This window comes from Danio rerio, chromosome 4 (assembly GCF_049306965.1).
Source record: "Danio rerio strain Tuebingen ecotype United States chromosome 4, GRCz12tu, whole genome shotgun sequence".
Classification (NCBI taxonomy): Eukaryota; Metazoa; Chordata; class Actinopteri; order Cypriniformes; family Danionidae; genus Danio; species Danio rerio.
The window spans coordinates 58,165,773-58,309,951 of NC_133179.1; the positions used below are offsets into that span (position 1 = coordinate 58,165,773).

General features: G+C 40.7%; 3 protein-coding genes and 3 non-coding genes across 8 annotated transcripts in view; 5 read left to right on the top strand and 1 right to left on the bottom strand.

The window, feature by feature from the left end:
* The first annotated feature begins 5,586 nt into the window (after positions 1 to 5,586).
* Positions 5,587 to 5,675, top strand: trnai-uau (transfer RNA isoleucine (anticodon UAU)). Its single transcript is given in 2 exon segments — positions 5,587 to 5,623; positions 5,640 to 5,675. It is a non-coding gene; the product is annotated as a tRNA-Ile (tRNA).
* Positions 5,676 to 6,700: 1,025 nt separating this feature from the next.
* LOC141381827 (uncharacterized) lies at positions 6,701 to 11,789 on the bottom strand. The gene is made up of 2 exons (XM_073948884.1): positions 11,562 to 11,789; positions 6,701 to 10,417 (listed from the first exon to the last, which is right to left on the bottom strand). Exon 2 carries the CDS (start codon positions 8,578 to 8,580, stop codon positions 7,639 to 7,641), a length of 942 nt encoding a protein of 313 aa, XP_073804985.1. The 5' UTR covers positions 8,581 to 10,417; positions 11,562 to 11,789; the 3' UTR covers positions 6,701 to 7,638.
* Positions 6,785 to 6,858, top strand: trnat-agu (transfer RNA threonine (anticodon AGU)). Its single transcript has one exon. It is a non-coding gene; the product is annotated as a tRNA-Thr (tRNA).
* trnar-ucu (transfer RNA arginine (anticodon UCU)) lies at positions 6,945 to 7,033 on the top strand. The gene is given in 2 exon segments: positions 6,945 to 6,981; positions 6,998 to 7,033. It is a non-coding gene; the product is annotated as a tRNA-Arg (tRNA).
* Positions 11,790 to 28,607: 16,818 nt separating the features above from the next.
* LOC103910704 (protein NLRC3-like) lies at positions 28,608 to 90,175 on the top strand. 3 transcript variants are annotated; one of them, XM_021475599.3, is made up of 13 exons: positions 28,608 to 28,633; positions 30,620 to 30,717; positions 40,511 to 40,789; positions 41,125 to 42,943; positions 43,517 to 43,690; positions 43,818 to 43,991; positions 44,121 to 44,294; positions 45,167 to 45,340; positions 59,781 to 59,954; positions 74,872 to 75,045; positions 79,389 to 79,562; positions 88,236 to 88,282; positions 89,244 to 90,175. In XM_021475599.3, the coding sequence occupies exons 3-13, from the start codon at positions 40,531 to 40,533 to the stop codon at positions 89,831 to 89,833; spliced, it is 3,933 nt and encodes a 1,310-aa protein (XP_021331274.2). In that variant the 5' UTR covers positions 28,608 to 28,633; positions 30,620 to 30,717; positions 40,511 to 40,530; the 3' UTR covers positions 89,834 to 90,175. The 3 variants fall into 3 exon arrangements, with proteins under 3 accessions (XP_021331274.2, XP_073804188.1, XP_073804189.1); XM_073948087.1 differs by lacking the exons at positions 28,608 to 28,633; positions 79,389 to 79,562 and having other exon boundaries at positions 30,673 to 30,717; XM_073948088.1 differs by lacking the exons at positions 28,608 to 28,633; positions 59,781 to 59,954; positions 74,872 to 75,045; ... (1 more) ...; positions 88,236 to 88,282; positions 89,244 to 90,175 and adding an exon at positions 53,032 to 53,176 and having other exon boundaries at positions 30,673 to 30,717.
* A 16,681-nt stretch (positions 90,176 to 106,856) lies between these two features.
* The window catches only part of si:ch211-197e7.1, a 44,753-nt gene continuing 7,430 nt past the window's right edge, over positions 106,857 to 144,179 (top strand). The window contains exons 1-11 of the mRNA XM_068220136.2: positions 106,857 to 106,924; positions 108,523 to 108,621; positions 113,876 to 113,987; positions 114,287 to 114,391; positions 115,082 to 115,189; positions 123,515 to 123,599; positions 124,115 to 124,310; positions 124,417 to 126,184; positions 137,561 to 137,734; positions 138,668 to 138,841; positions 140,166 to 140,339. Of these exons, the coding sequence (XP_068076237.1) occupies positions 113,944 to 113,987; positions 114,287 to 114,391; positions 115,082 to 115,189; positions 123,515 to 123,599; positions 124,115 to 124,310; positions 124,417 to 126,184; positions 137,561 to 137,734; positions 138,668 to 138,841; positions 140,166 to 140,339 (2,828 nt within the window). The 5' untranslated portion in view covers positions 106,857 to 106,924; positions 108,523 to 108,621; positions 113,876 to 113,943. The remainder of the gene's footprint in view (positions 106,925 to 108,522; positions 108,622 to 113,875; positions 113,988 to 114,286; positions 114,392 to 115,081; positions 115,190 to 123,514; positions 123,600 to 124,114; positions 124,311 to 124,416; positions 126,185 to 137,560; positions 137,735 to 138,667; positions 138,842 to 140,165; positions 140,340 to 144,179) is intronic.

Sequence of the window (144,179 nt, forward strand, 5' to 3'; positions counted from 1 at the left end):
TAGGTTTGAGGAGAGGGAAGGAGTTTTGTACCGCAAGATATTCCGTCCTGATGGAGGGGAAGTATGTCATCAGCTTGTGTTACCTGATGTTTTGAAGGAAGAGGTCTGGATACAGCTGCACCAACAGCATGGCCATCAAGGAGTAGAACGCACCAGTGAGTTAATCCGACAGCGTTGTTATTGGCCTAATATGTTGGCTGATGTTACCCGGTGGTGCCACGAGTGTGAACGCTGTCAACTTGCCAAAGACACTGGGCCGGTGGCACGGGCATTCATGGGCCACCTGCTGGCCTCAAAGCCTAATGAAATTCTTGCAATCGACTTTACCATGCTCGAGCCTTCATATTGTGGGAAGGAGAACGTGTTAGTGATGACCGATGTGTTTAGTAAGTTCTCTATGGCAGTGTCCACTCGTGACCAAAGAGCAGAGACTGTGGCCAAGGTTCTAGTTGAGGAATGGTTTTACAAGTATGGGGTTCCTGGACGTATCCATTCAGATCAGGGCCGCAACTTTGAATCCACTCTTATACGGCAGCTTTGTGAGCTGTACCAGGTAAAGAAATCCCGTACCACCCCATACCATCCAGCTGGCAATGGGCAATGGGAGAGATTCAATCGCACATTACATAACTTGTTGCGAACCTTGCCAGACTCTAGAAAAAGGGACTGGGTGTCTTGTCTGTCACAGGTGATATTTTGCTATAACACCACCCCTAACCAAGTGACAGGAGAGTCTCCACATTACCTCATGTTCGGTCAAGAGCCCCGGCTGCCAGTAGATTTCTTGCTGGGCCAGGTACCAGAACCCACTGTAGGTAGTGTACATCACTGGGTCTTGGAACATCGTAGGCGGTTGCAGGTTGCCTTTGAGGGAGCACAGGGACGATTGAAGGCTGCAGCAGCCAGGCGGAAAAACCTGCATGACCAGCATGTTCGAGATCAACCCCTGGTGGAAGGTCAGTTAGTTTATCTAAGGGACCACGCAGTAAGGGGACGCCACAAGATTAAAGACTTGTGGAGTTCTGTTGTCTATCGGGTCGTCCACTCCGCTGAGGAAGGAGGGGCGGTATATGCCATTGCACCAGTTACAAGCCCAGGTAAGATGAGGCGAGTACATCGGTCACAGTTGAAGGCCTGTGTTCCGAGAGGAAAGGTCTGTAGTGACCAGCCGAAAGGTGTTGTGGAGATTTAAGAGGACCCTCAGGAGGATGCTCAGGAGTTGGATTTAGAGGCTGTCGATTTGGCGGTGATGGTGCCAGTGGTCCCTCAGGCCACTCAAGGGGTGGGACCTCGAGATGGCTCGCACCCGATGCAGTCTAGGGTTCAGGAAGATTTGCCCGGGGACCTCTCTCCTGTAAGGGCTATTGTGGTTGAACCACAAGGACCAGGGGTAGAACCTGTAGCAAGGGAAAGGGAAGTACTTACCGAGCCTCCTAACGACAGTGTGGTCCCTCCTCGTCGTTCAGCCCGAGTTGGGGCAGGACAGCATACGAACTTGCATCATCTTCCCCGAGGTGTAGGAGAGGTGAGAAGCGGACCTATGAATCATGAAGTTGTGTCTAATAACATTTCGGTGTTGTTTAGGCCTTGGAGTTAGTATGGTGGGCTAGTGTTTAATTTGCTGATTTCTGGTCCATCGTCGGGGCGCCGATGCAAAAGGTGGGGGTAGATTGTGGCAGGAGAGGTAATTAGTTGCCAAGTGTCATTAATTTACGGGTCCTTTTCTCTGCCCTATCACAATACGGCATACGGGCTATAAAAAGAGGGAAGCATTTGCTACCTGGGATGCGTCACTTGATTAGTTGCGGCGCCGTGAGCGCGCGTCGTCACTTCCCACACCTGTTGAGGGCGGTGAGGGGTTTTGATCGGGCTGGAAGTTGCTTCGCCTGAATTGTTTGGCTGCAATCGCCAACGCTAGAACGCGTGTAAGGACTGGAAAAGGTAAGCAAGCGTCTGTCTCATGTTTCGGTTGTCGCGATCGTTTTGGAAACGCTGTGTCCGCTTTTCTCAGCTGCGAGAACCAGATGCGGGTGCGCGACTGTTTGTTGGCTGTGCCGGCTGTTGACTGAAATGTACGTGCTATCTGCCTCTTAAGTGACTGATTGAACCCCGATTCCCTTCGGTGAGCAGTAGGTAGGTGTTTGCATGTAGTTGCAAATGGCTTATAGCAGATTTTGGACTTTATCATGACTATTGATTTATTTGTTCAGGCTGGGTGGCACTCTGCGAGGGGAGCTCCGTCGGGCGCTCCGCATCCGTGTGCGGCTACAGTGCTGTCCTGTTTCCCGTGTTTTTTTCTGTTTTCTTAGATTTTGTCTTTTTGTTTTCTTAATTGTTTATCTTTTTGAGTTGTTCTGTTTTTGGTTTACACAAGGACTATTTAACTTTATTTTTTTGTTGGTACATTTATTTATCTTCGTTTGTTTGGGTTTTCATTTTCTTTATTGGATAAATCTATATAGTGCGGCTGGATTTATTTGTTTATTTTTATTATTTTGACATTCATCCAGCATGTTTTGATTTTTCCTTACATTTTTGTGTAAATCTTTACTGTTGTATTTTCATTGTTTCATTTATTTTCTCTTTAATTAATTTGGTTTAAGATTTAATTGTTTCCTCCCTTTTAAGGTGGAATTTAGTTGCTCTTTCTTTGTTTTCATTTATCAACTTCATTACATTTGTATTTTGTTTATTTAATCATTTACTTGTGTAAACTGATTTATTCTTTTGTTTAATTGCAGGGCAGTGGTCCGACTTTTCGGCTGGTGACAGAGCCAGAGCTCCCTGGGGTGGGAGGCTAATTTTATTGAACATTTTAGAATTTCTCACAGTGTGTAGTGATCACTGTGTGTTGGTTTGTGCGTGTGGGTGCTCTATTTTTACACAGTGGATTGTAGTGGTTTTCACTTGCCTGAAGTATAGCCTGGCCACTTTCCCTAACGCTGGCGAGCTCTGGCCCTGGGGCACCTTCGTAAATTTACAAACTGTCACGTCAATGTCGACATTGGTTTTAATCCTGTTTTTATTTGAGATTTGAAAATAAAGAAATCTATTTTTGTACCGTGCCAATGTCTCTGACTGCAATTTGGTGGAACGAACTTGTGCGTGCCTTTTATATGGGTGGTGCGTGTATTTAAATTCTTTGGGTGAAATTCCCAAGGTGGCGTAGTCGGGTAAATCATTAATATTGTCAGATTGGAGGTCTAGCTCCATCAGCCCACCTGCCCCCCCGCCACATACAGGACACAGAAAGGGAAACTTTCAAGAATCACTCCAGTGATTTAAGTCCAAATAAGACAATTAAACCGACACTTACAATGGAAAAAAGAGGCTATGTTGTAAAAATTTTTGGGGATGTTGTAAACTAATAAAACAAAGTGTTTTATTACATTGAATGATTTATATTGAATGATTTCTCAGCCTTTAAAAAGCAAATAATTTTTATCTACCTTTAAATTGACTATGTTTGTTTTTTCTGTCTTAGAGTAATGCTCGTCACTCACCAGATGCAGAATCCACCCTAACAGAAACAGTCCTTGAGGTAGACCTTTTGGAATAAATTATATGAATATATTGATATAGGATTGTTTTGTTTTTGTTTGTTTTTCTCTCACTGAATGAAATCCCATCTTTTAGAATATACTGTTACAACCAGAGTCTACAAGAGAGTCACTATCCACACAAAAACAGGTAATTTTTTTTTTTTAAATGTCCTTCAACTGTTAGTAAGAAATGTCTATACTAATGATCACCACAGACTGATCTTCTGATTTTTATGAAATGATGTTGTCACGGTCAGTTGAGGGGAAAAAGGTGCGAGGACTCAATTGCAACAAATAATATGGGTTTTATTAATAATAAAGTATAAATTAAACAAAAAGGCAAAACAAACTACCCCGAGGGGAAAACATTACTTGAAAACAAACAAACTTGGCTGGGCTGGGCTGGGCTGGGCTGGGCTGAGCTGAGCTGAGCTGAGCTGAGCTGGCGAGACAAGACAGGAGCATGAGACACAGGGGAAGTGCAGACAACGAACTGGCACAGAACAGAAGACACGAGGAGATTATAAGCAGGAGAAAATTAACACACAACAGATGAACATAATTAACTAATAATAGGTTAACAAGTGGGGTGGGACTAGACATTAGACGGGAGAGCGCATGACAGAGACAAGGCATGCGCTCACATAAAACAGGGGTCCTTTCTTCGTACGTGGATTACTCAGTTAGCTGGATTTGGATATTGACGATTTGACACGATCCAGGATCGTTTCGTTCTTCAAAGCTGATCCGAGAGTTGTTGTCATAGCAACAGTTCTGCTAGGTCAAACCTGATCGGGAGCAGGTTCAATTTATATAAACAGGATTAGATCGGCTCAGTTCAAGCAAAGATATGTTAAAGAAAATATGTTCAGAATTCTGGTATTTTCTTACAGTAGTAGTTATATACACTTGGGAAAATGGTACATATTTTTAAACTATATATATAAAGTTATAGTCATTGATAAAATAAATAAAGTTATACATATTAATAAAACATATGCAATCTGTACCCTCAAAATGAAAGTACAAAGACTGCCACCTGGTGGTGCAAAGAGAAAACTTTGATATGAACTTTTTAGATTGCTTTAGTTCAAATTGTGTATAATAGAAATGCACAATATGTGACTTTTTTTTACAGCAATAATACATTTATGAAGTCATAAACATGTTTTGATAGTTAATATGCCAGTGATTTGATGCTTCACAAAAGTTGCAGACGCCTTTACCAATATGAAAACGCTTTTGTAAACAACCAGTTATTCTTTACACCGATTAAAAAACAGCTACTATAATATAGACAATATTTTCTAAATGTAGAACTAAATACACTGATATGCATTATAAATACATGATGAATACTCTTGACACATGAAAGTGTAAAGCCTGCAGCTCACAACAAATGTGGAAGGTTATGGCGTGTCATATTTAACAAGCAGTTTACTGCTAATTTGATGTAATTTTGCTCACATGAATAATTGAATATTAATCAGATGATGTCATTACACTGCTGTGCCGTCAGCCAATCGTTGCATTGCTGATCAAGATTTCGAGGATCGATAGATCTGTCCTTCACAACACACGCAGCGATCTCAGATCAGTTTATCCAGACATTCTAATCTGATTCACGAACTTGTTTGAAGAACCAAATTAGCGAGAGATCAGTTATCAAGATTAAAAGATCCAGGATCTGCCAAATCATCTTAGATCATTTAAGTGAGGTACGAAGAACGGACCCCAGGACAAGAACATGCAGCCAATGAGAGAACTCATTAACTGCATGTTCATGACAACACAAGAACAACACTGAAGCACACAACAAAAGCACGTGACCACAATGTAAACACAGAGCCACGTGGTTTGACAACAGACGCAAGACACATGCCTCAACCATCCCACGTAGCAAGTACATGTTAGAGAAGGCATTTAAAGAGTTTTCAGATACTAGGGGTACTCTACAATAAAGCCGATGACTAAATTGAGCCGTTTTAAATAAGAGTGATTAGAAAACGGTGTAGGGCCTAGTGGGTTTGAGGAATGACTCAAAGGCTCTGTGGCGCAATGGATAGCGCATTGGACTTATAGACTGTGAGCTGAGCCATTCAAAGGTTGTGAGTTCGAGTCCCACCAGAGTCGCAAGCTTTGCTCTTTTTCTTCACTGACTTAAGGTGTGGTGCGTTTCTAACTTTTTAGGCATCTGTCCATCACGTTTTGCTTCTTTCTTTCATTGCGCAGTGCAGGCTCAGATACTAGGGGTACTCTACAATGAAGCCGATGACTTAATTGAGCTGTTTTAAATAAGGGAGATTAGAAAACGGTGTAGGGCCTAGTGGGCTTGAGGAATGACTCGTAGGCAACCTGTGGTTTTGGGGAAAAGTAACTGCCACCTATTGTTGAGATCACGCCTTTTGGATTTGTCGTACAAGAACCTCTTTATGCATGTGCAAAGTAACTGAGTAGAAAGCATAGTAAATTTTGCTTCCCCCCACTGTCTTAGATGAAACTGTGTTTGGAAGTATCGTATCCAGAGGTTTTTTCTTTTAGTGTTAAGACTAAGTTGGCCAGAGCAACTGTCTTGGGAACAGCAGGTGCTAGGTTCAAATCCAAACTGCACCTTTCCCTCAGATTATGGGAGAGTGGCTTTCTGATCTGAAACTCTTTCAATGGCCGATAGCATATGTTTGTCCTGATTTCCATTTTCCGAGCTGACTCTGGGTTTGGATGTAATGAAACTGGAGGTTCCAAAAAACACTTTACACATGATTAAAGATGGATTAAATAAAAATAAATTCACACATTTTTTGCTTTGATTTTGAACAGAGGCCAGGTTACCGGTCAGGTTTGAGACATGATCATCCAGACTCTAAAAGACCACGTCCGTCTTGTCAGCATTTTCTGCAACCTGACATGCTGGTATTTGTTGTGTATTATTTGTTCTTCTTCGATTTTTGTTATCAGGCAGATGTCTCTGCCTGTGAATTTTTGTGGTGCTGTGGCTTAGCTGGTCAAAGCACCTGTCTAGTAAACAGGAGATCCTGGGCTCAAATCCCAGCAGTGCTTTAGTCCAGGTGGTGCGTGTGCTTGTTTTATAAAGCTTACCGGAATGAATTATAAAATTGTATAGCTTTGAGGCGTAATGAATAGTGCGACAAATAGAGTTAAACAACCTTTGCTTGCCATTTAAAGACTTGCTGTCTTTTTTTAGTCTCTGTGTGCCAAAAACGTCTTGCCTCCTAGTCAGCGTTGGCGCTGTGGCTTAGTTGGTCAAAGCGCCTGTCTAGTAAACAGGAGATCCTGGGTTCAAATCCCAGCAGTGCTTTGTCTGCAGTTGGCTGTTCTTTTTTGGGCCAGAGAGTACTAAAAAGTGCTTTCTGTCCAACAGTGCTAGAGGCAGCAGAGCACTCAGGCTCTGTGGCGAAATGGATAGCGCATTGGACTTCTAGGCTGTGAGCTAAGCCATTCAAAGGTTGTGGGTTCGAGTCCCACCAGAGTTGCAAGCTTTGCTCTTTTTCTTCACTGACTTAAGGTGAGGTGCGTTTCTAACATTTTAGGCATCTGTCCATCCCGTTTTGCTTCTTTCTTTCATTGCGCAGTGCAGGCTCAGATACTAGGGGTACTCTACAATGATGCCGATGACTTAATTGAGCTGTTTTAAATAAGGGAGATTAGAAAACAGTGTAGGGCCTAGTGGGCTTGAGGAATGACTCGAAGGCAACCTGTGGTTTTGGGGAAAAGTAACTGCCTCCTATTGTTGAGATCAAGCCTTTTGCATTTGTCGTACAAGAGCCTTTTTATGCATGTGCAAAGTAACTGAGTAGAGGCATAGTAAATTTTGCTTCCCCCCCACTGTCTTAGGCAAGGCAAGGCAAGTTTATTTATATAGCACATTTCATACACAGTGGCAATTCAAAGTGCTTTACATAAACAGGAATAAAAAGACAAGTTTAGGAACATAAAATTCAGACAATAATTAAAAACAGATTATTAAAATTATTAAAAACAGATAAAAACAAATTAAAATGAGTTAAAATAGGTTGTAAAAGAATGAAAAAGAAAATGAAAAACATAATAGTGCGATCTGTCGGACGTAGCACAGTGCTCATTCAGTAAAGGCACAGCTAAACAGATGTGTTTTCAGTCTTGATTTGAATGTGCCTAATGTTGGAGCACATCTGATCATTTCTGGAAGCTGATTCCAGCAGCGAGGAGCATAGTGGCTGAAGGCAGATTCACCCTGCTTTGACTGAACCCTTGGAATTTCTAGTTTATATGATCCTAAAGATCTGAGTGATCTGTTAGGTTTGTATTCAGTGAGCATATCTGTGATGTATTTAGGTCCTAGGCCATTAAGTGATTTATAGACCAGGAATAATACTTTAAAATCTATTCTGAATGTAACTGGCAGCCAGTGTAGAGACCTGAGGACCGGTGTGATGTGCTCTGATTCCCTGCTTCTGGTCAGAATTCTGGCCGCAGCGTTCTGGATGAGCTGTAACTGTCTGACTGTCTTTTTAGGAAGACCAGTGAGGAGTCCATTACAGTAATCCACCCTGCTGCTGATAAAAGCATGGACAAGTTTTTCTAAGTCTTCAATAGAAACAAAGCATCTGATTCTTGCTATGTTTTTGAGATGATAGTATGCTGATTTACTGACTGCTTTGACATGACTGTTGAAACTCAGATCTGACTCAAGAGTCACACCAGGATTCTTGACCTTATTTTTTGTCATTTGACCTTTAGTGCCAAGGTACGCATTTACCTTGAGAACCTCATCTTTGTTTCCAAACACAATCATTTCAGTTGTCTCTTTGTTTAACTGAAGAAAGTTTTGGCACATCCAATTGCTCATTTCATCAATGCATTGGCAGAGGGTGTCAATGGGGCTGTAGTCATTAGGCAGTAAGGCTAGGTTGATCTGAGTGTCATCAGCATAGCTGTGGTAGGAGATTTGGTTCTTTCTCATTATTTGGCTCAGAGGGAGCATGTAAAGGTTGAACAGGAGAGGTGCCAGAATCGAGCCTTGTGGGACTCCACACGTCATGGGTGTCCACCTCGACCTATGGTCACCTATACTGACATGGTAACCTCTACCTTCAAGGTAGATCTAAACCATTTGAGACCGTGCCAGACAGCCCAACCCAGTTTTCCAGCCTATCCAGAAGTATGCTGTGATCGACAGTGTCAAATGCAGCACTGAGATCCAACAATACCAGCACTGTTATTTTACCTGAATCTGTATTTAGGCGTATATCATTGATTATCTTTATAAGAGCGCTCTCTGTACTGTGATGTGCTCTGAAACCAGATTGAAAATTGTCTGAACACCCCCTGAAGTTTAAGAACTTGTTAACCTGGTTAAAAACAACTTTTTCAATGATTTTGCCAATGAAAGGGAGATTTGAGATTGGCCTGTAATTGCTCAATAGGGTGTTATCCAGGTTGCTCTTCTTCAAGAGGGGTTTAACAACTGCAGTTTTAAGTGAGGTTGGAAAAATCCCTGAGAGAAGTGAAGCATTTACCACTTTTAGAAGATCCATGTCTAAACAGGTAAACACCGTTTTGAAGAATGATGTGGGGAGCGTGTCAAGACTGCAGGTTGATGTTTTCATAACTTGCACAATTTCTTCTAAGATTTTGCCGTTAATTGCCATGAAATCAGACATAATGTCTGACTTCTCAAGTTGTGGTTGAGCTTGTTTGATATCGACCCAACTTGACTGATTGGATGAGCTGATTGCCTTTCTGATATTATTAATCTTATCAGTGAAGAAATGAGCAAACTCATTACATTTGCTTTCAGAGAGGAGCTCACTTGGAATCCGACTGGGGGGGTTTGTGAGTCTCTCTATCGTTGCAAAGAGTGTGCGAGCATTATTTAAGTTGCTGTTTATAAGGCTTGAAAAGAAAGTCTGTCTAGCAGTGTTTAGTTCCATATTAAAGGCACGAAGACTGTCTTTATAGATATTATAATGGACTACTAGTTTGGTCTTTCTCCACATACGCTCAGCTTTTCTGCACTGTCTTTTCATCATTTGTACTCTAGGTGACCTTGTCCAAGATCCCTTTTGCCTGCCAGTCATCTTCTTGACTTTAAAGGAGCGATGTCATTTATGACATTCTCAATTTTGGAATTGAACAAATCAAGGAGAGAATCAACAGAATCTGCAGATATACTTGGTGCTAGCGATATGGCCTTCATAAACTGCTCACTGGTGTTCTCATTTATGCATCTCTTTCTGACAGAGACAGATCTGTCTTTAATAGCTGGAGTGATCAAAAAAGATACAGAAATGATCAGATAGTGCCACATCCTTAACAACAGTCGATGAAATGTGTAAACCCTTAATTATAAGTAGATCAAGAGTGTGTCCACGATTGTGTGTGGGTCCTTGAACATGCTGAGTCAGATCAAAAGTGTTAAAAACAGTCATCAGTTCTTTTACAGCATTGATTTCTGGATTATCAATGTGAATATTAAAATCCCCAGCAATACTAAAATAATCAAATTCAGAGGTTACAATTGATAACAGCTCTGTAAAATCCTCAATAAAAGCTGGAGAATATTTTGGAGGTCTGTAGATAATGATCAGTAAGATGCGTGGAGACCCTTTTAGTGCTATACTCAAAGATATTCAAAAGACAAATAGTCACCAAATGACACTTGTTTACATTCATAGACATCTTTAAACAGGGCAGCGATGCCTCCACCTCTCCTATTAACTCTGCAAACACTCAAAAAGTCAAAGTTTAAAGGAGCTGCTTCATTCAGAACTGCTGCGCTACAACTGTCATCTAGCCAAGTTTCAGTTAAAAGCATAAAATCAAGGCAATTTGTGTTGATAAAATCATTGACTAAAAGTGACTTATTGTTGAGTGATCTGGGGCCTCATGTATCAACGCTGTGTACGCACAAAAACTTTGCGTACGCCAGGTTTCACGCTCAGAATCGCTCACGTTTGGATTTACTAACAATGAACTGAACGTGGGAATGTGCGCAGGTTCACGCCAGCTTTTTGGCAGGCGTACGCACATTTTTTGTGCGTGTCTGTTTTATTTCCATTGGCGACTCCTAGAGGCAGTTGTGTTAAATTCTTCTCTACAAAGTGTCTGATCCTTGCAATGGCAGCTGTATGAGACGGGTTCATCTAGTAGGTATGTAAGATTTCCATACCATACAGTTGACCAGCTAAACATTAAAGCACAATTTGCAGCGGTCGCCTGTTTTCCCAATGTAATCTGAGCGATCTACTGCACGCACATTGCTATAAAGACACTATCTGAAGATGAATTTGCAAGCGTGAATCAGAAACATTTCCATTCAATAAATGTGCAAATAAAATATGATGCACAAACTTATTAATGATTCCTACTAGTCTTTCTCGTGATAAATAGTAGGCAAAATATGATATGTAGCGGGGGAAAAAAAGAAGTAAGAGTTCATCAGACGCTGGATTCGAGCCGAGTTCATGCTCGAACATGTCAAAACATGATCACATGCGTCTTACGAGCGCGCCACTGAGACTGTTCAGAGTGCTGCAACATTTTACAGATATAAACCACACTATTTTTTTTAATGCACTCAGTGCGATGTTCAGACCCAACTTTGTTAACCGCATCAGCTAAACTCTCCCACTCTATTTTTTTTCTTTTGTTGTTAATTCCGAAAAACAAACTTGCAAATAACACCGCTTTTCTCCGATCTACCTCCGAAAGGAGCACCACCAATTCACATTCTGTTCAAAGTTTCTCTTTTTGCTGGCTTTTGCCATTGCTTTTTCGTTGGGTTTTACCATTAGCATAGTCATTAGCATATTCATACGGGGGAGGAGGCAGGGAGGGGTTTTGTGCTCGTGCATGTTGCGCTCAGTTTCACGTTCATTCGGATGTACAAAAGAATATGCGTGAGACTCGGCGTACGCAGTGTTTCATACATCTGAATTTTTTTCTGCGTACGCACATTTACAGCTTTGTGCGTACGCAATGCTTTAGTAAGATTTCCACGCAAGTCTTCGTACATGAGGCCCCTGATGTTTAAAAGCACTAACTTAACAGTTTTAGCTGTTTTTTCTATAGTAGTCTCAGATCTACATTTAATAGACACCAGATTTGAATGATTTGCCAAACGGCCTGATGAAGTCTTTGGTTTTCTGTCACTTAACACAACACATATCTGCTTAGAGAAAGCTGCAGACACACTGGGTTCCTGCTTGTTCTGAAAACATTTGATAAAGACACTGTTATCTAAGCAGGGTACCAATACAGGGTACTTTAGTCTTAATATTATTGTCTTTTAACCCAAAGTGCTATTTCATAATCCAGTTCTCTTAATTACCTCTATCTAGTGACTGATATAAGCCACATAGCTGTTATCAATTGACTAGATTATGCCACTGTACTTTGACAGAAGTCCAGCCAAACATCTCCCCTCTCTCTTGATTTGAAGGAAGTAAAAGACTGTACTCTGTTTTTTCTCTTAACACATCAAAGACAACAATGTTTTAAGCATAAGTATTCAGTTGGTTCAGTGCTAGCTGCTGGTTTTCACACTCATGTAGAATATACTGAAGTGATATTATATATAGGTACCATAAAAGCAATATGCAAACAAATTCAATATGCAAACATAAAAAGCATCAAATGTTGATCTTGATCTTTGGTCATCCTTGTTTCTCTTCTTCTAAGCTACCAGCATCTTCACTTGACTTTAATAGATGTTAATGGAGATGTGTGGTTAAGAGTCTGAGTTTTGAAATCTGCAGTTGTGCATTCATCATCCCTTGACTTGTGGCACTGCTGTATGTGGTATTCAGGCATATTATCAGAATCACTCTTTACTTTGTTCTGATTAACTTCTCCTTCCACAAGTTGAACTTTGTAGTTTAGAGCTTTAGAATATTCAGGCTCCTCTGTTTCCGGTCAGCTTTCCCTTGCTGGAGTTGTTTCCTTTTGCTCCTTTGAGGCATTGGTACCCCATTAATGGCATCCACTTTGGCAGCTGTTGGATTTGCCCTCATCCAGATATGGTCCTTTCCTCCTGAGCTCTCCAGAGCATCCTCAGATAGACTCGATCAGCTGGACCAATTGGACCTTGTATCACTGCTCTCTTACATGGCTCCTTTCTGGTTTCCTGCACAGATATTGCTTTGCACATGGCAATTAATTGTTTCTTCATAAAAGTCCCTACTATATTCGACATCTCTGCAAACCATTCCAAGAGGTTATGTGCAAGGTTATAGGTGAGATTATATGCAAGGTTTTATGCAAAGTTTCATGTGGTTTCTTGCAAGGGTCGACCCAATAGTAGTTCATGCGATGCGGTGTTAGATGCCTGTTTCTGTCAGTTTCCATGCCATCATTCACCAATGCACTTGTTAACACATTAATCCCATTAAGTTTATTATTTTCATCAAGCTTTGGCCTTGATGGATCATCTTCATCTCTTTCAGCCATTTCTGGTAATTGAGATGTTTTTATTTATTGATCACTTATTAACTTAGATTTTAATTACTTTATGAATGCAAACCTTTTATGAACTTATTTCTGCTGATGTTTCAAATCCTTGGAAGTACATCTTTTGTCACAAATGAATAACTGTTCCTGCTTCATAATTTGCTTCTGGTACCATCTCCAATCATCTACTCATCAGTTTCTCAACTGTGCTTGTTTACTGAATAATTCTCTATCCAGTCAACACCAAAAACAGTCATCATATCTTACTGTTTGGAGCAATGGTCTCTAGTCAAGTCTTTTAATTGAACTAGATCTTTGTGAAGCTATAGATAATTCAATCACCCACATATTGTGACAGTGTCCATCCTAAGATCTTCTCCCTAATTTTAACCCTTATGCATTCTGGTGTATACAGTATTTGCTAGTCATCAGCCTACACAAGTACAAACAAGTTTCTACCCTCCTCTGGTAGTTACCTAAAATAAACTCAATAGAAACCCAATACTTGAAATATTTACCATCCAAAAGAACATATCTCCACATACAATATGAACTTCAGCTGGAAAATCTTCTCCTATTGATTGCTCTTAAATCATATTATCAACATTAAGCCTCTTTTATCTGTCTTGATTAACCATTTATTTTAATTATCAAATTAACTTCAATTAAATATTATTAGTTACTTATAATTTATTACTCCTTTAAATTTAAATGTAAATAGAAATGTCTAGGACAGATTGTATATTACAGTAAATGTTTCTATTAATGCTCCTATTTTTACACTTTTTGATAGAGTTTTATACCTATTTCAGCATCTAGTGTTTGTCTTTCTGGGCAGATCTACATCTGATTTAATTTGAACCCTGACTATGCTGGCTGATTTTATCTGCATCTCAGTCCTGTAATGATAATCATTTAGTTGGAACTTGACACTTCTTTCTTTTACTAATCAATTTTCTGAGCTATATATTAATTCCTTTTTGTCTTTGAGTTATTTTCTTTTGGCTCATAATTATTTCCTGAGGCATTCCCCTCAAATTAGTTGTTCATACAATTTTGATGCATTTTTTTATCAGCTGACTAAAACTTACTGTATGTTTTGTAAATTTCTGTTTGCTCAGTTTTAACTATTATTCCTTATTAATTCCTTATATTGTTTTCTTAAACACTTTTCTCTTTCAATTTTTCTTATAGCAATTTAGAACTGTTACTTTCTGACCTTATGTCCTATGAATTTTATTTCAACTTGTTATTTCAATCTTCTCTTTAACTATAAATAATTTTTCTAGATTTGAATCTCTTTCCAGTTTTCAATATCCAATCTTGATTTAGGCCATTCACAATAAGATTATGCTAAGATATTTCTTTTACTTAGTTTTACCTTAAATACTTAATTCCATTCTTATTTATTCTCCAAATTATTTATTGCCTTATCAAAAGCTTTTTCTTTTTCTTTAGTTAGTCTGCTGCATTGTAATTTATCATTCTATGTTTAAGGACTTTTATGATTAAACCTATTAAAACTTAAACCTAAATTATTTAACATTCATCATAATATATCATTCAATATTTAATGTTTCACCTTGAAATGACCTTATAACACTTTTTCTTACTTAAAAATTTGCATGATAATAATTTCTTTCAAATTGACAGGAGTCTGATTTGATACAAGAATGGGTAGCTACACTTTTGTTCTTAATTTTCCTTCTGTAATGCTTGAACTTAATTTGGACTATAGGAGCTACTTTGAGGTGGACTGTCAGACTATCCCCCCTCGCAACCTGAGACAACCAGCTCACAGATTGGTGCTTCTGTGGTGTCCTGACATTCGTTCATATCAGGGCACAGTTTTTCCCCCTCTCTCTTTGGGCTGGCTTCTTTCTTTGACTCAGCTGATGTAAAGTTCTGGTGGAGCGTTTTTTTCTCTTTGATCAGTTCATCAGTCTCTTGTTAGTGTCTCTTTTGAATGTCTTTGAAAAAATGTAGCTTTTTCAGTCCTCAGTAAATCCTGAGTATGCAGTGCCTGCATCACTGCTGTAGCATGTCACAAGTGTCAACAGCCATTTTGCTCGTTGTGTTTTTCAAACACCTTTCCATTTGCCAGTACACTCAGAGATGTCTGGTAGGTACGAGACTACAGTCCCCCAAAGTTCATCCATATATACTCTTAATAAATATATATAGAATTTAGCTCATGACTGAATAAATCTTTTTTTTTCTTTATCAAATGAAGACTCCTTTTATCATTTTTTTCCTTTTGCTGTTTAATGACTTATTTTCTCTAATTATCAATCATTTTTATTATATGTAAATATGCTTAATTTTCTATTTCTTAAATGTTCTTCTAATTAATTTCTTTGGCTTCAGATTGTGCTTCACTTATTTTTCCTAATTTATTCTAGTGCTTCCTCACTAGTTACATTACATCTTACATTATTTTAATTTCTCTAACATTTCCATACCTGTTTTAATTCAACAGTACTATATGGTGGCCTAATGTCTAATGTAACTGTTCAAAATCCTTACTGCAATAGCTTCAAGTTCATAGTACTATGTTAACTCCACATGTTTGTTTACTTTAAGCATTTTTCCTATCTGAAATGCAATTTGTAATTCTCAATCACTTTTTAAATACATAAAATATTCACTATAAAATTTTTGAACTCACTATGATGTTCTTTAATGTCTCCTCAGTGTCTATGCTTTACATTTGACTCACTACTTTTACTACAAATAGCTGTTGGCTCAGATGACAGCCTGTAGCTGACTTTAAAACAGATGAAAACAGTCAACGTAAACCACAACAATATTTTATTGCACTTAAACATAATTTTATCTTTTAAAGCCAAATCTTAGTTTCTTCCAAATGTTACTGGTTTTTCTAATTTTTATCTTATCTGTTTAATATATATTTTTAAACATCTTCTCTTTTTATTCTATTAAACAATGTTTGGATCTTTTTTTTCTTCCATTTTCCTATGCTTCTTTTCCTTTTCAAAAATTAGCATTTTTGTCTCCTAGATTTTCCTAATTCATTTTTCTTTAAACTTTTTTTTTTCTTAAACATTTGATCATTAACTCTTCAATTAATCCATATTCATTAAAGTTTTCCTCTTCTCTAGTTTTTTATTTACTCAAATCATTAACTTATCTATTTTTATTCATACTGATTTAGTAAACTTATTTCCTGATCAATATAACTATTAATCTCCATATGTAGATATTTCTATGCTTCAATTTTTTATTTCTTAATATTCATTAGTATAGCTTCTAGTTGCATTTTTGTTAAAACTTTTTATTTATTAAATCTTATTCTATCATTGGGATTTCCTTATTTCATTTATCTTATTACATTACTTTATAATATTTCTATTTATTTAATACCTTATAATATATCTTGACTCTTTAGCTTCTATCTGTCCTGTGAAACTTTTGTTCTTAAAATAGACAGATTCTTACCACTCCTGAACCAGACCTTCTTATAGACTGTCGACATGTCAGGAATTTCAGTCCCCTCTCTGCCTAGTTCATACTTAAAAACACTTCAAACACACAGAGATTATTTAGAAAAATGTTTAACTAGTATATTCTTCTTTTCAGTCTGTGTCTTTCAAATGCAATATGATCTCAATTAATTTTATGAGGCTTAAACCTCCTGTCACGTTCAACAAAAATAAGAGTCAAAATAGGATCCAATAGCAAGTAAAAATAAGGTTTATTTGACCAAGTCAAAATAAACAAACAAGGAAGTGACAGGCTAGCAGGACGACGAACACAGGGCAGGAACAGACAGGAAAAACAGGGTCCAGAAATATCTCCTCAGGGGCCTGAGCACAGATAACACACATGAGAACAGATGTAACGAACTGACAAAGAGACATAGAAACGTCGCCCTGATATAGGGCTAATAATGAGCCTCAGCTGGTGAGTAATCAGCCCCGCTGAGTGTCGTCATGTCACGTGAGCATAACAAATACACATGGACAACCAAAACAAAACAAACCCACGTGATCGAACATACACTCCGGAAAAGCGCACAAACCTGCAACCGTGACATTACCCCTCTCCTAAGAGCACCTCCTGGTGCTCCCAGAAGAGCTTACCTGGTGATTGTAATCATCAATAAGAGAGTGATCCAGTATGTCTTTTGCAGGAACCCAACTCCTCTCCTCCGCACCATAACCTTCCCAGTCCACCAAGTACTGAAATCCTCGCCCCCTCCGTCTCGAGTCCAGAATACGCTTAACCGAATAAACGGTCTCCCCATCTACGAGACGCGGCGGGGGGGGAACCGGTGTGGGCGGGTTAATTGCCGTATGAAAAACGGGCTTTAATTTGGAAACATGGAACACGGGATGAATTCTCCTGTACGCTGGAGGAAGTTTAAGGCGGACTGCCACCGGACTAATGATCTTGATGACAGTGAATGGGCCAATGAATTTAGGTGCAAGTTTATTACATACGGAACGCAAAGGAATATTCTTAGTTGAAAGCCACACTTTTTGACCGACGACGTAAACGGGAGGCTTCGACCGGTGGCGATCGGCTTTAGCCTTAGTGCGCGCACCCACTTGGAGGAGGGTCTGTCTGGCCCTGCTCCAAGTGCGTCGACACCTCTGGACAAAGGCGTGGGCGGAGGGGACCGCGATTTCGGATTCCAGACTGGGAAAAGCTGGTGGCTGGTAACCTAGACTACACTGAAACGGAGAGAGGCCCGTAGCCGACACTGGTAATGAATTGTGTGCGTACTTCACCCATGGGAGCTGCTGACTCCAAGAGGAGGGATTTTGGGAAACCAAACAACGTAACATGCGCTCGAGATCTTGATTGGCCCTCTCTGTTTGTCCGTTACTCTGAGGATGAAAACCAGAAGAAAGACTTACAGTCGCTCCCAATAAACGACAAAATTCTCTCCAAAATTTAGAGACAAACTGGGGCCCCCTGTCAGAAACCACGTCCGTCGGGAGGCCATGAATGCGAAAGACGTGATTAATGACAGCATCCGCTGTCTCTCTGGCTGAGGGTAATTTGGGCAGAGGAATGAAATGAGTAGCCTTCGAGAACCGGTCCACAACAGTCAAAACAGCCGTATTGCCACTGACCAGTGACCAGTGACAAAATCTAGCCAAATGTGCGACCAGGGTCTCGAAGGCACTGACAGCGGCTGAAGGAGTCCAGCGGGAGGGCGATTAGAAGTCTTAGAAACAGCACAAACAGAACAGGCCAAAACAAACTCGCGCATGTCCCGTGCCATAGCTGGCCACCAAAATCGCTGTTTAACCAAAAATAAGGTACGACTCACCCCCGGATGACAAGCCACTTTGGAGGAATGTCCCCACCGAATGACGTCAGACCGAATCTCCTCCGGCACAAACAAACGACTGGGTGGGCAACCGGCCGGGGGCGTTACCCCTTCCAGGGCTGTGCGGACCCTGCTCTCGATCTCCCAAGTCACCGCAGAAATACAAATGCTCTGGGGAACGATGGACTCAGGAGACGGATTGCGCTCGGAAGAATCAAAAAGACGGGATAACGCGTCGGGTTTGGTGTTTTTGGAAGCCGGCCGATAAGAGATGGTAAAGTCAAAACGTCCGAAGAATAATGCCCACCGAGCCTGCCTGGAGTTAAGTCGTTTGGCAGACCTGATGTATTCGAGGTACTCACTGGGCAGGTTTGACAGGTCCATGCGCTCCTCCTGAAACACAGAACAAGAAACAGCAGAACGAGCAGACGAAAGACAAGACTCATGACATTTCTCACTCCACGAGAATATAGAATTAAGGCCCCAATTAATGTGGGGTTTATGCAGAATCAACCAAGGATGACCTAAAACCACCGGTGAGTTGGAACAGTCTGTTAAAAAAAATGAAATGTGTTCAACATGATTTCCAGACGTAATGAGTTTTATGGGTTTGGTGGAGTGGGTGATAGTGGGAAGGGAAAGTCCACTGAGTGCGCGTACTGCAATGGGTTGTGATAGTGCTATAACCGGAAGTTTGAAACTGAAAGCAAAACTAGAGTCAATGAAGTTTCCTTCCGCTCCGGAATCGACGAGCGCCTGTGTGTTATGAGTTCCGGAGCCCCATGATAAAGAGACGGGCAGTAAAGTAGCAGACGTAGAGGATTTGTCCATATTAATTTCGCCCATCAGTAACCTCTTACCTACTGATGGGTGTTGTCTTTTACGGGACAGGAAGCCACTCGATGCCCCGCCCCACCACAGTAGAGGCAGAGTCCCTCCGATCTCCGTCGGTGCTTCTCCTGCACGGACAAGCGGGATCTACCCACCTGCATGGGTTCCGGGTCAGCGCTTACCACTTCCGGTGTCGCAGCCAGGGCCGGAAAGTCAGGAACGAGCTCCGAAAACCCGCCTTGCTGCAGGCGACTCTCTCGACGGCGCAGTCTAGTGTCAACCTGGATGGCTAAGTCGACTAGCCCGTCAAGAGTTTTGGGAAGATCCAACGAATATATCTCGTCCTGAAGCCGGTCAGATAATCCGTGCAAAAACATGTCCCATTGCGCTTCTGCGTTCCAGCCGCATTCAGCGGCTAAGGTCCGGAACTCTATTGAGTACTCCGCCACGCTGCGATTCCCCTGGCGGAGTTCAGCAAGAACTCGCGCAGCCTCTCTCCCGGAGGCGGCTTGATCAAAGACCTTCTTTAACTCTTTGGAGAACAGGTCGAAGGTAGCACAGCATGGTAGCTTTTGTTCCCATGCTGTAGTTCCCCATTGGGCCGCCTTGCCTGAAAGAAGCGTGATGACAAACGCTACCTTGGATCTTTCAGTGGCAAACAATGATGGTTGCAGCGTAATATAAAGGGAACACTTGGACAAAAAGGATCGACACAAGAGGGGCTCCCCAGAGTAGCAGGTCGGGGGTGGAAGGCGCGGTTCAACAGAGCGACCAACAACCGCAGGCGCTGGTGGTGTCACCTCCGGAGTCGATGCCGAGTCAGCCTGTGCAGCTCCAGTGATCAACTGTTGGACTTGGGAGGTAAGCAGCGACACTTGGCCGACCAGAGCCTGGATCGCCTGTGACGTGGTGGCCAAAGCCTCATCCTGACGGGCTATCCTGGCGTTGCTGTGCGAGACGAACTCGGAGATTTGGGATGCACTCGCTGGATCCATAATGAGGTCAGTTCGTTCTGTCACGTTCAACAAAAATAAGAGTCAAAATAGGATCCAATAGCAAGTGAAAATAAGGTTTATTTGACCAAGTCAAAATAAACAAACAAGGAAGTGACAGGCTAGGAGGACGACGAACACAGGGCAGGAACAGACAGGAAAAACAGGGTCCAGAAATATCTCCTCAGGGGCCTGAGCACAGATAACACACATGAGAACAGATGTAACGAACTGACAAAGAGACATAGAAATGTCGCCCTGATATAGGGCTAATAATGAGCCTCAGCTGGTGAGTAATCAGCCCCGCTGAGTGTCGTCATGTCACGTGAGCATAACAGGTACACATGGACAACCAAAACAAAACAAACCCACGTGATCGAACATACACTCCGGAAAAGCGCACAAACCTGCAACCGTGACACCTCCTCTGTATCACAATCTCTTCCCTAAACTGCATCACTCTCTATCTTATTGTTCTTAAATCACACAACATATGCAGTCCTTCTTTTATATTATAATATAAAACGATAATTCTTTTAAACTCACTCTTATTGCAAACATACTTCTAAACACAATCATACTTCTCACTCGTCCTAACCTCATCTCTTACACTGTGTAGCCTGAACCTCACCTCTATTCTAGTCTCTCTAGATCAAAGGTGAAGGCTTCTAAGCACCCCAGCAACACAGACAAATACACAAATACTTACAATTACATAAAGACACTACACTCCTCTTGAGTGACCTGTCCGAGCAGCCTCTAACCTTAGAGCGGTAACCATAGAATTCTCCACTACACTCCTCTTGAGTGACCTGTTACTGCTTCTCCAGTTTTTACTGTTTTACAGTAAAAAAAGCATTTCACAGGATTTGTGCCTTTTTTCCCCCAGCCTCCTGAATAATAATATTTATTATTATTAAAACAGAACGGGTACTCCGAGGTCTTTGCGCGCTTCTCTCTACTTTATTAATCTGTTTTAATCTCTTAACTGTCACCACACTTTAAGAACTTCCTTTTAAAACTTAAAAATGCTCTAGGCATATTCTTCATCATTAAAAAATTTCCCAAACATGAGTAACAGTTACTAGTTAACGTTTATCCTATCTGTCAAAGCCCTCTTAGGAAAACACAGATCATTTGCATGCAAATTGTTATTTTCTTCTGGTATTCAAAACCCCTTTGTTTCCTTTTATATCTTTACTTTTACTTTTTTAGTTTTACTTGTAGTTCGTTATAGCTGGAGAAACAGTTCAAGTGACTTTTTACCGTTACAAGCAGGTCCTTGGTAGAAAAAACACAAACGTATAAGCTTAAAATTGCTTACCATTTTTTATCGTGGCCACATATTTGTGTTTTTCCACCAAGCCCCAGCATGTCCAGTGTCACCCGTCCATCTCTTTCCAGCCCCACGATTTTGGGCGTCATTTGTCGTAAATTTTGACGTCTCATCAATTACAAATTATCAGACCGGAGGTTTTGAATTTCAGAAAATAGACTTTATTCTCCATAATAAAGCCGAGAAAGAGCAGAGCAGACCCCAGAGCATTCTGAAGTCTCTCCTGGACACCTTCTAAAGTCTCTCCTGCTCCTTCTAAACTTTCAGTGTGTTTGTTACAATTTTTATACAGGATTATTATACACACCCCTAAGTCTCTTTTTAACTCTTGACCATTTTTGAATAGGTTTCTAGTCTAAGGGGTCCTGCTATTCTTGGCTCTCAGCCCACTAGCTCATGTCAACAGAGATGTTACAGGTCTATGACAGCAAAGTATAGATGCAACTTATGCAATGGAACTAAGTGTTTACATACATTGTTATGATAGGATAATAACTTGATAATATGTTACTCATTCTAACTTCTGACACATATAGCTTCATAGAAGTATTTAACATATATGATCAGTGCTTTACATATTCAGTTATTCTACACAATCAGTCACTCAGCCTTCTCCTAGTGTTGCTCCTGTGCAGGCATTCTTATCTTACACAGACATATCACTGTATTTTTAACACAGGCTGGCATGTTTGCTGCAAACACTACATACATTTTGTGAAGAGAAAATTAACTGCTTTACACTTAGAAAATACTTCACACAGAGAGAATAAAATCTTCTTCAATGGCTAAAGAAGAATCACAAGAGGTTAGAGGAATGGAGTGTGTTGAGGCAAACGTGTAGTCAATAAAGTTGCCAGCGGCTCCTGAGTCAACCATGGCTGCCATTGAAATTTCAACATCTCCATATTTTAAACAGACAGGTAAACTCATAATATCATTGGTAGTCGTGAATACGGTGGTAGCACTCACCGGAAGAGCCTTAGGGGGCGGTTTGTTGGGACACAGGATCTTCGTGTGTCCTGAATTTCCGCAATATAGGCACAGATGGTTTCTCCTCCGTCGTTCACGCTCCTCGGGCGTTAGGCAGGTTCTCCCCAATTGCATGGGTTCAGTGACAGGTTCAGGGGACGCGGGACAGGAAACGGGAGAGCATAGAGGGTTACGTGTACGAAGTAACGTGTCTAACCTGATTGAGAGTTCAATGAGTTGATCCAATGTTTTCCCCTCATCAGAGGGCAGAGCTCTTCGGTAAAGTGTAGTGAGTGGATCATCAGCCCAGCCTGCTTGCGCTGCCAGTGTGCGAAACTGTAGAACGAATTCAGCTGCGGGTCTATCTCCCTGTTGTAAACACAGAAGCTCCTCACCAGCATTACGGCCACCCTCGGGATGGTCAAACACAGTGCAAAATCGTTTGAGAAAGTCATTGAATGAGGGGAATATCGGGGTGCTGTCTGGCCATACAGCAGTAGCCCAGTCTAGAGCTTTTCCTGTTATCAATGAACATACAAAGGCAATCTTCCTGTTCTCATCTTTAAACAAATGAGGTTGCTGGGCGATAAATAGTTTACACTGTAGCAAGAAACCCTTGCATTTGGCTGGGTTACCAGAGAACTTGTCGGGGAGTGCCAGACGAACACCAGAAGCAACCTGGGTCTGTGTCACAGAGGGTTGAGCGGGAGAGTAACTGGCGGTGAGTTGCGCGGTGGGAGCAGCTTGCAGGTTTTGCAGCGATTTCACCAGTTCATCTGTCAACTGAGTTAGGTGTGTTAACTGTTGCTGATCTGTGGTCAATACCTGAGCTTGCGTTGTGATCTCGTGAGACAAAACCTGTATGGCTGCGGGATCCATGTTGGGCGAAGTCTTCTGTAACGAGGAGACTGACACGGAGGGATCCATTATGCAGTATTTATTAATCACAACTTCACTCAAACACACAATATGCACCGAAGTGCACACACACATCCACAGTAGTAGTATGGGTATCAAGACTGATGATGAACAGACACAGAGTGAGTTACCAGGCATGAGTGGAAGGGAGTGAGCGAGAACCAGGATCCGTTATGCAGGCTTGGGTCAAGGGCAGGCAGCAAGGATCAGAGTCCTAAACAAGGGCTAAACAAGACTTCGCACTCAACGTGTGTTTGAGTGCGGCTTATAAGAGGTACGTGGGTCATTAGCCAGATTCAAATCAGGTGTATGCGCAATCAGTGTAGATGAATGACGTAATGCTAAAAGTCCGGAGATGGTGGCCTCTGCTGGCCAGCGAGGGGAGTTACTGGGACTGAGTCGGTGACAATACACTAATATATAAAGTCATTGTATATTCTGTTTATATACTCAAAACAGTTTGTATAGATTTCTTATTTGATTCTCATTCCTCCACATAGGGTTGTGGGTGGGTGTGGGTATGTAATGTTGGATGGTTCTAGTTTGAACTCACGCTTAAAAAAAAAAAAAGGAAAAATGCAGATAATGTGTAGATTTCTGTTGTATCTTCCTATATTTATCTGTCTGTGTAATAAAGTATTAATTTAAATAAACAAACACAATTTTGCAAAATGTCACATCTAAGACATTAATTGATGTGGGAGTAAAGCTGATTGATTGATCATGATTAATTTTCAGTGTTGTGCAATCTTTCAGATATTCTACTACTATGATCTGCACAAGAGGAATATATTATTGTGATTATTTTTATTATTGTGTTGTCATCAGATATAAAAATCCCTTTAAATGTATCAAAAAATTTATATTTTACGTATCACTATGAATTGTTTAAGATTGAAAGTAAATGCATTTATATTGTAAAAAAAAAATGGTTTTAATGATATTTTTATTTTGGTTTGCACCATGGTGTCCTGTATCATCTTTGCTTTCTGCAGCAGACAAGGGTGCCATTTCCTAACAAAATCATGCACATAGGTTGTGCATGATTTTGTGTACGCTTTAAGAGTTTAAATTTCTCTCGCGAGTGCCATTTAGACTTACTTAGACTTAGAATATCTTTATTGTCCCCGAAGGGCAATTAAGTTTACAGCAATAGCCGACAATTGACAGCAACAAGTCACATTTGACAACATAAAATAACAGTAAACAATGCAATAATCACTTTAAGCTTATTTAGTAACCCAACAGCCGTTGGAACAAATAAATACAAGTATCTATTGGACCTTGCCCGTCTAGAATAAGTGTACCTTCTGCCTGATGGCAGGAGGCAAAACTTTAAATAAAGTGGGTGGTTCTCATCTGCTAAAATGGACATGAACTTCTTTATAACTCTCTCCTCATACACTTGTCCAATACTGTTAAGATTTATACCCAGGATCTTTTGAGATTGATAAACAATTTTTGAAAGTATGTTTTTACTTGTCACCCTAAAATTACCATACCAGCATATTACTGCAAAAGTTAAGAGTCTCAATAAAAGAAGAATAAAATGCATCCACATTAAATCCCTTCAACTTCCTTAAGTAGAACAGTCTTTGATTTGCCTTTTTACAGATAAAATTAGTGTTGGCCTCAAAGTTCAATTTGTCATCCAAAATGGTTCCCAGATATTTATACTCACTCACTGTCTCGACAACGATACCGTTTATAGCAGTAGTAGTAGCATAAGAAAGAGTTACGGCGAAAATCAATAAGCATCTCTTTAGTTTTTGAGATATTATGTTGTAAATATGAGTCTTTGCACCATGCAACAAAGTTGTCCAACACTGGACCATGACCCTCCACATGATCATGCAAAAGACTAATAATGACAGAATCGTCAGCATACTTAATTATATGCCTTGATTCAAATTTACTCTGACAGTCATTAGTGTAGAGTACGAACAATAGTGGTGATAAGACACATCCCTGTGGAGAACCTGTTGAGCAATAAATTAAATTAGACAGTGTGTTGTTAACTCTGGTTCTCTGAGGCCTCACTGTTAAAAAATTAACCAGCCAGCATACCGTGCCCAGGTCAAAGCTTGGAAATTTTAAAAGCCTGTCGGCCAAAATATGAGGCTGCATACAGTTAAAAGCAGAAGAAAAATCCATGAAGCATAATCGCACATGAGTTTTGTCACCCTTCAAGTGACCTGTCATAAAGTCCAGTAATGTTGTTGTGGCATCCTCAACCCCTTTGTGTGGCTGATAAGCAAATTGAAGAGGATCTATCATGTTCCGAGTCATGTGCTGTAAGTTCCTCTTAACAATGCGCTCAAAGCATTTCATCACCAGGGAAGTCAAAGCCACTGGCCGATAATCGCTCAGAACCCTAGGTGATGGAATCTTGGCCACAGGGATTAGTATGGATTCCTTCCAAAGTAGGGGGACAGATTTAAGTGACAGGGACAGTTGAAAAATATAAGTGAAAATAACGCTCAAGAATGGAGCACAGTTTTTCAATAGGCGGCCACTAATACAGTCAGGCCCCTGACTCTTCCGCAGACTAGTTTTCTCTAAAGTTCTCCATACATCCATTTCATTAATCTGTATCAGGCTACCCTCTGTATTGAATTTGAGTTTATCAATTTCACTGTTGAAATCCAGACTATCAAATCATGAGTAGAACTGATTTAAATCTTCTGCCAGCATACGGTCAGTTTTATCAGGAAAAGACACTCCCTTTTTCTTGCTCTGCAGGCCCACCATTGTTTTAAATCCCCTCCAAGCATCCTGAGCATTGCCATTCTTCAGTTGGTCCTGCACCTCATCCTTAAACTTCATCTTGGCTAACTTTATTTATTTTTTCACCAATTTTTGTGTTTGTTTCAACTGCTGAATGTCCCCCTGTTGATAAGCTTTTTTTATTATTCAGAACAGTCTTAAGGGATCTGCTGACCCAAGGCTTATTATTCGGATAAATTGTGATTGTCTTCCTAGGTATAATCATACGCTCACAGAAAGTGATGTAATTTGATACTGTGAGTGTCAGTTCATCTAGATCAGTACAGGAGGATTTAGAAACGTCCCAATTTGTGCTATTAAAACAACCATTGAGCTCATTAACAGCTTCCTGTGTCCAAACAGAAACCTCTTTGCGCTCAATTTTTCCTTTCTTAAGAACCGACTGGTAGATCGGAGCTAAAAAAATACAACTATGGTCAGATGAACCGAGAGGAGCCATAGTGTACGATTTGTAGGCACCTTTTATAGAGCCAAAACATAAGTCCAAAGTTTTACCGTATCTGGTTGGACAACTAACATACTGATAAAAGTGACTCACATGTTTTTAGAGGTTGCAAGAATTAAAATCTCCAAGTATAAAATGTGGAGCATACGGGCAGATGCTTTGCAGACAATGAACAAGTTTGACAAATATATTTATTGCCTCAGGCTTGTTGGCTTTCAGATGTATGTAGACCAATGTAATAAAAATTTGTGGAATTTTGCAGGGTAAATAAAGTGGCCGTAGTTAGATTGATAAAAGTTCAATATGCGGACTGCAGAGGGATTCATGAACTAGCACAGTTTTACACCAGCGTGGGTTAACATAAAAGCAAATGCCCTCACCTTGTGTTTTAACAGTCAACTGGGCACTCCTGTCCAAACGTATAGGTAAGCCAAATCCGTCAATTTCAAAGTCCTGTTGCCGATCCTGCTCTTTTAACCATGTTTCAGTCAGTGCTATCACACAAGAGTTCCTGTATTCCGGTATGCACTTCACATTTGCCTGCAATTCATCCACTTTGTTCCTTAAGGATTGTACCTTCCCAAGTACAATGGATGGAAGTGGTAAGCGGCGTATGCCCATTCTGCGTAGTCTTTGCCGAATCCTTCCTTTGCGGCCCCGTTTCCTCACCCGAACCGCCACCTCCTGCTGCCCGCTGGCTGGTGCAACAGATCCTCGCTGCTCTTCGCTCATGCGGCCTCCATGTCCTCGCCATTTCGTTCGCATCGCTGTCCTCAGGACGGAACAGTCGGTCACGCACCAGCGAATTTCCAACGGAATTCCAGCGGGCAAAGACCCATATGCAGTGCCATTCAATTGCAAGAGAGAGAGATTGTGCCTGCTGTTCTCGCATAAACCCACCAGATGCTGCTGTTGACTGACCGACCAATCTGACCTACCCTCCTTTTTCCCTAAACATAATCAATTTTATCGATTCACCCACCCACCCACTTACCTAAACCCACCCAACAATTTTCAAAAGCAATCCAGAAAAAAAAAGCCATCATCTGATTTTTACCACGTTTTCAGATTTTACCATATTCTCACCCTGTTATTTGCTTGTTTATTTTTTGAATTCTGTTTTTGTGTTACCCATTTTATGGAATCGTTCTTCACCGAACTGGAACCCCTCTCTGGCTACATAATATGCAAACTCCAGAAACTTACATAGGACTACGTTTTCAGAATGAGCCTTGGTTGCACACATTTTTTGAAAGATTTTATTAAAATAATTTTAATTATTAACAAAACATTGCAATTGGTAAGATTAATTATATATAACAATACAAGATCAATGAAAAGTCTTGCATTCTATTAGTTTTTCTAAGTTATATTAATAACTGAACATGAGCATACATGACTTGACACATGACAACAATTCAGCTATTAAAATAGTAATTATTTACTATTTGCAATTATTTAAAATTTCATTTAATTTAGAGTATGCATCATTGTGTTCTGTGGTGGGAATGGGATAATCCTATCAGACAAGCTTTAAGGAATTTTTTATTGCATTTTTAAATGTTCTGTAACATGTTATGCCTCGGGGACTCAAATGGCACCGGATAGTAGGAATGACCCAGTTGGGTTTAGGCATTGGGTAGGATTAGGAATGTAGAATGAGATCACATTTTATAAGTGCTAATCAACTGTTAATGTTACGAAATGGCAGGTAATAAGCCAATATTTAATAGTGTGAATTGTTATTTAAACTAAACTGTCAAATGAATAGAGAAGAAGCTGTAATAAAGACTATTTGAGTTCATCTGTCTGACTGATGTCCTGCTGCATTTTCCAGTGTTTTATCACCAATAAAGAGCAGGACATTGAGCTGCTGTCGTGTCTCTTTAAAGCTGAGTTTTCATCTGTGTTTTCTGCTAAAGGAAGTGCTGAGAAACATGAAGAGACCTGTCGAAGAATGCACAGCACTTACAAAACAGTTTTATTTAGAGGACTGCCTCCTTCCACAGAATACATGATCCTGAAGCAGTGAAAATGCACACTTATGAAGACACAAACATCACAGTATATATACATATATATACAGTATATTCAGTAAAATCAGCTGGATAAAGTCTGTTATTCAGTCCAGCTTAATATGAGCTGCTGTGAATGATATCAGGATCATCAGTGAGGGTTTGCTGCACTATTATTCATCAAACATAATCAATCCTGTCTGATTCCACATCCTCTGAGCTGTAAATATTGCAGTGTGTTTCTATGATCTCCAGATCTGTGTTTGTCAGTATCTCTGCTTCTACAGACATGATAACCCTTACTGTACTCTGTACTGTTATGATCAAATACAGCAGACCATCAGAACAGTTCATCTGAACTCATTCAGACTCTACATTCAGCAGCGAGAGGTTTGTGTTCGTCAAAACATCAACTGACAGGGTGAACATTCAGCAGATCTGACTTTCCTTCAGCATTTGAAGAGTTTCTTAGAGCTTATCTAATATTAAAGTCAGATTCTCATGTGTAATGTGTTTTATTCATTTAATAGATCAGAAAGACGTTCACTGTGATTAAGTGAAGTTTCAAAAACTAATTTCGAGTGGAGCATGTGATATGGTTGTGCACTGCTGGCCAGTCATCCGTAATCAGTGATAATCCAATCAGAGTGATCCTAGCTTAATATAAATGGATCACTTTCTCCTTATTGCTCTTTATTTGATCTTTATTTTGGAAGAATCCCCCTTCCACACCATCTCCTCCTTTTTCTCCCATTCTAAAGTGGGAGCGATCGAGACCTACCTGTTCTCGGATCCCCTGATATGCTTATTGACCGGGCGGGAGCCCTGGGCTCAAATATCTCCGAGCTCAGGCTTCTCTCCCGGGACAGCATGCCAAACCTGCTATAAATGCCAAGCATATCTAAGTGGGAACTCTTGAAATAAAGTTTGCAAATCAGTATATAACAAATCAGTATATAACCCAGATCCAGCAGTGGTTAATGTAATAGTCTGTCAGATTGAGTCTGTCAGGACTTAAATTTGACACCTCTGGCGTAGATCATCCTGTATGTGTTTAGCACATTCACCAATGCTCAAAAGTACAATACAAAAGTACAGGACAGAACTGTATCAATCTGGTTATGACAATGAAGAGGAGATCTTGAATATCCAGTATACTGTAAAGGTTTAGCACAGCTAAACAGCACAGCACAGCTTTGGAAAGATTTTTGTGCTGTGGAGTAAACATAAATATGAGTATTTGGTTTGTACAGAGCTTTTATTTCCAACACATTGGTTGATGCTTGAAAAGATATTGGTGGGGGTGTTACATTGTGTGGTTTGTTTTATATATTGTACTGTCTATTTTCCAGAATCTGCTAAATACACCTATATAGAACAAGCTGTGTTTGAATTACACAATACCACACAACTCCTGAGTAACATTTCCTCAGCTCAAGAGTGTGTCTGGTCCCTCTCTACATTGAGTTAATCAGACAATTAAATGATAATCGAGCACTGATGATGAAGACCTGCTGTTTATAAGCAGAATCACTGAAGAGAAACACTTCAACTGACCCCAGTCAAAGGATTAAATGAAATCAGCTGAAATAAGCTCAAAAGCTGAGCAACATGTCTGCCATCCTGGAGTGATGAAGCTGTGTCTGGCTCTGCTGTAGCATTACAGAGATCAATATTGTCTGAAACGTATCCAAAATACAGCTCATTGAAGCCTTTTGAACAGCTTCATCATTGTAGTTGTGCTACATTTACTCTTTAAAACTCTACACACTTGCCATCAGGGACAATATAAAACACACAACTTAACTGGGGCTAAAATTCATTCATTGTAACTTGTGTTACTAAGATTATAACAAGTACAGTATAAAGCACATTTGCAAAAGTGACCTGTTATATCACAGCGACTGCTTTACTTTTGTACTGTCGACACTGCTATTATCAGCTGAGCAAAAGCCTCCATTTCTATTTTCTATTCTAATCTACTTGTGTGTCTGTGTTTCTCATCTGACTGGTTATATCCTCATGTCTCAAACAGGTTGTGACGTGTTTTTCAGAAGTAAAAAAGTTTTCCGATCTGTTGTTCAGCTCAACGGTTCAGCAGAGTAACAGAAAGATCTGCAGGCATTATTTGAGGTGAGAGTTTGCTCTTTCTATGTTTATATAATCTACGAGTGTCGTCTGATTATCCGTCATTCATCTCTTTGTGTTTCTGAGACTTTACTGCTGAGCTAAAGACATTTTAAGGATTTCATTTACACCTTTTAATGTCGAGTGTGTTTCTGGAAGAGGATCACAGAAAGCAAAAACCTTCTCTTCTGGTACTGAAATCTGTGATCACTGTGCTCTTGCTCAGCACAGTGGATATTTCTTTAGTTATATCGTTTTATTATATCGTCATTTGATATGCAGTGACACACAGTCAAATAATTGGCTGAACAGATCAGCCACTTTTGACATAAACAATCATAAAGTCCTTGTGCTGCAAGAATTAGGAGGTTTGCTGGAGGTCCAGCTGTGGTGCAGTGAGGGGTTTGCATTTTTAATAATCTATGACAGTTTGCGTTCATTGAACAGTAAGAATGATTAATAAATCCACATGAAACAGTCCCTTAAATATCCCGCCTCGCCTTCAGTTTCGCCCAAGTGAACCACTCTCTGGCACACCTCTTCTAACTGGGTCAGGACCTGCCAACTGAACCGCGCCTTAGCCCAATTCAGAGCACTCACACTTCTCAAATATACAGGGAAACAGGCTTGGCACATTTCGGATAGCAGTGTGAGTACGCCCTTACAGAAGTTTTTTAGATAGAGAAAACTTTAATTGCAGTAACAGTATTCATGAATGCATTTAGTTTGTTTTATGGGTGTAAATTTGTGGAAAAGAAGAGCTGAGTATCTTTATATGACCATAGTGATTTACAGTACAGTGGACTCACACAATCTTATGTGTAGATACATGAGCTGAAAACCCTGAAGAGTTTCAGCTTTAACTAATTCTAATGATAAACAACTTTCTGCTGTTAATTAATCTGTTAATACTATTAAACCAGGGTGAAACAGAGGTGCAGTAGTTGGTGCTGTCACCTCACAGCAAGAAGGTGGCTGGTTCAAGCCTCGGCTGGGTCAGTTGGCGTTTCTGTGTGGAGTTTGCATGTTTTCCCTGCGTTCGAGTGGGTTTCCTCCGGGTGTTACAGTTTCCCCGGGTGTATTGGGTAGGCTAAATTGTGTAAAAAAGTGTATGAGTTTTCATGAGAGTGTTTGGATGTTTCCCAGAGATGGGTTGCGACTGGAAGGATATTTGCTGCGGTAAAACGTGCTGGATAAGTTAATTATATAATAATAATTATATATAGGATAATTCACAATACAAAATCAGAATAGAACAGAGAAAACAAACTAACCAATTTTCCTCTAAAATATGAAAAATAGTTTTCAAAAGTACAATAAACTTAAAATAAATACAAATGTTTTTTTCTTAGTTTGGTTAGTTAGTTTTGTTAGAAAGTAATTCCGTCATTTTAAATTTATAATAGCTCAAAAGGTGATGATAATGGTTAAACATGGCAGTTTGGCCATGTTTACACATCATTTGCTGCTGTTTTTTTTCCGGCTTTTCCTTTGTTTTTTCACACTTTAGTCACGCGTTTGTCTCTTTCTGAAAGGATCACATCTCAGAGAGCTTCAATGATCATGAGCACCTTATTAATATGAGTTCAAGTAGTACATTATTCCAAATATAGACGGGATCACAAGCTCTCTGGAGAGAGTGAAAATGCTCACACTTTTAGACGGCGTTGTAGAACAGATTTTGTTCTTCTTGGCTTTGTGGCTGTACACCAAGATGACAACAAAGTTGATTTGAGCTTTGGTTGATCATGGCTTGTTATTATATCTAAAGTTATATATTATTACGATGTTTTTAAAAATGGCGCTTCATTTTTTTTCATTCTCCTGCGAGACGCATCTCTGTAAACCAATAGTGTTTAGCTGCGCTTCTAGTTTCGCCTTAGGAAACCCTTTGGGCCTGTTGAAACCCTTTACAAAGATTGGCCATAAAGTGAAATGGGTTCGGTTTGCTTTTAGGTACCCTTTGACAGTGGAAACAGCCATTAAAGCGTACTGAACCAAAGCATACCATAGAACTCAGTGGAAACAGGCCATAAATGTACCACTAATGGTTGCAGTCCTACCAGTAAAGAATTTAGCAAAATCTTCAGCTGACAAGAAGGTGATGGGTAAGGACAAAGCAGTGAATTAAAGAACCCATATTATGGGTTTTTGAAAATGAGCTTCCGTGAAGTGTGTAACACAGCTCTAAGGTGAAATATCCAGCTAAAGCTTAAAGAGCCCCTATTGGGGGTTTTCGAAAATGGGCTTCCATGTAGTGTGTAATACAGATCTAAGTGAAGGGAAATATCCAGCTAAGGCTTAAATCTGAAAGTGAACAGTTTTTAAAACTATTGATTCATTTAAAATGAATCATTTTAGTAGTGGTTAGAATGAATCTTCTTCATAACGAGTCTTTAGCCGTTTCGACGTGACGTGACTACGAAACAATTGTTGTGGGCGCAAACCCGAGAAAATTTAAACCTGCGCCCCGCCAACTAACCCAGCAGCGAAGACAAACAGATCCTAAGGTCATGAGTCAAGAAGACGCTGTGCTTACCTGAATATTATTGGAGGTGTGAGGGGAAATAAGTGATTCAGCAGTCTACACGCTTACAGTGGGCGATTCATTCGTTTGTTAAAGGAAGGATCAGAAAAGACTGGTGTATGAGACTTGTGAGGAAAGGCAGACAATACACCAGGGGTCCATGCAAAATAAGGCCAGTTTATTAGGCACAAAGGCACCCTGCTACACGCTGGTGAGCACTATAACCCCCTGGCTGGGTATGGGATCTTTGGGCAAAGCAGAGTACAGGTAAGCCCTGTGAACATATAACACTTCACGCAAGAGGTGCCACAGCAATAATTGCAAATAGAAATGATCTAAGTTACAGCTGAGAAGTGAGAAAAGCTCGGTCACCGAAATCACGCTTAGTAAATGATGTGCACGCTATCGGTTTCATTTTCACTGCTAAGTGCGGTTCATACTTCCCGTCCGGGGGTTATGACGGTCACAGGATTATCGCGCGGGCCCGTCCACCGGGGGCTTGACAAACCGTGCTGGGCATTTGTCTAGCACTGATTATTTGTCTAGCGCTGAACGCTGTCGACCAATCGCAACAGGCTGGCATCGGTCCAATCAGCGCAGATTAGCTTCGCGGTAAGGAGGGGTTTGGGAACAAATGAATCGCTGATTGATTCATATGGGAGTTGCTGGGATAATTGGGTAAAAATAAATGCATATTATAAGACCATGAAAGTGTTTTTTGACCTTGCATGCATATCAGTATGTTGTTGGAGATCCATATAATCGAAATATGACCCTTTTCATGTATAATATGGGCTCTTTAAATCTGAAAGTGCACAGTGTTTAAAACTATTGAGTCATTATAAAAGAGTCGACTTGATCAAATGAATGTTGAGGTAACAAATCTTTAGCCATGTAGGCATGATATTGATATGGAACTCCAAGCTCCGCCGATTTGTTGTGCATGCAGACCCGGGAAAATTGAAACCCCCAGCCTTGCCCACAAATACTCTAGAAAGAAAAAGAGGAAGACAAAAACTGCAGCAGGTCCGGGCTAAATCATGTCTCGAAGACGCTGTGCTCTGAAGAGTGAGGGAAGTTTGTGTTATTTTCCCCACCCAAAGATGAGGCTGTGAAGAGTCAGCATTATAGCTCCAGCCTTGTGCTGTGTTCTCGTCATTTTTCTGATGAGTGCTTCAGCAATCATGCTCCGTGCTTTCAACGGAGGATTCATTAGCTGTTTGTTAAAAGAAGGATCAGAAAAGACTATTGATGTATGGGACTTGGCAGAGTTTGGCAGGAACTTTCCAGTACACAGTTCATGGACCAGTCTCTTCCTCCATTTCACAAGTGTAAGTTGGTGGGATTAAAATGGCTGCCTCTTTGTTTACTCCAGCTTGCAAATGATGTATTTGTGTTTCTTTTTACTTGTAACCGCTCCACGTGGCTTATACTGTATCAGGTTAACTCTTTATATTCTCATTTCACGTCTAAAGCCATGTTGAAAATATGACACATACCGCTTTGTTCACGGATTTAAACGCAATCCACTGCCATTTGTCTTTGCTATGGCCACCGTCAGCTGATCCTACATACGTGCTGCTTTCAAATTTTAGAATAGTTCAGCTTTTGCCGCTGTGTGGATTAATACTGAATGTGTGTCATGGTTAAGAATAGAGCAATATGCTGGAGTTAAACTGCATTGCTTTAACACACTCCTGCATTGGGCTTACACATACACTCTGACAACTTCAAAATTGTTGATAAGCCATGGTGGGCGATTCTCTGTCTCACGCTGAACGCAGTCAACCAATCACAACAGACTGGGTCATCGATCCAATTAGCGCAGATTAGCATCGCGGACAGGAGGGGATTGGAAATAAATGAATCACTGTGCAAATCCTGTAGGACTCTTTGGGATATTAATTTTTTTTTCGGCTCAGTCCCTTTAGTAATCTGGGGTCGCCACAGTGGAATGAACCACCAACTTATCCAGCATATGTTTTATCTTCATCATGATGAACACCTGCTGCTAATAATTAGTTTAGGAATAAAGCTGTCGTCACACTGGACTTTTCTCCCTATAGACTTCCATTCATACACACGCTAATGCATCAGACTGGAAATGCAAGCTCGTGCGTCAAGCCTAATGAATAAATAATCAATAAATTCCCTCAGTATAAATGTCCACTGGTCAAATTTAAGGCCAAGTGAACAACTTTTTTAAAAAGCTTTTTAATTTTTCCATTAAAACTCTGCTTGACAGTTAAGAGTACAGATGCACTCATCCTGGCTATCTACATCAGGCTGGACATAGCGGCTCGTTTTCGTCCTGGATCAGCAAACGTGCAACAGACTAAGCCAAAAAGAGATGATTAATCTGGGTCAAGCTGTGCTTTTTCGACTTTTATATATTTTTCAGTGATTTATTGTCTGTGAGAACAAAACAGTCAGAAGAAAAATTAGCACAGAGATATTCAACCAGCCCTTGTGAACTGTTGTCACACTACAGGAAAGTGTCTGAAATCTTCTGACAGTGCCAGAACTTCTGATCGCAACGCACTAAAGTCATTGTCCCCTCAGAAAGAAATTTGTGCTCCTCCAGTTTTCAAAAAGTTTTGTTCACTCAAAACTAAACTCTTTCTGTCATTAATTACTAAAGCAGGTCACACACCAGAATAGCCGATTAGCGGCGCCCAGCCACGACTCAAGATATTGTTCATATTCCTGCCATGAAACACAGAGCGCCATCTGATTAGTTTAATGTCAAATATCATGCAAATGTGTGCATCTGGTGTGTAATACTTTTAACTGTCATGTGCGAATTGTGTCACAGCGCTTCTGGTGTGCGACCTGCAAAACACTACCATCATTCCAACCTTCAGAATACACATTTAGATATTTTATAATATGAAATAGCATTTAAATTATGAAGATTGTAAAATTAAAGCAACAGTGGAGAGATCTGGTCACCGTGTCAGGTCAGGGTGCACTTATATATATAGCCTTTAAAGTGCACACGCGGCAGCGAAGTCGCACTCTAGAAAACTGGACTAGTGTATGGCATGAAGGTGAGCCGCCTAATTCATTTCATGTTTTGGTTAACAAATTCTTTAAATATAACTCTCCTGAGCTCTAAAAGGAAATAAAAGGCAGAAGAAATTTACTGTTAAGTTAATTTTAGCAGAGACACAACTGCCAGCCATTTTCACATTAGTTTTTTTTTTCCAATTAAAGGGATATGTAGCCTTACAAAAATGTTTAGTTCACTGCACTGTAATGAATATTATAAGTTATTATATTCAATATTGTTAATATATTCAAATGAACCAATGAAATTGACAATATGTGGAAACATTTTGAATGTTTGCTTTCATTTTGAAATTGCTAAAGCCAATTTTACTGTTGTGTAAAGAAACACCCCATTATGCAGCAGCAGTCTCAAGTAAGGACACTGAATAAATGGCTTTTGAGTTTAAAGATGATCAGCCTGCGAAGTCAAGCTTACAGTTATACATGAAATAGGTATAATGCCTGAGTAAGTGGATTTGCTGTGGATCCACCTCTTAAATGCACTGCAGGTCGGCTGAATGATAATATTTAAAAATATGTTATTTATGCTATACTGCTATTTGCTCATACAAAATTAAACAGCAGAAAATATACTGTAGGCCTATTTTAACGGCTAAAATACAGTTAGCATATCGATTTTATTTTGACTTCTAGCTCATGGGCCTAAAAATGAAAATGTAACCTGAAAGTATTGTTAAAAAGGCCTAATAAATAAAAAGATGAGTAGGCCTAATGGCTTAAGATATTTTTTTTTTAAATGCCAACCGGACAATATCACAAACAAAAAACTCACTCATGATAGAATAACATAATTCTTTATTTTTTACCTTTAAAACTATGAAAAAAGTTATATGTCCTATTGATTTCTGTGTTACCCATGCAAAAATGTAACAAATTTTCACAGTAATGACTGATTTTCTATTTTTAGGTATCTTTTTTTTAGTTATTTTTCTGGCTACACTGATGCTTTAAAATGTAACTAAGTAACACATTTAGCTGCTATTTGTTTTTAAATGACATGAGGTTGTAACATTTAACTTTTTTCTAACACTGATAGATGATTAGTTAAGTTGAGCAAAAGGCAACGTGAAGCGTCATTACTCAGGTTATGCTTATTTCACTATATTTATTTACTGGTTATACGAATAGTGGGTAAGCTTGCATGTGTGGGCATAGTTTGAAGTCTTTACCTAAAACTTTAAACGTTTATACTATTTAAAAAAAAACCAGAAAGAAAAATGTCATTTAAAGCATTTATTTGGCACTGAAGCCATGATCCGTCTGCGTTAATAAACAGTGTTGCATTAACCTTCATAGATAGAATCAATAATAGGGAATACATATTCCTATTATTACTATAAGAAGTATATTACTTCCTTAAGTCAGTAACTTGAGCAGTAATGCAAAGTAATAATAAATAAGTCGTAAAAATTACATATTTAATGCTTTGTTTATTCTACACCAATAAACATGTAGCAAATTACAATAATAATGTAGATTAACTTGCACACATATCTACATCAATAATCTGTAACAAATTGTAACGTATTAAAGTGCTCGCATATCTACACCATTATTACTGTAGTAAATAAGCTCAAGGTTATTCTTCCCTCGCCTTTCCCGCCGTTATAATGTTGCGAGTTATGATTTAGGTTTCAGTGCTCGCGTACCTTCTAGACCATTATATAGCGGACTAGCTTAACGGGAGGAAGATTCATTTGAACGGGGCTTCAAATGAATCGACTCTTTAGATCCGAACAAACAAATCGTTTAGCGTTTCTATTTACATAAAATTTGAGCAGGGTAGCAAGATCAAAGTTCAAGACATTAGATTCAATAATATACATAGGCACCTTTCTTTATACAAAATTAAACTTTATTGACTAATCTAACAGAAACTAACACAAACACACATTCATACAAGCATAGGGAAGAGTAACGAACGTGAAGTAAGAGGTTGAGAAGATGTAATGATGGGAAAACCTAGGAGTTTGTAAAAGCGAACCAAGCAAACCAAACGTAATCAAATTCAATAAAACCCTTCTATTGTCTCTTTAGGGTTGAATTTAGTTCACACCAGTTTAGATGTTGGGAGAAAGGTGATACTTGCGGTCTGTTTGTGATGTCCGAGCTCCTATTGTTGAGCACGTGGTTCGGCTGGCTGATCCTTTGTTCCTCACGAGGCTTGTATTGGGGGGTCGGTGTTTGAAGCTGAAGCAGCAAAGGGATTCTGGGCTGTGATGTCCGAGCTGTGCGATTAATCCTTTCCGTCTGGGTCTCCGCCTGGTTTCTTGGAGGTTTCTCTGCTTAGGTCTTGCAAAACAGCGTGTTTCAGAGCAGAGAGCCGGGTTGCTTTGGAGCCTGGAGAGAGAGAGTAGAGTTTGGTCTTGGAGCCGGGAGCGAGAGAGTTTGAACAGAGAGAGGAAGTTTAGCTTGGTTAGCAGGTTCGGATCCACCCTCCATGGAAAGTTGACCAATTAGAAGCTAACTTCCTGGAATAAAAAATTTACGGCTCTTTGTCCGAGGCAGAAGAATATGCATAGGCAAATTTTAAAGTCTCTTGATGTTAATATGTTGCACTCATATTAAAATAAAATGTCAACGATCAATTTGTACAGTGAGTAAGCTTTTCGGAAAGTCTAAACACGAACAGTATAAGAGCTTGTTTAGCTTCGGTACGGTTAAACAGCATATGCAGTGGTATTAAAACCAAAAATATTAATACAGGAGAAAGCGAAACTTTGCAAAACACATGATTACAAAAAGAGAGTAAAGTTTCTATGAAAACATCAGTGTTAAACAAGCAGCTTAAAGGGTCCTGAACCGTTCTTTGTTTGATGCCACATGGCACATTCCTTTTGGGTCGTAAATACCTTGGAATCAGGTTTCGAGTCTTCTCTGGGCAAAGTTGGCTCGGTTGTGGAATAAAAAGCAAAATAATTATGTGTCTGGTCGGCCATATTTGTTACAAAGTGAATAAATAGCCTAAATGAAAGGAAGAAGGGGGACCAAAATCAGCAAATCTAATGCAATGACTGTAAAACATATCTAGTGTAGTACCCCCCATGGGATTAAAGGCCCCTCTGATATAAAATCCTGACACCGGTGCTGTTCTGCTTGCCCCTGTTCGTTGTATAAATTTGTTATGATAGAAAACAGTTAATATTCTGGAATGGCATAGTCTGAAATTTTCTTTTTTTTACCCTCTGTAATTCAAGGGTGCTGGACAACGGATTTTAGGATCCACATGCATTTTACTAAGAACAGTAGTCAGGCAGGCAGTCAAAACAGGGACAAACAGATGCATACAGAGAAATTTGCAGGCAGTGGACAAAATAAACAATAAAACAAGGCAAGGGTGGAACACAGAGAGACTAGACACAAGAAACGCTTAGAAATGTTACAGTGTAATGGAGCTTTGGATAACTTAGAACGTGGAGCTGTGGAGGGCCTGGAGAGTGGAGCTGTCTGGGGCTTAGGTTCAGAAGACAGTGATGGATCTGACAACCCATGTGGGTCAGGAGGCTCAGGTTCAGAGGCACTGGCTGTTCACATAACCCCAGAGGATCAGAAGGCTTAGGTTCAGGAGACACTGAGAAGTCACACGGCCCTGAGAAGTTTTTTTTTTTTTGTGTTCACTTTTTAAAAATAATTTTACAACACTGTCAGAAAAAAATGCACCAATAAGTTACATTAAACATAACTGTACCTTTAAAGGTACACAATAGGCCCTTATTTTGCACCCCATATGAATTATAAGATCTAAACTAGAGGTACAGAAAGTTACCTTTTAGGGTTCCATCACAGTGATGGGCATTTTTACCTAAGAATGTAGTATGCTTTTAACAGTGGTCAAATGTGTGTGAAACTCCACCAGTCTCACCTGTCATCTGAAGTCTTTTTTTAAACTGTCTTTCTAAGTTTTCTAAAATGGTTGTGGTTTAAACAGTTGAACATCTAAATAAACACTTCTGTATGATGATTCAGAAAGAAGAGTTACAGAGCTTCTGCCAAAGACACAAGTTAGGTAGACAAACAAACATCTACATTACTCCTGATTAGTAAGAGCCACTTAAAAGTGTGACAATTTTCAATATTGTGAATTTTGAAATGTCAAGTTTCTACTCTGAGGTTAATTTCATTATTTAATTAATAAGTAACTGCTTGGGTTCATATGTTAATTGTAAAACTAATGCAGATGTTGTTCCTCTTGTCCTGTAGCTCTGAATAGGTGAAGCCTCATGGCGAATGTTAAACAGCTGCTCGACAACTCACTGGATGAACTGTTAGAAGCTGAACTAAAGAAGTTTCAGTGGTGCTTAGTAAATGACCATAATGAGATTTCAAAAGCTGAATTGGAGAATGCAGACAGGTTGGATACAGTGGATAAGATGGTGTCATGTTTTGGATCAGAAAGAGCTGTGAAGGTCACAGTGGACACCCTGAGGAAAATAAAGCAGAATGACTTGGCTGATCAGCTGGAGAATACACAGAACCAAGGTATTGTTTAATTCCTTGTCAAAATTTAGAAATGTGATCATTTGATTCCATGTTAAAACTCTATCCTAGCATTGTTTTTTGAGTCCGATGTATTGTCAAAACATTTATTGCACAGCTTCAGATGAACAGTCTTAAATTCAGCATTGCTATGGATAACAGTGATGGTCAATCATAAAGCTAATGCATGTAAATGGGTGCCTGAATTTCACATGATTAACAATTATATGTTTGTCTTTGTTCATTTAAATTTGTTTATATGTGTAACTTCTTTTTTTCATAAAGGGAAGTACAGGGCATAATCATGTTTTGCTTTGTTTTTCCTCTCTGTTGTAAAGGTACAGCTTTAGAGAACTGTAAAACTCTTCCTCTTGATTACACAAACATCAGCCATGAACTAAAGAAGAAATTAAAAGAGGAAAATGAGCAGATATTGCTTGGTAATTCACAGACGGGTCACCAGAAGAAGCTGGACGATATTTACACTGATCTATATGTGGTGGAGAACAAGACTGGAGGAAGAGAAAATGACCATGAGGTGATGCAGATGGAGTCAAAACACAACCAACAGACAGCCAAGGATAAACCACTTAAGTGTAATGACATGTTTAAAGTTCAGCCTGACATTGAACAAAACAGAAGAGTCCTGACACTGGGGATCGCAGGAGTGGGAAAGACTGTCTCTGTCAATAAATTCATCCTTGACTGGGCTGAAGAAAAAGACAATCAGGAAATAGTCTTCATATTTCCACTGCCGTTCCGTAGACTCAATCTGATTAAAGATGAAAAGTACAGTCTCATAGGTCTGCTTAACAAGTACTTCTTTAGTAGACCGGGAGGACTGAGCTCTCTTCCTAAAGAACAAGGCAAGGTCATGTTCATCTTTGATGGACTGGATGAATATCGCTTTCAATTGAACTTTAAAGAGGAAGATGGCTTTACTGATGTTGATAAGGAAATGACAGTGAGTAAGATAGTTACAAATCTCCTAAAGAGAAAGCTGCTTCGCTCTTCCCTCATCTGGATCACATCCAGACCAGCAGCAGCCAGTCTGATACCCCAAACCTACATTGATCAGGTGACTGAGGTGCGAGGATTCAGTGATGAGCAAAAGGAGCAGTACTTCATCAAAAACAGCAGTCCTGAGGTTGCTGGAAACATCATCGGCCACATCAAGAAATCCAGGAGTCTGTATATCATGTGCCACATCCCCGTCTTCTGCTGGATCTCTCTCACTGTTCTTCAGCCTCTGCTGGGTCAAGAGAGCAATGAAAAAACACCCAAAACTCTCACAGGGATGTACACCAGCTACGTACTGTCTCAAAAGCAACAGATGAAAGAAAAATACAGCAACGATCTTGAACCTGAAGCTAATAACTGGTCTTTTGATGACATTGTTTTGAAACTGGGGAAACTGGCCTTTGAACAGCTGCAGAAAGGACAACTGATTTTCTACAAAACAGATCTGGAGAAGTGTGGACTAGATGTCAAGGAAGGGTCTGTGTTCTCTGGATTATGTACTCGAATGTTTCAGGAGGAAAGCCCCATTTCAGGGGAACAGGTGTACAGTTTTGTTCATCTCAGCGTTCAGGAGTTCATTGCTGCTCTCTATGTGTTTTTCACTTACAAAGACAAGAAAGCAAATCCATTTCTTGAGTCCAGGAAAAAGGAACTGAAATGGAAACTCTCTACAAAGACCCTGTTTAAACTTCATAAGGATGCAGTCGAGAAGACTTTACAAAGCAAGAACGGACACCTGGACCTTTTCCTCCGGTTCCTGCTGGGTCTTTCACTGGAGTCTAATCAGAGTAACCTGAAGGAGCTCCTCCCAAGACTGAAGCGCAAAACTGAGAACATCAAAGACACGACAGACTATATCAAAAAGAAAATAAAGAAGGAGACATCAGCAGAGAGGACCATCAACCTCTTCCACTGTCTGAATGAAATGAATGATGACTTTGTGGAGGAACTCCAAAAGAGTCTGAGCTCTGGAAATCTTACAACACAGGATCTGTCCTCTGCTCAGTGGTCGGGTCTGGTGTTTGTGCTCCTGATGTCAGAAGAGACTCAAGAGAAGTTTGAACTGCAGAAATACAGAAGATCTGATGAAGCACTGATGAGACTGATACCGGTGGTCAAAAACACCACAAGAGCACTGTAAGAGTTTTCTGTATACATTTATGCCCATTTCACACATTGATTTGCAACACATCTGCAACCCATGAGTCATAATCATGCAGTGCAGAAACAGCACAGACTATTTGTGCTTTCACATCAAATATGTATTACTGATCTCCTGCTATATACTATATCTGTTCTCCATTTTCAGACATTCTTTTCAATACTTTGATTATTTTTTACCCAATACAATAATATAATCTCTCCTTTCTGTTAACACATTGAAATGTTTAAATATAGATAGTGTGATGACAGCTCTAATCAAATCACTTTTATTGTCACATTATCAGCTGCAGGTGTGCCATGATGAGTGAAAATCTTAGGGGAAAGCAAAATATTGGCTTTAAGCAAAATTGGGAATTGTTAGCTAAAGAATGTTTGTATGTTTATTTTACAGCCTTGGATTCTCCCTTAAATTCAGTATTTACAGAGTCCATATAGTGATTTTGATCTTTTCTCAAACTAAAACACACCGTTCAATTATTTTTGTCTTTGGTCTGGATAACCCCTGCTAGATAAATGCAAAATCATTATTTCTGCTTTTCCTCACAGCCTACAGGGCTGTAATCTCACAACTCAGTCCTGTGAGAGTTTGTCTTCAGCTCTACAATCCTCAAACTGTGTGCTGAGAGAGCTGGACCTGAGTAACAATGACCTGCAGGATTCAGGAGTAAAGCTTCTCTCTGATGGACTGAAAAGTCCAGACTGTAAACTGGAGACACTGAGGTCTGAATTCAAACACCTGATTGATTGATTGATTGATTGATTGATTGATTGATTGATTATAAATATTTACATCAACTGAATAACTAAAAATTACATTGTAAATTAGATTTGTTTTCTTATTTCTCAGATTAGTCATGTGTAAACTCACTGTTCGGTCTTGTGAGAGTTTGTCCTCAGCTCTACAATCTTCAAACTGTGTCCTGAGAGAGCTGGACCTGAGTAACAATGACCTGCAGGATTCAGGAGTGAAGCTTCTCTCTGATGGACTGAAGAGTCCAAACTGCAAACTAGAAACACTGAGGTCTGAATTCAAACACCTGACTGATTGATTGATTGATTGACTGACTGATTGATTGATTATAATTAATATTTACATGAAGTGAATGACAAAAAATACACTATAAATTTGATTTGTTTTCTTATTTGTCAGATTTGTCCTGTGTAATATCACTGCTGATTCTTGTGAGAGTTTGTCTTCAGCTCTACAATCATCAAACTGTGTGCTGAGAGAGCTGGACCTGAGTAACAATGGCCTGCAGGATTCAGGAGTGAAGCTTCTCTCTGATGGACTGAAGAGTCCAGACTTTAAACTGGAGACACTGAGGTCTAAGTTCAAACTGTTAAGTTTGTAAAGATGACACAAAATGTACTAGAACTGTTATACTTATATTGTTGTCCTTCACTTTTCTGTTTCATAAAAACTCACACTCTGACAAAAACTTGTGATCATTTCTAACATCAACATCATCACATATTTAGTAAACTCTTAAAGTGACCTGCGCTCTTTAATTATTTCTTGTATAATGAACACATTACTCTAATTAAACTCAAGATAATGATTTATCAACTAAATATGCAACACAAACACCTGATTGATTGATTGACTGATTGATTATAATTATTATTTACATCAGATGAATGGCTAAAAATTACACTGTAAATTTGATTTATGTCCTTATTTCTCAGATTTGTCATGTGTAAACTCACTTCCAATTCTTGTGAGAGTTTGTCTTCAGCTCTACAATCCTCAGACTGTGTCCTGAGAGAGCTTTAAGGGTTCTCCATTAAGCAGGTCGCACACCAAAAGCTCCGCGCCATGCATTTTAGAATTCTAAGCATAGGTTTCTATCAGGATACACACACCGGTGCCGAAAGTCGGCGGCGCCCGGCCATGGCTCAGGACGCAGTTCATTTTTCAGCCGCGCCACAGAGCGCCATCTGATTAGTTTCATGTTAAATATCATTCGAATGTGCGCGTCTGGTGTGTGATACTTTAAACTGTCATGTGTGCGCCGTGTCGCGGTGCCGAGCGGCGCTTCTGGTGTGTGACCTGCTTAAAATTCAGTATTTACAGAGTCCATATAGTGATTTTGATCTTTTCTCAAACTAAAACACACCGTTCAATTGTTTTTGTCTCTGCTCTGGATTACCCCTGCTAGATTAATGCAAAATCCTTATTTCTGCTTTTCCTCACAGCCTACAGGGCTGTAATCTCACAACTCAGTCCTTTGAGAGTTTGTCTTCAGCTCTACAATCCTCAAACTGTGTCCTGAGAGAGCTGGACCTGAGTAACAATGACCTGCAGCATTCAGCAGTGAAGCTTCTCTCTGATGGACTGAAGAGTCCAAACTGTAAACTGGAGACACTGAGGTAAAAAAAAAAAAAGTTTCCGTAAAATAAATGCTGCCACAATTTACTTTTACGTTGTGAAATGCCACAAAGTATGATGTGGTGAGAAAAATATGCTGCCATGTATTTTATTTTTATGATTATTCAGTGTGCACATATCATGTTTCAAGTGTGTAATGAAATCAAACATGAGAAAAGCCTTTGTTTAAAGAGCACTTGTATTCACAAGATATAATATTGCTCTTAAATGTCTGTTAAATTTCTGCTCAAAACATCATTAGTTCATGTTCTTTGGGATTTGGGGGCAAGTCTAAAATGAGCTGTTTTGGGGCACTCACTTCAAACTAAACCGAACATCAAATTGAAATGTCATCATTTCAAACAAAATCTTGCCAAAATGAAGTTCTTGTTGAGTTTGTTTGGTCAGATTGAAACAGCTCCCCCAATATTTTGCTTTGGCTCCTAAACACCTTTAAGCGGCCATTGGTCTGACGATTACACAATAGGTGGGTGTGTTCTGGAGCTCCACCTCTTTGAATTGCAATTTCTCCCCCAATTTCTTTCTTAATCCATGGTTGGCAGTCAAGGGAACAACATCAACACAACAACACTAGTCACCTGATACACTAGAGGGTCAGATAGCAGAGCTGAAGGCTGATTTATACTTCTGCATCAAGCGCACGTGTATGCTACAGCGCAGCCTATGCATGGACGCATAGCCCTCGCCGTGGCCGTCGGCGTCGCTGACACGCACCTCTCAAAAATGTAACTACACATAGCAACTATGCGTAGCGCAGGCTCTGTGATTGGTCAGCTTGGTATCGCTGGCAAGAGGTCGGAAGGGTATCCAAGATCTATACTCAAGTAAAAGTACAGGTGGAATTCCGGGAGATAGAACGATACGGGAGAGTGTTTTTAAAACCATTTTAAGCTCAAAATTATTAGCCCCTATAAAGCAATATTTATTTTGATTGTCTAGAGAACAAGCCATCATTAATTACCCTAACTTGTCGAATTAACCTGGTTAAGCCTTTAAATGCCATTTAAAATGGTCACCTTGAAGTGATTCGGTTCTCTCTGTGTTCTGAATGATTTTGAGATTTTTAGCTTCAAAGTATTTGCATTCCATATAGCATATAAAATATAGTATGTGTGTAACATTTGTTTTTAGTCTTAAAATGTAAACAACTTGTAAAAAAAATATCACAATGTAAATAAGTTGTCATTAAATAAGAATATGTCAATAACTTAATTTTGACAAAAATGTCAGATAGAACCTTATAATTCTAAGGCGACAAAATATTTAGTGTCTTGAAGAATATCTAGTCAAACTTTATGTATGTTAAAAATAATGTTTAAATTTTTTTATTTTTAATGGATAAATGACTAATGTGTGCAGGGCTAATCAGTTATTCCATTAAACTGCAGTTTCTTTAATTACCCCATAGTTACCATTGATAAGGTCTAAAAATATAGATAATTTTGGCACATACCAGTACGTGTTTTTTTTCAGGTCGTAGCTGGAATTCATGTATATGTTGCAATGTCAGTTCGTTGGTGCATCGCAATATGAAACTTTTCTTGCTGACATGTTGGAGTAAAAACAGACTGAACTTGAGGCCAGGTGATCTGGTCCGATAAACTCACTGCACAGACAGTGTGACCGTCTCCTGTCTCTCTCGGAACCGCAGATGGCGAGCGGGACCACAGTATAAAACTCGCACATCTTCCTAGACTTCAGCCATTATTCCAACAAGCACGCACGCTCTAACTGGAAGCAAGTAACACGTCTCTATAGAAACCTCTCGCAACACAACCTCTCTAATGTGGTGCCTCGTGATATTTGCAAACAACATATATAGATCATATTCATTATCACTTGGCAGTAATGGAGGAACGCCGCCAAATGTAGCGAAGTAAGAGTACTGATTTTCCCCTATTAATTTACTTGAGTAAAAGTACACATACTGTACACATAATGTACTCAAAACGTACTCGTTACCCATCAATTTTACTCAAGTAAATGTAACAAAGTAAATGTAACTTTACTACCCACCTGTTTGCTGATGAGTTTGGGCTGGACTGAGAGCCGCACAAGTCCGTTGGAGCAAATGTTTACAAATTGTGGAGTCCCGCGAAGGAGCTCCAGATGAAAAGTTTTGTTTTGTGTTTATCTTATGGTTAAAGTTGTTGCACAACCGCCGGTTCCTTCCTCAAAATGAGCGAGTTTAAACCACTTTTGCATTAAGGAAGCGTTCAGAACAAACAAAACACCAGCAAAGAAATTTGACACAGAGGAACATAAACACCTCACTGCCAGCTAGTGTTTCAGAAGTGTTATTGCAGAGCATCAGAAACAGCACGCTGAAGTATAAAGGCACAGCTACTAATGAATGAATGAGAATTTAAAAGTTGAAAAAGCACATGTAATACCATTCAACCAGCTAACCATAGCACCACACAAACGGGTCCTATCTTTCAGTCGGTGTCCTGATGACATCACTCCCCAAAGACACACTGACACGCATAGTGCAGTGTCAAAGCAGTCTTTTATGGCTCGTTTCCACTGGCTGGTATGGTACTGTTCGGGTCGGTATGGGTCACCTTTATCAGGCTTGCGTTTCCACTAGCAAGGGTACCCTTTTGTTGGGCGTGGTGTATGACAAAGTTTCAGTTGACGTCATGCTCGCTACAGAAAATGTGTACAATAAAGCTGCACAGGTCGTTTACATATCATATGAAAAGCACTTCTCACAAAAAACAAAAGATGTTTTTCACACATAAATACTTGTGTATAAATGTTTATTACTAACTTTTCTATAAACAGGAGTTGATTATAACTGCAGATCAATGACAGTGTGAAATAGCCTACTGTAACTTCTGTAATTATATTGAATAAATAAATAAATGAACACAGTTGTCAGAATTATTAGCTCCCCTGAATTATTAGAACCCCTGTTTATTTTTTTCCCCAATTTCTGATCAACACAGAGTAGATTTCTTCAACACATTTCTAAACATTGTAGTTTTAATAACTTAATCTCTAATAATGATTTGTTTTATCTTTGCCATGATGACAGTAAATAATATTTTACTAGATATTTTCAAGACACTTCTATGCAGATTAAAGTGACTTGTAAAGGCTTAACTGGGTTAATTATCGGAAAAAAAAGTTAGCTTAAATGGGCTAATAATTTTGTCCTTAAAATGTTGTTTAAAAAATCAATAACTGCTTTTATTTTAGCCGAAATAAAACAAATAAGACTTTCTCCAAAAGAAAAAAAAAAACATTATCAGACATGCTGTGAAAATGTCCTTGCTCTGTTAAATACAATATGGGAAATATTTAAAAAAGCAACAAAAATTCAAAGGGGGGCTAATAATTCTGACTTCAACTGTATATGAACACATACAGCCCCTTACAGTCCTCCATATGTTACCAACTACAGAAAAAGTACACACAGCATACATTTAGTCCTTAATTAGGTTCAAAACAACAGAAAGTATAGCCTACAGTCAGTGAAAACCTCTCACCTGTGTCTGTAATCTTCAGCAGCACATAAAGACTCTGTTAGAGAGTTATTCCATCATTCCCAGTTCATATTAGTCCAAAAGGTGATGATAGAAATTAAAACAAGGCAGTTTGTTAACGTTTGCTAAAGAAATAACCTACTCCTTGGCTTTCCATTTTTTTCAACGCTTCACTCTCGGGTTTGTCCTTTTCTTTCTGAATGTGTCATTCTTGCGTTTGTCAGCTCATAGGATCGGGCTTCCAAAGCTTGTCAATAATCAAGCGCACGTTATTATCATCAGCTCAAGAAGTTAGTTATTTCAGATATAGATATTATTATTGTTATTTCAGATTCAGATATTCAGAGCGCAAGTAATCTCTCGCTGTGTATTTCAAACACGGCGGGTCCTTTGTTTACATTCTGGCTTGTTGCGTAAGCGAATTACGTATCTCTGTAAACCAATAGCGTTCAGCTGCCCGTCTAGCTCCGCCTTTTGGTACCCTTTCTTGCGTTTGGGACCCTTTCGAAAGGGTGCCGAAAAAGTGGTACGGTACAGTACGGTTTGGTTCGGTACGCATTTTGACAGTGGAAACGGCCATAAAAGCGTATCAAACCGAACTGTTCCGTACCACTCAGTGGAAACGGGCCATTATACACCCCGAATACCCCAATTCCCGAATATACAGTATTATACACCCCCAATACCCGGAAGTGCTCGAAGGCGGCGAAGAGAACATAAACAAAGACGGGAAGCACGGCGGGCTAAAAGCTAAGCTAAAACTAACACCACACCGGCTCTCTTTACCCAGCATTTTTCTTGCCAATGTACGATCATTGTTGAACAAAATAAATGAATTTCGACTGCGCATCAACCATAGCAAAAGATTATGGAACTGTAATGTCATGATTTTCACAGAAACACGGCTAAACAGCGGGATACTAGACAATGCTGTATCTTTAACTGAGCATCACACATTCCGAGCAGACAGAACGGCAGATGACTCCGGTAAGACCAGAGGTGGAGGATTATGCATTTATATTAACAAAGCTTGGTGCCCAAACTCTGTCGTCGTTGGGAGACATTGCTCTGCTAACCTGGAATTTCTAATTTTTAAATGTAGCCCATTTTATCTACCAAGGGACTTCACATCCACTATTGTGACTGCTGCTTATATTCCTCCCGATGCTGATGCCAAGCTTGCTATGAACAAACTTCATGCAGCCATCAGCAAACAACAGACTGCTCACCCGGAGGCTGCTTTTATTGTTGCGGGGGATTTTAATCACTCAAACTTAAAGACAGTGCTCCCCAAATACCATCAAAATATTTTCTGCCACACAAGGGGAAATAAAACCTTAGACCATGTTTACACAAACATGCCTGAAGCATACGCTGTGACCCCCCTCCCCCACTTAGGTCAATCAGATCACCTTTTTTGTTCCTCACATCCAAGCACTCACCCCTCATCAACCGTGTGAAGCCATCAGTGAGGACCATCAAAGTAAGAGCAGTGGGGGTAGACTCCACACTCCAGGACAGGATTCAACACACAGACTTGCTTCCCAGGCCACCCGTGCCTCTCACACAGAAAATGACAGTTACACTTCCTCTGTTCTGGAATACATCAACACCACCATAGACAGTGTTATAGCCCAGAAACAGTTCACTACACACCCGAATCAGAAGCCATGGATGAACAAGGAGGTGTGCCTCCTGCTGAAGGCACGCTACACTTCCTTCAGATCAGGGGATGCACAGGCCTACAGCACTTCCAGGGCTAATCTGAAGACGGGCATCAAAAAGGTCAAGCACTGTTACAAGCTAAAGCTAGAGGAGCACTTTTCCAACTCCATCCAGGTCATCACCAACTACAAACCCAGCCCCCCGTCCAACTCAAGCGCAGAGTTGCTACAGGAAGCACAAGCCCAAACTCACAATCTGCCCGCCCACCCCTTCCAAGTTCCCATGAGCAGCGCGAGCGTGAGACCGCCTCCGCTCCCAGCTCAAATTTCTCCTCTTTTTTCCCCAAGTTCTTTCAGGTCCCGACACCAGTTCCAGCGTGAGGCCGCCTCCGCTGATGTCGATGGTGCCGGCAGCCCCTCCACTCTTCCCTTTTTTTTCCACCTGCGATCCTAGAGCCAGCAGTAGCGTGAGCATGCCTCCGCAACCGGCTCTAGCTTCCTACTTCCTTCCAGGCGCTGACACAAGATCCAGCGTCAGGCCGCCTCCGCTGATGTCATTATCGCTGGCAGCCCCTCCTCTCTTTTCTTTGCCTCCCCCCTATGATCCCAGAGCCAGCTGTAGCGTGAGCTACATTCTCATTGAACTCAGTGAGCTACATTCTCATCTCGTGAGCGCCATTCGCATTTCCCAATGGAACCAGACCCCATTCTGGGGAGCCGTAGACACAGAACTCCATAATAAAGTCTTTTTAGGTTGCCGCAATATATTTTGCGCGGTCTGCCGATCCACCACCCACCCCACTGAATCTTGCCCATTCATTTATCCCAGCCCTTCTCCCCTCCCCGAACCTGCCCAGCCCAAATCCACCAGTTACGTCCCTTCAAACCCAAATATTCTGCCCCTCCTTTCTGGTCACCGCCCTTCTGTCACAGCCTCTGCCAGCACCTGCACTGGGTTCAAATGCAAAAAATTACTTATCGACTCCTGTGAATGTTTCTCGCCTAAGATCGGAATTGTTACAACATCTTGATCCTAAATTCACTGAATTTCAATTATCGGGTCTGTCTTCAGGTTTTCATCCAGGCGTCATTAGCCTCCCCTCCCGTAGTCTTATTTGTCCAAATCTTCCATCCGGTCTCGCCAAACCCGACGTCGTCCATGTTTTAATGAAAAAAGAAGCAGACAAAAATTTCATGATTAGTTCTTTCTACGCACCTTTGTTTAGTGTTTACCGCATCAGTCCTATCGGGGTAGTAACTAGGAAATTCTCAGATTTAAAAGAAAAAAAAAAAGCCTAATAATTGACCTTTCCTCCCCGCATAACTCTCCGTTTCCTAGTATCAACAGTCTCATCCCTCCAGAAGAGTTCTTTATGAATTATCATGACATCAACCAAGCTATTTCACTTATCAAAATAGCGGGTCGCGGCACTTGGAGGGCTAAAGTCGACAAACCATCCGCCTTTAAAATCATGCCCATCCATCCTCATTTCTGGCACCTTTTCGGAATTCTCTGGCAAAAATTTTTTTATTTTTCCATCCGCCTAACCTTCGGTTGCAGAAGAAGCCCAAAAGTTTTCGACACGCTGTCGAAATATGTCCAATATGTTGGATCCTTTCCAATAACTACAAAATCCCACACCTAATCCATCTACTAGATGATATTCTAATCATATCACCACCCAACGCTATCCCAGCCGCACACCTCTTGACAGTTTAAAAGGTTTTCGCCGAACTCGGGATTCTCATAGCAGAGAAAAAAAAACGCCGGTCCAAGCACTTCAATCGAACTCTTGGGCATTAAATTAGACTCCAACACATTCCAAGCGTGCCTATTAAAAGAGAAAATTGATCGAACGATCCTGGTAGCGTCCTCCCTATTAGACAGCCCCACCTGTTCTAAGCACAAGCTATTATCAATTCTCGGCCACTTGAATTTCGCAATGCACATAATTCCCCAAGGCCACTCGTTCATTTCTGATCTCTTAGTTCTCGTGTCCTCAGCTCACAGTCTAGAGGATCAAATATCCATCGATGACCGTAGCCTAAATGAACTTCGTTTATGGATATTATTCCTCAAACAATGGAACGGTCTTTCCTTCTTTTAAAGCGACCTAATATTGTCCCCAGCAGACATCAATTTATTCACCGATGCTGCCCCGTCAATCGGATTCGGAGGTTATTACCAAGGATGCTGGTTCGCATCCACTTGGCCGCCCCAACTGTTAGACCTGCCACAACCACTAAAATCATAGGCGCCATTTGAACTTTATCCACTAGTCGTCGCTGCATCCCTATGGGGAAAAGAATGGTCCGCTTCCTGCATTATAATTCTCTGTGACAATGAAGCAAGCGTTCACTGCATAAATAAAGGCCGTTCAAATTCACTAGCATTAATTCCCCTACTTAGACGCCTTAATTGGATCTCAGCATGTCACCAATTTATTTTAACTGCAAAGCACATTCCTTTGTCCAAAAACCAAATTGCTGATTCTCTCTCTCATTTTGCTTTTTCAGAAATTCAGACATTTGGCACCAGAAGCGGATCAGTTTCCAGTCCAAGTCCCTCCTTATTCAGAGCTGATATTCCCATAGATCATCCTTTAAAAAACCTGTTTGGAGCCTACCTCGAATATATCCTTCAGGCAGTGGCGCCTAGAACCCTGCAGTCATATTTAACAGAATGGAAAAGTTTTAAAACTTTCCACGCATATTATAATATACTGTTTCCTGATTTTTCCCTACTTACCATCTCAAGACACACGACAACCCATAACACTGAGAACACTCACTAAATGCATATCCACTCTTTGCAAGGGATACAAATCAATCCACACAGCACATACACTCGATGCTATGTTTATTTTAGCTTTCTTCGGATTTTTAAGGTGTTCAGAATAGAGATCTGCATTCCGAATAAATCGCGGGAGCGGTCGGTAACGGGTTTAATTTGGGACGGGAGCGGGCTGTTTAGCAATATCGAGGATATTGCTAAGCGAATGAGAGAGAAAGCTTTGCCTGTGTGTGTGCTTGGTGCTTGTGTGTGTGTATGTTAGTGCGCGCGCGTGCGAATGAGAGAGCTTTGCCTGTGTGTCTGCTTAGTGCTTGTGTGTGAGAGAGAGAGCTTTGTCTGTGTGTCTGCTTGGTGCTTGTGTGTGTGTATGTTAGTGTGTGCGCGCACGAATGAGAGAGAGAGCTTTGCCTGTGTGTCTGCTTAGTGCTTGTGTGTGAGAGAGAGAGCTTTGTCTGTGTATGTGTGCCTGGTGCTGTATGTGTGTGTGTGTGTGTGTGTGTGTGTGTGTGTGTTTATACAGACAGCTTAGCTGTCTGGACTGTATAGCTGGTGATTTTCGGTTTTGTTCTCCCCCGCTCTTTAACGGGATCAGGCGCGGAGGGCAGAAAACGGGGCAGGTTGGGCAGCGGGACAACAAATTCTCAATATAAGCGGGAGCGGTCGGGTTCGGGCTAAAACCTGGCGGGAGTGGGATTCAAAATTTAGTCCCGCGCAGATCTCTAGTTCAGAACTCACCATTACATCTGGGTTGTCATCATTACATTTCCTTTTTCATTAAGCAAAGAAAAACAGATCAAGCAAAAAGAGGCCATTACATCTACATTTTCAACCTTCAATCACCTATTTGTCCAAACCAAACACTGCTAGCATTTTCACAAATCCGGAAATCACAAGCCTCTTCCTTAGCAGAGACCCTCTCTTCACAGACGATAGCAATCGCCCAGTCACTCGTTTTTGGTTTCAAAAGCATCTTAAATGCGTCCTAATTAAGTCCGGCTTCCCAGCTGACAATTTCTCCAGCCATTTCTTCAGAATAGGCGCAGCTACCACCGCAGCACAAAATGGTCAAAATGGTCAGAGCAGCAGATCCAAACACTCGGACGCTGGTCCTCACAGGCTTTTAAGTACTACATTCGATCTGACCGCTCTCAGATTAGAAGAGCCCAACAAACCCTTATCAAAAAACCCCTCTAAGATAAATTCAACACCCACTAGAGCCCATCACACTACATCTCACAACACATTTCGTCATTGACAATTCACAAGGCACTTTCTTCAAACACCCTTCGCATATACTATCTCGATAATGCTAGTACAGCGTTCGCTCCAACTGGAGTTGCACAACTTATTATTAATATTAAACATCACAGCTAGTGCAAAGACCGCCCCTAAGGGAGACGCACACTTTATTACATACCACTGCAAGCGCAGCGACCACTCCTACAGGAGACACACACATTATTATTATGCACCACTAATAGTGCAGTAACCGCTCCTCCGGGAGATGTACACCTTATAATTGCGCACCACTGCAAGTGCAGTGACAGCTCCCTCGGGAGATGTACACCCCACTATCATGCACTAATGCAAGAGCAGTGACCACTCCTACAGGAGACACACTTTTTATGCACCACTGCTAGTGCAGTGACCACTCCTATGAGAGACGTACACCTTACAATTATGGGGGTGGGAGACGTACACCCCATAATTATGCACCACTGCAAGTGCAGTGACTGCTCCTACGGCAGACGTACACCTCATAATCATGCACCACTGCAAGTGCAGTGACGGCTCCCAAACGGAGACGTACACCTTAACATGCACGTTAAGCTTTCTGGAGCGTTCTGGGGCCGGGCTAGATACTTTGCTCGAATCCCAACTCCTCTTTGTTTCCTGATAAGGGGAATAACTTGAGTTGGGATGTCTCCTCGAGCTCAGAGCCCTCCCCCCGGACAGCACGCCAAATATGCTTTATACTTAAACGAATGCAAGTGTGAACTCGTGAAGTGATGTTTTGTAAACAAATTTCGAGAGGAGCATGCGCAGAAGTTTCAGTATCGAATACGTCATTGACAATTATCCCATTATCAAATCAGTTCTTGAACAAACCCCTATATATACCAACGTTGTCTTACCTGCAGCATCTCACAACTTTAGCATCTCTCCACCACCCCGTCACCTCACCTCTTGCATGGAATTCCCGGGGGGAAGCGTTCTGGGGCCGGGCTAGATACTTCACTCGAATCCCAACTCTTTGTTTCATGATAAGGGGAATAACTCGAGTTGGGGTGTCTCCTCGAGCTCAGAGCCCTCCTCCCAGACAGCACGCTAAATATGCTTTATACTTAAATGAATGCAAGTGTGAACTCGTGAAAGAGACAATAATGAACCGTACACCAGAATCACTTCCTCAACCGACCACTCACCTATCACACTCACCTGGACAATAAAAACACTTATGCACGAATGCTGTTTGTTGACTTCAGCTCAGCATTCAACACTGTCATACCCTCCAAGTTAATGATCAAACTAAGAGACCTGGATATCGACATGTCTCTCTGCAACTGGGTTATGGACTTTCTGACCAACAGATCCACTGTAGGCCTGTGAACAGATCCAACACCATCAAATATACAGATGACACCACAGTGATTGTTCTAATCAGCAATAATGATGAGACTGCCTACAGGGGGGAGATACAGCATCTGGCCACTTGGTGCACCGACAATAAACTGCCCCTTAACACAAACAAGACCAAGGAGCTTATTTTGGACTTCAGGAAGGGACAAACAGGAACTTGAGGGATGAGACAGGCTCACCAGCCATCACATTGATGTGGATGGGATCATGTGAGCCTGTCTCATCCCTCAAGTTCCTGAGGACGCACTTCTCAAAGGACCTTTCCTGGACCACCAACACCTCCAGCCTGGTCAAGAAGGCTCACCAGCGCCCATTTTCAAGTTTACTGAAGATAGTTTGCAGTTACATCAGCAGAAGCCAGCTTCAACATTCGCAATGAGTTCCTAGGCCGATCTGCTTACAATCACCAATCAATAACAATTATACTCACATAACGTCATTAACTGCGTCACACATACAGGTGTTCTAACCTGATTGGTTAAAACAAAGACAGACTAGAAACATTTCCATGTGGGGTTTGTGAGTATATTCTGAACAATATCTTAAGCATAAATGTCAGACATCCTTTAGACTGATTAGAGCTGACTCCAGACCTGTGAAACAGATCAACAATCAAATAGAACACACACACTTAAAGTATAATCTGTTTCTGATCCAAGGCTGAGTGTACTCTCAGCCGTCTTAATAAAAACTGGTTAAAAATCGGTATCATCTACATTCAGGCAGTTATATTCTTACTACACAAAGTCTCTTAAATAAAAAGTAGAATCACTTTAAAAGATTTAAACGTAAAAATAGCAAAACCACTTTTTACAAGACATTTTAGACAGTATTAACTCATAGAAATAACAATAGAAACAGTTGTTTCCAGTCCTCAGCCCTCAGTTCCACTCAAGGTGTCACGGTCGGTGAGGGGAAAAGGAGCGAGGACTCAGGAGCAGCAATAATGGGTTTTTATTAATTATAAAATGAAAACAAAAAGGCAAAACAAACAACCCCGAGGGGGAAAAACTCTAATAAAACAAATAAATGAACAAACAAACTTGACTGGCTGGACAAGACAGTGCTAGACACAACAGGACAGGAAACTTTCGACGACGAACTCACAAAAGACTGAAAACATGCGGGGGATTATAAAGCAAAAAGTAAATTGACACACAGGTGAACACAATTAACTAATAATGGGTTGACAAGGAGGGTGGGACTATACAATAGAAGGGGCTGGAGCCGACACTGGAGGGCGCTCAGGGGCTGGAGCCGACACTGGAGGGCGCTCTGGGGCTGGAGCCGTTGTGGTGGAGGAGCCCTTTCTCCTCCGACGCTTCCTTGGTCTGGGTGGCGGGAAGCTGGCCACCTCTTCAGACACTGCAGTATACTCCACTGCCTGCAGGACTGGTGCAGTGTCTGATGCGGGTGCCTCAGTAAGTGATGCTGCAGCCAGGATGGTAACTGAAAGGGCTGCAGCAGGTTCAGTCACCTCTGGGTGGGCGACAGGTGAGGCTGACCCGTTCTTCCTCCTCCGTCTCCGTTGGTGGGTCATCGGAGGACTGGGGATTTGGCAATCTGTAAGTGGGAGGGGCGGTGGACCAAGTGGAGGCAGGCCACCATTTCCCTGGCTGTGGTAGACATAACTCACAAACTGCCAGAATGTTAAAATCCCCAGCATTCCCATCTCCCAGGCCTGAAGGGGGCTGTTGAGTCCAGCGTTGAACGCCTCCTTCAGTGCAGTGTTTGTAGATTCAAGCCCCTCTGCAGCGTAGATGAACTGGTATGCAAACTCCTTCACTGTAGATACCCCTTGATGGAGTGAAAGGAGTCTGCCTAAACGCTCCTTCTGCTGGCATGCAGAGGGACGAGAAGTGGGAGATGGGAAAAGGAAGATACCCATTTTCTGCTGAGTCCTCTGTTTTGGTGAGTTCGTACTGTCACGGTCGGTGAGGGGAAAAGGAGCGAGGACTCAGGTGCAGCAATAATGGGTTTTTATTAATTATAAAATGAAAACAAAAAGGCAAAACAAACAACCCGAGGGGGAAAAACTCTAATAAAACAAATAAATGAACAAACAAACTTGACTGGCTGGACAAGACAGTGCTAGACACAACAGGACAGGAAACTTTCGACGACGAACTCACAAAGGACTGAAAACATGAGGGGGATTATAAAGCAAAAAGTAAATTGACACACAGGTGAACACAATTAACTAATAATGGGTTGACAAGGAGGGTGGGACTAGACAATAGACGGGAGAGCGCATGACACAGAGAGACAATACAAGCCATGCGCTCACATAACACAACACTGAAGCACACGACAAAAGCACGTGACCACAATGTAAACACCGAGCCACGTGCTTTGACAAAAGACGCAAGACATGAGCACACGATAGATAAACACCTTACCGTGCGCTCACACATAAGCAACGCGCATGCTTCATCTCAGCGCCAACCAAAACTGAAACCAACTAGACGGAGGCGCCGAGAATAAAGCAGCGCGCTGCTGACAGAACAAACACAAACACTAGTACAAGAGCGCGCGCGTCTGAGGGACGCAGAACGCGCGCGGCCACATCACGTGGCAGAGCTCTGCCACCAAAACAAGAATTTACAAGACCAAAGTGGCAGAACCCTGACACAAGGTCTCCATGACCTCTGACCTAGTTTGCTGGCTCCTGAAAATAGGTATAAAGAGACAGGCAAATGCACTAAACATTGTTATATTAAGCAATGTGTTAACTTATTCATTAATTAAAATCAATTCACAGTTAAATACTGAGAAACAGGATGATGAAAAGGATAAACATTGGTCCATGATGAAATCTGAATGCTTCAACTTCTACTGCTGCACAATAGAAAGCAGCTCACATAAGCCACTGGCCTCACTTTGCCATCAACAACTTGGGAAAGTACTGCACTCAGTCCCAAATGGCTTCCACTTCTGAGAAAACCATTTATGGTTATGTAACCCCGTCGGCTCTACGCCACCCAACCCGCTCCGAGCTGGTTTCAAACCTTCCGCATGGGAGTCGGGCGCTCTACCAAGGAGGCTAAAGACCATGGCCACTAGCGTCTGTCGCTAGAGCACCCTTTAGAGGTCAGAGGAGTGAGGTTTTACCTGCACAGCACACACTAGCTGGCCTCCGTTACACTCACATATGCCAAAACCGGCACAGTGGTAAGCTTCTGTATTAGGGTGTTAATTGCCTGCTTGCACTTTTCAGACCAAGCGGTTCCCAAATCTTGGCTAGCCCGTCCCATTTTACCCTTGGTTAGTTTTGCCACTACTTGATGCAAGGGGGCTGCGAGTTTAGCAATCTCCTCAACAAAACACCTATAATAACTAACAAACCCCAGGAAAGTACGCAGCTTTGGCACAGTCTTTGGGCAGGGCCACTGAAATACTGCCGCTACCTTACTTGGGTCTGTAGCCACCCCCTGAGATGATATTACTTGTTCGAGAAACCTAACCTAAAATGCACATTTTCCCAAGTTTTCCCTGTTTACTTTTATTTGTCTGTTGATATGCAACTTTTAAATGTGCTAAGGGAAATTATTATTATTTAGTTTGTTCATGTGTTTTATTGTCTGTCATCTGTGGACCTTTTTGCATGATCTTTTCTTCTTTTGATAAAAATATTTCTTGGACTATTCAGACATCTGAAGGAAGCTATTTAATTGTGTTTTATGGACATACATTCTATTTAAAGCTAAAATCACCAGATGTGCTCACTAACTAGTAAAGTTATTCCAGTCACTACAGTCATATGTGCTTCAGACTGCTTCAGACTATTAAACGGCCAATGAACACATCAATATTGTCTTTTCCCTCTACACAGGCTACAGTGGTGTAAACTCACTGTTCAGTCCTGTGAGAGTTTGTCTTCAGCTCTACAATCCTCAAACTGTGTCCTGAGAGAGCTGGACCTGAGTAACAATGACCTGCAGGATTCAGGAGTGAAGCTTCACTCTGATGGACTGAAGACTGTAAACTCCAAACTGGAGACACTGAGGTAAATGATTCTCCACTGAACAATAACTACAGACAGTTACATATCGTGTTACCAAATGTGGAGCCCCTTTCAGTAGATTAACAGAAGAAAAATAAACAAATCATTTGCAAGGATGTAATTTATTCATATCTACACATTGATAATGATTATATGATTATATCTAAGTGTTGACAGAATAAAAAATGAAATCTAGATAAATGTATTACTGAATAAACTGCATAAAGCTGCATTTTCAGAATTAAGGTATCTCTTTTTCCTGATGTACACCATAAGGGTGTCAAAACAGTTCAGTATCTGTTCAGTAACAGAACATAACGCTCTGGTTACTAAAGTAACCCTCGTTCCCCGAGGAGGGGAACAGATATGCTATTAGTAGATTTAGTAAGGGGATTTCGTTCAGAAAGCCAATCATCTGAAAGAGTATGTAAATGGGCCAATAAAATGCCAAATGATTTGGCAGCGTCAGCTTGCGCACCTGATGCTCATTACAATCAATTTAGCATAAAAGCACAGCGAAAGCAGGATAACACATCCTTTTAAGCGGAGAAGACTGATACCTACAGCTAAGGAACAATCATTATGGCAATGCAATATAGCATTTCGTAACCAGAGCGTTCCCCTTTGGATGGAGAACTTCAATGCTATTAGTGGAATTAATCCATGTATAGGGAAATGTCTGGAAAACACCACAATGAATGCACCTTACCTCCACCTCCGATGGGAGGATAGCCAGGCATATCGTGAGCGCTCCTGCATCATAGAGAGGCGCGGTCTTCCAACGAGATCCCTGGCTCTTACTTATCCCACTTCAAATAAGATTTATGGATTTAAATATATTTTTCGGGAGCCGCAAGTGTCTAGATAATTTATAGGATTTTAAATACGACAGTACGTTGAGAAAGCATGCAGTCCCGAAGGGGAGGATGCTGTGGAGGCCACTTGCTACCCAAATGGGGAGTTATGATGGCAAAATATATGGACTAGCCCTGAGAAGGGGGAGTACGCATATAATAAGATGGTTAACAGAGAGGGAAGACACAGGTCCGCCTGTGAGGGGGGACTGGACCGTGGCTGAATAAGCATACGGGATTGCCTAGTGGGGATCACGCATAGGGGGCACCTATACCCAAAATGCGGGATGACCAGAGGGCAGACCCACAACATAATGGGCCAGCGAGTGACTCCTCCGCTGAGTCGGTGCTGGGGGCCTCGGAGGAATCTGCAGGGCTCACCTGAGTGGGGAACTTTACTAACAGAGTGAATAAGCACACTTATCTCTGTGTTTGGGAGAATGGCGTGTGTGTTTCAACACCTTAACCAAGTTGTTTCCTCAATCACCAAGGGTTACCTAATACCCTTGAGGAAACCGGCTCCACTTGCAGAACTCCACTTGTAAAACCTTGCAAATGTATTAGGTGTTGCCCAGCCCACAGCTCTACAGATGTCTGAGAGGCACCGCGTGTGAGAGGCCCGGCTTGCACTGGCTCTGGTAAGCAAAAGAAATGCCATCCACTATTCAGTGGGCCAACCTCTGTTTCGATACGGCACTTCCCTGCTGCCGACCAGCATAACAGAAGAAGAGCTGCTCAGATGATCTAAAGCTCTGAGTGCGGTCCAGATAAATTTGCAAAGTGCGAACTGGACAAAGTAATGAAAGGGCTGGGTCTGCCTCCTCCAGGTGCATCGCTTGCAAGCTCACTACCTGGTCTTTAAAAGGTGTAAGGGTCCATCTATTAATCCTATGAAGGAACTAACATCATGGATGAAGGGTAAATGTGTGTAACTTAATCAAAGAATATAATTTAAAGTAAGTTTTAAGCAATAATAGGCCGCCCCATGCTTGAGCCTGAATGTATGACTAATTCGGGTCGTAGGCTGCGGAAACATCAGCCTAAACAATCTACTAGATTTAAATGATTTCAGGAGATATTAGAGTTAAACAATAATCTTGCATTTATTTGTCAGGCAAATATTTTCCATTCCAATTCACATAATTAAACAAAATAAGCCAATCAAGACTATACAACAACAATTACTCATAGATACATTTAAAGGGCCATGAAACCCCCTCGTTTCAGCAGGGTGTTTTCACACCTCTACTTTGGAAAAAGTCAGAAAAGTGGGCGTGTCCAGCTCTGTTTAGGGGGGAGTGTCAGAGAAACTAAAGTGGGATGGTGTGGGAGTGTCTATTTGGGCACGCGTGAGTTTCAGTCAAAATACACACACGAGAAAGTGATGGTGTTTAACCTACATGGACATCTGTAGTCGAATTATTTGCCAAATTATTAAATGTTGGACTTTAATTGCAGTTTGGCTCTTTCATTCAGGGAATTCATTCATGCCCCTCGCGACAAATGCGATATTTGATTCGAGGATCTGCTCTAAGCGTGTATTTTTCATGCAATGTTTGATACCGCACGGCGAATGAGAGAAAAAAAACTCTGCATTTCCCGGAAACTTAGATGCACACGGCAGTTAGCGTCAGAAAGCCGCATGTGTTATTCTGGTCACAAAATGCGGTGCTATGTTTGCACTCAGTGCAATAGTTAACTTAATTCGATACGAACAAACTGAATAAACAAAGAGCACTGGTCGCTCACTTACCAAATCTGTAGAGACAGGACAATCACCAGCAACTAGAGCCGCGTCATTATGAAGAGAATACTAACGTTACAAGCGAATCCGGATTTCAGCGTTTGCAGATGAGAACAGCTCTCAGGTAAACAATGTTCCTCCTTAGACACGTAAGTTATTGTTGTCGCGCGTCGCGTACACTGTAATCCACACGTGATCCAGATGAGCTCTCACAGAGAGAAAATGAAAACGAAACTTAATGGCAGCAGACTATAAAAGCAACACTTCACGCTTGTTTTGCCAGCACAACATGGCGTCTCTGGGGCGTAAACATGGTGACACTAATGAAGATTAATGAAGTTGCACAATAGAGCGCGCTGATTGGTTTGAACCAAGCCTTACTCATGCAATAATGCATCACACTGTAAGACGTAATAAGACTCACTCTGGCACAGACGTCCAGTCTGCACGCTGGAATACAGGCTATTATGTCATGGGCGTGACGCAGCTTCAAAAATTCGTTTCAAACAGGAAGTACGAATTTGCTTGAAATAACGCAAAAACAACCAATTTACACTTTTTAGTGAAATATAGGTGTCCTAATAGTGTTTTTAGCAGTGTGGGACACATATACGACTGTCAACAGCTCAAAAAATGTGTTTTGGTGTTTCGTGACCCTTTAAGAGTTAAAGATGAATACCTTACCATGAAGAAATAGATTGCAGCATATAAGTCCAGATGCAGAGCTTAGAGACTCAAAAACTGCAATTGGGTATCCTGTCTACAGGATCCCACAGACACTTCTGCACTCTTTGCCTAAATACTCAAATCATTATAAATTCAAGACAATAAAAGCTTCACCAAGACTCTTGCCTGGTCATGAGTTGATACGAAGACCATTTTCCCTGGAGTGGAGCATCTGGCAAAGATCTTATCAAAGTCAAAACCCCATTCTGTGTGGAATGTGAGTGAGCTGCTCTGGTGGAGAAGGTAAAGTCCAGGGCAAAGAGGGGGGCTCAGGATGCATGATCGAGACAACCTGAACAACTGGTTTTCTAGCTGATCTTCTTCTTAGATTAGAAAGTTTGTTGTTTTAGTGCCTGACCATTCTCGTGGTCTTGTCTCATGTGGTGTTCCATAACAGTTTTCAGGGTTTAATATTATGGACAGATATAGCCATCCTTACAACGATGTGGTAGGAACCTTGGGCACATATCCTGGGTTAGGTCTCAGGACAACGTGAGAGTATGCCGGCCCGAATTCCAGGCATGAGTCACTGACCGAAAATGGCTCCAGGTCCTCGACCCTTTTAATCAATGTCAATGCGACCTGCAGAGCTGTCTTTAGGGACAGAAATCTTAAAGATACTGAGTCGAGTGGTTCGAAGGGATTTGTATGCATCCCCACAGGGCATCAGAGAAGGGCGGGTTGGATTAATTCGCCTAGCGCCTATGAGGAACGGATGATGAGGTTATGCCTTCCCACGGTGCTGCCAGCCACCGTGTCACGATGAGCGGAGATGACAGCCACGTAAACCTTGACTGTGAAGGGCGACAGTGTGCTCTCCAGCTTCTCTTGGAGGAAAGAAAGCACAACGCTGATTTGGCAATTTCGGGGTCTTCTCTGCGAGTGACACACCACTCAGTGAATAGACTTCACTTCAGGAAGCTTCACTTCTGTAGGCGCGCCTCGTGGAGGGGCCTCTAGCCCGAGTGATGGTATTGACCACCGCAAGCGTCTAAGGACCACACATGGAGGTTCCAAAGATCGGGGCAAGGGTGCCAGATGGTGCCCTGTCCCTGAGAGAGTAGGTCCTCCCTCAAAGGGATTTTCCAGGGGAGGGCCGTCGTGAGGACGGAGAGCTCTGATATCCATGTCCGGTAGGGCCAGAGGGGCGCAGAGACATGCGGCGGTTGATATACGCCACCGTGCTGTCCGTCTTGACCAGCACGTGCCGCTGCTCCAGCACTGGAAAAAAATGGTGGAGAGCGAGGAACACTGCCAACAGCTCTTGATATGCCATTACAACTAGGTTCCTTTCCACAGGTCCGCAGCTGCATGCCTACAACACACAGCCCCCCAGCCTGTGCTGAAAACATCTGTTGAATCAACAACATGACTGGACACCTGTCCTAGAGGCACTCCGGCCTGTAGGAACGAGTGGTCGTTCCAAGGGCTGAGGGCACGGCGACACAGCGCAGTTACAGTGACTCGGTGTGAGCCCACATGCCATGCACGTCTGGGGACTCGATTGTGAAGCCAGTGCTGAAGTGGTCTCATATGGAGTAATTCTAGCGGTGTGACAGCGGCTGCGGATGCCATATGCCCCAGGAGCCTCTGAAATAATTTTAGTGGGATCCTATTTTGCTGTCAAACTCTCTCAGACAGTTCAGCATTAGCTGAGCGCGCCCTCCGGAGAGGCGCGCTATCATAGTGACCAAGTCCAGCTCCAGCCCAGAGGACCGGACCCAAAAAACGCCAGGCCAGGGAGAAGCCCAGCTTGACAGTCTGCAGCTGCATGTACACACTCTGGACCGGGAGACCGCTCTCATTCGATCGAAATCGCTGGATATTAGCAAGAGGAACCCTCATCGACTCTCTCAGAAGGCTGTAGAAGTATCTGAAGCAAAAGTGATGTGTTATCCTGCTTTTGCTGTGCTTTGATGCTAAATTGATTGTAATGAGCATCAGGTGTGCAAGCTGACGCTGCCAATTCATTTGGCATTTCATTGGCCCGTTTACATACTCTTTCAGACGAAAAAAAAAAGTTATAGTCATAAAATAAATAAAGTTATACATATTAATAAAATGTATGCAATCTGCACCCTTGAAATGAAAGTACAAAGACTGCCACCTGGTGGTGCAAAGAGAAAACTTATTCATATGAACTTTTTAGATCGCTTTAGTACAAATTGTGTATAATAGAAATGCACAATATGTGACTTTTTTTTAAAGCAATAATACATTTATGCAGTCATGAACATGTTTTGACAGTTAATATGCCGGTGATTTGATGCTTCACAAAAGTTGCAGACACCTACCAATATGAAAATGCTTTTGTTAACAACCAGTTATTCTTTACACCGATTAAAAAAACGGCTACTACGATAAAGAAAATCTTCTCTAAATGTAGTACTAAATACACTGATTTGCATTGAAATACATGATAAATACTCTTGACACATGAAAGTGTAAAGCCTGCACAACAAATGTGGAAGGTTATTGCGTGTCATATTTAACAAGTCGTTTACTGCTAATTTGATGTAATTTTGCTCACATGGATAATTGAATATTAATCAGATGATGTCATTACGCTGCTGTGACGTCAACCAATCGTTGCATTGCTGATCATGATTTCGAGGATCGATAGATCTGTCCTTCACAACACACGCAGCGATCTCAGATCAGTTTATCCAGACATTCTAATCTGATTCGCGAACTTGTTTGAAGAACCAAATTAGCGAGAGATCAGTTATCAAGATTAAAAGATCCAGGATCTGCCAACTAATATTAGATCATTTAAGCAAGGTACGAAGAACAGACCCCTGGTTGTTACATACTGATGTAATTTATCTCGTATGCACTTTGTCATTGTAGCTGATTATAGTGAGGGAGGTGAGCTCGAGTAATTAAACGCTCCAGCTACTTTAGAAAGCAGATATCTGTGCACAATCACTGCTTGTTAGTTTTCTGGACAGTCTTTTTGTTGCACAGGTAGAAAATGAAAGCTGTAAAGCTATCAGGCATACTTGTGGATCCAGGCTGTCTGTAGAACGAGTTTTCTCCACTACGTCTAACATGGATCAGCTGTGATCAACACAGCCGTTCAGCATCATCATTTCTGTTGAGAAACACAACAGCCTATCACAGGTGTTTTAGAACTCGCTCAACAGTGCTCAAAAAGCAAACAGGATTAAATAATTCAATGTCAAGTCAAGACAGTTTATTTATAAAGCGCTTTTAAAGACAACAAGTGTTTACCAAAGTGTTGAACAAGCGAGCACTATTTAAACAAAGGACTAGTGATGGGTCGTTCATGAACAATTCGTTCATCCGCGCGTGCGCTCATTTGTGCAGGTAGTATCGTTAATTTCAAGTCTTCATCACATTGGCAGAAGCCAATCATATGCGTTTAGAGCCGGAAAAAGAATTGATCCGCTCACCTCTCAAGTCCTCTATCGGGTCTGAGTCACTACTCGTTCCTCACGGGCCAATCCTACGCGTTTAGAGCCGGAAAAAGAATTGAACCTCTCGTCTCTCGACTCCTCAGGTTTGAGTCATTCTGTCACGTAAACGACGAACGATCATGGCTCCTATCGGCTCAGACTGTGCATTGATTAAGATTATATGTGACTGTCAGTGTAACGTGAATGAACCCCTGACATTTAAAAATATGAAGAGGTGAGCTGAGCAAAGAGACAACATGCCTTCATAGACAAAAGAGCAGGTAAACATTGAATTATTATTTTCTCCTTCTTATACTATTCTAGTTATGACATATTTGTCATGCAGTCAACCTTTTGGGTTAGTTGTAGATGTGTTTGGAAGCAATTCATAACATTTTAATAATATTTTGGCAAATTGAACCAAATGAATGAAATGACTCGAAAAAAGATTTGTTTATCTTGATGAACGAGACTCAAAGATCCGAGTCAGTAAAATGATCCGAACTTCCCATCACTACAAAGGACCAATGAAGGACACAAGACCCTCATATGGTTTAATTTTTGAGTTTTCAGACAAGATTTTAAAACAGAACGGGTTAAAACTCTGTAGAGGCAAATTATTCTAAATGAACTTCTGTGTCTTTGCTATAAATATTCCTGTTGTCTTCTGTGAATCTACTCTAGTTTTGTTTGATGAAAACAGAGAAGCAGCTTTTCTTTGACCAGATAAAATTAGAGAATCAGTTCATATACAGGGTTTATTTCAATGATGAAAAATTGATGTCAGAATTAGGACGAACAAGTTTCTACCAACAAAAACTAGAAAGATAAAAAACAAACAAATAATAATAAAAGAATTACAATAAAAATACAGACATTTTTGCTGACTAATAAAAACGAGGCGAGAATGCAATTAAGAAAAGTTTTTTTGAAAAATAGCCATGTGGAATTAACCTTGATGTGTCATGCGCACACACACACACATTTGAAAAGTAACTGGTCCACAGTAGATGCAGGATGTGATTACATCATCTTCTATTAGGGCGTCTGCAGAAGTGGGTAGAGTATCCAAAATCTGTATTCAAGTAAAGTAAAAGTAAAAGTAAAAGTACTTGCGGAAATTTTTACTCTAGTAAAAGTAACAATCTTAAAAGTCACTTGAGTAAGAGTAAAAAAGTACCTTATGAAAAAATTACTCCAGTAAATAGTTACTTTTGATATATATATGGTAACACGTTGGTGCAGTTGGTAGTGCTGTCGCCTCACAGCAAGAAGGTCATTGGTTCGAGCCTCGGCTAGGTCAGTTGTTGTTTCTGTGTGGAGTTTGCATGTTCCCCTTGGCCGTGTTCGCGTTAGTTTCCTCTGGGTGCTCCGGTTTCCCCCACTGTCCAAAGACATACACACACACACACACATACACACACACATACACACACACATATATAGTTTGTCAAAATTATTCTGCCTCCTGTGAATTTTGTATTTTTTTTATTCTTTTTTTCTTTCAACAATTTCAAAAATGATGTTTAACATATTCAGGAAATGTTCACAGTATGTCTGATAATATTTTTTCTTCTGGAGAATGTCTTATTTGTTTTATTTCGGCTAGAATAAAAGCAGTTTTTAATTGTTTTAAACACATTTTAAGGTCAATATAATTACCCCCCCCCCCTAATATTTTTTTATTGTCTACAGAACAAACCATTATTAATGACTTGCCAAATTACTCTAGCTTTAACCTATTTAAGCCTTTAAATGTCACTTTAAGCTGAATACTAGTATCTTGAAAAATATCTGGTCAAATAATATTTACTGTCATCATTGCAAAGATAAAATAAATCAGTTATTAGAGATGAGTTATTAATACTATCATGATTAGAACTGTGGTAAGAAAATATTTCTGTTAAACAGAAATAGGGAAAAAATATACAGGGGGGCTAATTATAAATTATCTATCTATATATATATATATATATATATATATATATATATATATATATATATATATAGGCTTGGGCGGTATCCAAATTTTGATACTGTCAAACCGCCTCCATATTTTACCCCGGTATCCGGTATTACCGGCGTAATAAAAAAAATATGACGTAAGGCTCAGACAGCGTCACCAAACTGTTGGATTGAGCCTAAACGATTCAGAAACTGAATACCTTCTATGCGACCTTTGGTTCGCGGTCAGAGAGAGAGGGAGAGAGAGCAAGCGCCAAGCGACGCACAGCATCTCTCTCTCTCTCTCTCTTACACATACACACACACACACATCTCTCCCGCGATTTATTCAGAAATTTATTAACACACCGTAAGAAATCTGGCCGGCTCCCGCGGTACTGCAGCGGGAATGCAGAGAGCTGTAATCGGGCCATAAAAAATTATACCCGATAGGTCCCGAGTCCGACAGGTACATTTTGATTGACAGCTTTATAAAGCCTGAACCCGTTTACAGCCCGACATTATTCAAGTGTGCTCATGCACATGTCTAATGCATTTTTTCAAGAATGAGTCATTTATATGTTTGAACATCATTTATTCGTAACAAATGTAGACTATATGCCACTTGAAAGTTTAAACAAAGAAATAAAATAAGTCCTCTGTAACATCGTAACATCTCAGCACTCTATATAGGCCTGGGTACATACACTTAGCTTTTAAATTGGCCAACACACCAATGAAAAGAAATCTTGCTTAACAAATCAAATTAAAATAAACTCTAAATGATGACGGGTATTTTGGCAATAAAGAAATTAAGATAATGGCTCTGCAAGGTTTGTTTCTTCTCTTCACAATCTGGCATTAGGGCGGCAGTGAAGCTGAATATTAAAAGAATAATGCCACCATTAGCCTGTATACTCGGTCTACATTTTGATTATATGGTTTGATTAATATTTATTTATAATTGAAAAACCCTTTACTCACCAAGATTAGGCTACGTGTGTTTGTGGAGGAACATTATTAAATCCACAGGCAGTCTTACGCTCACGGGGTCCAGCAGCTGAACACCCGTTCCTGCTGCTACAGGCCGAGATGCAGAGTTCTGATCTGGCTGATTTTGCAAGTTTTGTGTAGGATTGTTTGTTCATCTTCTACCAGTCAGGAGCATCCATTTAATTTTCCATGACTGTAGTTTCATTGTAGCGAGAGGCCTTGTCTTTTTACCTGTCAGCTTGCGGTTTAAGGCTCTACCATAATACGCAGTGTATGAGCGACCGCGAAATACCTGCGGCTGGAATAACCGCTCCCTCTGAACTAGTGACTGACTTGACCGCCATCAAAATTCGCTTTTTTTTACTACTTCATCATCACTTGTTTCACCTTTGCAGGGATGGATTTTAATGCAGGGATTTGGATTTTTTCGGGTCTCGTCGGGTTCGGGCAAAGATCTTCAGCTCTGATGCAGACCTCTCGTTCATATTAACCACGTCTCCCTTCTGTTCAGTCGAAACCGTAAATACTGCCAAACTGCAGGACACTTTGAAGCGCGATTAGTCACGTCACCTCTCTCCCCCTCCCTCTCCCTCTCTCCTCCACACTGTCACGTGATGACAACCACACATACGTTTTTGTAGGCATTAAATAAAGGATATTTAATATTTTATGACGGTATAACGGTATTGAAACTGACACCGTTGCTATTTTTAGATCCCGCGGTATACCATAATACCGCCCAAGCCTAATATATATATATATAACGCTTGACGTCACCCATTCAAAGTGAATGGGAAGCGTTGACACTGACGCCCCGTGTGAATGGGGCGTTAGACTGAAAACTGACTGAACTTGAGGCCGGGTAAACTGGTTCGATAAACTCACTACACAGACAGTAGTCCTTCTCGGAACCCCAGATGGCCATCGCAGTATAACTTGCACGCCTCCTTCATCAGCCATCATTCAACACAACCGAAAGCGGTAGCTGCGTCTCTAAAGCAACCTTTCGCGACACAACCTCTCCAATGCTGCGCCTCGCGATATTTGCAAACAAAATATATGGATAATTTTTATTATCATTTGACAGTAATGGAGGAACGCCGCCAAATGTATTGAAGTAAGAGTAATGAATGTTCTCTAATAATTTACTTGAGTAAGAGTAAAAGTACACATATTTAAATGTACTCAAAGTACACGTTATCCGATAATTTTACTCAAGTAAATGTAACGAAGTAAATGTAACTCATTACTACCCACCTCTGGGCGTCTGTCTGATTAAACTATAATGAAATGGCAACAGCTGAGAGTACATAGAATATTCACAATTGAAAAGTAACTGGTCTACAGTAGATGCGGGATGCGATTACATCATCCTCCATTAGGGCGTCTGTCTGATTAATCTATAACGAAATGGCAACAGCTGAGAGAAAAAGATTTTTGTTTGATGTTGAGACTAAAAGACTGAACCATATGGGGAGAAAATTGCTGATAAAAACAACAACTCTAAAGCATCATCAGCAGAGAATCATCCTGAAATTCAGTAAAGGTAAACTCAGATCTTTTTTATTTACCTGTGTGTGTGCTTTTGCCTTGCTGAAATGCTAAAGCCTCTTGCTGACCTTTAGAGAATTGACACCATTAGATTGTACATTAAAAGTTACTAAATTGGTCAGTCCTAAATTGACATGATCATGGCATTCATTTTTATGAGGAGCTGTTTCCATGCAAGTTTCATTTTAGCTGCGGCTAAAGTTTAGCTAACTCTCGCTAGGTTCACGCGCTGTCTGCGACTGTTGTGATCGCCATGACAACAAAATAAAACAATTTGTTCAGCGATGTGATTATTTGGTTGGTCTGTAAGAATTAATGATACTGTAGTAATAATGAGTCGCATACAACATACAAGATAATAAAACTTCCTTGAAGTGAAGCACACTTTTTTTTTTTACATATCCACTTTAGAATTCCTTTCTGTGAGTTAATACAGCCATGGGACTGAGTGCACATTTGACAAGATAACACATTAACTCGAGCATTTAAAAGTCATGTGTCATAACCAAAGACTGTAAAAGATATGAATGTAGTATCTTTGACGTCACCTATAGATTTCTGAATAACCCAAAAGAAGCTACCAGTAGGCATGGCCAACTGTGGCCATTTTGTTCATGCGTCATCACACTGACCGGGGGATACCAAGGGCAAAGAGTCAGAGCATGAGCAGAGCTATAGATGCCTGCTGGTATTTTGCTTAGACGGGCTTTTCTTTAGGAGAAACGCTTAATAATTTATTACCTGCAACTCATTTGTGTTCTGACCACATGTGCTTGGCTGTATACTATTTCAATAAAGTGTTTAGACTTTTAAAAACACCATTGTAATACATTTAGCCACTAAACATTGTTTGTATGATGGTTTTCAACAGGAAGAAAACGCAAGTTACTTCGAAACACTTCAGATATAGTCTGTGTTAGTAAATGCAAGACTATTGATGAACTCCAGCATAACACTGTATGACAACACTTCAGATGACTGTTCTAGAGCCTACAGCTAATCAACCTGTCAGATTCTGGAGTGCTTCACAGCTCTAACGAACATTACAAATGATGAATGATCTTAAATAAAACAAATATATTCATAGAGATGGTATATAAGTACATAATTTCCCTCACCTGGGAAAGGAGGCTATGTGGACCATGTGTGAAGTGCACACAGCATTCTATATCATCTGATACTTGTAGGAAATAATTCCAAAAGGCAACTGACTGTTTAAAGCCACTTAAAACATAAAAAAAATTTACCCCCTCACAGTTGTCATGAAGGGTAATATTAGATTTATGAACCACAATGTTTCTTTGTATTTGTGCTTGTAAACACCTTTTTTCCTGCTTTAAAGTCGGCCATTTTTACAGTGGGCTCAATATAAATCTGCTCTATGTGGAGCCAGGACTAGCAAGATTTCCAAGAATTGCAGTTTCAGTTACTTCTGTGTTAGCTTCACGAGGGACAGTGAGAGGCTGCCACTTGGTCATTACTTATTTACTCAGTGCTTTATCTGAGCTCTGTGCACTGTGGCACCAACTACAACAGTAAATCTATACACTGCTATAAACTATTGCTGTACACTGACATTGCAAAGAGAATTTAAACAATTTTAAGCCCTTTCAAAGATTTAATGGCTTGAAACTGTTCAACAGACTGTACAAAAATCCTAGTAGTTTACCCTGTTAATAAAGGGTTTGCTGAATAATTGCAGACTCCTGCATTTTCCGTTGGATACTGTTCTTACATGTGTATTGATTGCCGACACATTTAACATATTACTTATGATATAAATAAACAATGCATATCTAATTTTAGATCTTCAATTGAAGAGCTATATACCATATTTTAATAATGTGTTATTTCATTTAAAGTTAGAGCATTTTGTATAAATAAATGTTTACAATATTTAATTAAATTACTTTTTCAAGAGTTTGCCCTTAGCTGATGATTGATTATAAAACGTGTTTGGTATGTTGTCCTGGGAGAGAGCCCTGAGCTCATGAGATCCTCAAGCCTGGGGCTTTCCACCGTTGCCGGGCGAGAGGGGAGTATGAGTTCAGGTAGGTCTCGAGAACTCCCCTGCTTGATAATAGTAGATGTGGATTATGAATGCTATAGAGTGTGAATACTGGATTCAATGTTTGTCTATGGTGTCAATTTAGATTTGTCAATTTACTTGTGTTACATGTTTTTGGACTGTGGGAGGAAACCGGAGAGCCCGGGGAAAACCCACGCACACATGGGAAGAACATGCAAACTCCACACAGAAATGCAGACTTGGCCAGTTAAGATCTGAGCTAGTGACATATTTGCTGTGAGGCAATGATGCTAACCATTGGGCCTCCATGCTGCCCTAATAAGGAAATGGGTGAAGTAGAGGTGGAAGGGGGGATTCTTCAAGACAAAGATGGCTAAAGTAAAATACTTTGGTTATTTATAGGGATTTGGGAATCGTCTGATTGGCGAATCATGTGTTACCTAATGAGGACCAGCTGCTATCAATTATAAGCACACACTCTTCTTAAAATTAGTTTATAAATAAACTTTACTTCAAGAGTTCGCCCTTAGCTGATGATTGATTATAAAACGTGTTTGGCATGCTGTCCCGGGAGAGAGCCATGAGCTCGTGAGATCCTTGAGCCCGGGGCTCTCCCCCATTGCAGGGCGAGAGGAGTATGAGTTCAAGTAGGTCTCGAGAACTCCCCCAAAACGCCTTTCGCTCAGGACAGCAGCCGCATATTGAAGGACCCCCTACAAGGCAAGAGATCACTGCTGGATATAACATTGAGAAAGATGGTTGGCAGAGGAGCTCCTTGGAGCAAGGAAGAAACAGGGTCCTGCGGTGGGCGTGTTAGCTGGAGTTAGCTGTGGGGCTGTGGGGAGAGACTCCAGCCAGAAGGGGCCATGGACACCTGCGGGAGTCAAGCTCAGTGAACAATTCCTGCGGGAGTCAGAGCTGGGGAGTGAGGACCTATGCGGAAGGAAGAAAAGAAGCTAAAGAGGCTTTTTGCTATAAGGAAGGAAAGTAGAGAAGAAACTACTAAAAAGGGCAATCTTTTTAGTACCCCATCTTTTTTTCCACCAATCAGATGATTCCTAAATTACTATAATAACCAGAGTATCTTACCTTAGCCGCTTTCTCTTTGAGGAATCCCCCTTCCACCCCTACTCATCCTTTCCTTGACAGGGCGGCACAGAGGCCCAGTGGTTAGCATCTTGGCCTCACAGCAAGAATGTCACTGGTTCAAGTCTTTACCTGGCCAAGTTGACATTTCTGTGTAGTTTACATGTTCTCTCCATGTTTTTATTATTAATTTCTTTATTTCTGTTATATACGCATCTGTTTCACTTTATTCTGTAAAGTGCTGTGAGATTTTTAGCTTTTATAGATGCTACAGAAAATTATTGTCATTAGTTTGTTCATTAAAATATTAATAAATAAAACAATTTTAAAAAGTATTTTCCTGTTTTGTCCTGTGTGTTAGGTGTTTAATAAAGAGTTGAGCTATTGGAACATCTGAAGGAAGCCATTTAATTGTGTTTTATAGACATTAATACTGTTTAAAGCTAAAATCACCAGATGTGCTCACTAATTAGTAAACTGGAGACACTGAGGTCTGAGATCAAACACCTGTTTTGTTACATCAGACAGATCACATTAACAGTGTGGTTTTTGGTAATGTGTTCTTCTTTCTCAGATTGGCCATGTGTAATCTCACTGTTCAGTGTTGTGAGAGTTTGTCTTCAGCTCTACAATCCTCAAACTATGTCCTGAGAGAGCTGGACCTGAGTAACAATGACCTGCAGGATTCAGGAGTGAAGAAGCTCTCTGATGGACTGAAGAGTCTAAACTGTAAACTGGAGACACTGAGGTAAAATATTCTCCACTCAACAATAACTACAAAAAATATTTAATAATAGCCCACATTATTTCATATTAGGATTTTTCACAGTTAAACATGTTAACCCTGGGTGATACTAAACCCCAGATGACAGGAATTATGGTTTATCAGTAATTATGTTTCACACTCATCATACTATATCTGTAAATAATCCAGAGTATTGATTTACAGATGATACATTAACTGTACATCCTAACCCCGTTTAATGCTCTCATTAGCATATTTGTGTTGTCATGTTGCTGATTGGAGGAGCAGCAGGCAATCTTAGGGTTTATCGACTCAGAATGCAGAGCTGAATACAGTGCAGCAGAAAGCCCAATGGTGTCCAGACACAGCCTCTGAGCTCCTGTTAACAGAAATGTTCAACACTTGCTCTGAGTTTTTCTTGCTCTACTGCTTTGGAGCTGACACAGATGACTGGTGCTGTGCGTAGAGGTTCTTTAACTTGACACAGAATCTAATAATGCTGCGCTCAAATGCGCAGTGCTTCAAAAGACGTGAAGTGTAAGAGTAACCACAATCATAATGGTAATGAGCTAAATGAACTCTCCTCATGTTGTCAGGTATATTAAATGTTGCCGTGTAGGACATTAGTTTCAAGAAGACAAAGACAAAAGTACAAATGAATGAAAATGGAGCAAATCATGTCATCTAACATCTCCTGATCACTCCAGTTTACACACTTTCCATCTCTGAACATATATTTTCTCTCAGTGACTGGTGTTTACATGATGCACGCTTCCCCTTGCTGACATGTCATGAGCCTCGCTGATCAGCTTCTGATTGGCTGTTCCTGTTGCTAAGTGTCCAGCAGCAACAAGCACACATTGCTCTGTCACACACTGAACACACTTACAGTAGCAGCACAATTAAGAAATGCAACGATTATAGATTTTGGTTTTTAGGATTATAGTCTGAGTAATAATCACAGTTTCATGTTTATCATGAGTATTAATCATTCATTAATTTCAGAAGACTACTAGTTTAGAAATTCACATGAAAACTACACATTTTACAGTGTTATTTACTGCTGCTCAGTAGCCAAACAATCCAGCACAAACTATTATTAAAAACAAACACTAGTCCATTTCCCTCCTTGTGTTTAAAATAGGTAATAACAAGTAATACAACAAGTGATAATTTTACACTGAAAATAAATGATAGAACAATGAATAAATAAATAAAAATAGGGATGTAGGATGTAGGAGCACCAGAATAAATGTAGGAGCGCCAGAATTAATGTAGGAGCGCCAGAATTAATGCAGGAGCGCCAGAAAAAATGTTGGAGCGCCAGAATAAATGTAGGAGCTCCAGAATAAATGCAGGAGCGCCAGAATAAATGTAGGAGCTCCAGAATAAATGCAGGAACTCCAGAATAAATGTAGGAGCGCCAGAATAAATGTAGGAGCTCCAGAATAAATGCAGGAACTCCAGAATAAATGTACGAGCGCCAGAATAAATGTAGGAGCGCCAGAATAAATGCAGGAGCTCCAGAATAAATGTACGAGCGCCAGAATAAATGTAGGAGCGCCAGAATAAATGCAGGAGCTCCAGAATAAATGTAGGAGCACCAGAATAAATGCAGGAGCTCCAGAATAAATGCAGGAGCGCCAGAATAAATGCAGGAGCTCCAGAATAAATGTAGGAGCACCAGAATAAATGCAGGAGCACCAGAATAAATGCAGGAGCTCCAGAATAAATGCAGGAGCGCCAGAATAAATGTAGGAGCACCAGAATAAATGTAGGAGCTCCAGAATAAATGCAGGAGCTCCAGAATAAATGTAGGAGCGCCAGAATAAATGTAGGAGCTCCAGAATAAATGCAGGAACTCCAGAATAAATGCAGGAGCGCCAGAATAAATGTAGGAGCACCAGAATAAATGCAGGAACTCCAGAATAAATGTACGAGCGCCAGAATAAATGTAGGAGCTCCAGAATAAATGCAGGAGCTCCAGAATAAATGCAAGAGCGCCAGAATAAATGCAGGAGCGCCAGAATAAATGCAGGAGCGCCAGAATAAATGCAGGAGCGCCAGAATAAATGCAGGAGCGCCAGAATAAATGCAGGAGTGTCAGAATAAATGCAGGAGCGCCAGAATAAATGCAGGAGTGTCAGAATAAATGCAGGAGCTCCAGAATAAATGCAGGAGCGCCAGAATAAATGCAGGAGTGTCAGAATAAATGCAGGAGCTCCAGAATAAATGCAGGAGCGCCAGAATAAATGCAGGAGTGCCAGAATAAATGCAGGAGTATCAGAATAAATGTAGGAGCTCCAGAATAAATGCAGGAGCTCCAGAATAAATGCAAGAGCGCCAGAATAAATGCAGGAGTGTCAGAATAAATGTAGGACCTCCAGAATAAATGTAGGAGCGCCAGAATAAATGCAGGAGCGCCAGAATAAATGCAGGAGCACATGAATAAATGTAGGAGCGCCAGAATATTTATTGAAATTTATTAGCACTAACAAAAAACTGAAACTGGTTATCTAACTAATTCTGAAATCACATTGACTTACTGATATTTGCGCAGCAATCTTAAATTAATATCTAATAATTATAAAACATTAATAATGATGATGATGACAGTAATACTAACAATGAATTCAATTTCTCATTATCAGGCTGCCTTGAATATGCGTGAATTTGAGTTATCTGCTATAAAAAGTCTGCTACTGTTACATTATGAAAATAAATTTGCATCAAACAAAAATGAAGCATTGCAGTAAGAAATAATTATTTTGCACGATTGTTTTTATATGCATGTCAATTTATTAAATAATATTTCTGCTTCAACACAGACATAGGAGTAAAATAAATCATTCAATTCAATGCTGAAAGCTGCACAGCAGTCATTGGTAACTAAATAGGAAAATAAAAGAAGGAAAGAAACGTCTCACTTCTGTCACTCTTCAAATGTTCGGTGTCATTGTAAATGCTCAGTCTCATTATGCGCTGTTTGTAGAAAAAAGCAGGCAAGTTAGCCGACCCAATATATGAGCAGGCAGAGCAGGATTCTCACGATGACCACTGGCGCAAAACCATACAGTTCTTCATCATGGGCCGCAGTGTCAGTTTAAACTTAATAAAGGCAAGCTTCTTTTGAGATTACGTGTAGAGTGTTAGATTTTACATTTAGCAGACATTTGTGCTGAACATCGAGATTCAGGCCATTAATCAGCTGAGACAACTCTCTCAAAAACTCCTTATCATCGCTCTCATCGGCGCCATTGTTTGTAACTGTAGGTGGGTTTGCAAACATGTGGACTTTTCATTGCATCTTCCTCAAACTTCAGCTGTTTGCAATTTCTGCAGTCACAAAAGCTCTTTACATTGGAAATGAAAAACGTGCCTTATATACCCACAGTCATAGTTAACCCAGTGTGTGTGGTTATAAGTGTAAAGCGTGGCACAGTGGGCATAACTTTAAGTTGCAGTGGTTTTGATCTGTGCAGAAAAAATGGTGTTGAAGTCTTTTCAATTAATAAACCGTGGTGAATTAAAGCATGTTTAATAGTGAAACCAGTTAATCATTGCATCCCTAACCACAATGCAGTGTTAACTATACAAATATGATGCTAACACCACTCCATAGCAGCGCTTCATAACCCTGGGTAAAGTGCAGCGCTAACACTGCTTTCAGATTACAGGTGTAAATGTGTCTTTACCTGGTTTACCAGCAGTGTGAACAGGTGTTACCAGATGTGGAGGCTCTTTTAGTGGATTGGCAGAAGAAGACACTAAACATCTGCAGGGGTGTGATTTATTCATATCTATACAAATGTGTGTGTATTGAAGCAGATTGAAGATCATTCATTCATTTTCCTTCAGCTCAGTCTCTTATTGATCAGGGCTCGTGTCTGACTGACAGGGAAATGTGACTGTGGGTCAGGTGATGAACACATGAAGAGAGCGGCTTTGTGTTTGTCTGAGCTCATTTTGTTTTAGTCCACAACAGAATCACAATATAAATGATGAAATCAGCTCATTTTCTGTTGTGTTTTATACATGACTTTAAGATGATCTTCTGAGCTCAAGTGTGTCTTCTTCCTCCTCACAGCAGACTTTACAGCTTGATGTGGTGTATTATGAACAATGTCTTTGCTCTGCACACTTCTACAGATGATGTTGAGTCCTTGTTGAGAGTGTGAGTGTGTGTGTTTGCTGATGCGAGGGCTCGATCAATAAGGAGAGCTGATCAGGATGTGTGTGTTCATCACTGCTGTTGACATGAGCAGAAACAGCAGTCAGCATCTTCACAACACAAAGAGATGTGTGATTGTCCAACTGTGTGATGTGGACTATTGCTGTGTTTGTAGATTGTCTGGCTGTATGGTGACAGAGGAAGGCTGTGGTTTTCTGTCTTCAGCTCTGACTTCAAACCCCTCACACCTGAGAGAGCTGGATCTGAGCTACAATCATCCAGGAGATTCAGGAGTCAAGCTGCTCTCTGAAAAACTGGAGGATGCAAACTACACACTGGACAAACTCAAGTATGTGGAGCATCACTGGCCTTGTGCTTTTACACTGAATGGCTTTAAAAAGACACTAGAAAGCTCTTTTCTGATCAGCTTCAGTTTTCTGTGAGGGTTATGGGGTGAGGAGAGACAGAAGATACAGCTTGTAGAGTATTCCAGTCATGTCTATGAAGAGCAAATCATTGAGTGTGAAATGAATCTCCTCTGTAAATGTTGGAGTGTATTGGCTCAGTTAAAGTGACATTAATCGGGACACACTGTACAGTTTCAGCATTTGAGCTGAGCAGAAAAACACTCTGGTTACTAAAGTAACCCTCGGGGAACGGAAATGCTATAAGTGGATTTAATCCACGTATGGGATTTTGTTTTAGAAAGCTAATCGTCTGAAAGAGTATATAACGAGCCAATGAAATGCCAAATGAATTAGCAGAGTAAGCTTGCGCACCTGAAGCTTATTGCAATCAATTCCGCATATAAGCACAGGGAAAGCAAGACAATGCAATCCTTTTAAGTTGAAGAGGCTGATACTTACAGCTAAGGAACAATCATAATGGTGATGCTATATAGCATTTCCATTCCCCTCCTCGTGGAACGAGGGTTACTTTAGTAACCAGAGCGTTCCCCTTCGGATAGGGAACTTCAATGCTATAAGTGGATTGATTCCACGTATGGGGAAATGTCTGGAAAACGCCATAATGACTGCACATTACCTCCGCCTCTGATAAGAGGATAGCCAGGCATAGCGTGAGCGCTCCTGCATCACAGAGAGGCGCGGTCTTCCAATGTGATCCCTGGCCCTTACTTATCCCACTTCAAAAGAAGTTTTATGCATTTAGATATATTTGGGAGTTGCAAGCATTTAGATAATTTCTAGGAATTAATATGACAGTACGTTGAGAAAGCGTGCAGTCCCGATAGGGAGGACCCTGCGGAGGCCACCTGCTACCCAATGGGGAGATATGATGGCAGAATGTATAGACTAGCCCTGAGAAGGGGAGTACACATATAAAAGATGGTTAGCGGAGAGGGAAGACACGAGTCCGCCTGTGAGGGCGTGTAAAATCTTGCAAATGTATTAGGGGTCGCCCAGCTCGCAGCTCTACAGATGAGTAGACACAGCTCACCCTGGCTCTGATAAGCGAGGGAGATGGCATCCACGATCCAGTGGGCCAACCTCTGTTTCGATACACCACTTCCCTGCTGCTGACCGTCATAGCAGACGAAGAGCTGCTCAGAAGATCCAAAGCTCTGATTGCGGTCCAGATAAATTCGCTAAGCGTGAACTGGACAAAGTAACGAAAGGACTGGGTCTGCCTCCTCTGGAGGCAGCGCTTGAAGGGTCACTAACTGGTCTTTAAACTGTGTGGTAGGAACCTTGGGCACATATCCCGGGCGGGGTCTCAGGACAAATTACAATAAAGTACAGGCGCGAGTCACTGACTGAAAAATGCCCCCAGGTCCCTGACCCTCTTAATCGATATTAACGCGACCAGCAGAGCTGTCTTCAGGGACAGAAATCTTAAAGAGACTGAGTCGAGATTCGAAGGGATTTGACGCAGGCTTGTGAGAATGAGGGGGAGATCCCAAGAGGGGATGAGAGGGGGGCGGGTGGATTAGTTCACCTAGCGCCTCTGAGGAACCGGATCATGAGGTTATGCCTTCCCACGGTGCTGCCAGCAACCGCGTCATGAGAGGGGAGATGGCAGCCACGTAAGCTTGAGTGTGGAGGGCGACAGCCTGCTCTCCAGCTTCTCTTGGAGTAAAGAAACCACAATTCTAATCTGGCAATTTTCAGGGGGTCTTCTCTGCGAGAGACGAACCATTCAGTGAATAGACTCCACTTCAGGGCATAGGCACTCGAGGAGAGGGCTCTAGCCACGAGTGATGGTATTAACCACCGCAGTCGGTAGGTTACCTAAGTCTTTCTCGCGTCTAAGGACCACACATGGAGGTTTCAAAAATCGGGGCGAGGGTGCCAGATGGTGTCCTGTTTCTGAGAGAGTAGGTCCTCCCTCAAAGGGATCTGCCAGGGGAGGGCCGCCGCGTGGAGGGAGAGCTCTGACATCCAGGTCCGGTTGGGCCAGAGGGGCGCAACTAGCCAAACCTGCTCCTCGTTCTCCCTGACCTTGCACAGTAACTGCACGAGCAGGCTCAATGGGGGAAACGCATATTTGCGCATGCCCCGAGGCCAGCTGTGGGCCAGTGCATCCGTGCCGAGAGAGCCCTCGGTCAGGGAAAGGAATAACTGGCAATGAGTGTTCTTGGGTGAGCAAACAGATCGATCTGGGCTTTCCCGAATCGCGCACATATCAGCTAATAATACTCGGGGGGAATCTCCATTCTCCAGGACGTAAAGGCTGCTGTGGGAACGTGTTGGCTGCACGGTTGAGCTCGCCTGGAATGTGAATGGCGCGCAGCGTATTCAGCCGTGTATGACTCCAGAGGAGCAGAGTTGGAGCTGAGACATGGAGTGAGGGCGAATACCCCCCATGCGGTTGATACACGCCACCGCCGCCGTGCTGCTGCTCCAGCACCGGAAAAAACAGTGGAGAGCGAGGAACAATGTCAACAGCTCCAGGTGATTGATATGCCAATGCAACTGGGTCCCTTTCTACAGGCCCGCAGCTGCATGCCTGCAACACATAGCCCCCCAGCCCGAACTGGAAGCATCTGTTGAAACAACAACATGACTGACGCCTTTCCTAGAGGCACTCTGGCCTATAGGAACGAGGGGTCATTCCATGGGCTGAGGGCGCGGTGACGCATCGCAGTAACAGTGACGGACTCGGTGTGTGCACGCGTGCCATGTGCGTCTGGGGACTCGATTGTAAAGCTAGTGCTGAAGGGGTCTCATATGGAGTAATTCGAGTGACGTGACAGCAGCTGCGGATGCCATATGCCCCAGGAGCCTCTGAAATAATTTCAGTGGGACCACTATTTTGCTGTCGAACTCTCTCAGACAGTTCAGCGTTAGCTGAGCGCGCTCTCTGGATAGGCGCGCTGCCTTGGTGACCAAGTCCAGCTCCACCCCGACAAAGAGATCCTCTGCACAGGGGCTGACCTGAAGCCCCAACTGGTGGAGGTGCCGGAGCACCTTGTTTCTGTGCATAATCAATTAGCTCGAGAGTGAGCTAAAATCAGCCAGTCGCCAAGATAATTGAGTATGCGGATGCCCGCGAGCCGAAGGGGCGCTAAGGCACCCTCCGCGAGCTTGGTGATGACCCGCAGAGACAGAGAGAGCCCGATGGGGGGGACTTTGTATTGCCAAGCTCGACTTTCGAACACAAACCGCAAATTTTTTAACTGACGGTGGCGTGGAATTTTTTATTTTTTTCAATTCAATTCAGCTTTATTTGTATAGCGCTTTTACAATGTAGATTGTGTCAAAGCAGCTTCACATAAATGGTCATAGTAACTGGAACAGTGTAGTTCAGTTTTTAGTGTTTAAGTTCAGTTCAGTTTAGCTCAGTTCAGTGTGATTTAAAATCATTACTGATAGTTCAAACACTGAAGAGCAAATTCATCGCTGCATAGCTCTACCAATCCTGAACCATGCGAGCCAGTGGCGACAGCAAAGAGGGGAAAAAAACTTCACCTGATAGGAGTGAAGAAAAAAAACCTTGAGAGAACCAGACACAGTTGGGCACGACAATTTTAATTTCTCTGCTGGCCAAGTCTTGTACAGAGCTTCAGTCACCGTGGTGGAATAATGGAGACATGGAAGTACGTGTCCTTCAGGTCTATTGCTGCAGACCAATCCTGAGGGCGAACGCACAGCTTATGCAAACAGTGGTTCAAAGCGCACAGATCTAGGATTGGTTGTAACACATCGCTCTTTTCCGGCACGATGAAGTACGGGCTGTAAAACTTGTCTCCATCTCGACTGGAGGGACTGGCTCAATTGCATCCTTCGCCAGGAGAACAGCAATCTCCTCTCGCAAGACAGGGGCGGACAGGGGGCGTTTTGCGAATTGAATCGCGTAGCCGAGTCTGATTGTGCGTATGAGCCACCGCGAAGGGCTGGCCCGCGCTAACGCTAATAGACTCATTGCTACAATAGCTGACGTACCAGCAGTGGGGCAGCACGGAGTGGGTGTGCTGGTCCCGCGGAAGAGCTGGAGGCGAGAGATTCACTCTCACCTCACACCCAAGCTCCAGGAGGGATGCTCGAGGGGTGGGAGAAAGGAGACCGTCCTCCCAGCGCCTGTGAGCCACTGGCGAGATGCACAGAACCTGCGATCTAGAAAGCATAGCGTCCCAGATTGGCAGGTTTCGGGCTGTCACATCCGGGGAAGTGGAAAAGGGCTCTTTCATTGATGTTTTCATGGCAGTGAAAAGTGCCGATGGAAATAAACCCGCCCCTCCTGCGGGGAAAGAGCAAATTCCCTCTTCTCTGGAAGACCTGTCTCAGGTATGCTTCGCGGTCCATTAGCGGACTTAACCCTCTGGGGTCGAAGACCGCGTATACGCGTTTTGACCTGTGGTGGCGTCAAACTGCTGAAATTAACTTAAATTACACTTTCAGTTTTGATCGTACAGATAAGATCAATACATCAATCGAATCTGTTATGTGTCTACTTTTTGTTGTACACTCACAACAACAACAAACGTGTGTGCTTTTGCAAAATAAGGAAAACAAACAGTGTAGGCATTCTGTCTTTTCTATCTCCGTGAACTGCTTTTAGAAACGCGTCGGTAAAATGTGCTGAAACTCCGCGAATACAAAACGCACACATATGACACATGCATTTCTAGAAAGCTTAAAGTGTCTACTTTTAAACGCAGCTATGCATGTTGAAAACAAACATTGCTTGATAAAGTAATCGTTATGAAACCAATGCTATGTCTAGTTTCTCAGTCTGATCTCATTAGTTTTAATGCGACCACGCCCCCAAGGCATTGTCATTACAAGCATCTGAGGCGCGAGCAGACTGTGGTCAGAAAAACACGTCACTAAAATGAAAGGAAACTCAGCAAATAGTCAACAAAGATTATGATTTCTGATATCTATATAAAGCTTGATATGTCTACTTTTGCATTAACCAATTTAAGTCGAAAACAAATTATCTCTTTTTATGTAATCCGTATAAAAGTAAGGACTGTACGGATTCTCCCTTTATCGCCTCATTACAGCAGCGTGGTCCCGCCTCTCAGTAAGCGCGCTTCATATCTAAATCCAGATGTGAAAACAACGGAGGTAAAGGACCAGCGGCAAAGAGAGCTAAAGTAGACAAGAAGTGCTCAGAGTTTGGTCAGTATAATGCGAGTAATGATGGTCTGTGTTATGCCGACAAACTGTTAGATGAAGATGTTGCCTTCAACGTCACAAAAATGTATAAAAACGCTACAAAAGTGGAACAGGATCAAATAATCCTGCGTCTGTGAGTCTCCGCTGATGTCAAGAAGGCCAGTTGTTACAGTGAAAAACTGCCTTTTCCTGCGCCCCTCCTCATCACAAGATACCTGTCTGCAAGACTACATATCTAAAAGTCCTTTGTAAGTTTATTCTTTAAATAATTACTGTGAATACCGAATGAGAGGATGATCACTTGCGCCAAAAGCTGCTGTGATGCACGCAACTGTTTAAAAGATTTCATTATCGCACATGGTGTTGTTTTTCACCTGCTTTCTTTTGCTCAGTTATTTTTGTTAATATGGATTTATCATCATTCTTTAAAATAACATTGCTCTAATATGAGATTACCAAAACTAACTCAGAATCATATTATTATAATTCAAACTTTGTATATACTATTCCATATATTTATGATGTATTGTTTTTAACTAATTTAACATGTTTGACAATATCAAGATAATATGTTGCATTTTGGCATGTTTTTTGACTTATTTATAAACTATTTATAGACATAAAGTTAAATAAAAAATATTTTGGGTTTGAAGAATATTGTGTTCCTGGACTTCACTGAGCTTAATAGTTTAATGTATGAAATTGTGAATGAGCTTGACTGTTGATGTCCTAAATAATAATGTCAAAAAACCAACATTTCTCAAAATGGATATATCTCATTTTGCAACTAAACTCTTAATAAACTATTATTACTAATAAAATAAAATAAAAAACAGTAGATTTGCTATGTGTAAATTTAAAAGTTTGCAGAGTTTTATAGAGTGTACTGACTCTCACAAAAGTTAAATCTCAAGTTATTTTGTGTGATTAATATATTTTAAATAAACTGCAAACAAAAAAGTATATAAACTTTTCTCTGATTCGTTCTTGAAACTTTTCCCTCCTAGTCACATACTGTACCTGTCTGATGGCTCATTATGCAGCTCATTATGCAGGTCTTTGTCTTCTCAGGTGTGACTCACTGCATAGTGATGATAGATCACGCCTTCCCGCATAAACCAATTTCACTTAAAAAGTGACTTAGAATTTTTAATTCATTATATTGTTTTCTGTGAGCAAGTTAACAAGATGATTCTCACATCATTTTGAAGTAAAAACACTAGACTACCAGATCCAGTTCTCAAAAGTCTTGTGCACAAATGTTCTCTGTGTGTTTCACAGCCTTGTTTCAGTGACTTCAAAATGTTAGTTTTTCACTAACCACGCATAAACGTTTCTTTCTCAAAAACACAAACAAACATGCTGCTTAGGTTTTATTGTAGCCCAACTTGTGCTGTTTACAGTGTTATCACACTTTAGCTATTAATATGTTTTTAAGATACTGAAAACAACACAAATGTCAGTGCATGTCAAAACTTCTCCAGAGCCCCAAAACACCCTCAGACCCCAGAGGGTTAAAGGCGCACTGGGTAGGGGGGGGGGCTGCCTGCTTTCAAGGTGCTTGACACGCCCGCATCGCCGGATGCGCGTGCGGGGGCGGGGCAGCTCTCGTAGTTAGGCTGTTGACGGGAGACGAGGCGGACTCCAGCAACAAGAGGCGCCACGCGGACAAAGATTGACCACAATGGCGTGCTCGACCTGAGGAATCGCTTCATACCCCCTGGCTGCTCCACGGTCAAAAGTGGTGAGGGCGGAGGGACACGCAGCACGGGCAGAAAAAGGTGCCCTCCAAGACTGCGCGAGCCTACTGTGCACCTCCAGGAAGAAGTGGATGAGAGGCTTCAAAGGCTTGGCCCTCTTGTCCTCTACGTAGCACCCATCTAGTCGGTCCGGCCGTGGAGCTGGGGGATAAACCATCTCCAACCCCATGGCCGAAGCAGCCTGGGAAAGCACTGCTAACATGTCTGTTTCTGGATCCGTTTTGACAGCACTCACCTGCCTGAGGGGGGCAAGCGGGCCTTGATCCTCGTAGGATAATGAAAGCCCACCCTCCGATGCAGCAGTGGACGTCTGGTCCCCGGTGTCATCGAACATAAGGGCTACCATCTGGTTAGATGGATCGCTTCCCCCGCTCAAAGCTTGGATGGAGCGCTTGGAGGAGTGGGAGGTCCGAGGGCCTGGAGGCGACCGATAATCTCCCACTGAAACCCTCAGATCTGCTCGAGTGCCCGCTGCAGTGCAGGGGACAGCTGGGGTGGTTCGCCCTTCTGCATGGGCTAGCCGCCATCTTAACTGCGCAGTCTTAGCATCACAATGACGACATGAACTGCCCGCAAGCACCGCAATAACACGCTGGACCCCCAGGTATGCAACGCAGTGCTCGTGCCCATCATCTGGGGACAGGAAACCACCGCATCCAGAAACGAACGGTCGGAGCGCCATCCTAAAAAGCACGTGCTGCACGACTGTGTTGCTTATTTTATGAAATTTGCAACTTTATACGCACCGCTCTGGAGGATTGGGCCCAAAGAACGCCAGGCAAGGGAGAAACTGAGCTCAACCGTCTGCTGCTGCGTGTACACACTCTGGACCGGGAGACCTCTCTCATTCACTCGAAATTGCTGGATATCAGCAGGAGGAACCCTCATCGACTGTCTCAGAAGGCTGTAATAGTCTCTGAAGCAAAAAGGATAGCATTGTCTTGCTATCCCTGTGCTTATATGCAGAATTGATTGCAATAAACTTCAGGTGCGCAAGCTTACGCTGCCAATTCATTTGGCATTTCACTGGCCCGTTGTATACTCTTTCAGATGATTGGCTTTTTGACACGAAATCCCCATACGTGGATTAAATCCACTTATAGCATTGAAGTTCCCCATCCAAAGGGTAACTTCTTCCTCCATTTCTGCTGAAGAATCCCACAATATCAGGTCAGGAATAGGGTTGGGGATTGAACATGGATTCAGATTCTGGAATCAGACACTTGGATTAATGTTCAGACTCTTGTTCTAAAATCAACATCTGGATTCCTCTTCTCTGTGCACACGTGTGTATTTTTCACTTGCTAATCTGTCAGGAACTTGGGCGCTGGCGAGCAGCTTTAATAATCTGAAAATAGTTTAGAGATGGACTGCAACATGTGCTCAAAGGCTGCATGTGCTGAAGAACGATGGCAAAGCTAAGTGTGATCACTGTAATAAATGAATGTTGCAGCAGGGTGTCTCCATCAACATGAGCAGTATCTGCGCTCGCTTCACCAACAGCAGAGGAAAAGAACGCACTGTGTTACATTCATTGTGCATCCCGGCTCAACCAACAAGTGTTGTGTGTTTTAGCTCAAGAGTTTGGAGCGTGTAGCTGAGCAGCTCAGTGCTAGCTTTAGCTTATTAGCTGAGAGGGAAACTAAACAGCTCATTCTCTCCATCTGTGTGTGTTTACAGTCTGGATCATGGAGGACACACGAGGATTACAGCAGGACCACGCAAATGTAGGACTACACAAACACACACATGCACACAAACACACACACACTACACATGTGCACACACACACACACACACAAACTCTCTCTCTCTCTCACACACATACACACACACAAACTCACTCTCAGACAGACACAGACACACTCTCAGTTTTCTGTTCTGTGAGAGTCGCAAAAATAGAGAAAAGTGAACCACTGTCCCCATTAACACTGAAGCAGATTAACAACTCAAAGATAAATGACTACAAAGACACTAGCTGGACATAACATGACAATATCTTTTGACAATTTTAACTGCATGGCATTTTCAAAGACATGGGAAAAGACGTCGATAGAAAAAGGACATATAATCCGCCATTAAAAAATTTCAACTTGAAACAAGGCAAAAACAGCTTTTAACATCAAATCTCACTTTATACTAAAGAATAACGCTTAACAAGGACACTATTAGACTCAATCCATCATTAAAACATATCATACAATGATATGATCAAAAATTTTAACTTAAACCGCTATATTTTATCCTTTAATCACGGAGCTCATTCACCTCTCTCACTCAAGTCCAAATCCGTTCTGACGAGAGCGGGATGGGAGCAAAAGGAAGTGACATCACTCAATGTAAACTGATTTTAAAACAAAAAAAGTTAACATTTCCTATTTACTTTTATAAGGTTATTAATATTTTTATTTGAACGAAAATGAAAATAATAAGAAAAGAAAATAATTTATTTATAAAAACAAATTACTGTTCACTGGAACAGTCCAAACAAAATCACTACACACACAGACACACATGCACATACACTCACACACCAGTGAACATGCGCGCACACACACTCCCTCTCTCTCACACTCACACACACACTCACGCACACACACACACATTCATGCACACACACACACTCTCTCTTTCTTTCACACACACACGCACAGCTGTGGTTATAAATGTGTGTGTTCTTGTGTTCAGATGTCTGTTTCCTGACTCTGGATCCAAACACAGCACACACTCGTCTCATTCTGTCTGAGGAGAACAGAGAGGTGAAGAGTGTGAGAGAGAAACAGCCGTATCCTGATCATCCAGACAGATTTAATGGTGACCCTCAGGTGTTGTGCAGAGAGAGTGTGTGTGGACGCTGTTACTGGGAGATTGACTGGAGTGGAGATGATGGTGTGGATATATCAGTGTCATATAAGAGCATCAGCAGGAAGGGAGGAGGTTACGGTGTGTCTAAATCAGTGTCAAATAAGACCATCAGGAGGAAGGGAGGTGAAAGAAGTGTTGAGTGTTGGTTTGGATGTAATGCTCAGTCCTGGAGTTTGCGCTGTGATTTCTCCAGATTCATATTCAGTCACAATAACACACACACTGATCTCCCAGTGAAGGCGCTCAGCAGTAGAATAGGAGTGTTTGTGGATCACAGTGCAGGAACTCTGATCTTCTACAACATCTATAGTGACACAATGAGCCTCATCCACTCAGTCCAGACCACATTTACTGAGCCGCTCTGCCCTGGGTTTAGGCTTGTTTATCCTGGATCATCAGTGAAACTGAGCTGAAGACTGACGAGAGATTTACCCAGAATCCTCTGCAGGAGCAGTCAGCAGCAGTGTGTGTGTGTCTGTGCGTGTGTGTTTGTGTGTGTGTGTGTGTGTGTGTATGTTCACTGCTGTGTATGTGTGTGTGTGTGAGAGAGAGTGTGTTTGTGTAAGAGAGAGTGTGTGTGTGTGTGTGAGAGAGAGTGTGTGTGAGAGAGAGAGAGAGAATGTGTGTGTGTGTGTGTTTGTTTGTTTGTGAGAGAGATGGTAGACCACCTGATGTGCACCTTTGTGTTGATTGGGGATGAACACTGTGTACACTGTCTTTGTGGGAAACATACAGTAAATATATTTGGTACTGTGTGTTTTGTATGAAACAATATTTTGAAATATTTTACAGTGCACTTCTGTAGGTCTGTACTGTTTGGAAGGGCGTAGGTTTGCACTTGACATTGGTGGGGACTGGGGACGAGTGAATACAATCCCCCCACACCCCCGCCAAGAATTAATATATGTTTTTTTTTTTTTATAATATAAGTATTATATATTGCTACTTATTATTTAACTGCTATTAAAATAAATTATCAATTAGTCTTCTTCATACAATTTATTAAGTTAAATTAAATAGTCAGGCATGTAGCCAAGGAGATTCAGGTAATTTGAAAGACCAAAATTTGGATTATTATTATGTTTGAATTTATCTTATTATTCAAATGGCCAAATTCTCACTGAGGAAGATTGAATGTGCTGGCCGGTTTGTTATTTGCCTAAAGGGTTTAGTTTTTAATTTAAATCAAGTTTTAACAAAAATTGTCAAAAGAAAATTATGATTTAAAAAAAAAATTTTTTTTCATATTTGAATAGTTTAGATGCAAAAACCTCTCATATTTAATATTTTCTTATAAAATTAGCATTTTTCTTCAGCTCCTGTGTGTGAACTCAGGGGTTTTACTTCTATAGTGATGAATACGTTTTTTTTTTTTTTTCATTGCCTTTAAAGTGAAATAACTGAACATAAATATACAAGGCTGAGAAAAAATGCTCACTTTACATGGCATTTATAGGTTTGGCCATCTGAACTCTTTATTTCTTTATTCTAAGAATTTAAAGTTCTAATTTCTAATTCAAAGTAGTTTTATTATTTATAAAACTGTAATAAAAATAAAGCAATTTGACAAAATGGTAGGAAATATTTTTGGTACATCAAAAAGTATAGTTATAATAACTATCCAAAAAGATAACCCAGCAAAAATTTGTTGTTATTATGTCAATAAAATGTAATATTTATACCTAAATTAAACAACTCGAGGAGAGAACGTGATTTAACCCTTTTAGCGTGTCTAGGTTTATACTGACAGCGCAATGTTTTTAAGTGAATGAAATTATTGGTGGGGACATTTCAGTAGTTGGTTGGTTATTGGTGGGGACGCGTCTCACCGTCCACCCTAAATCTACGCCCCTGACTGTTTGTAGTAAGAGTAACACTGAACACAGAAGTCATTATGATGGAGAGGAAGTGGTCATGATGTTTTACATTAAGCACATCAGTGATCAACTGCTTCTTCTAAATGTCTCTTCATGTGATGTTTGTGTGTGTCAACTGAGAACAAAACCATTTTGAGAAGAAATCAGATTGTTTTAAATGTAAAGTTACATTTTAGAAGAAAAAACTGAAGGGTTTCACCTATTGTGTGTGTGTGTTGGTTTTGCTATACTTGTGAGGACCAACTATTGAGAAACAACCAATGTTGTGAGGACATTTTTCTTTGTGAGGACAATTTAGGTGGTCCTCACAATATTAATGCATTAATGGCCTCCAAATGGCCTATACTTGATACTGTGCAAATTTCAGAAAAAGTCCTCACAGCAATAGTAAAACTGAAAATTGGTGTTTTGCCTTGTGACTGCGAGCTCCCCCATCGGTCACACACGTGTACTGCATCAAAAATCCCGGGAGGAGGAGCATGAGTGAGAGCGGATTTTTTTCATTGGACGGCTGCTCCCTCGCTGGGGGATTTTTGTGATTGGCCGTTTCAGTCACATTGTTACACTGTGGAGGGGGAAGGAGAGACGAATGTCTGAAAGCATAAGATTAATCTAAACTATATGAGACCGGATGGCAACCTGAAATGTCATGTTTGTAATACTACCTAACGAAAATTAACCAACCAAAGTCAAATTTGCCAATGAACATGTTACTACACGTTTACTGCATTAAACCCACCCAGCACGAGACGTCATTTCTACGTCGTTTTTTGGGCTAAATCAAGTCGGCCCGTCATAAACTTTATTTAGCCCAAATTTCGACGTCGAAAATTGGTCTGTATTTGGTTCGTCGGATTTGGTCCAAACATAGACCAAATATCGACGTGGTCTTTGTTTTGTCCTTCGGATTTGGTCCAAACATAGATCAAATATCGACGTGGTTATTTTGCCCGTTGGATTTGGTATAATATAGACCAAATATCGACGTGATCTTTGTTTTGTCCGTCGGATTTGGTCCAAATATAGACCAAATATCGACGTGGTTGTTTTGCCCGTCGGATTTGGTCCAAACTTAGACCAAATATCGACGTGGTCTTTGTTTTGTCCGTCGGATTTGGTCTAAACATAGACCAAATATCAAGGTTGTTTTGCCCGTCAGATTTGGTCCACATTTAGCCCAGTATCAGACTTGAACATATGGTTAAAAATAATTACATAAGTTCCTCACAAAATGTTTTACATCTATTGCTTTTTTCCAGTCCAATGTAGAATGCAAAATATATTTATGTAGCAGTTTAGTGCCATTACATTTCAATAATGGCAAACAAATAACGACGTTACTGCTGTTAACTCCTTCTCTATTTTCCCTTCTGCTTCATACAAGATTGTAACAAATAATGTAAATTTAAATTTGAAGTCAATCAACGTAAAAAAATAGATTAAATAAAATAGGGTAGAAAAAAACAAAATCGTAATACACTTTATAATGCCATTTTCTTTTATGATTTAATCTATTTATCTTATTATTAATAAATCATAAATGTACTATAATCCTATTTGCTGTAACAATAGGCTAAACAGGATGCTCATCAATACATATTTTTACAAATAAATTAAAAGGTTAAATTATTTTACAAGTTATTAATTTCTACATCAATATAAAAACCAATACCTTCATTCCTTCTTACCTCGGGGGAGCTTTTTCATATTGCCCACTCACCAGACAACAACAATACAACATTTTTTTGTGATGTGTTTCATAGTTGAGAAAGCATATAGTGTATTTAAAAACATGGTTTTAAAAACCCAGGCTCATTTACAATCAATATATTAAAATGAATAACGTAAATAAAGTATTGTCTTGCTTTGCTTTGATCTTTACTCTTACTCGCGTTGCTGCGTATCCCTGACCTGTGTGAACAATATCGAGAGGTCAGTAAAACTGAACTCATTTCATTATGATTTGAAATCAGTGTAAAGTGCTGTCGATTGACGTGTTGTCCTTTTCCCTTTTAAATATGCCAAATTATCATATTTGATCTCCTCATCTGACAAGGGAAAAACGTCAAAAACATACTAGATGCTTTAAACTGTTCACTGCGGTAGTGCAATGCAAAATGGAAAATTTAGGATTCAATAATGAATTTTAAATAAATATTTAAATAATTTTAGTTTTAGAGTGCAGGTCGATGCACACACATAGGCATAGAGCGCTATGATAATGCTAAATGATCATATATATTTTCTACAACCAACAAGTAGAATAATATGCAAAGATTTGCTATTCAAAAATTTGTTCATAATATAAAAAATACTGATGTCCATTGGCTCTAGTGCATTAAATAATAATTAATAATAACATTAAGATTTTTTTTAATCACAAAATATAGAAAATGGTATGTTGATATTTATTGAAGGTATCATTTCAATGTTTAAAATTCCAGCATTGTGAAAAACTAGTTACAATTTTATTATATCCATTAAAAACAATATGGGGGATTCTATATATGTTTGACATTAAAAGTAAATGTAAATTATATTAGAATTAAAGCTCTTTAAAACTGCAATTGTTTCCAGTATCTTATTTAGTTTTTATAATTCAGCTTTTGCCAATCATAAATCATTAAATGTTTTAATTTAGGGAATACAAAGATTTTTTATATTGTTTGTAAACTTACAATATGGATGAATTTAGTAATGTGTAAAAATAACACTAAATCATAGCAAGAAACCTCCTTATGGGTAATTACTAGATTGTAACTGAATTGGCAGTAACAATTTACAATTTTACAATTTCTTTAGCCAAACATTCTACATGCTATAAATGCTAAGATCACTTGACACTGAAATCAGGATTAAATTTTTTTTTAATTGTCCAATATGTGATTTTTATTAGCAGTATTATAGTTATATGCATATATATTTTTTTAAATAAAAAAATAATTATAATTCTATATACTCTATATATTCTATTTATATTCTAACATCATACAAATAATATAAATAAATAAATAAATAATGAGGCTATTTATTATAAAATGAAATGTAATATTTATTATTTTTTAGAAATGAAAAAAGTCATACTTTGATAATAATAATAATATGATAATAATAATAATATAAACAATTATGATTGTTATTATTATTTTTATATTATTATTATTAATAATAATAATAACAATAATAATAATATTGTTGTTGTTGTTGTATTTGTTTTTATTAGGATTTTTTTAAGTCTATTTTTACAATTTCATACATGTAAACCACTGCAGAAAGTTCTAACCGGCAGGCCCATTTCATATACAGTACATACTTAATAAATAACTTACTATAAATTAAAAGAATTAACGTATGCTTTTTGTTTTCACAAGCTTTGGAGATGTAACATAAATTCCGCTTTTTAATAAAAGGTCACCTATAGCTTTCGCCATGAGGCTGTGTTCAAAATGACATCAGTGTTTTTAAAGTGTACTGCAAAGGGAGCACAATTGTAAACATGAAGATCGCTAAAACTGAGTTGTAAAAATAGTTTGAAAGCAAATTACACCCAAGAAAGATGATCTTAATGCTTTTTTTATATTCAATAATTCCAACATTGAATGTTAGAATGTTCTAAATGAATAGATCGTAGCGGGGATAAGTGGCAATAGAACACAGCCAGGAACTCTTCTGCGCGAGTCAGCGTGACGTGCGTGCGCGGGCTCGTCATTTGAATTAAATAACGGACACAAGCAACGGGCGGAACGGTAATCAAAGGTAAGTAAGTTACGATATTCGACGTTTCACATGTTTTATTTGTCGTTTTACTTATAATTTATGTTGAATTGAACTTTAGATGTGTAACTATTTACATTATAATAATTTTTTAATGAACACTTAACCACTTTATACGTTTTTATGTCGCCCTGTAGTGACGAGGTCATTGACAGCAGCTAATGAATAATAGCTGTTTTGGTTATTTATTTGGCGATTTCAGCAAAATTACTTAATTTTATGTCTTCATTGCTTTCTAACCTGTGTAAAAATATAAGATGATCTGTTAAATCGACTTGGAATGAGCATAAAATATTGCTCCGGCTATAACGTTAAAGGCTAACTTAACGTTATAAGAATTAAGCACTTCACAAATAGCATTAATGGTGCTTATCATCGAGCTAACATTTTTAAACATGTAATAATCCTAACAAAGTGAATCGCTGTCGGTTCACGGTTTTGTTGCTCTGTTTGTAAATTTAGTGATGGTCTCCTCGCCAGAGAAGCTAGCAGCATTCAATGGGGAAGCTTTGCTATTTCGTAAGTTGTCTAACGTTACCCTATCGCTAGTCAAGTTAATTCTTTGTGGTTTCATTCTTTTCTGATTTCCTTTGTTCACAAACCATGCTTGTCTGCTTTTTTCTGATTGCTGTGCTATGTTCTGGTGTAAGTTTTTTTCCTGTTTATTAAAAATAATTTTGTCTAACGTTACATCCTTCTCTTTCGATTCACGTTAATGCAGTTTACTCATAAAAGTATCTTTAAAAATGTTTGTAAACGCATTCATTTTTTTTTAATTATATCATGAAGCTTTTTATAATTTCACAAGGAAATGCAATCCAAACAAGATCATTGAATTTCTCACAAAATACCATGCAACTTAATATACTGAGAGAGCTCAAAATTGTGGCTAGTTTATGGTACAGATACTGTGGATTGGACATTTATATTAATGGAATTGTACTTTGTAATAGTAGATACCAGGTGAGATGTCATACTGATTAACATGTTATTTTTCTTATAACTTTTTAATGGCAGTTTCGCTGGAATCTCCAATTGAAAACATCATCGTGTGCGCTTAGACTTCTGTTCCAGTTCTGACTACACCACACTCTGCTTATGTTGATCACTGACTACTATGTTCTCTGAAGGTATTCATTCATTCATTTATTCATTCAGTCATTTATTCATTTTCTTTTCGGCTTAGTGCCTTTATTAATCTGGGGTCACCACAGCGGAATGAACCGCCAACTTATCCAGCACGTTTTTATGCAGCGGATGCCCTTCCAGTCTCAATCCATCTCTGGGAAACATCCATACTCATTCACTACGGACAGTTTTAGCCTACCCAATTTACTTGTAACGCATATCTTTGGACAGTGGGGGAAACCGGAGCACCTGGAGGAAACCCACGCAAACTCCACACAGAGACGCCAACTGACCCAGCCAAGGCTCGAAGCAACGACCTTCTTGCTGTGAGGCGCCACTGCAGCGCAGAATCTGAAGGTATTACTGTTGTAAAACAACAGCACCCATGACGGTAACGCTTTCTTTTACAATCCGCAAAGTACCGCGTAAGTACAGTGAAATAACGGTGTGCTTTTCTGTACATATAGTGTACCTACGCAAACGTTAATTATATGTACAGAAAAGTACACCGTTATTTCACTGTACTTACGCGTGTTGTGATGAGTCAGAAGGCATTGAATCCATTTGCAAGCTTTATTAAGAGCACACATACAAACAAACACAAAGGGGCAATCCAGGAGACAGAACGTGGGACAGGCAAAAGTTCAAAGGCAGGCAGATATCTTACTGGTCAGAATAACAGGCTGGAGATCAGGGGCAGGCAGATGTCTTTCGTAATCGTAGAACAAGCACAGGGTCAGAAACACAGATCAGTCCGAAGCAGGGAGTATGGAACGCTCAGAAATGACAGCCAGGCAAATCAAGACTTCGCAACGAACCGGAGCGTGAGTGTGGTATATATACACGAGAGCTGATGAGTTGCACCTGGACCGTAATCAGTGCCAGGTAGCAGGGCTTATGGGATTTTGAGTCCGTGAGTCGAATCAGAATTCTGGCGATGGTTCCCTCTGGTGGTGCACAAGAGGGTTGGCATCGCCCTCATTTACAACAGAACCCCCCTCCTGCGAGCGGCTCCTGAAGCGAGAAGGCACCTGACGCCGGGGTCTACCGCGCTGTCGGGGGGCTGGTTTCTCTGGGAACCTTTGATGAAACTCTTCCGTGAGAGTTGGGTCTAGAATATCTCTAGCATTCACCCAGGACCGTTCCTCTGGACCGTACCCTTCCCAGTCCACCAGATATTGGAGGGCGCCACCCCGACGTCGAGAGTCCAGCACTTCTCGAACGAGGTAAGCTTCCTCGCCCTCGATCATGACAGGTGGAGGGGTCCTGGTTTCCGATTCCTCCTCAACCGCCTCCTCTCGTGGACCACCAGCGGGTTTGAGTAATGACATGTGGAAAGTAGGAGAAATACGATAATGATTAGGCAAGGCTAAGCGAAAAGACACTGGAGTAATCTGGCGTACAATTTTGAATGGCCCTACATACCTGGGACTGAGTTTGCGGCAGGGCAATCTCAGACGAAGGTCTCGTGTCGACAACCACACCCACTGCCCCGGTTGATACGTGGGTCCCTGGCGTCGGTGACGGTTCGCCTGAATCTCTCTCCTCCTGACTGCCCTCATGAGATGTCTGTGAGCCTGGTTCCAGACATCCTCACTCCGCTGCAACCAATCCGTGACAGCAGGTAACTCAGTGGGTTCTCCGGACCATGGAAACAGGGGTGGTTGGTAGCCAAGAATACATTTGAATGGCGTAATACCCGTGGCTGGCTTTATTAATGAATTTTGTGCATATTCTGCCCACATGAGATAGCGACTCCAGTCGTGCTGTTGCTGATGACAGTAGGAACGTAGAAATCGAATGACTTCTTGATTCATACGTTCAGTTTGGCCGTTGGATTGAGGATGGTACCCTGAGGTGAGACTAACATTAATATTTAGATTTTTACAGAGAGCGGACCATACCCGGGAAGTGAATTGGGATCCCCTGTCTGAGACAATATCATCAGGTAAGCCAAACATTCGAACTACATGATTGCACAGGGCTTCTGCGGTTTCAAAGGCAGAGGGCAATTTGGGCAACGGTATTAGGCGACAAGCCTTGGAGAAACGATCAACCACCGTGAGAATGACTGTGTTGTTCTGGGAAACAGGGAGATCCGTAATGAAGTCCACCGCTATATGGGACCAGGGCCGTTGCGGAACCGGTAGCGGTTGTAACAGGCCAGCAGGGGTTTGGTGAGATGCCTTCGTGCTTTGGCAAATTTTACATTTCTGAACATAATTAATTACATCCTTCGTGAGGGACGGCCACCAGAAACGGGCTTTGACTAACTCCAAAGTTGCAGTGATGCCTGGATGCCCCGAACTGGGAGTGTCATGAATATGGGTCAGTAATCTGGTACGTATGTTATTGGGTACAAAAATCAGGTGATTCGGACAGTCTACTGGAGGGTTGTTTTCTCGGTTGGCCTCTTGGATCTCGGTAAGTATGTCCCACTGTACTGGAGCCACTAGTAAGTTCGTAGGAATAATGGTTTCATCACTAATTGGAGTTTTATCCTCTGATAGCCTGGATAGTGCATCTGCCTTACTGTTTTTACTCCCTGGTCTATAGGTGACAATGAAGTCGAATCTGGTGAAGAACAAAGCCCAACGAGCTTGTCTGGGATTTAGACGTTTGGCTGAGCGAAGATATTCCAGATTCTTGTGGTCAGTTAATATGGTGAATTGCTGACTAGCCCCCTCCAGCCAGTGTCTCCATTCTTCCAGGGCTAATTTCATTGCCAGTAATTCGCGATTTCCCACATCATAGTTTCGTTCTGCGCTGGTCAATTTACGGGAGAAGAAGGCACATGGATACATTTTGGATGGTTGACCCTGACGTTGAGATAACACAGCACCGACTCCTGTGTTGGATGCATCCACTTCCACAGTGAAAGGTAGGTCTGGGTTGGGATGACGGAGAATAGGAGCAGTGGTGAATTGAGTCTTCAGATCGCTAAATCCTTGGCGTGCTTCAGAGGACCAGGATAGTTTGTGGGAATTTCGTTTGGTCATGGCTGTTAATGGTGCGGCTATTGAACTAAAGCCTCTGATAAACCGTCTATAGAAGTTGGCAAAACCTAGAAATCGCTGCAACTCCTTGAGATTCTGGGGTAACGGCCATCGTTGAACTGCCTGTACCTTCGTATCATCCATGGTAATCCCTTCTGCACTGATGACGTATCCCAAAAAGGCGATCTGTGTCTGGTGAAATTCACACTTCTCTAATTTGGCGTACAGACGATGTTGAATCATGCGTTGCAACACCATACGTACATGTTCAACATGTTCCTTCATCGTGTTTGAATATATGAGGATGTCGTCGATGTAAATGATGACCCAGCGATCCAGCATATCCCGAAAGACATCGTTCATAAAAGATTGGAACACGGATGGACAGTTTGACAGGCCGAAGGGCATTACCGTGTACTCATAGTGCCCCCTAGTGGTGGAAAACGCGGTCTTCCACTCGTCACCAGCACGGATTCTGACAAGGTTATATGCACTGCGAAGATCAAGCTTGGTATAATATCTAGCCTTTCTTAATTGTTCCAGGGCAGGAGGTACGAGGGGTAATGGATAGCGGAATTTTACGGTGATTTCATTGAGCCCTCGGTAATCAATACAGGGACGTAAACTGCCATCTTTCTTCTTTACAAAGAAGAATCCAGCTGAAGCAGGCGATGTAGAAGGTCGGATGAAACCCTTGGCCAATTCCTCGTTGATATATTCAGACATTGCCTTGTGCTCAGGTTGTGACAGAGGGAATATTCGACCCGTTGGAGGACTTGAACCTGGAATTAACTCAATAGCACAATCACTTGGTCGATGTGGGGGAAGTTGAGTAGCTTTTTGTTTGCTAAAAGCTTCATGTAAGTCATGGTACTCAATGGGGATTAGTTCATCAACGAGTTCAGGTAACACATTGGTGGTTCGTAATGGAATTTTGTGAATGGGCTGGATGCACTGTTTCATGCATGACTCACTCCACTGCAATATCTGTCCGTCCCTCCAGGAGATATGAGGATCATGTCGCCTTAACCAGGGCAGTCCCAACACCAGTGGATGATTAACTGAATCAATAATGTAGAATTGCATTTCTTCAATGTGTAGAACACCAACTTGTAACTGTAGCTTATTCGTAATCATACGGATGCGTCCTTCACCCACAGGACGACCGTCTAGTGCTTCCACTGCAAGACAGGAATCATATGAGCTGAGAGATAGTTCGTGACATAAAGCAAATTTCTTAGATATAAAGTTTCCGGCAGATCCAGAGTCGACAAGAGCCGTAGTATTAATCATTCTTTTATCAAATTTAATAATCACAGGAATCAGTACACTGAAAAGTGCAGGAACATGGGAAGGACTCACCGATTGAACTGGTGTCTGAGGTCGTACGCTGCAGGTGGATTTCCTGTGCCCTGATTGACCGCAGTACAGGCATAGATGATTTTGCAATCGATGCATTCTTTCTTCATGGGTGAGACGGGTGAAACCCAGTTGCATGGGTTCATCAGGGGGCGTGTCACTTGAAACATGGAGCTGTGTGCGATGATTTCTACGGCTGCGAATCAGATGATCAAGACGGATGGTAAGTTCAATGAGTTCGTTCAATTTCTTTCCTTCGTCACGGCAAGCCAATTCAGATTGTAGATTGGTATTCAGACCCCGTCTGAATAGTGTCTTCAGTGTATCCTCAACCCAGTTAGTTTGAGCGGCGAGAGTGCGAAATGACAGGGCGTATTCTGCAGCTGTGTTACGCCCCTGTGTAAGAGAAAGTAACTGCTCACCGGGACTTCTCCCATCTGCTGGGTGCTCGAACACTTCCCGAAATTGCTTGAGAAAAGTTTCAAATGTGGGATAGTTACATTCCTCCTCCTTCCATATCGCTGTAGCCCATTCCAGCGCTTTCCCCGTTAACAGGTTGCATACAAAAGCCACCCGACTAGAATCAGTGGGATATAATGCAGGTTGTTGGTTAACAAATAGTTTGCATTGCAATAAGAAGCCTTTGCAGCGAGAAGGTGACCCATCAAACTTTTCAGGAAAAGCTAATCGGGGACTTACGGTAGCCGGAGCATTGGAGACATGCGTTGGTTGAGAAGCTGTCATGGTAGCAGGCGGGGTAACTGCAGGATTCGGATGACGGAGTTGCTGCATAGCTCTCACCAGTTCCTCCGTGAGAGAAGTTAGATGGGTGAGTTGTTGATGATGGGTGGCTAACTGAGTGGCTTGAGCGGAAAGTTCAGTCGAGACTTGTGCTAAAGCTGCTGGATTCTGTAGTGGCGAAGTCTTCTGTTGTGATGAGTCAGAAGGCATTGAATCCATTTGCAAGCTTTATTAAGAGCACACATACAAACAAACACAAAGGGGCAATCCAGGAGACAGAACGTGGGACAGGCAAAAGTTCAAAGGCAGGCAGATATCTTACTGGTCAGAATAACAGGCTGGAGATCAGGGGCAGGCAGATGTCTTTCGTAATCGTAGAACAAGCACAGGGTCAGAAACACAGATCAGTCCGAAGCAGGGAGTATGGAACGCTCAGAAATGACAGCCAGGCAAATCAAGACTTCGCAACGAACCGGAGCGTGAGTGTGGTATATATACACGAGAGCTGATGAGTTGCACCTGGACCGTAATCAGTGCCAGGTAGCAGGGCTTATGGGATTTTGAGTCCGTGAGTCGAATCAGAATTCTGGCGATGGTTCCCTCTGGTGGTGCACAAGAGGGTTGGCATCGCCCTCATTTACAACAACGCGGTACTTTGCGGGTTGTAAAAGAAAGTGTTACCTACATTATATATATATATATATATATATATATATATATATATATATATATATATATATAATCGAAAGTAATATCTTAAAACCATGCACATTTGAATTTTAATGAGAATGAGAATTAGTCAACAGGGCTCAACACTTAAGATTTTTTTCTACTGGCCTGGTGTGGCCAGAGGAAAAGATTTTTACTTGTCCTGCCAACTTTTTCTCTGGCCTACCAAAAAAATATAAAAGATAATTTTAAGCCATTAATTAAGATAAGTTTTTAACCACATGTTTAAAATTGTGTATCAAAAGAAGACAAATGTATAGTAGTTGTCCATATATTAACTCTTTTTATTCAGTAATATAACTTTTTTTAACAATTGATATTTTAATGAAGGTTGAAGGTTCCAGATTACCAGTTAACTATTCATAAATTGGGAGTCTTATTCAATTATACTTGAACCGTATTAGTAAAAAGAGTGTTACTGAACAGTACTTATATTGTTTTTTACCTTTACAAATTGTCAGTAGTCAGCACATGCTCTATTAGGGAGATTGTTAGTTGTATAAATCAAAAGCATCATGTTTTTTAGCACTGTGGTATGAGCTTGGTGAAATGATCTTTAATTTGATATTAATAATCTGTTATTGACTTATTAAAGTGAATGCTTGCAAAAAAAAAATTATCAGCAGAACTTTGGGTGTAATCAAGAGATTCTGGTGACTCATAAAATCAAGATGGAGAACAGGAAATAAAAAATATGAATGTGAGACATAAAGGAAATCTGCATTTTTTAAATTGATACTATAATACAAAGGAGAAATAAGTTTTCTACTGAACTGAAATATATTTTCTGCCATTGACGTAACAACTGTAAGCTACTCGCATGAAAAAACTATAGTAAAAATATGCTTTTGAACCATACTACAGTTTATTGCTAATATATATATATATATATATATATATATATATATATATATATATATATATATATATATGAATGAATATATATGAATTTGTTTTTCACGCTAATAATGTTATCTTTCAGACATCATCATCCTCATCATGATCATCATTGGTATTATTAATATTATGATTAAATTAGGATTTTTTTCATTTCCTAATATATAATAAAAAATACATTTTATAATAAATAGCCTCATTATTCATTTATTCATATGATTAATATATGAATATAGAATACGTGTTAGCTTTTGTAAGTGATTTGATTTAGTATATGTCACATTCTCAATAATATTAGTAAAGGAAACATTGGATCTATATGTGGCATTAATATATATGTCAGTTAATATAAAAAGCGAGTGCATGTTTTTGGCAAAACTAATATTTTTAGTATTTTTATTTTAAATGCGTGCTTGTAAAACAATATTATTTGCACAAATAAATGATGGGGTTCTTTTTTTAAAAAAGTAGTTTCTCCCCGTTTAAAATATATGGGCCTTTTACGCTATAACTAACGTGGTTCAAGAGATGGGTAAGCGACAGAGAATTTTGGGAAACATTCGTCACTAGTTCTTTCCCCAAACAATGCATCGTATGATAGTGCAGTGGTGAGTTGTTTGAGAAACGCAGCCCTGCTGGTGTGTTATGAATTGCATGTTTTAAATGACTGAGACATTTATTGGCGGTGTAACCATTAAGCTTAAATAGGCTGAGCATATTTTTATTAATATTAAAACACATTAATAAAAACTAGCCACCCTTTGATTTTTTTCGTTTCTGTATATTTTTATCAAACAAAAAATGCAATGAATTGTTTATTTTGGTTTTCATTTTATTAGAATAAATATAATTAGTAGGCGACACAACTTCTACACTGGCTCTTGCGTTTTTACATATCCTACAGAAAGACTTTTTTGGCTCAAAGACATATGCCTGTTAATTTAAGCGCTGTATTTTGACAGATTTCGCAAAAGCTTCAGCTATTCTACCTGTCAGCTGGTACCGTTTTGGGACTGTGTGGCGTCTGTATCAAGTGTCTGGATGACAGCGAGAGAGAACGAGATGAGATCAGACCCCAGATTCTAGTGTGGCCTCATGTCAAAGTTACTTTACTGCATTTTTTAAAAAATATTGACTCATCTAAATTAACTTTTCATTCGATTAAAAGCCGAAATATTGCCAGACAGACAAAGCAACTTTCTGTTCAGTGATAACATACGCACACACACAGAATACACTCCTGTCGGCCTATTCATTATTGATTTTTTAACAATAAACGCATAATAAACAAGTGCAAAAAAGAAGAGCTGAACTTCGGAAAAAGTAATTACTGCGGATGCCGCAATGGTTGCTTTGTTTCTCTGCAGTTGGCTAGGCTTATTAATGGCGCTGCATTGCTTCATCACTCGTTTTAATAAATAAGATTATTTATTATTTAAAATTGTAAGATGATGGTCGCGTGATTTTTAAAATGAGAGTATGCATTGCGGATTTATGGCTATTGATCTTATCTACCGGCGACCCACCCAGAGTTAAACATCAAGTAGGTGCGTTAAAGGTGCATGTACAAATTAGTTGTGTTGCCCCCAGATTCTGCAAATAAATCATATGAATAAATAAATACTAGGCGATTTATTATAAAATGAAATTTAATATTTATTATATATTAGGAAATTAAAAAATAATAATTTAATAATAATAATAATAATAATGATGACTATGATGATAATAACTATTATTTTTATTTTTGTGTATTAGAAATAATTTTTTTTAATAATAATATTAATTATGATAATGGAGATTCTTCTTCTTCTTGTTATTATTATTATTAATAATAATAATAATAATAATAAGTAGGGTATTGTTTATTTATTTTTAGAAAAGTCTACTTTTACAATTTGACACTTGTAAACCAGAGCAGAAAGTTCTAACCGGCAGGCCCGTGTCATACAGATATTTAATAAATAACCTATATAAATCAAAAGAATTCACGTATGCTTTTTGTTTTCACAAGCTTTGGAGATGTAACATAAATTCCGCTTTTAAATAATAGGTCACCTATAGCTTTAACTTAAGGCTATGTTCAAAATGACATCAGTGTTTTTAAAGTGCACTGCAAAGGGAGCACAACTGTAAATATGAAGATCGCTAAAACTAAACTGTAAATATAGGTAAAAAGCAAATTACACCTAAGAAAGATGATCTTAATGCTTTTTTATTTTTAATCATTCAATGTTTAAATGTTATATTGTTCTAAATTAATAGGGCATAGGGGATAAGTAAAAACTTAAAATTATTTCTGTCATTAATTACAAACTCTCCCGTCGTTCCAACCTTTAGAACACACATTTAAATATTTTAAAATATATGATATATATATATATATATATATATATATATATATATATATATATATATATATATATATATATATATATATATATATATATATATATATAGCAATTAAATTATGAAAATTGTGAGATTAAAGCTAGTCCTATAGTCCAGAGATCCGGTCCCCGCGTCAGGTCAGGTGCGCCCGAAAATAAAACGTGGACACGGCGATGGAGGCGCACTCAACTCACAAGGGAGAAAAGTGGGTGACATGAGATGATCAGCTTAATTAATTACATGTTTTGGTCAAATAAATCTTTAAACACAACTCTCTTGAGCTCTAAAAGGAAGAAACGCAGAAGAAATTTGCTGTTAAATAAATTTTAGCAGAGACTCAACTGCCAGTCATTTTCACATTAGTTGTTCGGGAAGATGTAGCCTAATAAAATGTTTTAATAAAAATAAATAGTTCACTGCACAGTCCCACAGTAGGCTACACTATAAATAATATTTTAATTTATTCATTAATATTATTATTACTATGATTACAATTAAGCTAAAATTGACAACGCATAGCCCTTTGAATGTTTGCTTTCATTTTGACATTGCTAAAAAGCGCACTTTTACAGTTGTGTAGAGAAACATCCCATATGCAGCAGCAGTCTAGGTATAATAAATGCCTTTTGCATTTAAAGATGACCAGCCTGCGAAGTCAAGTTTGCAGTGTTATAAATGGAATAGGTATATAGTGTTTAAGTGCAATTACAGCGGATCAACCGAGAAACCTCTCACAATCTTTTAAAAATGTGTAATTAAGGCTATACTGCTCTTTGCTTATGCAAAATTAAACAACATTAAATATATTACAGCATATCGAATTTGTTTTGACTTGTAGCTCATGGTCTTAAAATAAAAATAACCTGAAAACAAGTTATTGGGTGGGTAAACTTGAAAACTTGGTCGTTGCTCTGTAGACTGATTTACGTAGCATATTTAAATGATTGTGTTAGTGTTATTGTGCAATTAGTGACATATGAAATGAACTGCAGTGATATTTAATAATAAAAATGCTTTGTATTACAAACTGCAGCATTGAGTGTGATTGGCTGGAGGAATGTGAAGGGAGCAAACTATTTCCTCAAGACATTTTAAACTACAGCTGAAACAGGGTTGGACTAAAATAAATTGAAGTTTATTGGAAAATAAATACCAAATTTTAAAGACCAATTTTAAGTGTTTAAAAATAGACAACAAAATACAGCAGCCATATGTAACATGTATTACATGTCTGAAAAGCTCCAGAAGTATATATTTCTGTTGCACTATATATATATATATATATATATATATATATATATATATATATATATATATATATATATATATATATTGTATTTAAAAACTGACATGCATTAACAGAATTGTTTTCTTAGGCTGTACTAAAAAACATAAAAAAAACTTTCATGTTCACAAATATTTTAAGTTCCAGTGGTTTGTGTGTTGTCTTGAAGACACACCCACAGTCAGGAGAATATGATAAATATTCATGTCAGCGCCACTAATATTTCAGGATATACCTGTAAATCACACATGTGTTATTTAGTGAACTGAAAGAGTGAAAGAGCTCAGATCGTGTTCCTGCTGCACAAGAGCGTCTGTACTTCTGCATGTGAGTTTAACACTTCTACATTACGCTGATTTGTGGAGATGATGAAGGGGTTTTATGTGTGAGTGTGATTTAAATGTCTGATCCTGAAGATCAAAGCCTCAAACTTTTGATTAAACAAACTTTTGATTTTTTTCAAAACAGTCATTTGAACTTTGTATCAAAAACACTTTAATTTCAATCCCGTGAAAATGTTTGTACTGTTCTATATCATGGTGACTTGATCATTTCAGATCATTCAGCACAAAACATAATTTTAAACACTGAGAGTTTCAAACTCGAAAGTAAAGTTAAACCAGATGTTCCAGTTGAACAGGAAGAAGCTCTCCTGAAAAACAAGCTGATGTTTCTTATACAATCTGCATTTAACCCTTAACTGTCAGCTTGACGCGCTTTTAGTACTAACTAAATAAATAAAAATATCATGACAAACTATTTAATCATCTTTTATAGGTTCAATACTGCTTTGAGTATTTTTAAGAGACCTCTCAGATTTAATCTCAAATACCTTTTATATCTTCTTGAAATATTCTATTAGCACACTTGTGTTTAGAGAAACAGTATGAATATTTTCAGCTGCAGTGGTTTTGGTTTGATGACTCGCCCACAGTCATTAATATTTCAGGATATACCTGCAGTAATGTTGTCAAATATATAGGTATTTTGATATGCACCAATACTGGATTATCTAAAACAATACAGTTTTGCTTTTGGTTGGTATCAATAGCTGCTTTAGTCTCTTGAGGGTTAATACACACTGCACATGAGCACATTCTATCAGTCCTGGAATGTAATCTGGTCGAAGTTTAAATGCCTGTAAGTCTTTTCTAGAGCTTCTGAAATCTTTGTTTTCTGCTCTGAATTTAATTTGACTCAAATTTTAAGTGACCATCAAATTAAGGCAAGGCAAGTTTATTTATATACCACATATCATACACTGGAAATTCAGAAAGACCAGTGAGGAGGCCGTTACAGTAATCCACCCTGCTGCTGATAAAAGCATGAACAATTTTCTCTAAGTCTTCACTGGAAACAAAGCATCTGATTCTTGCTATGTTTTTGAGATGATAGTATGCTGATTTACTGACTGCTTTGACATGACTGTTGAAACTCAGATCTGACTCCAGAGTCACACCAAGATTCTTGACCTTATTTTTTGTTGTTTGACCATTAATGCCAAGGTACACATTCACCTTGAGAACCTCATCTCTGTTCCCAAACACAATAATTTGAGTTTTCTCTTTGTTTAACTGAAGAAAGTTTTGGCACATCCAACTGTTAATTTCATCAATGCACTGGCAGAGGGTGTCAATGGGGCTGTAGTCATTAGGCAGTAAGGCTAGGTCAGGAGTGGGCAAACTCGATCCTGGAGGGCCGGAGACCTGCAAAGTTTAGCTCCAACACACCTGAACATGCTAATCAGTGTCTTCAAGATCACTTGAAGTTTATTAGCAGATAAGTGCGATAAGAGTTGGAGCTAAACTGTGCAGGACACCGGCCCTCCAGGATTGAGTTTGCCCACCCCTGGGTTAGGTAGATCTGTGTGTCATCAGCATAGCTGTGGTAAGAGATGTTGTTCTTTCTCATTATTTGGCTAACAGGAGAGGTGCCAGAATCGAGCCTTGTGGGACTGCACATGTCATGGGTGTCCACCTCGACCTGTGATCACCTATACTCACATGGTAACCTTTACCTTTAAGGTAAGATCTGAACCATTTGAGGACCGTGCCAGACAGCCCAACCCAGTTTTCCAGCCTATTCAGAAGTATGCTGTGATCGACAGTGTCAAATGCAGCACTGAGATCGAGCAATACCAACACTGTTATTTTACCTGAATCTGTATTTAGGCGTATATCATTGATTATCATTATAAGGGCGCTCTCTGTACTGTGATGTGCTTTGAAACCAGATTGAAAATTGTCTAAACACCCCCTGAAGTTTAAGAACTTGATAACCTGATTAAAAACAACTTTTTTAATGATTTTGCCAATAAAAGGAAAATTTAGACTATTTCTAATTATAAACAGGTCACATTTATTGTTTATGAATCAATTTACAGTTTTGATTTATATCTGCTCTCATACTCTTCAATTATACATTCAAATTGGTTCCAATCACCACTTAGAGCTTCATGTCCCGGGTTTACGTGTTTCTCACAGATTTCTCTTGTCAATGGGGATAGAAAAATTTGTCCTGTGATTCCTGTCCAGTCATATCGCACATAGAAGGTAAATCACATCATAATGAACTACCTCAAGACATGGGCGATTTAGAATAGCAGCGAACTGTTTGGAAACATTAAAAATGTCCAAGAAGAGGTCCAAAATCTTTACACGCATTGACTTAGAGCCTGTTTAGATGATGTCACTGATGAGAAGATGACGGATGTTTACTGTATGATGACCCAAATGGCCTTAAACACCCAGCCGTCACAAGACATTAACATGACGTCAGATTGATGTTTTATTCCAACGTTGTGGGGACGTTGCATTTTGTTTCCACCTCTGAATCCAATTCTCTCACACATCCTCCAGAACATTTCCCTAACCATAGTGCCGGCCCTAACCCACACCATAAACACTTTACTCCACTCATTCCCAACCATCTTTAAGCAGACCTGGGTAACCTCATTCCCCAAGCAGGCTCTAAATAATCATTTCTACTGAACCCGTCTGCTGCTTTTGATATGATGAATCGTAAGATTCTTCATCAGGTCTTCAGTGAGCCCAACTGGAGTGTAACACCTCTCTTTACCTCTCTGCATTGGTTACCAGTAGAGGATTGCATCAAGTTCAATTCAGTGATGCTCGCTTACAGGACAGCCACTGGCACTGCATCCTCTTACCTCCACCTGCTGCTGAAGGTCTACATACCATCCAGGGGCTTTTGGTTAGTGAGAAAGCATTTCCTTGTGGTACCATCACAAAGAGTCTACAAGTCACTTTACAAAACATTACCGATGGAATGATCTTCCCATTCCCACAAAGTCTGCTGATTCACTGGTATTAAAACAGGTAAAAACACATCTCTTCCGAGATCACCTTGTAGGGTCCAGCCAGTTGGTCCAATGACGGTATCCACTGGTGGATGAAGGTTCACTGCATGGTCTTTCCAGTGCACAATGTTGATTTATATTAAACTTAACTCATATCTGACTCCAATTTTAGTATGAGGTTGTTTAGAATATTAATATATTTATCCTCGTTTTATCTGACTCCAATTATAAAACATTGAGAAGATTATTTTGTTTCCTTTCACATTATTTTAGATTATGATTGAATATTCTTTCGTATTGCAAATGTCACTAGCTTTCGTTCAATACCAGACATCATACATTTCAGACACATACAGATTATTTTTCTCTGTTATAAGGGTTAAAACAACACATTGATTAACCTGGTTGATTGGAATAAACAGCATATGAGGAACATTATGGCATATTATTCAAAGATACATCTGCCTTAGTTCTAACATTAAGAGATTAGCTTTTGTTCATATGCAGTAATGTTTCTAGAGATCTCTTTGTCTCTACGAAATTGTGCTTCTAGCAGGATGTGCCCAAGGCGAGCACATGACCAGGAGTCAATCAAAAGTCTCGTGAAATGGTTTCCGCTGAAGATCCTGTAAGGGCCATTGTGTTTTAATTTAACTGATTTAATTAATCATTGGCTAGTTAGCCGAAGGGTACCAGAACATCTGCGGAGAAGTACTGGTCAGAGGAGCCCAAAATCAATTGGCGCTCTGTTATCCTGATGGTATAAGCCCTCAAGCTAGTTCAATGAATGAGACCATTGGAGATGCCCAAGATTTCAGATTCAACTTGTGTTGACCACTGAAAAATGCCGATGAGTTCCTACAGTTATTATACCTTATTCTCATTTATTCAGATTCCCATAGTGTTTCGAGTATTGCACCGGCCGGGTATACAATCTCTTAATACAAGCTTGTCAGTCTTATTCATTAAACAGAGTTGATTAACCACTCTGCTAAAAAGGCAGAACCCTACATTACTCAATTTAGGAGATTTTTATGTGGTCCCCATAGATCTGTTATCTACTTAATCAAGACAAAGTATTTTAATAATAATCGCACAGGATTATAAGTTTGTAGATGAAGGCCTAAATACCCACATTTAGATTAGTTTTAACAATATTTTGTTGTTCTAAATAAAAAACTCATAGTTGGCCTTTTACAGTCTAAGTATACTTGAATTAATGCCAATATGTTAGTCAGATCTCTAACAACATTGTATAGCGTGCCACGCTGCTCCGTCTAACATGTTTTAGTCCGTTACTAACCTGTACAGTGGCTTGTAGTGCTATGAACAACAACATTTACCAGTGATAATAACACGAGGATTGAATAATTCAAAACTTAATTTATTAGTCAGGTAAATGTATTATGCCAATTCAATAATTTAATTCATAAACGATCAATACAAAACATCAAATTATCAAAGACAAATCCAAGATGAAAAGATGCATACCTGACTTCAAAATATAGGCTGATCTGGGTAAGCAGAATCGCCCTGAGCCTTTCTCAAACCTTACCTTAAATAATCCAAGAATTCCCTCAAGGAAGGGGGTGTGTGCATAACAAAAGGCATTTGCATTTAGTGCTGCCTGTGGAAAAGTCACACCCTTCACAGTGGTTCAAAAGATGCCTGAAGTCTATTTCTGAGAGAATGAGACCATTGTACCAATCGCACTGAGACATTTCAAATGATATGAAACATGATAGATAAAGTCACTTTGGTTAATCTAGAACATTCAAACATTGAAATGACCATATGTGTGAGTTGACGTGGTTGAAGCCGAGTTTCAGCAGACTCAGATGCAAATGCAGCAGGAACTGGTTTTTCCCACATTCCCACCTGCTGGGTTGTGGTCAACAGTCTCTGTTTTCAGCTCATGTTTTGAATTGTCAAAGACATTAAAAATATTTGTAATATTTCAATTCTTATAACCTGAACAAAAAATTAGGCCCTCCTATTCTCTTCCCACTTCACCACACAACAACCCCAAAACATTATCAATTTTGAGTGTGCCTCACACAGGTGAGTGGGCTGTATAAACCACCTATAGAAAACACACTCTTTTATCTCTCTGACACTTTATCAAACACTTGCACCAGCAAATTTGCACCAGACACGTTCCTGTAATAACTCCATATAAAAACATGCATTTAAGAAGTGGTGAGAGGGCTTGACAAACCATCTGTAGAAACACTCCTCTCTTTATAGAAAAAAAAAGAACCTCCAAACTCTAACTAGCACTTACTTCTTTGAGCACTAACAGTTCCTATGTATAAATATCACTTCTGGTGTGTATTGCCTTTTATTGTTGAATCGCTGAATGCCTCCTTGATTGTAAGTAACATGGGACAAAAAGGTCTGCTTATTGCACTGTAAATGTATGCTACTTATACACAAAACTGACAGGCTCTGCTTATGTTTTTACTCATCTTCCTAACTAGATTTTTGGCTGAAAGACATTTATACCCGTTACTTCCAGTGCTGTATTTTGACAGATTTCGCAAAGGCTTTAGTTCTTTTAATTGTCGGCTGGTACTAGCTTCAGTTTTGCAACTTGTGTGGAACAACACTTGTGGTGTCTGTGCTATAATGGCTGGAAGACAGCAATAGTGAGACGGACTTATGGCCTGTTGGCATAGATAAGATTTACGTGAAGTTTATTTATGAACTAATTCTGCGAGGATCACATGAATATGATTGTTTAAGGCTCAATTATCATCAATTATCAATCATCAGCTAAATGTGAGCTCATGAACTCTTGGAAATGATGATGGGATTTTTTTGATCCTGAAGTTGTCAGTCTCAAATACCATTTAAACACAATGTCAAGTATACTTTTTAATTTATTGAAAATATTTGTACTTTTCTATATCAGTCTGACTTGAGTGTTTCAGATCATTTGAAAAAAAAAAACTCCTAACACAGAGTCTTGAACTCGAAAGTAAAGTTAAAGCAGACCTTCCAGTTGATCAGGAAGAAAACTGCAAAAAACAACAACAACAACAACAAGCTTATGTTCCTTAAACAAACTACATTTAACCCTTAACTGCCAGCTGATGAATTTTATTAAATTAATTAATAAAAAATAAAATCAATTATTAAAAATTGGCTACCACTTGAAGTTATCTTGACAGACTAAATAATATTATATATATATTTTTTTTACTTCTTGAAATATTCTATTAACAAACTAACTTGTTTGTTGTCTCGAGGACAGACAGAAGAATCTCATGAGTATTCATGTCAGTTGCTTGCTGCAGAAGTAAAAAAAGATGTTTAACCTGTTCTTTCCTGTGTAAAGTCTACTTTATCACTGAAAAAAACATCACTACTAATTTGCGTAGGGACATTTTCTTCAGAAAACAACCATTTGCTAGTTTAGCAACAGTGTTAAATAAGAACCTTAAAATAAGATTTTGGAGCCTTCCTATAGCTGGACATACTATCTTTGTATGCAATTCTGCAGACCTCTAATTTAGCCTTAAGGGTACGAGTTGCTGTATTGAGAGTTTAAGTATAATTGTTATACCATGGTGTAGTTTTCTTCTCTCTAGCCTTTTCTGATTTGATGGGTGCCACAGTGTTTAATGTGTTGGTAAAGATAGCATACATACTGCTTGTTACTACAACATGGTCATTTTGCATTAGAAATAGAGAAAAATCAGGTAAGTTATTCATAAATTTGTCTTTAGTGGACGGGACGATAGTTTCACCTGGGTGATATATCTGTTCAGATCTGCTCGTTTCAGGTATGCATAGATTATAAAATAAGAGGTAGTTGCCCTAGATGTGGCTTGAAACCAGCTTATTTTAGTCACATGTTTTGGGTGTGCCGTAGACTGGATCATGTGGAGTGCTTTGAATGATGTTAAATAATGAAAACTATGTAAGTGTTCTATCCCTCATTATGTAATCTCCAGGTGATGGTCAGCGGCTGATTGTTTCCTCAAAGCTCTGCTAATGGCTGCATTGATGTTTTAGCTGCAGTATGGCAGAGGAGCGAGTAAAAGACTCTCTCTCAGAGAAACACAGGTATTGACTCTGTTTTTACATCATTATTTCAACACTTTCTCTGATGAACATACACCAACAACAATGCACTTATTTGTGTTGCTAAGTCCTGTACAACTTTATTCTGGCAACCTGCTTATGTGAGTCATCATCAGAGGGGTCAACTAAAAAAAAAAAAAAAAAAAAATCTCCAATATTTTGAATTTGGACTGCAATACCTAGTTCCACCACTATTCATATGTCAATCCTACATACTGCACCTTTAAAGGAGACTGAAGTTTGTCCTGCAGTTTATTCCTCTGGTGTGTTTGTGTGTTCAGTGTGAGATCTGGATCATGTGTGTCCAGCTCTGTGTCTCTGAAGAGTGACTGGTCAAAAGAAGATCCACCAAAATTCAGCGAAAAAACACCATCATCTGCTCAAAGGTATTTTGTGCTTTACATTACTGCTCACATATGGACTGTTTGTTTAATGTTAAAAATATGCATAAATGTATAGTAGTTCAGTGAGAAAACAACATCATCTGGCCAGAGGTATTTTGTGTTATTTTGTGCTTCACATTATTGCTCACACATGGACTGTTTGCCAAAATTTCAGTATTCATCATGAGATTTTATTGCTGTAAAATTATTAATATGTGTATCCACTTAATTCTTACACATTTCTACTTTTTATATGATACCTTGAAAAATCTGGATATTCAGTACCATTTTCTAATAGTATGGTCTTGGGTGACGTCGTGTTATTGTTGGGGGTGTGGCCTGGGGGTGGATTTGGTGTGGGGGAAAACAATTCTTCTTCCTCTGCTGCAAATGTATAGCAATAATTCAGAGTTGTTGTGAAAATTGTGCTATCTCATCTTTCAAATTGTTACCTGACTGCCTTATCTAAGCCATTTCTCCTTTAAATAATAAACATACCACACAGTCATCTACCTAATGATCTTTATTCTGGTGAATGAGTTGAGGCATAATCTTTTGGTAGTACACAGACTTCTGTACATTCAACATAGAGCAGTTCAGTTTGCATCTAATGCATTAACAGTTGTTCTGTTGAAAGTGATGAAAAGACCAAATTCATATATTCATATTCCTGTGGTGTGTTTGTGTGTTCAGTGTGAGATCAGGATCATGTGTGTCCAGCTCTGTGTCTCTGAAGAGTGACCGGTCTAAAGAACATCCTCTACCAAACTTCAGAGAGAAAACACCATCATCTGCTCAAAGGTATTTTGTGCTTCACATTACTACTCACATATGAACTGTTTGTTTAATGTTAAAAATATGCATATATGTATAGTAGTTTGTGCTTATATATTTTACGTATGACAATTAAAGTTTTTTAATTCAGCATAAACTGGGCAACAAAGATAGATGTGTATGCTTGCATAAAAAAGATAATGCATGAACTATGGAAATAAAAGTGACAGAAACAAAGCCAAAATACATACTAAATATTTAATGTCATAAATACTATTGCTGAAATAGAATACAGGTGCTGCTCATATAATTAGAATATCATCAAAAGTTCATTTATTTCACTAACTCCATTTAAGAAGTGAAACTTGTATAATGTACACATTTATTCCACAAAGACTGACATATTTCAAGTGTTTATTTATTTTCTTTTTGATTACACATAATAAACAAACCCAAATTATTTAACTTCTATACCAATACAAAGAAAAGATTTTTTGAAATCTTGATGAACAGTATGAGCATGCACAGTACTCAATACTAAGTGTGGGCTCCTTTAGCCTGAATGACTGCAGCTATTCGGTTTGGCACAGAGTGGATCAGTCTGTGTTATGCACTGCTTAGGTGTTCTGAGAGTCCGGGTTGTTCTGATAGTGGCCTTTAGCTCTTCTGCATTGTTGGCTCTGGCATATCACATCTTTCTCTTTACAATACCCCATAGATTTTCAACGAGGTTAAGGTCAGGTGAGTTTGGTGGCCAATTGAGAACAGGGATACCATGGTCCTTGAACCAGTTACTGGTAGCTTTGGCACTGTGCGCAGGTGTCATGTCCTGTTGGAAAATGAAATCTGCATCTCCATAGAGCTGCTCAGCAGCAGGAAGCATGAAGTACTCTTAAATGTCCTGGTATAGAGCTGCATTGACCTTGGAACTCAGAAAACACAGTGGAGCAACACCAGTAGATGACATGGCACTCCAAACCATCACTGACTGTGGAAACTTTACACTGGACCTCAAGCAACCCCTGTGGATTGTGTGCCACTCCTCTCTTTCTCCAGACTCTGGAACCCTGGTTTTCAAAGGAAATGCTAAATTTACCCCAGGCAAGACACATCCGACGCTGTCTGTTGTTCGAGAGTGGCTTGACAATGAGAAATGCAACAGCTGAAACCAACGTTTTGCAGATGTCTGTGCGTAGGGGTTCTTGAAGCACTGGCTCCAGCTGCAGTTTCTCTCCAGGCTGTGGTTATCCCTATTGCTTCACATTTTTGTACATCTGTTCTTTCCCCTCACCTCTCTATTAATGTGCCTGGACACAGAGCTCTCTGAACAGCCAGCCTCTTTTGCAATGACGTTTTGTGTCTTGCCCTCTGTGTGCAAGGTGTCAATGGTTACCTTTTTTACAACTGTCAAATCAGCCGTCTCCCCTATGATTGTGTAGCCTACAGAACTAGACTGAGAGACCATTTAAAGGGCTTTGCAGGGGTTTTGGGTTAATTGGCTGATTACAGTGTGGAACCAAGTGTTTTCAATGATGAACCTTTTCACAATATTCTCATTTTCTGAGATACTGAATTTGGTGTTTGGTGGACAGTTCATTTTCACAATCATCAGGCACAACTCAGTTATTAGAGAAGAAAAAACACCACAGTGGTAAACCCCAATGCACTCAACTACATTTTTCTGTCTGATATTTGTGCAATTCTAGCAGGAAGAGTGAAGATTTTGCTCACTTTGACTGATTGGATGGAAACACTGCTTTATTTGCGCATATTTTTATGCTATATTCCAGGGTTACTCATAAGTCTAGGTCGCATCTTTGGATAGAAAGTAGAGCTGTAACGATACACCAAACCCACAATTCGGTTCGTATCACGATTTTTGACCCACGATTCGATTCGTATCACAATTTTTTATTTATTTATTTATTTATTTTTTGTGGGGGGTGGGAAAAAAAAGATTTGTAAAACTTTTTTTTTAATAAATAACATTTGAAAAATCTTTTTAAACTGAACATCAAAGAACAATATTAACTATGCAAATTATTAATAATATAAATAGCCATGTATAAAATAAATAAATAGCCAAAGCTATATCACTGTTTTCTTTGTAACAAAATACTGTCGAAAAACCAAACAGAACTAAACTCCATTGTGTAGATGGTTCAAGCATGTTGAAAATTATTTTTCAATCAAGTTCTCTTACATAGAACAAGTAAATTAAATGGCTACTAGGGATGCTCATTTCGTTAATTTTGCTAAATGACAACCACCGCTCATTAATCGCTTATTAAGGGTTAATTGGTCAGATTACTATTAATTTTATATTAAATAAATTGACGTGTCTATTTTTTGTCTGACACATTAAATATTGCATTTCAAAATACTGATTTATTTTTATATTTATATATTAATAACAGAACAGAAAAACAGAGCATCTTCACGCACCTGCAGTGTTAAGCACAGAAGAGCAGAATAAATAAAATGAATAAAATAAATAGGACTGCCCTAAATTATTTTCACTTAAATAATTAATTTATATTACAAAACAAAAATACTGACTGATTCTTCTTAACAACCGACATAGGCTGTTTTTTTCCAATCATGTTTTTTCTTCCGTCAAATAAAAATAGCTGACTTAAATTGCTCGCTTCACGGAAAATATGCATTTATTGGCAAATGTGTCTGTAGGCACAATAATCCGTTATCGTCCTGCAAATTAAGTAGGCCTATGCCTTGCAGTTGAACAAGGGGCCGAAAATAAGGCGCATCTCACTGCCTTTATGTTGACAAGGAAAAAAGAAGAGGCGCGGTCCTCTTATGAAACGACTGAATCAGCTGGGTATCGATTGTGCAAAAGTGTTGCTGTTTGTGTTGTTACAATTGTAATATTTAATACTATTGTAATATTCAAGATTTGTACATTCATACAGCTCTGGATAACTTAAAACAGCGATTAGACCTTCAGAGCGGCATTAATGCGTCCTGAAGTAAAGCGAAACGGCTATAAACTCCAGCAAGATAGAGTGATTATATGCAGAGCCATATACCTTTATCTCTAAATAAAGTATAACTATAGAAACTGTGTTCATCTTAACTGAAAGCTTCGTCGTGTTTCCTGACCTCACGCATCGCGCACCTGTCAGTCAGCACTTCCAAAGGTTCAAACAGAAAGAGCACAGCACGGTTACAGAAAAGTGCCTGTGCTGCAAACCACAAGTCAAGTAAACATTAAACAAATAAAAAACTTATTTCTTTCAAGAATACCTGTCATGTTCACCAGCGAACAACACCAGATGTCGCTGGCAAACACACATACACTTAGAACTACACTTTTCCTGGACTACAACTTCATACATGCTCTTCGCCCACACACCTGCTCATTCATCTAGCTTGATTACATTTGCACACCTGAGGACTTTCAGAGACTGATTAACACACACTATTTAAGCCACACATTCACCCCTTCAGTTTGCCGAGTCTTGTTTATCTGTAAGGTGACATTACAACGCGTTATCCTGGTCTTGTTTTCCCGTGTTTTGTTCTTAGTCCTGTTTATCCTTGTCATCCTGTTTAGCCGCCTGCCTTACGACCTATTGCCTGTTTACTGACTACGATTCTGGATTGTCTACATATATCTGTTTGCTCCCGTATTGACCACTGCTTGCCTGACTGTGAATAAAACCTGCATATTGGATCCTACCTTCTGTTGTTGGTGTCACTCCCCGGCGTTACAGAAGACTCGGCCACAACATGGATCCAGTGGGTATTGCAATCATGCGTCTGCGTCAGGAAGCACGGTCCATTGAGGAGTACGTGGAGGAATTCATCGAACTGGCACACATAACATCCATGAGTGAGTTATGTTTGATGATATTCTTTCGTGGAGGACTTTCTGAGCCCCTATATTCCACAATGCCTTTGCATGACCCCCACGGGACTCTAGAAGGTTATATTGATCTTGCACTTCAAATGAGTGGGTCCCCCTTCACTGTAGGAGAGGTGGAGGACACCCCTAAATATTTTTGGGGGGGGGGCAAAGGACAGCAAGACCCGCTGGCAACGGGGCTTGCTGCTCATTCCATCACCACACTCCCAGCTTACAAGATGGCCGACTCCAGTCCTCCAGCTCACAAGATGGCCGACTCCAGTCCTCCAGCTCACAAGATGGCCGACTCCAGTCCTCCAGCTCACAAGATGGCCGACTCCAGTCCTCCAGCTCACAAGATGGCCAACTCCAGTCCTCCAGCTCACAAGATGGCCAACTCCAGTCCTCCAGCTCACAAGATGGCCGACTCCAGTCCTCCAGCTCACAAGATGGCCGACTCCAGTCCTCCAGCTCACAAGATGGCCGACTCCAGTCCTCCAGCTCACAAGATGGCCGACTCCAGTCCTCCAGCTCACAAGATGGACGACTCCAGTCCTCCAGCTCACAAGATGGCCGACTCCAGTCCTCCAGCTCACAAGATGGCCGACTCCAGTCCTCCAGCTCACAAGATGGCAGACTCCAGTCCTCCAGCTCACAAGATGGCCGACTCCAGTCCTCCAGCTCACAATGTGGTCACAACCAGCCCTCCAGCTCACAATGTGGTAAGCGCCAATCTGCCACCTGCTCACAAGATGGTTTCCTGTTCCTTGTCCGTTCCTGCCATAGTTCCTGTTTCAGTTCCTGAAATACCATCACCTGAGCCACCAGAATGGCCACCACCACCTGAGTTACAAGAGCTGATGCCACCACCAGAACTGTTACTGCCAGAGCTGCCACCACCAGAGCTGTTACTGCCAGAGCTGCCACTGCCACCTCCAGAGCTGCCACTGCCACCTCCAGTGCTGCCAGACCCTCCAGTGCTGCCAGACCATCCAGTGCTGTCAGACCCTCCAGAGCTGCCACCGCCACCTCCAGTGCTGCCAGACCCTCCAGTGCTGCCAGATCCTCCAGTGCTGCCAGACCCTCCAGTGCTGCCAGATCCTCCAGTGCTGCCAGACCCTCCAGTGCTGCCAGACCCTCCAGAGCTGCCAGACCCTCCAGAGCTGCCAGACCCTCCAGAGCTGCCAGACCCTCCAGAGCTGCCAGACCCTCCAGAGCTGCCAGACCTTCCAGAGCCGCTGCCACCTGAACCTCCTGAATGGCCGCCGCCTCCTGAGCTCCCTGAATGGCCGCCGCCTCCTGAGCTTCCTGAATGGCCGCCGCCTCCTGAGCTTCCTGAATGGCCGCCGCCACCTGAGCTTCCTGAATGGCCGCCGCCACCTGAGCTTCCTGAATGGCCGCCGCCACCTGAGCTTCCTGAATGGCCGCCGCCACCTGAGCTTCCTGAATGGCCGCCATCACCTGAGCTTCCTGAATGGCCGCCGCCACCTGAGCTTCCTGAATGGCCGCCGCCACCTGAGCTTCCTGAATGGCCGCCGCCACCTGAGCTCCCTGAATGGTCGCCTCCTAAGCTTCCTCAATGGCCACAGCCTCATGATCCAGGGCCAATGCAGCTCCACGCTCCAGGCCCTCCGCTGCTCCACGCTCCAGGCCCTCCGCAGCTCCACGCTCCAGGCCCTCCGCAGCTCCACGCTCCAGGCCCTCCGCAGCTCCACGCTCCAGGCCCTCCGCAGCTCCATGCTCCAGTCCTGCCCCCGCTGCATGGTCCTGGCCCTCCATCCCTCCCCCAGTTCGGCCTCCGCTCCACCTCCCGCCTGAACAGTATTAGGAGTGTCTGGAAGCCACTCCTTAGAGGGGGGGCTCTGTCATGTTCACCAGCGAACAACACCAGATGTCGCTGGCAAACACACATACACTTAGAACTACACTTTTCCTGGACTACAACTTCATACATGCTCTTCGCCCACACACCTGCTCACTCATCTAGCTTGATTACATTTGCACACCTGAGGACTTTCAGAGACTGATTAACACACACTATTTAAGCCACACATTCACCCCTTCAGTTTGCCGAGTCTTGTTTATCTGTAAGGTGACATTACAACGCGTTATCCTGGTCTTGTTTTCCCGTGTTTTGTTCTTAGTCCTGTTTATCCTTGTCATCCTGTTTAGCCGCCTGCCTTACGACCTATTGCCTGTTTACTGACTACGATTCTGGATTGTCTACATATATCTGTTTGCTCCCGTATTGACCACTGCTTGCCTGACTGTGAATAAAACCTGCATATTGGATCCTACCTTCTGTTGTTGGTGTCACTCCCCGGCGTTACAATACCAAACTCGTTTGATTTAAGGGAGTTGAAAATTCTTCAGAAACACCATGTCAACATTGCAGTGAAAAAACGTGACAACTTTCCTTACTCTGCGGAGTCGGGGCATCTGGTAAACGCCCACCCCTCTCTTCGCAGCCACATTAACAGTGTGAGCAAAGCATGGTAGCGGTGAAAACCCGGCCGCTTTGACAGCATTGGCAATGTCTCTGCTGTTGTCTGTTGTCAAGAGGGGTTAAGTTGGTTTTGTTTTTGATATTCCTGACACATTCAGAAGGTCCCTTACTAAGAGCTCCGTGCGAGCTCTCCCGCGGCTAAACGCAGATTGCGTGGGCTTAAATGGAGCAGTGCTCGAAATGTCGAATGAAAAAAAGTGTTTCCTCACGTTCTTCTTAAACTACCTCAACTTTTGCAGGCACGCGTGACGTTATTGTTAAGGCAGTCACGGGGTGTCGCGATTCTCCCTTATCACACCACGACACAGGATCGTAGATCTGAGTTTTGCGATTTCGATTTCATATCGTGTATCGTTACAGCCCTAATAGAAACACACCCAATGACAAAGCTACTAGTCTGTTTAGCAGACCTGATCAACCAGACCTAGAGCTAAGAATTATCTTGTGCTTAATTAAAAAAAAATTGGCTGCATTTAAGGAATTAAATCTTCTAAAATTGAAAAATAATATGTTTTTTTTGCAGATATATAAGAAACGTGCTAAGTGGACATACTTGTTTATCTGAAAAACAATGTGCAAGTCAGTTAATGGTCTAGCATATGGTCCATGTAACTGCCAGTTTATCCAATTTTAGTTCAGCATACTGGGTTACTTTGATGAAAAACTAATAATTTCAGCCATGAAGCAAATTATATAAATATTGCAAAGTAAACAATATCTGAGTAGCTTACAGTGAAAGCCTAAGCCTAAAGCTTATACTTCTGTGTCAAGTGACCACCATGACCCACGGTCCCTGCCTTGCACATAGCCGTGCATTTATACTCCTGCATGCTGTTTGTGTTGCTCTGCAATAACACTTCTGAAATGCTTTTTTTTAAAAAAAGTTTTTATGTTCTTCTGGATCGTGTTTCTTTATGGATGTTTTTTTTTATTCTGAACGCTACCTTAATGTACAAGTAGCTCAAACTCAATGCGTCATCAAGACATCACGAGGTGCGCATCTGTCACGCTCCTTGAAAAAGCAACAACAAAAAGGATCCAAGATACAAGGTCTTTAATGACTGGTGAGTGACAGACAGTTCAAACAAAAATAGACAGAAGCAGAAAAATAGATGCGGAGCTGTAAAGAAGAATGATGAAGTACAGATCAGTGTAGCTCTCAGGAACATCTGGCAGACCCGATAAACCTGACGTGTCCTGACGAGACACAAAACACAATGAACCATAACTAACTGACAAGATACAAAGAACACCACACACATGTGTAGGACAGATAATTATCTCCAGCTGAAACTAATGATCAGCACAGCTGATCAGGGGCAAAACAAAACCACATGACACACCAGGAAGTACGCACAACCTGCAACCGTGACAGCATCAGCGTCGGCATCAGCCACGGTGAGGGGTATGCAACCACATGAAGGCTGCTCCGGACCATACACATGTGCTTGACACAGAAGTATAAATCACCCTTTAGGCACACTCGCTTGTGTTTGTGTCTTCAATCTGGCAACCTGCTATTCTCCAATATTTTGAATTAGAACTCCAATACCTAGTTCAACCACTAGTAATAGGTCAATTCTACACACTGCAGTTTTACAAATGGACTGTATTGAACATAATATGGTTTAACTGCAAATTTAAAATTCATTATTTACTCACCTTCATGACATTTTTAAACCTGTATACATTTCTCAAATTTGTGGAAAATAAGCTATTGGAAAATAACTGTACTGTATTGCAGTTTAAAGGTTTGTAAAAATAAACTTCAAATTAAATATTTCTTTCTAAAATATTTCCATCTAAAAAAAGTTTTCTTTTTTTTTTTTTTAAATATGTAACAAATTACACAAGTAACAAATCTGTCCACTGTGCCTTATTATGAGCACTACAGAACATTTATTATTTTCAGTGTTTGTAAGATATGTCTGTATGTGTTTGCCTCTAAATGTATTATTACACTAGTTTTATCTGTTTACAGTGTTGAACATGAGTTACCAGATTCAGGACAGGAGACTCACAGGAACCACAAGAGTTTCACAGACAATCTCCAGTCGATCTTCCAGGTGGAAAAAAACTTATTTTGAATCATAATTAAAATTCTTATTATTACAGACAAAATGGTAATTGAAAAAGATCCTGCTTCTGAAACACATTTAATTTTTCTTGACATTTACTTTTAAGAATTAAAATGTATTTGTTTAGTAAGGCATAATTGACTTATTAATTTAGAGTCTATTATTCCATCTCACCATGTTAGCTTTTTGTCCTAAAACTGCTCCGGTGTGTAAGAAAGCTTCTCACACATCTTACCCAAAGCCTTCTGTTGTGTTTTGATGTGATTTTTGGCTGTTATCTGTGAAATATCTGAAATCATTTAGTTTAGTGATATGGAAGTGTAATCTGCTTGAAACCTGTCTGGATGTACTTTTGTTGTGTGTTTATCTGAAAATAACCTTTGAATATTTGCCAGTTAATCAGAGTTCAAGGGTTCAACAAACATAGTATAATGTATTATAATAAATGTACAATTTTTGAGGATGTACAGCTGTGTGTGAATGAATGTTTTCTTCACTCATAGAATCTTGAGAGCAAAATGTTCAGATTTCTGAAGAATGAAATGGAAAAGTTTAAAAAAATCTTACAAGAAGAAAACAGACAAGAGTTTGTAAAGGACTATAATGAGAACAGAAGCAGAATCACAGAAGCAGCTCTTGATCTCACACTCTTTTTCCTTAGAGAGATAAAGCAAGATCAAGCTGCTGATACTCTCCAGGGTAAGAGACTCATGGCCATGTGTCAGACTGGCACTTACAAATATGTAAATATATAAGGTGGAAAAGTCAAGACTAAATCTCTCTCTTTCTTTGCTCCTGTGTTTAGATGAGCTGTTCTCCATCAATCAGTTTCAATGTAGCCTGAAGAAGAAATATCAAAGTGTGTTTGAAGGAATTGCTCAGCAAGGAGACTCCACACTTCTGAATAACATCTACACAGATCTCTATATCACTCAGGGTGCGAGTGAACAGGTCAACAATGAACATGAGATCAGACAGCTTGAAGCTGCTTCCAGACGTCATCAGTCACTAGAGACACAGGTTGAATGCAAACATTTGTTTGAAGCAGCTGAACAAGATGAGCAGATCAGAACTGTCCTGACAAAAGGAGTTGCTGGCATCGGGAAATCAGTCTCTGTGCAAAAGTTTGTTCTGGATTGGGCTGAAGGAAAAGAAAATCAAGACATCAGCTTCATATTTCCTCTTCCATTCAGAGAGATGAATTTAAAGGAGAAAGAAAGACAAAGTTTAAAAGACCTCATAACTCAGTTTTTCCCAGAGACTAAAGGACTGAACCTTACAAGAAGCACACGATTCAAAGTCCTGTTCATCCTTGATGGATTGGATGAATGTCGTCTTCCTCTGAACTTTGCTGGTAATAAGACTTGTCGTGATGTATCTTCAGCAGTCTCTCTGGATGTTCTCCTGACAAACCTCATCAAGGGAAACCTGCTTCCTTCTGCTCTCATCTGGATCACCAGCAGACCAGCAGCTGCCAATAAGATTCCTGCTGACTGTATCGACCGGCTGACAGAGATACGAGGATTCAATGATGCCCAAAAGGAGGAGTACTTCAGAAAGAGACTCACAGATCAGAATCAGGCCAGAGAAATCATTGATCACATTAAACAGTCAAAGATTCTCTTTATTATGTGCCACATCCCAGTTTTCTGCTGGATTTCAGCCACTGTTCTCCAGAACATACTGAAACTGAAACACAGGGCTCATGCTGAAACACTGCAGGAATCACCCAAGACTCTGACACAGATGTACACACACTTTCTCCGCTTTCAGATCCAGCAGAGCAGAAGAAAGTATGATGGAGAAAACACAGCTGATGTCTCCTGGGATCCAAAGCTCATCCTTTCACTGGGGAAACTGGCCTTCCAGCAGCTAGAAAGAAACAATGTGATCTTCTATGAGAGCGATCTGAAAGACTGTGGCATTGACGTCTATAAGGCATCGGTGTACTCAGGCATGTGTACCCAGATCTTTAAAAAGGAGACAGGAATCATTCTTGGTACCATGTACTGCTTTCTTCACTTGAGCATTCAGGAGTTCATTGCAGCCCTTTATCAACATCTAATTCTAGACAACAACAAGAAACAAGCTGAAAAAAGCAGAAATGAGTCCATGATTAACTTGCTGAAGACTGCAGTGGACAAGGCTCTGGAAAATGAGAATGGACATCTGGACCTTTACCTTCGCTTCCTTCTCGGTCTGTCACTCCAGTCCAATCGACAACTCTTACGAGGCCTGTTGACACAGCAGGATGACAGAGACGAGAGCAAAAAGAAAATAATTGCCTACATCAAGCAGAAACTTGAAGGGAATCTGTCTCCAGAGAGATCCATAAATCTGTTCTACTGTCTGAATGAACTGAATGACCAAACTCTGCTGAAAGAGATTCAGTCTCACCTCAGTAGAGGAAGTCTGTCATCTGCTCGCCTTTCACCTGCCCAGTGGTCTGCTCTGGTCTTTATGTTGTTGACCTCAGAGGAGGAGCTGGAGGAGTTTGAGCTTCGGAAATTCCAGAGATCAGACGAGTGTCTCATCAGACTATCAGCAGTCATCAAAACCTCCAAAAAAGCTCTGTAAGTCAAAGTCCTTTCATCTAACAAATTAAACATTTACTGATAATACATAACACAATATATCATTTTAATGAACACCCACAATATTAAATATTGTTGGCACTTCAAAATACAGTGAATAATTGTTTATATTTTAATATTTCAGATTGTTTTTAATAACATTCAAATGAATGTATTGGCAGTGGTTGTTTAAGTGATAGTTTACCCAAAAATGTAAATTTACTCGTTTACTCAACCTCAAGTGGTAATAAACCTTTCTAAGGCCCGGTTTACACTAATGCATTTTAGTTTGAAAACACATACGTTTTGCTACTGTTATGCCATCCATCCAGACTTCACTACACTACTCTTGCAGTGGGGCATAATAATAGCGTGTATGTCTCCCGTAGTAGCTGTCACTGCTCTTGCAGTGGTGCATAATTATAAGGTGTACGTCTCCCGTAGGAGCGGTCACTGCGCTAGCAGTGGTGCAAAATAAGGTGTGCGTCTCATGTAGGAGCGGTCACTGCACTAGCAGGGGTGCAAAATAAGGTGAACGTCTTCTGTAGGAGCGTTCCCTTACTAGCAGTGGTGCAAAAAAAGGTGTACGTCTCCTGTAGGAGCGGTCACTGCACTAGCAGTGGTGCAAAATAAGGTGTACGTCTCCTGTAGGAGCGGTCACTGCACTAGCAGTGGTGCATAGTAAGGTGTATGTCTCCGGTAGGAGTGATCACTGCGCTTGCAGTAGTGTGTAATAAAGTGTGCGTCTCCCTCAGGAGCGGTCACTGCACTAGCAGTGGTGGTGCATAATAATAATAAGGTGTGGGTAATAAATTATTAAACTCCAGTGGTAGCGGACACTGTACTAGCAATAATAAATTTTAGTATGCAAAGTGTGTTTTGAATGAAGTGCCTTCTGAATTATCATTGACGGAATGTGTTGTGAGATGTGGTGGGATGGGCTGTAATGGATGTAAAATTTATCTTAGTGGGGTTTTTGAATAAGGGTTTGATGGGCTCTTCTAATGTGAAAGCGGTAAGATCGAATGTACCACTTAAAGGCCTGTGAGGACCAGCGTCCTAGTGTTTGAATCTGCTGCTCTGATAGACCATTTGGTGCTGCGGTGGTACCTGCGCCTATTCTGAAGGAATGGCTGGAGAAATTGTTGGCTGGGAAGCCAGACTTAATTAGGACTCATTTAACATGCTTTTGGAACCAAAAACGAGTGACTGGGCGATTGTTATCGTCTGTGAAGAGAGGGTCTGATAGGGAAGTGGCTTGTGATTTCCGAATTTGTGAAAATGCTAGCAATGTTTGGTATGGACAAATATGTGATTGAAGGTTGAAAATGTAGATTTAATGGCCTTGTTTTACTTGATAACTTTTGCTTGTTTAATGAGGAAAGAAATGGTTTCGTTATCCAGTGTTACTAGATCGGAAATGATGGGATGAAAGTTTGGGTTGAACCCAGATGTAATGGTGAGTTCTTAACACCTTAAAAATCTTAAAGAAGAAGGCTAAAATAAACATGGCATCGAGTGTACATGCTGTGTGGATTGATTTGTATCCTTTGCGAAGAGTGGATATGCATTAAGTGAGTGTTTTTCAGTGTTATGGCTTGTGGCGTGTTGTTGATGTGTGGGGCGGGTTCTTTGTATGCCTTTTAAGAGAAGAGCTGTTTGAGAATTAGCTATGTGAGGTGCAGGGAAACTGTGAATTAGTTTGTGGAAATATTGAATTTCACTCAAATAGCCTTTGATGGAATTGATCTGGAGTTTTTTGATAATAGTGAGGTAGGATATGTAAGATGACATGGTAAGTAGGGAAAAATCGGGAAACAGTATATTATAACATGCATGGAATGTTTTTAAGCTTTTCCATGCTGTTAAATATGACTGCAGGGTTAGGCACCACTGCTTGAAGGATAAAGTCAAGGGAGGCTTCAAGCAGGTTTTTTAAAGGATGATCTATGGGAATATCAGCTCTGAATAAGGAGGGACTTGGACTGGAAACTGATCCGCTTCTGGTGCCAAATGTCTGAATTTCAGGAAGGCAAAACGAGAGAGAGAATCAGCAATTTGGTTTTTGGACCCAGGAATGTGCTTTGCAGTTAAAATAAACTGGTCATATGCTGAGATCCAAGTTAGGCGTCTTAGTAGGGGAATTATTGCTAGTGAATTTGAACGGCCTTTATTTATGCAGTGAACAGTTGCTTCGTTGTCACAGGGAATTATAATGCAGGAAGCTGACCATTCTTTTCCCCATAGTTATGCAGTTATGACTAGTGGCTAGAGTTTGAATAGCACCAATGATTTTAGTGGTTGCGGCAGGTCTAACAGCTGGGGTGGCCAAGTGGACGCGAACCAGTGTCCTTGGTAATAACCTCCAAATCCGATAGACTGAGCAGCATCAGTGAATAAATTGATGTCTGCTGGGGAGGATATTAGGTTGCTGTAAAAAAAGGAGGGACCGTTCCATTGTTTGAGAAATAATATCCATAAACGGAGTTCAATTAGGCTACTGTCATTGATGGATATTTGATCCTCTAGACCGTGAGCTGAGGACGCGAGAAATGAGAAATGAACGAGCGGCCTTGGGGAATTATGCGCATTGCGAAATTCAAGTGGCCGAGAATTGATAATAGCTTGCGCTTAGAACAGGTCGGGCTGTCTAATAGGGAGGAAGCTACCAGGATCGTTCGATCAATTTTCTCTTTTGGTAGGGATGCTTGGACTAGAGATGGATTTGCTAGAGTCTAATTTAAAGCCTAATGGGAATCAATGGGAATCCCGAGTTCGGCAAAAAACTTTTGAACTGAGGTGCATGCCTGGGATAGCGTCGGGTGGTGAGATGATTAGAAAATCATCTGTTAGATGCATTAGGTGTGGGATTTTGTAGTTATTGGAAAGGATCCAGCAAATTGCTTCTGACAGCATGTAGAAAATCTTTGGACTACTTCTGCAGCCAAAAGTTAGGCGGGTGGAAAAATAATATTTTTTTCACCAAAGAATGTCGAAAAGGTGCCAAAAGTTGGGATGGATGGGCATGATTTTAAAGGCGGATGTTATGTCCATTTTAGCCATCCAAGCGCCGCAATTTTAACTAGTGAAATAGCTTGGTCGATGTCGTAATAGTTCATAGAGAACTCTCCGAGAGGGATGAGACTGTTGGTGCTAGGAAACGGAGAATTATGCGGGGAGGAAAGGTCGATTGTTAGGTGTTTTTTATCGGAAAATTTCCTAGTGGCTAACCCGATAGGACTAATGCGGTAAACGCTAAAAAGAGGTGCGGAGAAAGGGCCAATCATGAAATTTTCATCTACTTCTTTTATGATCAAAAGATCGACGACGTCGGGTTCGGTGAGAGCGGACTGAAGATTTGTACAAATAAGACTACAGGAGGGGAGGCAAATGACACCTGGATGAAAACCTGGAGACAGACCCGTTAAAAGAAATTCTGAAAATTTAGGATCGGGATGTTGGAACAATTCTGATCTTAGGCGAGAAACATTCACATGAGTTGATAGTTACTTTCTAGCATTTTTATTTACAGATTTTTTCACTGGACATATTATGCAGGCATGGGCACTGCCACAGAAATTGCAAACATGCAAAAATCGACATTTCTGTCTCCAGCACTTGACGCTATTGAAGCCAGTGCAGGGACAGAAGGGCAGTGATCAGAAAAGGAGGGGCGGAATGTTTTGGTTTGAAGGGACGTAACTGGTAGATCTGGGCTAGGCTGGTTCGGGAAGGGGGAGAAGGGACGGAAGTTTTGAATGGGCATGATTCAGTAAGGTGGGTGGTGGATCGGCAGGCCGCACAAGATACATTGTGGCAACCTAGAAAGACTTTATTATGGAGTTTTGTGTCTAAGGCTCCCCAGGATGGGGTCTGGTTCCATTGTGAAATGCGAATGGTGCACTTAGTGGTAAAATGGCGGTGGTAGGTATAAAAATGGGAGCCTCCGTATGAGAGCGCAAGCTCAGCAACTATCACAAGATAATCATTGAGCTTGCATCCCCTTTGAGGATAACGAAGCAAATGACATCAGAGTAGCATGAGAATGCTACGGTAAATCATGTGAACGATTGGATGCGGGACTGAATGTTAGCTGTGTTTTTTAGGGTTACTGAAAATTGGCTGCGATCTATCTAGTGGTCTGCCGATGCGGGTGGAATGGGTGAGAGGAGAGGGGAAAAAAATCAACATCTAAACCTGACAAGATTTGGCTTCACGCTACTGCTGGCCCTAGGATCACAGGTGGAAGGAAAAGAGAAGAGAGGAGGGGCTGCTGGTGTTAGTGATGTCAGCAGAGGCGGACTCACGCTGGAACTTGCATCGGGGCCTGAAAGAAAGTTGGAGGCTAGAGCTGTTTGCGGAGGCACGCTCGCACTACTGCTGGCCCAAGGATCACAGGTGGAAGGAAAAGAAGAGAGTGGAGGGGCTGCCGAAGTGACATCAGCGGAGACGGCCTCACGCTGGAACTTGCATCGGGCCTGAAAAAACCTGGGGAAGAAGAGGAGGAATTAGAGGAGCTGGGGTTTTAGCTTAGAGTGGAGGCGGCCTCACGCTCTCACTGCTTGTGGAAACTTGGATGGGGTGGGGAGGCAGATTATGAATTTTGGCCTGTGCTTCCTGTAGCGACCCTGCACTTGAGTTGGAAAGGGGGGCAGCGGGCCAAGGATGGAGTTGGGGATAGGCTTTTGGTGACGCTAGTGGAGGCAAGCTCACGCTATACTGGCAACTCAAGGGAGCGTGCTTAGAGCCGGTGTTGAGTCAAACTTCCAGTGATTGGGATCCTTCGTCATCTGGACCCGGGGCTCGCCCCAGACTTGCTGAAGGCCTGCTGCTCCGTTCGGGTCTGGAGGATGGGCTTGGATCTGGTCGCTGGTATGGATTGTGCCAAACCTGGCTGGATTTCATCATGGTTTTGGACGGTGGAGTAATGGAAGGAAGTGGTGCTGCGGATTGCAAGGAGCCAGAGGATCCGCCTTGGTGGTTCGGCGCGGAACGATGATGCCTGTGTTGGCCAATGCTTGGTGTAAGTCGGAGACTGTGTTTACCCCATGGAGGACCTGGCTGAGGCGAATGGTGAGGCTGGAGAAGACTGCCTTCTGGGAGATGGTGAGCCCCGTCGTGATCGAACGGCCATGGTTCGGGTTGAACGGCAGCCTTGAGGTGGAACCGTGGGCTGAGATGTGTTCTGAGAAGCTGCGGTGCTCTGGGTGCCGGCGGGAGATCTCAGATGGGCCTCTGGAAGGAAGGCGTAATCCTCTGCAAAGAGTTTATTCTCAGACAAGGTTCAGCGTTGAAGGTTTGCTAAAGTCGTGAGATGCTGCAGGTAAGACAGCTTTGGTATATATAGGGATATGTTCAGGAACTGATTTGATAATTGAATAATTGTCAATGACGTATTCGATACTGAAACTTCTGTGCGTGTTCCTCCCAAAATTTGTTTACAAAACATCACTTATAACAAACAAAGAAAAGGGCAGTGCTGTAGACCAGAAAACACAGGCAAGAAAAACAGGGGATGGGAGTTAACTTGGGGATAAACTGTGGTGACACACAGTAGGCACAGGGAAAACATAACATTCCCCTCTCATTATTTTCTGTATGTGCATATGTTTCTATTGCCTCTGTTTTATGAAAAAGTTGTGGCATGAGCAGCTTAGGGTTAGTAATCAGGTAAATTGGTTAAATAATGATGTGATTTGAAACAGGCAATGTCAACTGGTGATTGTAATTATGATTTGGTACAAAAGCAGCATCCAAGAGAAGTCTTATCCTGTAGGAAAAGAATGGCCTGAGGATTGCCAGTTTGCCAACAAATACATCAGAAAAAGATTGAAATGTTTAAGCACAATGTTCCTCAGAAAAAGAGAGGAAGATATTTAGATATTTCACCTTTAACAGTGCAGAACATCATTAAAAGGTTCAAGGAATCTGAAAGGACTTCAGTTCATAAAGGACAAGGGCGCAAGCCTAAGTTGAACAACAATGATCTCCGATCCCTCAAACGGCGCTGCATCAAGAATCACCTTTCATCTATAAGCCAGATCACCACATGGGCTCAGGACTACTGCGCCAAACCTTTGTCAAGTATCACAATACATAGTTACATCCACAAACGCCAGAGAAAACAGTAATGTGCTGAAAGGAAGCCCTATGTTAGCAGTGTTTGGAAGCGCTGTCGACTTCTCTAGGCTTGGAGGCATCTGGGATGAACTATCTTGTGTACTGTGGTCAGATGAATTAATATTTCAGGGATTTTTTGGGAGAAATTGAAATTTAGCTGGAGAGTCTGATGTGGCCATCATAACAGCATGGCAGCCATCCTGTGAAATGACGCAGAAATGACGCAGGAGGTAATTTAGGGAAGGTACTCAGGGTTAGCAGCCATGACAGGTGATGAAGCCACAGGATTTAGTGTGGAAACAGCTGTGCTTGTGATGCTTGAATCTGAGGAACTAGAGAACATTGAAACTGCTATAATAGAGAACACTGAAACGGGGGATGAGCTGAGGAGCTGCAGAAAAGATTACAGGGGAGGCAATCCTTATAACTGGTGCAGGGAAATCTTTTTTAGCAAATAAAAACATACAAACAACATTTTTATTTGAACCTTTTATTGAATATAATTATTTTCTATCTTTCTACTATAGCTGTATCTTATTTTATTTAAATTTTTAAAGTACCTTACAAAGCAACTTTTTAAGATGCTACAGAAAATCATTTTTGCTTACTTTGTTCATGTTTTTTTTTCTTTTTCATCTCAGGACCATCTTCTATTTTTTTTTTTTTCATTTTAATAGTTAAAACTTAAAAAAAAAAAAACATCTGTTTTCCCTGTCTTCCAAAAACATAGAAAGTCCAGATATTTGTGTAAAAACGTAATTACTAAAAGTTAAAAGTTGTCAGAAAATCAAATTTTATAGTGAAGTATATAGTATATAGTCAGATAAATCTAGTTGTACAGTAACAAAATGTTGCTCTTCATTACTTCGCATCTCTGAAATTAAGTGCACATGTATGAGCACAACAACAATTTCATTATGTTATTGAGATCCCTTCAGCAAAAGCAAGCAGCAAAGGAAAAAGTTACATTTTAAGTGGTGCTGATCCAAATGCAGTTTATTATGAGAATGATCAGACAGGCAACGGTCAACACAGTCACACAAGTACATGCAGAGTGGAACAGGTGTGTGTGTGTGAGATGCATGAAGGTGGCAGATTTGTAGTTCTTCAGTGATCTGCAGTAGCTAGATCGTTGGTGACTGTTACAGCCCCCACAGAGATTGGCTTCCAGACCCTTCCACTGCAGTCCAGAAGGAAGGTGGAGCAGAGGCGGAATAGGGGGCAGGATGTATGTCCAGGTCCATACAGCTGTGGAGAGCGTGGACCTGCGGAGGGCATGGAGCTGTGGAGGGCCTGGAGCTGCGGAGAGCCTGGCACTCCGGAGAGCCTGGAGCTCTGGAGGGCCAGGAGCGTAGAGCTGCAGAGGGCATGGAGCTGCAGAGGGCCTGGAGCTTGGAGCAGCAGAGGGCCTTAAGCATCGAGCTGCGGTGGGCGTGGAGGGTGGAGTTGCGGAAAAACAGAAGCATGAAGCTGTGGTATGTCTGGGGGTTCAGGTTCAGAAGGCTCTGGGTCAGGAGGCTAAGTTCTGGAGACACTGGCAGTTCAAACCACCCCAGTGGGTCTAGAGGCTAAGGTTCAGGAGGCACTTGCAGTTCATATATTCCCAGAGGGTCAGGGGGCTTTGGTTCAGTAAGCACAGGAGGGTCACATAGCTCTGGCGGCACTAGGAAGTCACACGGCTCTGGTGGCACTGGAAAGTCACACATAGCTCTGACAGCCATTCGTGGGACTAGGATGGCAGCTCTGTCCATTTGTGGGACTCAGGTGTAGGCTCTGGTCAATCGTGGGACTCAGGAGGTGGTTCTGGCCATTTTTGGGACTCGGGAGAATCTGGTGCGCACCATTTGGGGAATTCGAAGGGATCTGGCGCCCCCCATTTGGAAAATTCTGAGAAATCTGGCTGGCAGCAGCTCTGGCAACTCAAGTAGTGATAGCCATTTTTGTGACTCAGATGATGCTATATCAGGAACAGGAATAATGACAGGAACTATGGCAAGACTATACTTGAACAGGAAACCATCTTCTGAACAATTGGCTCTTACCATTTTGTGAGCTTGAAGGCTGCTTGTGGCCATTTTGTGCACTGGCAGAATGCCGGCGGCAATCTTGTGAGCTGAAGGACTGGAGCCTGCTATTTTGTGCCATGACTGTGTAGTGGTGGACTGATAAAATGGAGACAGGAGTATGGGTGATACTAACAGTAGTTACTGGTTTACCTAGTGTTACTGTGTTGGGCAGCAAGCCCCGTCGCTAGCTATCTAACTGCACCTTATCTCTCTCTCTCTCGTTAATTTATTTAAAGAATACTGACTAAACTATTCTTAACTACCTAATTTCTATGCAGAATGGAACGTCTTAATGCATTTTCTATAATGCTCACTCAAGGAAATTACAATAAATCTGTATCATTTGTGCAAAGCGCATTAAATTATATGTATTATTAAACATAAAAAATTAAAACATGAAAAATTAAACTATATTTAAGAACTAAGAATTGAATTAACCATGGTAATAAAGATACACATCTGCTATGTTTTGCTCAGGAACAGTGGCCATCTCCAGACTCTGTCTCTGGCATTTGTATTTATCTCAATACTCCTGAGCAACTGATGGCCTTAAAAGTTTGGTACACTGATCTTATATTCAGTAGCAGCAAAAGATATTATGTGGTTTGCAGGAATATTGAAACTGAATTAACGTTAGCCTACTGGTGAACTGCGCTAAATTAAAAGTGCACAAGATGTTGCTTACTGTTACGATAACCAGCGATCGTTCTCCGGAGATCGCTGGTTTCCACTATACCAGGACAACACTTCCGCATTTCCCAGGACTACATATTCATACATGCACTTCTTACAAACACGCACGCCTGCTCATTCATCTCGCTTGATTACACTCACCAGCTGAACCTTGTCAAAGACTGATAACACACCATACACCATGATAACAAGCCACTCATCCACTCATCATACTCATCACATATCTGTTACTAGTAACACTACACCGCATTTGCCCAGTCTTGTTATCTTGTGTACCGACCATTAGCCTTGTTAGCCTCTTTGTCTTAGCCTGCCGCCTGCCTTTCTGACCTCTTGCCTGTATTCGACTGTGATTCTGGATTGTCCTCTCACTCCTGTTCACACCTGTGTTGACCACTGCTTGCCTGACCACCGATTAAACCTGCATTTGGATCTTACTTCAGTTTGTGTCACTTCCATTCACAACACTTACACTGGCTATTAAAGACATGTACAAATCAAATACTTTCTATACGCTAAATATTTCATTACTAAACTGATTTTTATTTTTTTAAGTAAAGATTTGTAATTTTGTGGTTTGTAATTTTAATGATAGAGAAATTTAAAAGAGGGTGACATGGTGGCACAGTGGATAGCGCTGTTACCTCACAGCAAGAAGGTCACTGGTTCGATCCTCGGCTGGGACAGTTGGCATTTCTGTGTGGAGTTTGCATGTTCTCCTCATGTTGGCGTGGGTTTCCTAAGGGTGCTTCTGTTTCCCCAACAGTCCAAACACTTGTGCTATAGTGGAATTGGGTACGCTAAAACTGTTCATAGGTAAAATCATGCGCTCATCCAGACTGCCTTGCCTGGGTCATAATTGTTAAATGCATATTTGTACATCACATATCATCTGCACATTTATCTAACGTAAATGCTTCTAATTCACATATATAAATAAATTCTTCTTTAGGTAGTGCCTATATAGCAATGTGTGTGTGGCCCATCACCTTAATTACATTAGGAAAAATAATTAATCGCTTCACATTGAATTTATCAACTGGAAAACTTGTAACAGACATGCTGAACAAGATTAATAAGGGCAATACCCTTTGCCAGGAGTCACCAATCTCGTTTCTGGAGGTCCAGTGCTCTGCAGGGTTTAGTTCCAACTTGCCTCAACACACCTGCCTGGGTGTTTATTCCTAGTGTGGCATAACCAAGGGTTTCATTAATGTTCAACAGCTAGCACGACTACGCCACCCTGGAATATGGCCAGGGACCTATATTTTATATTATAAAAGGCAACACAGGTAAGCTTGCAGTAAATGGCAAGAGACGTGGATTGGAAAAAATACATACGAACTTTATTTTTTTTTTAAATGCATCAAAAAGGTATATACTGTTTAAATTCAATAAAACCCATCTACTAAAAATACACTACACGCACACACTAAAACCTCCCACGTAGCTATAGGTTTTCATACGGCACCCAGCAATCATTTTCGGTCTGTAAAATGGTAAGGGGATTTAAGTTAGATTGAGTGCATGAGCAAGCTAATCCAAAGATTTTAAAATCACTTACCGCAACACTCAATTTCGCCTAATCAAGAGCATCAGAACGCCAACACAGAGGAAAACGGGCTCAATCAATCATTAATAAGTCCTAAACATATCCGTTGGGTTAAACGTAGTTTTGTAACGCAGTGAAACGAACTGCTGACTGCAAAGAAGGAGGAAACAGATAATGATCACTTTACTACAATCAACTTTCCATCCAAAAAGCAACGAGCCAACGCAGCCAGTTACCTGCAGAAGAGCAGCCGTAGATGCAGCCCAACACTGTGATCCCGATAAGGCGCAACACTAAACAAACATCCAAAACATGAGCTTTCCCAATGAAGCAACCCGTACACAGGCGAGCTGTCATCCACATACCTGCCGGCGAGTGACTGAAAGCAGGAAGTGACCAGTCAGAAGGGGCGGGACTCGTGACACATACCATCCTGGTTGTCATTTTATATCTTCCCCCACTGATTACTAATAGGGTAGGGGGTATGCCACCCGCAACCACAGAGGGGCGGCGCTTGTCTGGCCACACTAGTAAGACCTTGAATAGCTTGTTCAGGTGTGTTTGATTAGGGTTGGACCTAAAATCTGCAGGACACCGAACCTCCAGGAACAAATTTGGTGACCACTGCTCTAGACCAATGCTGCCATTGCAATAGGTTGCATTTTCACACACATTTTTACTAGATAACATAATTGATTTGAATTTCCTATAAAACGTTGCAGTGATGTGTAATGTTTTATCAACTACTAATTGATTGCAATGTTTCTCACATGTGGTGGTCATTACACTTAATAGTTTATTGTTTGCAACTACACTTCATTGCCTCTGAGAGTCACCAATGGACAAAAACACTAAATTGTGCATTTCTTAGTTTTAGTGAGTGCGCATTGTTAACACATGAGGCCCTAGATGACCGCATAAATATTGTGTTTGTCCTCTACACAGGCTACAGAGCTGTAATGTCACTGTTCAGTCCTGTAAGAGTTTGTCTAAAGTTCTACAATCATCAAACTGTGTCCTGAGAGAGCTGGACCTGAGTAACAATGACCTGCAGGATTCAGGAGTGAAGCTTCTCTCTGATGGACTGAAGAGTCAACACTGTAAACTGGAGACACTGAGGTCTGAGTTCAACCTCTAGTTGAATGATTAACAGTTTGTTTGTTTTTTTGTTTTTGTTTTTTTGCTTGTTTTGTTTTAGTGATGGCTGATTCACAAAGGAATCATTTAATTTAAACTTGATCTTACAAGTGAACCATTCAAACTAGTTTATCAAATTGAACTGAATCATTTGAAATGGTTCACGTCTCCAGTAAGCACCATAGAATCAGTTGCAGTGGCTTTCGGACCACCAGTACAATTTTTATTTCTACATGTGTCCGACTTGACAATCTATAAGCTGATGATACTGTGCATGTGTGTCATTTTCACAATTTATCAGATTTATAAACCTAAGAGATCTGCTCTATTTTTACTAAATCATTACAACTGCTTTAGCATACTTTAAGTTTAATTCTGTCTGAATTTGGCCTTATGGAATAAAAAGATTCCCATACCCACATGTAGAGCCCTGCATTGCCAATTGAGTAAACTCACTGTGGACCACATACCTCTTAAATATTGATGTCACTTAAACTAAATCTTACATTTAAAACAAACAAACAAACAAAAAAAACTCTAAAAGTTTCTCTAAATTATTCTGAGAAAAATTAATAGAAAATAAAAACATCAACTGTCTGTTTTAATAATCTGCCAAAGAAATAAGCTAACTAATCTTGATTTTTCTTTTGACGAGATCATTTTGCTTGTTTTAAGGAAAAACTCACTTAATATTGGCATATTATTTCTGAAAACAAGACAATGTGTTTTGTTTGTCTAGAAAATTCTTCTTGATTTAAGACTTTAGATATTTGGACTAAAAACAAGACAAAAAGTCTAAGGAAGAAAAGCATTTTTTTGCAGTGTGATTGATATTTATTTATTTATTTATTTATGTATTACATTTGATGAATGACTAAAAGTCACTCTGTTAATGTAATCTGTCTTCTTTCTCAGATTGGCCATGTGTAATCTCACTGTTCAGTGCTGTGAGAGTTTGTCTTTAGCTCTACAATCCTCAAACTGTGTGCTGAGAGAGCTGGACCTGAGTAACAATGACCTGCAGGATTCAGGAGTGAAGCTTCTCTCTAATAGACTGAAGAGTCAATACTGTAAACTGGAGACACTGAGGTAAATGTTTTTCCACTCAACAGCAAAAACAGAAAAATAGTTAAATACTGGATTAACAAATATGGAAGCCCTTTTCCCAACTCAGTGTATTGTAAGGAAAAAAATTTAGAGGTGTGGAGTCTGAGGGGTGGTTTGGGTCCTGGTGAAGTTTTAACCTGCTCTGATATTTGTGCATTCTGCAGTTTCTTTAAAACATATAAGTCACATGACACTCTTATCATATAACGGAAGAATTTTCTCTGACTTAATATTTAGACTGGAACTTGGACATTGGTTTCAATCGAGTTCAGCAATATACTGTATGCTGTTTCACCTAAGAAGCAAAGCCATTGGTTGAGCGTGCTTGTTCAGAAAATGGTTAAATCCCCCGTGTATTTAGAATGGACATTGACATTCTCATCTGACAAGCTTGTCTGTGACTGGCCTGTTGTTTTGTTCATTTCTGCACTGATACCTCAATAGAAATATCAACATTGATCTGCTTCATGATCTGACTGCAGTCTCACTTCATTTCTCTCTATAACTTAAGTTTTTAATGCATAATTAGTTGATTATTAATTAAATAAATCAATTTTTACAACCCTTAAAATCTGAAATGAGGTGCTCATCATCATAAATTAAAATAAGAACATATGACAGCTGAGCAGAATCTGTGGGACTCTGAAAAATAACTTCTGAAACTCTGACCAGTGTAAGGAGAGTTTACTCGCAAGTGACCTTTTTTTTTTTTACTATTTTGGTCCATTTAGAAACTTTAACGTGTGAAAGGGAACTGCACAGAGAACAACAATAAACATTGTAACAATTTTAATCCCGGTTTCACAACAAAATAATCGATCTATAAGTGTGAAAGCAAGAGAATGAGTTTGTGTTTGTTTTAGTTTATTTACAACATAGTCCACAATGTAAAATAGATACAAATAATGAAAATCAGCTCATATTCAATTACACGTTAGACAGTAATTTAATACATTACATTACTTCTTAAACATTACATGTTACATTACTAGATGATCTTCTGAGCTCAAGTGTGTCTTCCTCCTCACAGTAGACTTTACAGCTTGATGTGGTGTATTATGAACAATGTCATTGCTCTGTACACTTCTACAGATGATGTCGAGTGTGTGTGTGTGTGTGTGTGTGTGTGTGTGTGTGTGTGTGTATGTTTGCTGATGCGAGGGCTTGATCAATAAGGAGAGCTAATCAGGATGTGTGTGTTCATCACTGCTGTTGACATGAGCAGAAACAGCAGTCAGCATCTTCACAACACAAAGAGATGTGTGATTGTCCAACTGTGTGATGTGGACTATTGCTGTGTTTGTAGATTGTCTGGCTGTATGGTGACAGAGGAAGGCTGTGGTTTTCTGTCTTCAGCTCTGACTTCAAACCCCTCACACCTGAGAGAGCTGGATCTGAGCTACAATCATCCAGGAGATTCAGGAGTCAAGCTGCTCTCTGAAAAATGGCAGTGTCCAAATTACACACTGGACAAACTCAAGTATGTGGAGCATCACTGGCCTTGTGCTTTTACACTGAATGGGTTTTATAAAGACACTAGAATTTTGAAAACAGACACCTTGTAGCCTACTTTACTCCTCTTCTCTTTTCGTCTCCAGATATGAATCCAAACCTGTTAAAAATGTCAGTGCACTGGGGCAGTTCTCACATTAAGCGTGATATTATATCTCATATTAACACTGTACAGTTTCAGCATTTCAGTTGAGCAGTGAAACTTCTTCCTTACATTTCTGCTGAAGAACCGTACACTATTAGGTCAACAATGTGTGTGTGTGTGAGGTTTTGGAGCAGGTTTTGTGCCACATTTTTGTATTCTTTATAGTGTTTACTTGACCAGTGCTTCCCAAAGTGAGTGAAAACTGACGGTGGTTCCTAAACCCGGTCAAACTGCACATTTTCTGAAATCCTGGCTTTCTTAATTCTTCTTGTGTCCAATACTTCTCTGATCTACAAGTCATCCTCCATCATCCACACCATCATCACCTCCACAGCTTGCGTCCCAGTATCCATCACTCACAGATCAGCCCTCTTTATCCATAGCCATCTTGTGGCTTTCTCTGCAGCTTGGCAAACAGACTTAACTGCCCTCTTCTTAGCTGGTACTGCTAGGCCTAGTTGGTTGAAGATTTACAGAGTGAACACCCTGCAAACCTTCTATAGCCCACCTCTATTGGCTCACACTGGGTCTTCCAGCCCCCTTCCCTTCTGTACTAGCTCTGAGTACTTTGAGCATTGCCTTCCATTTGCCTCTTCCATCCGCTCTTCCCTGGCCTCTGTGAGTTCAAGCAAAATCAGCTGTCTTGTTTCCTCAGAAATGCTAATTATGCCGGTTGGGAGTGATGTTGTAACTATGTGCTGTAGGAAATTTAACTGCTTCCCCAGGTCAACTTGCAACAGTGGAGGAGGCCTGACCTTGTCTTTTGCAGTTGGCAGGGTTCCTCCCCAGCTTTCACAATGTCAATCCTCCTTTTCGAGTCTAGATTGAACCTACCAGAAATTATGGCATTGCAAATGCTTTCTGCCACCACCGTCAGTAATTAGTCATGCCACCAACGATAGCGCCCTTCTGCCAGTGGACAGCCGCTCAATAGGTGTTGTAATGATCTCCTACCAGAGCATAATTGGCAAGCTGAAGTCTCATTCTTGCCCCACACGTGAAGGTTGACTGGACTTGGTATGAGCCTGGATAAGGAATCCGATGTGATGGAAGACTGCCTGCATGATGTTTTTCCAGGTGATCTTACCTTGTTGGCTACTCTCCCACTTTGTCCATGCCCCCTGCTGCTTCAGTCCACTGTCCTGCTCACTCTCAGGGCGTACTCACACTATGCTATTCGAACCGTGCCCAAATCCGGTATATCTCCAAAACACTCTTCCACACACTCTTTTTGGATCGGAGCAGCCACTACTGCAGCTAGATCAGGCATCTCAGATGAAACCATCAGAGTCCTAGGCCGATGGTCATCAGAAGCATATCACCTATATATGCGACACAACCTCAACGACCTTTGTTAAGTTTAAGCCCACATCAGCTCTCAAAATTCTTGGGGGTCTTCTAAAGGTTCCACTTTAACCAAAGAGACAAAGGCCCTACTCTGAGTATCCCCGGACGAGACTCCCTGATCAGCCAGTTCAACGTTCATCCATACTTCTCTTACCAATCTTCATAACTGTTACGTCCTTTTAGATGTTAATATTAAACTAGGAGTAGATGACAATAACATACATTAGTTTAATGTGTGTGACAAGCGGATGGAGAAAGAAATAAACTGAATCAAATAATCACTGCAATTATTTATTGCCCATATATCCAATGAAAACCAGTGAAAATATATACAGTGAAAGAAAAATATTTACAATGATTAAATAATGAATTACCTGGGGGGAGAGGAAGTAGTTGAATGTGCTTAAATCAAAGAAATAAATATAACAAAACTCAGTAACTGTTTTCACCAAACTAAACTAAATATGAAAAGAAAAGCATGAAAAGAAACATCTTCAACGTACCAAACGTCTTAACTAAACTGCTCTAACTAAAAACAAAACATACAGAAAACAGCACATTCTCCTGAACCTAGTGAACTAATACAGAATATCACTCTGAGTGTTGTATATGTATATCGCGCGACTTACTCACTCCTACACCTCTCCGAGGCATCACTCAAGCATGTCAGTTAACTGGACAATTTCACAAACATGGTTAAATCGCAAACTTTAGACAAGAGCATTAAACAAGCAAAACACATTCTCTCAGACTAGCCCTCGCAAGAGAGACTGTCCTCACAGAGACCCACAGAAAGAATAAGAGCGAGAAGTTGCGAGAAGGAAAGAGACAGAGAGAGAGAGATCGAGAGATCGCCATTGCAGTTTGGGCTCGGCTTTTAAACGCTACGCCAACCAGCGATTGGTGGCGCAAACCCAGCGTCAGCGGCCAACGTCATCAGCACGAAATGCGGATCCTCCAATGCCGTTCGTACCTGTAACACATGCATGAAACGACACACCCACATACAAACGAACGCACACACTTATCCAAAATACGTTCTGCAAGGGAACGTTACACTCACCCTCTTAAGACTAAACATAAAGCAACATTAAGCTCTAGATAAAGTGTCAGCAATGACATTTTCAGATCCTTTCTTATGCTTTATGTTTAAGTTAAAATTTTGTACAATCAACGACCAACGCATAAGGCGTTGATTGTGATTGTACATTCTAGACAGAAACACTAGAGGATTGTGGTCAGTGTATACTGTAACAGGCAAAACTGATGAACCCACGTAAACCTCAAAGAACTGCAACGCCAAAATCAAAGCCAAAGCTTCCTTCTCAATGGTGGAATAATTACGTTGGTGTCTATTAAACTTACGTGAAAAGTAACAGATTGGGTGATCAAAGCCAACATCATCTTCTTGGACAAGCACAGCGCCAGCACCCAAAGAACTGGCATCAACTTCTATTTTAAATGGACGTGAGAAGTCAGGTGCGGCAAGAACAGGTGCACAAGTAAGCAACAACTTAATACTCTCAAAAGCCTGTTGGCATGCATCAGACCATACAAAATCAGCTTTTGGACTCAACAAGCTAGTCAAGGGACAAACAACAGTCGAGAAATTACGACAGAAACTCCTGTAATAACCAGCCATTCCTAAAAAGCGGCGCAACTCGCGTCTCGTTGTAGGAATAGGAAACTCAGCTATAGCTGTCACTTTGGCACTCACAGGACGAACTTGACCTTGACCTACTTCTTTGCCCAAATAGGTAATTGTTGCTTTCCCAAATTCACACTTGGCTAAATTAATAGTCAACGAAGCGTCAGATAACCGTTTAAAAACAGTACGAAGTGCAGACAAATGCTCATCCCAGTCACAGGAATAAATTACTAAATCATCGAGGTATGCATGACAATTTGGAACTCCAGACAATACGATGTTTACGAGGCGCTGGAAAGTTGCGGGAGCGTTTCGTAACCCGAAAGCCATTACTTTGTATTGTAGGAAGTTATCCGGTGTAACGAAAGCTGAAATTTGTGCAGCTCGCGGAGATAATGGTATTTGCCAAAATCCTTTGAGTAGATCTAACTTCGTGACAAATTTCGCCGAACCCAAATTGTCAATACAGTCTTCCATTCTGGGCAATGGATAACTATCTGGCACTGTTACGGAATTTACCTTACGATAATCCGTGCAAAAACGGAATGTACCGTCAGCTTTTGGCACAAGCAGACACGGAGAGCTCCAGGGACTATGACTATACTCTGCTAGATTATTTTTTAACAGATAATCAACTTCGTCTTTCATCACAGAACGTTTTACATTAT

Excerpts from the sequence above, each read along its gene's own strand:
- LOC141381827 (XM_073948884.1), bottom strand. The coding sequence starts at position 8,580 with ATGACGTGTGGAGTCCCACAAGGCTCGATTCTGGCACCTCTCCTGTTC.
- LOC103910704 (XM_021475599.3), top strand. The coding sequence starts at position 40,531 with ATGGCGAATGTTAAACAGCTGCTCGACAACTCACTGGATGAACTGTTA. Across the intron at positions 42,944-43,516 it reads AAAAACACCACAAGAGCACT|CCTACAGGGCTGTAATCTCA; the intron begins GTAAGAGTTTTC and ends TTTTCCTCACAG. Across the intron at positions 45,341-59,780 it reads TGTAAACTGGAGACACTGAG|GCTACAGTGGTGTAAACTCA; the intron begins GTAAAAAAAAAA and ends CCCTCTACACAG.